Raw genomic sequence first — 144,179 nt, 5'->3', positions numbered from 1 at the left:
GCCTGTACTCGCCCCTATTTTTCCTGATAATTATAGCCATTAATATCTAATAAAGATTCATTACTAACATTCAACCACGTTTCCGTGAGACCTAATACATGAATACCACGGCTATTTTCAACTAACTCTGAACATATATCGGTGTGAACTATTTAGTCCTCTACAGTTTAGATGAAACAAATTCAAATCCCTATCTTTTACAAAGTTATCTCTAAACAAATCACTAGAAAATACATACTTCCCAGAATCACTAAAATCAGACGTTAGCACTTGGCTATCCTCATCCAAACCTTTATGTAGAACAACATTCCATTTCTCAAAAAAATAAACCGGATTTCTCTCGAGCAGCTCAATTTTACTTCTAAGGTCCGTGGTCATACCTATTACGTTCAAAAATTTGGCAACCTGAATGCATAACACTTGATACATGATGTCTCCATAATACTAAATTTTCCTGTTTTGCTTTACATCCAAATATACACTCAAAAATAACAAAACAAAAACAACCACTATTACTATTGGAACTCATCATCCAGTAGTACAACACAACTCAGCAAAATAATAATGCGCCGGGCCAGCCCATCATCACTATTTTCTTCTCTTCAACATTCAAATAAATAATATAATAATAAATAATAATAAAACCCACCACCTATAGCAAAGGAAAAAAAAAAAATCGTCACTTCTTTATTATTACACAGTATCCATCAAGTCACCCCCGCTTTGACCTTCTCCGTGACTTTGATAATGAATAAACTTGCTTAGCGACGGCAACTTGTCAAGTGAATATTTTTCCGGTACGGTTTGATGTTGGTGTTTCACATAGATCATAGGCGGGATAGATTTTGTTACCATGGTTTCAAGTCCCTGTATACCACATCCATGAATTTTATCACGCACTGACGCTAGTTTCTTCCGCGTTTCACGCACAGATACTGGGGCATCATCTGTCAAATAAATTCCAGACTGGTTAGAAACTCTTTTCCCGCGTAACTTCCTACTATTGTTCAAAATAGCGAGTTTGGCTTCTCTCGATTCCACTTGAATTTTCACATATTTTTTGGTTTGACTCAATTACAGTAGACTTTGGGACGTCCATTTCTATACCTTCTGTAACTATTCTCTGAAAATGGGTCTTTGTTTTATTTATGTCTGCAGAAACTACATTCCAAGCCAAGATATTTTTTTCTGCTTCTTTACTTTCCACTTTCATCAAAACTTGTTATATATTAGCCCAATGTGACCTTAAATTAACCGTTTCATCAATCACAACTGACATCTGAAGCTTATAATTATTATTATCAGTTTCAAACTCTGTTGCTTCTGGGTTTAGCTCATATTAAATAAAAAAAAAAGTTTTTTTTTTTAACTGAAAGTAAGGAACGACGTTAAAACTTAAAACGAACAGAAATTATTGCGCATATGAAAGGGGCTGTCCCCTCCTCAATGCCTCGCTCTTTACGCTAAAGTTTTTATTGTTTATAAAAAAATAAGAGTTGTGAGAATGTCAAACTTTAGCGTAAAGAGCGAGGCGTTGAGGAGGGGACAGCCCCTTTCATATACGGGATAATTTCTGTTCGTTTTAAGTTTTAACGTCGTTCCTTACTTTCAGTTAAAAAAATTTGTTTTTTCATTTAATTTTTGAACGGTTTTGAATTAACGCAGGTTTTGATTTTGGCTCACCTTACATGAATAATTAAAACGAAATTTGCATATTAATTTTACTTTTATTTGGTTAAATGGCTTTCTCGAAACTTGTTTAATTTTATTTACGAACGTTTTTATTAGTAATAAATATACGTAACTTACGAATTAACTTACGTAACGAACTTCTATATTCATATATTTTTCATACGTTATTAGGAGGCTCGCCCCCTAGTCAATACCTCATTCTTTAAGCTAAAGTTTGAATTTTGTTCCAAATCTTTAAAAATGACCCCTTAATCACAAAGGCCGTTAATTAGAATAAATAGTTTTTATGGAAGTACTAAAAAATCTTTGGCTTAAAGAGCGAGATTTTGACTAGGGGGTGAACCCAATCATATACTTAATATTTTCTGTTCGTTTTAAGTTTTGATGTTACTGCTTATTTTCAGTTGGAAAACTTGTTTTTTTTTATTTAATTTCTGATCTTTTTTTTAAATAATGCTGGGAAATCCGGCGCCCCCTTCATAGCAATGTCCATTCCCCCATGAAAACTTCCTTCATAGAAAGATCCTCCCACATAACCCCCGACCCACCCACCCCCCTACTACCAGAAAAAAATCCTCCCTGAAAACGCCTGTATACTTCCTAATAACCAATACTATATGTTAAGATTGGGTAAAGTTCATAACTTTCAGCCCTCCCCCCGGGGACTTCGGGGGATTAAGTCATCCTAAAGGACATAGTTACCATATTTTCAACCATGTTGAACAAAATGGCTATCTCAAAATTTTGATCAGGTGACTTTGGGAAAAAAATGAGCGTGGGAGGGGGCCTTGTTGCCCTCCATTTTTTATGCCCGCTTAAAAAGGGCACTAGAACTTTTATTTTACGTTCCAATGAGTCCTCTCACGATATTCTAGGACCACTGGGTCGATACGATCACCCCTGGAAAAAAAACAAAAAACAAAATAAACACGCATCCGTGATCTTTCTTCTGGCAAAAAATGCAAAATTCCACATTTTTGCAGATAGGAGCTTGAAACCTCTACGGTAGGGTTCTCTGATACGCTGAATCTGACGGTGTGATTTTCATTAAGGTTCCATAGCTTTTAGGGGGTCTTTTCCCCTTTCTTTGAAAATCAGCCAAATTTTCTCAGGCACATATCTTTTGATGAGTAGGACTAAACTTGATGAAAGTTATACATTTGAAATCAGCATTGAAATCTGATTCTTTCGATGTATCTATTGGTATCAAAAACCCGTTTTCTAGAGTTTCGGTTACAATTGAGCCGGGTCGCTCCTTACTTACAGTTACTTACTACGAACTGTTTGATACTGGCCGGTTCGAATCTTGCGCTGCACTCTCAAGCTTTGAAATTCTGTCCTCTAGTCCTCTCATACTAGCAGAAAGATCTGCCAACGCTTTGGAATTGTCCTGGACCGTTGTTAAAACTAAACTTAAATTGTCCACCAGATGTTGCAACGTCACAGAATTTTCTCGGTCACTGGAAACAGCCGAATCATTCAGGAAAATTTCATTCGTTTTCCTTTTATGTTTCGTCATCTTCTTAAAATGAGCCAGCAAAAAGAAGATCAAAAAATAAAAAAATGAATAGAAGCCTACCTCAGAATGCCCCTGGCTTACCCACGCGGAGCTCCGTACAATATGCTAAACCGCTAATTTAGCCACGGTAAACAGCTGTTTCAAAATCAGCACGAAAAAATCCAACAACAGCTTTCGCCAAAATCTCGAACTTCTTCTGGCTAGGTCCGGCGCAAACGTGATAATTATCACTCCGAGTTCATTCCAACGATATTTGAATACATTCAGGTAATTGCGTAAGATTTAATCCTTTATAAAATTTTGTCACTCTTTAATCCTTTGCAAAATATATGTGACCTTCACTGGCAGATGCTGAATGAAAACTGAACATTACGATTTGAACTAATGGGAACTACGGACATTACGTTCGCAATATCAATCCTACCGTTTTATTTCAAAAGTTCATGTTTGGTTTGCGGTCCTAAGAACATCATGTCTTTGAAAAATCAACAAGATGCGCATTTCCCGAGCAATTTATTTTTCTTCCTGAAAGAATCCGGTCTAGTAACAATGTCAGTATTGTTTTCAAGTTCTCGCCTGTTCTTAGCAATCGACGAACTTTAGCATAAAACACTACCTTTCAATTTCTCAAGCTCGATTCTCTACATCCGACGACCCAAATCCAATCTAAAATGAATGACGATGCTATCCAATATTGAGCCAGTTTTCCGAAATCAATTGAAAATGACTGTGAAAACTGAAAAATGAACCACATAATGTCATAAAGGCAAAGAAAACTGACCCGTTTCTGCTGATGCTCGAACTATGGAGGTTTAGTTTTGACAAGATCTCAGTGTTTTAGTTATGTTAGTTTTGGCAAGATTTTTGAAGGAATCAAATTCAGCTCTGGGGGGGGGGGGACAAACTGAGGTCTGGCAGGGTGCCCCCTGGTCCCATAGCAAATTACGCCACTGTTCATATTGACATTGTCACTAGACCAGATTTTTTCAGGCGGAAAAATAAATTGCTTGGGAAATGGGCACCTTGTCTGTTTTTCAAAGACATGATGTTCTTAGGACCGTAAACTAAACATGAACTTTTAATATAAAGCAGTATAATTATTATTACGGAGTAATATCCGTACATCCTGTCTAGGTTTGAAAATCCGACGTATGACCTAATTTCTATCCTAAAATAAATTTTTCTCCAGTCAAAAATTTCCAACATAGTGGAACTGGAAACGCTGAACACAGAATATTTACTGTCACATGAGTAAAATTCCTGCAACTGTTCTGCATGCTAAATCCTGATATCTCAGTTACGATCTTTAAAGGTATTAATTAAAAAAAAAATTTCCACAAAATAAGTTTTTCAAAGAAAAGTAAATAACTCCATTAAACAAAAAATGACCAAAAAAAAAAAAATCAAATAATCTACCAAGCCTGAAACTACCACAACTAAGCACCGATAAATAAATGAAACGCAAAACGAACAGAAATTACAATAGCTAACCGAGTCAAACTCAAAACGAGCAGAAATTAACATAAGTTGGGCTCAAAACCCCTATACCATCCCAAGGCCAGAACATAATTTGCACTAGCAATTTCAAATTCCATTCGAATTAGCCTTTTTGAAATTTCTACGACTAAGCGTTCTATAAAAAAAACCTTTTATGCCCCTAGGGTATGGCTTACAACCCTTGCCCTGGGGGCTGTGGGGGAGTGTCCTCCTAAAAAGCATAATTTCTATATGGAAATCCACAGCACTGAACAAAATGGCTATCTATAAAATTTGATTGGATGTATTTTGGGGAAAGGTGGGCGATAGAGGGGGGCTAGTTGCCCTCGAATCACTTTCGACTATCAAAAAGGGCACTAGACCTTTGAATTTCCAATCAAATCAGCCCTTTTTCAAGTTTCTACGATAAAGATTTCAATAAAAACTTATATGCCCCCAGGGCATAACTTATAAACCTTGCCCTGAAGACTCTGGGGGGAGTGTCCTGCTCAAAGGTATAATTTCCTGAACTTTGACTGCGTGGAACAAAATGGCTATCTCAAAATTTTGATTGGATGTGTTTGGGGAAATGGTGGGTGAAAAGGGGTGTTAGTTGTCTTCCAATTACTTTCGACTATTAAAAAGGGCACTAGCACTTCAATTTCTAATCGAATGAGCCCTTTTTGAAGTTTTTACGACAATGCGTTCTATAAAAACTTTATATGCGCCGAGGGCATAACAACCCTTGTCCTGAGGGCTATGGGGGGTTGTCATCCTCAATGACCTGATTTCCCGAACTTAAAACTATGTTGAATAAAATGGCTATCTCAAAATGTTGATTCGATGTGTTTGGGGAAAAGTGGAATTTCGAAGGGGGTTAGTTGTCACATAACAACTATTGAATATTAATAAGGGCACTATACCTTTAAATTTTCTTTCGATCAAATCCTTTTTGATTTTTCTAAGACAAAACTTTATATAAAAATCTTATATTACCCCAGGGCATAACTTAAACCCTTGCCCCGAGGGTTGTGGGGGAGTGTCCTCCTCATAAAGATATTTTCTGTCTGGAAATCAGCTACGCTGAACAAAATGGATATCTCAAAAATTTGATTGGATGGGTTTTGGGGACTGATGGGCGTGGGGGGGGGCTATTAGCCCTCCAATCACTTTCGACTATTAAAAAGGGCACTAGCCCTTTGAATTTCCAATCGAATGAGCCTTTTTTGAAGTTTTTACGTCAACGCCTTCTATAAAAACCTTATATGCCCCCTGGGCATAGCTTAAAACCCTTGCCCTGAGGGTTGTGGGGGAGTGCCCTCCTGAAAAACATATTTTCTACCTGGAAATCAACTACGGTAAACAAAACGGCTATCTCAAAATTTTGAAAGATTATCCTTCCTGTCATCAGTGATAAAAATTTTGAAAAAGCGATTATATTATAAACTGTCAAAAGGTCTAGTAACTATGCCTCCAGGGATTCAATTTCCCTACAGCCCCCAGGGTAAGGATTGTAAATTATAGAATTTGCCCTTTTTACATGCAGGATTTATCATTCCGAAATAGGGGGAATTTTTTTATTCTATCGATGTTCGAAAAGGCTAAGGATATTAAAGTGAAACTTCAGGCAATGCTGAAGGGCATGTTAAATTATATTTAAAGTTACTATCCACATCCTGTTTATCCAGAAAGGTGTATCTGCGATATCACAATAAAAGACAAGGGTATTAAGTTTAAACTTTTACAGCACGTTGAGGAAGATGTTAAAAAGTGGATGGAGGGCAACCAGATTGCTTTCAATTTCCTTTTTAGCCTCCGTGCCTCCAAAGTTATCTGATCCAAATTATGGACTAGCCATCTTGTTTAAACTTGTTTATAAATTCAAATAACTGCAATTCCTGGAATAATTTAACTTACACAGCTCCGGGGGCAAGTTCTGTAAGTTATATGAGTTGCCCATTATTTATATGAAAAGTTGGCTATTAGGGAGGGGTATATTGTTTGATCCTGAGTGTGCAAATAGGCTAAGAATATTGAGGTGAAACTTTAAAAAAATGTCGAGGGGGATATCCAAGAAATTCAAAGCACAATATATGCCGGGACGGTTTCAAAAGGGCACAACAGCAATATCTAAACAATGGCTAAGGGTGTTAAGTTGAAACTTTGAAGGCATGTTAGGAGGTGTGTTGAAATAGGAACGAAGGGCAGTCATCCCTCCCTCCTCCCTCCTACCCTATTAGACTCTCTCCTTAACACTGACAGAGATCTTAAAAAACAATTTTATTCAAAATAGTCAAAACATCTAATAGCTAAGCCTCTGGGGATGCTATCCCCCCAGAGCTCCTTGCGCGAGGAATGTAAATTATGCAGTTTGGCAATCTTTTCATGGAGAATTTATCATTAGGAAAGTGGGAATGTTTGATCCTGGATGAGTCTAAAACAGGCTAAGAGCATTGAGGCAAAATTTGGGAAATGTTGAGGAGGATATTGATCTAAATCAAAAGAAACTTCATGTATCCGAGTTATCAAGGAGGCTTATCAACAATATCTTTGAAAGAGGTAAAGGTAATAACTTGAAGCTTTCAGGGCCAATGTAGCTGTAATGATACTGGCTGTGACAGCTACTGTGACTACTTCTGATTGCAACAACTCGCAACTGTGATTGTGACTGCTTGCAATTGCAGCTTCTTCTATTCTTGACTACTTTCGAGGAATGTTGAGGGGATGTCAAATTATTGGAACTTTAATGTTAAAAAAAACACCATTATTGTGCTTTTGATGCTTTGATGGAACTTTGATGTTAAAAAAAAAATTGATCATGAAATGAGAAGTGTTGAAAAACTTAAAACTTTAGTAATCAAATACGAACCGAAATTTGTTAAAAAGAAAACTTTTTGAAACAGAGGTTTTCCAAAGAAAATTAGAGGCCATATTAAATTCATGGCAAGGAGAAATTCTAATGATAGTTCAGACTCAAAACGACCAGAAATTACTACTAAAGAATAAATGCAACCCACAACGAACAGAAATTAATTAAATAATCGTAGCAAACAAACTTGCAACAGGTACTAATATAAATAAATAAAAAGAAATCTTAAAGCGAGTATAGCTTTAATTGAATATACAAACCAATCTTAAAACTAACAAAAACCACTACAAAGAGGAGTTTGGCTACGGCCCTTTACCCTAATTGTAAAAGTCTAAAGCCTACTGCGTCATTTGCGCTTTACTGAACCTATATGCGTCTTAAACAGTCCTTGGAAAGAACTAATAAAACTAAACTGAATAATCGATATATAATGATATTAATTGCTGAAAGCTCAGCAGTTCAAGATCTTATTTCTCTGTAATTCTTATTTTCAATGTTGTAATAAGTACAAAAGAAAATAAGTCGTATTTCAAGATGTGTATCAGTTGGGGGAATACACAACCCTTCAATTTTGTCTGTGCAACTGAATGTACCAAGGTCATTGAAGATAGTATCTGATTTTCTGAACTGGTAAAGTGAAAGCTCGCAAAACCATATACATTTAAAGATCGGGAATTCAATATTTGACGATCAAGACCTCCATATACAGTTCTGCAATTTTGTTAATGGTGGGTGACAAAAAAAAAAAATAAATAAATACAAACGCCGGTAAATATAAGCGAAAAATAAGCTTCGAAACATATGATATCAAACAGCTTACACTGTAAAAAAAGAATTGATTTTCAACAAATGTTTTGCTCGAATTCGAACGAGTAAAAAAAAATGCAATTTTTTGCTGGAATTGTGAGTTGCTTATTCAATTCATACAAGTCACAAAAAAGATCCAATTTTTCTGATGGAAAAAAAAAATCATCTCTATCAACTACAAACGTATAATACAGAAGTATATTTAATGATAAGACCTTTAAACGACGGACCGACAATTATGCCTGGGGGGCATTCAGATCAGAGAGAGAAGATAGTGTAACAGTGCTTTGGTGAAAATCTGATTCTAATGATAAGTATTCACTGATGGTAAGGCACTCCATATGGAAGAGGTCACCGGATTAACTTCAGAGGGGGCTCATTCGATTAAAAATCGGGAGTTCCAGTGCCCTTTTTAAGAGTCAAAAATGATCCGAGGGCAACTAGTCCCACTAAGCCCTTTTTTTTCCAGAAACATCCGATAAAAATTTTGAGATAGCCATTTTGTTAAAAATAGTTCAAAGACCATATAACAGAAACTCCAGTGTCAACAAAACCCCCTAGGGCCCGTGTTCAGGCGTTGTAAGTTATAAACTTCAGAGAGGGCTCATTTGATTTTGAAATTAAAAGTTCTAATTCACTTTTTAAGAGTCAAAAGAGATCGGAGGGAAACTAGACTCTTCCCCACACGCCCTCTTCCCCAAACGCACCAGATCCAAATTTTGAGATAGTAATTTTGTTAAAAATAGTTCAAAGGTCAGATAACAAAACTCTGATGACGACACAACTGCCCAGAGATCTTGGGTAGGTACTATAAGTTATATCTTGAGGACTTATGTTTTTTATCAAAGGCATGCTCGAATAAACTTCAGGGATGGTCCATTTGACTGTAAATTGAAAGTTCTATTTCACTTTTTAAGAGTCAAAAGTGATTGAAGGGTAGCTAGCACCCCCACCCTCCCAAGTCGTTTTCCCCCAAATGCATCAAATAAAAATTTTGAGGTAGCCATTTTGTAAAAAATAGTTCAAAGGTTATATAAAAAAACTCCGGGATCAATACAACCCCCCAGGGACCGGTGACAGGCGTTGTAAGTTATGCCCTGGGGGCAAATATGGTGCTTATCGAAGGGATGCCTATTCAAACTTCAGAGAGGGCTGATTTGATTGAAAATTAAAAGTTCTTGTTCACTTTTTCAGAGTCAAGAGAGATTGAAGGGCACCTGGTCTCCTCCCACGCCCTTTTTTCCCAAAAATTTTGAGATACCTATTTTCTTAAAAATAGTTCAAAGGTGAGATAATAAAACTCCGATGTACACACAACCCACTTGGGCCCGGAGGCAGGCGTTGTAAGTTGTGCCCTGGGGTATAGAAGGTTCTTATGGAAGGGATGCTCGTATAAGCTTCACAGAGGGCTCATTTGATTGGGAATTGAAAGTTCTAATTCACTTTTTAAGAGTCAAAAGTGATCGGAGGGCAGATAGCCCCCCACACTTTTCCTCAATGGTATTAGATAAAAAATTTTATATAGAAATTTTTAAAAAAATAGTTCAAGTCTGATAACAAAAACTTCGGTGCCGAAACAGCCCGAATGGCCTGGGAGCAGTCGTTGTAATTTATGCCCTGGGGGAATATATGGTTCTTATGGAAGGAATGCTCGTATAAACTTCAAAGAAGGCTCATTTGATTGGAAACTTAAAGTTCGTGTTCACTTTTTTAGAGTCAAAAGTGATTGGTGGGCAACTACCCCCCCCCCCCCCACCACGTCCTGTTTATCCCAAGTGAACCAAATCAATTTTTGAGATATGAATTTTGTTAAAAATAGTTCAAAGGTCAGATATCAAAACTCCGATGACAAAACAACTGCTATGGGCCTTGGGGTAAGCGTTGTAAGTTTTGCCCTGGGGGTATATAAGTTCTTATCGAAGTAATGTTCGTATAAACTTCAGAGAGCTTCATTTAAACTTCATATACCTCATTTGATTGAAAATTGTAAGTTCTATTTCATTTTTAAGAGTCAAAAGTGATCGATAGCCATTTTGTTAAAAATAGTTCAAATATCATATAACAAAAACTTCAGGGTCGACACAAACCCCCAGGGTCGGGGGCAGGCGTTGTAAGTTATGCCCTGGGGGCATATATGGTTCTTATGGAAGGGATGTTCCTTTAACTTCACAGAGGGCTAATTTCATTGTAAACTGAAAGTTCTATTTCATGGTTTAGGAGTCAAAAGTGATCGAAGGGCAGATAGTATCCCCCCTCCTCCCATGCCCTTTTTTCTTCATATACATCAGATAAAAATTTTGAGGTAACCATTTTGTTAAAAATAGTTCAAACATCATATAACAAAATTCCGGGGTCGACACAATCCCCCAGGGCTCGGGGAGGGGCGTTGTAAGTAAAATTTATGCCCTGGGGACAAATAAGGTTTCATATGCAGCGCGCTAGCTCTGCCTAAGCAAAGAACGATGTGGGCACAATGTGTTTTTTTTTTCTCCATACCCGGGCACTTCGTATCGAAGGAGTTGTCGTAGAAACTTTGAAAAGGGCTCATTCGATTGGAAATTGGAGTGGCTAGTGCCCTTTTTAATAGTCAAAAGCGATTGGTGGGCAACTAGCCCCCCCCCACGCCCATCAGCACCCCAAACAAATCCAATCAAAATTTTGAGATTGCCATTTTGTTCAGCGTAATTGATTTCCAGATAGAAAATATGTTTTTGAGGAGGACACTCACCCAAAACCCTCAGGGCAAGGGTTATAAGTTATGCCCTGGGTGCATGTAAGGTTTTTATAGAAGGCGTTTTCGCAGAAACTTCAAAAAAGGCTCATTCGATTGGAAATCCAAAGGGCTAGTGCCCTTTATAATAGTCGAAAGTGATTGGAGGGCAACTAGCCCCCGCCCCACGCCCATCATTTCCCCAAACACATCCAATCAAAATTGTGAGATAGCCATTTTGTTCAGCGTAGTTGATTTCCAGATAGAAAATATTTTTTTGAAAAGGACACTCCCCCAGAGCCCTCAGGGCAAGGGTTTTAAGTTATACCCTGGGTGCATATAAGGTTTTTAAAGGAGGTGTTGTCGTAGAAACTTCAAAAAAGCTCATTTAATTGGAAATTCAAAGGGCTATTGCCCGTTTTAATAGTCGAAAGTAATTGGAGGGCAACTAGCCCCCCATCCCCACGCCCATCATTCCCCCAAACATATCCAACAAAAATTTTGAGATAGCCATTTTGTTCAGCGTAGTTGATTTCCAGATATAAAATATATTTTTGAGGAGGACACTCCCCCACAACCCTCAGGGCAAGGATTATAAGTTATGCGCTGGGGGTATATAAGGTTTTTTATTGAAATCTTTGTCGTAGAAACTTGAAAAAGGGCTCATTCAATTTGAAATTCAAAGGGATAGTAGCCTACCCTTTTTAATAGACGAAAGTGATTTGAGGGCATCTAACCTCCCTCTCACACCCACTTTTTCCCCAAACACATACAATCAAAATTTTTAAATAGCAATTTTATTCAACGTAGTTGAAAGTTTCTGAAATTAGGTCTTTAAGAATGACAACCCCTCCCCCCATATCCCTCAGGGCAAGGGTTATAAGTTATGCCCTGGGGTCATATAGCCCCCCCCCCAAACGCCTATCATACCCCCAAATACATCCAATCAAACTTTCGAGATAGCCATTTTGTTCAGCGCAGTTGATTTCCATTTAGAAAATTTGGTTTTGAGGAGGAAACTCCACCACAACCCTCAGGGCAAGGGTTTTAAGTTATGCCCTGGGGGTATATAAGGTTTTTATAGAAGGCGTTGTCGTAGGAACTTCAAAAGGGGCTAATTTGATTGGAAATTCAAAAGGGCTAGTGCCCTTTTTAATAGTCGAAAGTGATTGGAGGGCAACTAGCCTCCCCCCCCCCCGCGCCCATCATTCCCCCAAACAGATCCAATCAAAATTTTGAGATAGCCATTTTGTTCAGCGTAGTTGATTTCCAGATAATTAATATATATTAAATAGGCTGTGAAGTAGTAATTTTTGTCCATTTTAAGTTTCAACTTCGCTCTTTACTTCCCTCGGAAAAACTGTTTTGTTAAAATTAATCATCTCTTAGGGTTTATCTCTTAAAGGGCTTAAGATTGAATTTCGGTATAAAGCGATTATTATACTTGGAAAGAGCATAAAAAATGCATCGAGTGGTATGTTCACCTTATTCGAAGGTCAGTGACATAAACTGCCCTAAATATATCGATTCCGTCTGAGGGGGGCTTTCCTCTCCTCAGCCCCCTGCTCTTTATGCTAAAGTATGACTTTGTGTCGCAATTCCTTAAGAACGACTGCTCAAGCACAAGGATCGAAGATTTAGAACACTGTATATTAATTATATACAGCATAATCACGAATCAGTAATATGTTGCTACTACTTTCTTTGCGCGTATAAAAGCTCTGCCCGTATCCTCGTCCATCAACAATCCAGTGTATATTACCCTGGAACACGTATGTTGGCAGAAACTTTCCCAAAATACCTTTGAAACCAACTCGACACTTTGAAACCCCTTTTTAGCTTCTAAAACCATCTAATAATAACATTACACTACTAATTACCTTCTTTTTTATATATGTATTGGAATAAATTAATTTAAAATTAGATTCTTTCATAGTTCGTTTTACAAGGGTGAAGCCAAATTTCGCATTAAAGATAAATTTGACTTGTTTAACCGTGAAAAAATTTAATATCGCTTATATTTCTACGTTCTCGGGACCACTTGCATCCCGGTCCGTCTTTGTCTAATGGTTGAGATATGGAATGATTGTACTGTCTAAATTTATCTACAGGGATTTAGAACAAGAAGTACATTTAAGCTTCAGCGTAAAGATTGAGGCATGAGAAGAGGAAGCCCTCCCCATATTATACACACAATATTTTTTTTTTGTTTTTTTATGTTTTAATGTTGGCACTTACTTTCATTTGAGAAAACTTGCGTTCTTTTATTGGGTTTCTGTTCGTTTACAAATAATATAATCAAGGTCACAAGGGCACCCGATAAAAAAGTTTTCGGGGTGGGGGCAGGCACCAGAATAGAAGTAATGGGTTGGGGGGCCATTGGAATAATGATTTTTATACATTTTGTAGGAATAATTTTCTTTTTTAATACACTTAGAAATAAGTTTTCAAATTAAAAGAGTAACCGACTTTACAAGCAAAATTAAACTAAACTCGGCAAATTTTATACGGTATGAATTCCTGGCAAAGGGATTAATCCGTATAATCTATGATATATTTAGTTATTTTGATTTGAATGGTCAAGTAAATAAAATGGCAATATCTCTTGAATTACTAAGTTTATCAACTTAAAACTATCATTGAAGGCTGGTGGGGATAACGAATTACATTAAAATGCACTATATGCATCCATTTCGTAAAAACGGAGTGTCTGCAACATCTCAGGGATAGTTAAGGGCACTTGTTTGAAACTTTTCAGGAACGGCTAAGGGTTCTAAGTTGAGATTTTGAACTAGGTCAAAAAATACTTTATGTATTAGGTTGTCCAAAGTGTTTATGTGCGGCGGTGGTTCTAGGCTCTCTTGCGCCCAGGGCTCAGCTTGTTTTAAATTTATTTTATGAATTTATTAGTAATTTATTAATTATTTTTATTTATTAACTGTGCCCTCTACTTTATTTCTATAAAGATGAAATTTTGAATGCTACAAAATGATTATAACCATTAGAATGTTTCTTTGAAATTTGGTGCCCCAAAAATATCTCCGCCCTGGGTAAGTGCCCCTCTGTCCTCCTTAAAACCACCTCTGTGTATGTGAAACATATCAAGAAGTTTTGAGGGAGGATAATCAACTGGAGGATTTTCAATTTGTAGAAAAGACATCTTTTCCACACCACGCCATAAATATGCTCGCGTCAGTCATAAATATAAGATTTTAACAAGTTACAAATAAAGAAAGGGGAATGGTCAGGTATTTATTCTTTTCTACGATTTTGATTCATGCATAATTTTTGGAACGATTCATTTCAGGAGGGTTCTTATGAGTATTTTATATAAAAATTTGTTTTTTAATTAAAAGCTTAGCTCAGAAACCGTCATGAACAGTGATTTCAAATTGAGCTAATTTTATACAAATTTATTTAATACAATCAACGCTCAGACCACCTTTTGCAACGTAAGAATTGAAATCAAACAAATTAATTCTTAAGCAAAAAATGTGAAAACTAAAAACACCCATAAACCTTTGAAAGATTATTGCGTCTTTTGCGCATTGTTGAAACCAAATACATTCAAAACGGTTTTTTTCTCATTTGTTATAATATTGAAAAACAGTCCTGTGGTGTCGCCGTGGGATTGGGCTCAGCTCGATAATGCGGGAAGCATTGGTCCCAGTTCCATAATGCGGGACCCAGGATTCAAAACCGACAATAGCAAAATATTGCAGGATTAATACAAGCACCGTCGTAATCAAGAAGCATCAATCCGTTAAAATAAAATATTGAAAAAAACAAAATTTTGCTAAATTAGATTTTGATATTTCCAGGAATTAATCTAATGGTACATTAAATCCTCAGTTTTGATTAGTTTTTTCACTCCTCTCGCTTTTTATAGAGGTTTTATTTCATATTATTTTCATTAGATTAACTCTTATGCGTAGTGATTACCATTTCGTTTTAAGTTCGACTTGAATCTTGGTTTTAATGAGATCTGATGAGTAAGTCAAAGGTATTCAGAAAAAAGAGGATTCGTGAGATTAATTTTGCAACCGTTCACCTCTGGAGGTAGAAAAAAGGAGGGAAGTCTCTCTTTTATTTGTGCCTCAATTCGATTTCATCTTCATTTCAGATATCTGTGTCAATGTTTTCCTGATCGGAAGATATTTCTTAGTCAAGTTTCTTCTGTCGGTCTACTACTACGCCGTTGAACTACTGATTTCCCCCATGAAAAAGTGCAGCCGTTAAGAGGTGTCATATAATCTGGGAGAAATTTTTCGTTGTAATTTTCTATTCTTGTAAAATAAATGGTTTATTTTGCTATTTATTGATTCTTCAGAAAGAAGAAAGTGAAACTGAATCATGAGAACCAGATATTAGACTGTAGGAAATTGTAGGAAATTGAACAGCACTAGTGATTGAAATCCAATAAAATAACGGGAAAACCAGCAAACAAAATAGAAATCCAACAAGAATCTTAAAATCCAACATGTGATTTTGTCAACAAATTGAAAATTCAATTCGGGTATGGAATTCAACATTTTTGTTTTTCAACAAATTGGAAACTCAAAAATGATCATGGAAATCCAAAATGGTCTCCAATATTCAATTTTAGCTGTTGAAATTGCAATTTTGTTGTTGATAAACATTACAATCAATTTTTGTTGATTATCAAACAATTTTTTTACACTGTAAGAGGGCGCAGCTTTCTTATGAGGGTCAGTCGTCCTTGGGATGTAACAGATTGTTAATCCTTGAATTTTGACAGACGAAAAGCGGTGTTTCTTTAACAAATTGATCTTGCTCATTTATTTATAGTTCAGCGTGGCAGCACTAATGGAAGTAAATTGCTGCCCTAAAAACTCTACAATTCTTAAAGAATCAATGGAAAAGTCTTATAAAATCACGGTCTTCATGTAGGCATAGACCTAAGATGGGTCTAACTGGCAAAAAAAATTTTTGTTTGATATTCTTGGTGCTCTAATGCACTGTAAAAAATTGTTTGAGATTCAACAATAATTGTTTGTAACATTTATCAGCAGCAAAACTGGAGTTTCAACCGCTTAAATTCAATATTAGAGACCAACAAAAATGTTGGATTCCCATACCCGAATTGAATTTTCAAGCCCAACGTGTTGTATTTTAACATCCTTATTGGATTTCCATCTTGTTTGTTGGACTTTCTGTTATTTAATTGTATTTTCCATCGCTATCATTGTTCAAAATATTAAGCCTTCAGTCTTGTTGGACAAGAAACTAGTTGGATGTTGTGACAGCTGCCAGGAATGGTCCTCAATGACCAGTTTAAAATATTAGTCCGAACAGATCCTTCTCCTGCTCAGAGGCACTCATTTTGAAGTTTAGTGAAAATGTCAGTGTCCAGCGAAATCCAAGTAATTATACTACAATAATCCCGTAAAGTTTGATATTAACGTTTAATAAGTCCGGTCTTGTATTTATGTAAAAATAAAGGTAAAAAAGATTGTTTATCTTTTATTAATACACTATAACTATCCCATAATCTACAAGTGATTACAACATTCATATGGTATTTCTCCATTGCTCCAAAATCTTAATGATTAGCAAAAAATGTTTGTACATAAATTTATGTATGTTCATAAGAACATTTGCACACAAATTCCCTTTGGTTGGTACCATATACAAATTCAATATGATACTCAATAAATATCAATCTACTGTTGAAGCCCAATCCATTTTGATTAATATACCCTATTTGCGTCGTAAATTACATTTTTTCTACTGAAAGTGCAAAAATCTTAATAATGTCAATAATTTGTTGGAATTCAATAATCAATATACAGTTTCAACAGAAAAATTGGATTTTTTTACTCGTTTGAATTCAACAGGCTAGTCAAAATTCCAACAGAAAAATTGGATTTTTTTATTTGTTTGAATTCGAGCAAAACATTTTGTTGGAAGTCAATTTTTTTACAGTGAAATTTGAAATTCTTATAGCTCAAAACCTGTTTTTTGCATGAAATGTATTTTGATTTTAGATAGCCAATACACAAAATCATCTATCTAGAATAAGAAAATGTCCAAAAAAACGCAAATAGTCTTCCAATGGTAAAATATTATCCAAGAGAACTAGGGTACTTCTGTATTCTATGATAGACACTCGAGGAATGAAGTTTGGTTAATTATAATAAAATACACCAAAATATGATGGAAATAGAATACGTTAGAAACAAAATTATGAAAACTACAACAAATAATTATTGTTGGGGGGGGGGGGGATAAGTCACAACGAACATATTATATTAAATGCCAAACCTAACCTAATCTAACCTAACCCAATCAATATACCATCTCTATATATTAAATATTTAATGAGAAATGTATCTAAAACTTAGATTTCAACTGAGCCTAAGCTAATTTTCTTTGGGTACTGCCGGCAAAAAACCGGTTATTGGCTGTTTCTGTAGATTTGCAATCTTGAGTGAATATCATATAATACGGAAGAACCAAACTAAATTTTAAATTGCATATTTTTTCTTTTATCCCTCCTTTGGGATTAGGAGTAACCTATAGAAGAATCATGTTCCTCTTCTTCGGCAAATTTTCTTTCAGTGAACCCAATTTTGGTTAGGTATTTGCAATCTAATGGTCTTACATTGTGTCTGTTAATTGCCATAAGAATTATCAGAATCACGAAATTTGATGATTAATTCCCTCGTGTCTTTCTAAAGATTAATTAAAAAAACTTTTTCCACAAAATAAGTTTTTCAAAGAAAAGTAAAGAACTCGATTAAACAAAAAATGAGCAAAACTAAAATCAAACAATCTACCAAGCGTGAAACTACCACAAATCAGCATTGATAAATAAATGAGACCCAAAACGAACAGAAATTACAATAATTAACCTTGTCAAACTCAAAACGAGCAGAAATTAACATAAGTTGGGCGCAAAACCCCTATGCCTTCCCAAGGCCAGAACAAAATTTGCACTCAAAAAGATATTTTCTATCTGGAAATTGACTACGCTGAACAAAATGGCTATATCAAAATTTTGATTGGATGTGTTTGGGGGAATGATGGGCGGGGGGGAGGGGCTAGTTGCCCTCTAATCACTTTCGACTATTAAAAAGTGCACTAGTCCTGTGAATTTCCAATCGAATGAGCCTTTTCTGAAGCTTCTACGACAGCGCCTTCTTTAAAAACCCAGGGCATAGCTTAAAACCCTTGCCCCGAGGGTTGTGGGGGAGTGTCCTCCTCAACAACATATTTTCTATCTGGAAATCAACTACGCTGAACGAAATGGCTATCTAAAAATTTTGATTGGATGTGTTTGGGGGAATGATGGGCGAGGGGGGGGGGCTAGTTGCCCTCCAATCATTTTCGACTATTAAAAAGAGTACTAGTCCTTTGAATTTCCAATCGAATGAGCTTTTCTTGAAGTTTCTACGACAACGCCTTCTATAAAAACCTTATATACCCCCTCGGCATAACTTAAAATCCTTGCCCCGAGGGTTGTAGGGAAGTGTCCTGCTAAAAAACTTATATTCTATCTGGAAATCAAATACGCTGAACAAAACGGATATATCAAAATTTAGATTGGATGCTTTTAGGGGACTGATTGGCGGCGGGAGGGATTGAGACCCTCTAATCACTGTCGAATACTAAAACGGGCACGAGCCATTTGAATTTCAATTAAAATGAGCCTTTTTTGAAGTTTCTGTGACAACGCCTTCTATTAAAACCTGATATGTCCCCAAGGTATAACTTAAAACCCTTGCCCCGAGGGTTTTGGGGGAGTGTCCTCCTCAAACAGATATTTTCTATGTGTAAATCAACTACGCTGAACAAAATGGCAATATAAAAATTTTGATTGGATGTGTTTGGGGAAATGAGGGGCGGGGGGGAGGGGGCTAGTTGCCCTCCAATCACTTTTGACTATTAAAAAGTGCACTAGCCCTTTTAATTTCCAATCAAATGAGCTCTTTTCGAAGCTTCTACGACAACGCCTTCTATAAAAACCTTATATATCCCCAGGGCATAACTTAAAACCCTTGCCCCGAGGATTGTAGGGGCGTGTCCTCCACAAAAACGTATTTTCTATCTGGAAATCAACTACGCTGGACAAAATGGCTATCTCAAAATTTTGATTGGATGTGCTTGGGGGAATGATGGGCGCGGGGGGGGGGCTAGTTGCCCTCCAATCATATTCGACTATTAAAAAGTGCACTAGCCCTTTGAATTTCTAATCGAATGAACCTTGTTTTGAAGCTTCTACGACAACGCCTTCTATAAAATCCTTATATGCCCCCAGGGCATAGCTTAAAACCCTTGCCCGGAGGGTTGTTGGGGAGTTTCCTCCTCAAAAACAAATTTTCTATCTGGAAATCAACTACGCTGAACGAAATGGCTATCTAAAAATTTTGATTGGATGTGTTTGGGGGAATGATGGGCGTGGGGGGGGGGGGGCAAGTTGCCCTCCAATCCCTTTCGATTATTAAAAATTGCACTAGCCCTTGGAATTTCTAATCGAATGAGCCTTTTTTGAAACTTCTACGACAACGCCTTCTATAAAATCCTTATATGCCCCCAGGGCATAGCTAAAAACCCTTGCCCCGAGGGCTGTGGGGGAGTGTCCTCCTCAAAAACATATTTTCTATCTGGAAATCAACTGCGCTGCACAAAATGGCTATCTAAAAATTTTGATTGGATGTGTTTGGGGGAATGATGGGCGCGGGGGGGGGGAGCTAGTTGCCCTCCAATCACTTTCGACTATTAAAAGGGTACTAGCCCTTTGAATTTCCAATCGAATGAGCCTTTCTTGAAGTTTCTACGATAACGCCTTCTATAAAAACCTTATATGCCCCCAGGGCATAACTTAAAACCCTTGCCCCGTGGATTGTAGGGATGTATCCTCCTCAAAAACATATTTTCTATCTGGAAATCAACTACGCTGGACAAAATGGCTATCTCAAAATTTTGATTGGATATGTTTGGGGGAATGATGCGTGCGGGAGGGGGGCGCGCAGTTGCCCTCCAATCACTTTCGACTATTAAAACGGGCACTAGCCCTTTGAATTTCCAATCGAATAAATCTTTTTTGAAGTTTCTACGACAACGCCTTCTATAAAAACCTTATATGCCCCCAGGGCATAACTTAAAACCCTTTCCCCGGGGGTTGAGGGGGAGTGTCCTCCTCAAAAAGATATTTTCTATCTGGAAATCAACTACGCTGAACAAAATGGCTATAACAAAATTTTGATTGGATGTGTTTGGAGGAATGATGGGCGAGGGGGGGGGGGTGGCTAGTTGCCCTCCAATCACTTTCGACTATTAAAAAGTGCACTAGCCCTTTGAATTTCCAATCGAATGAGCCTTTTTTGATACTTCTACGACAACGCCTTCTATAAAAACCTTATATACCCCCAGGGCATAACTTAAAACCCTTGCCCCGAGGATTGTAGGGAAGTGTCCTCCTCAAAAACATATTTTCCATGTGTAAATTAACTACGCTGGAAAATATGGCTATCTCCAAATTTTGATTGGATGTGTTTGGGGGAATGATGGGCGCGGGGGGGGGGCTAGTTTCCCTCATTTCACTTTCGACTATTAAAACGGGCACTAGCCCTTTGAATTTCCAATCGACTGAGCCTTTTTTGAAGTTTCTACGACAACACCTTCTATAAAAACCGTATGTGTCCCCAGGGCATAACTTAAAACCCTTACCCTGAGGGTTGTGGGGGAGTGTCCTCCTCAAAAAGATATTTTCTATCTGGAAGTCAGCTACGCTGAACAAAATGGCTATATAAAAATTTTGATGGGATGTGTTTGGGTGAATGATGGGCGAGGGGGGGGGAGCTAGTTGCCCTCCAATCACTTTCGACTATTAAAAGGGTACTAGCCCTTTGAATTTCAAATCGAATGAGCCTTTCTTGAAGTTTCTATGACAACACCTTCTATAAAAACCATATATACCCCCAGGGCATAACTTAAAACCCTTGCCCCGTGGATTGTAGGGATGTGTCCTGCTAAAAAACATATTTTCTATCTGGAAATCAAATACGCTGGACAAAATGGCTATCTCAAAATTTTGATTGGATATGTTTGGGGGAATGATGCGTGCGGGAGGGGGGGGGGGTTATTTGAACTCCAATCACTTTCGAATATTAAAACGGGCACTAGCCCTTTGAATTTCCAATCGAATGAATCTTTTTTGAAGTTTCTACGACAACGCCTTCTATAAAAACATTGTATGTCCCCAGGGCATAACTTAAAACCCATTCCCCGAGGGTTGTGGGGGAGTTTCCTCCTCAAAAAGATATTTTCTATCTGGAAATCAACTACGCTGAACAAAATGGCTATATCAAAATTTTGATTGGATGTGTTTGGGAGAATGATGGACGTTGGGGGGGGGGGGGTGGCTATTTGCCCTCCAATCACTTTCGACTATTAAAAAGTGCACTAGCCCTTTGAATTTCCAATCGAATGAGCCTTTTTTGATACTTCTACGACAACGCCTTCTATAAAAACCTTATATACCCCCAGGGCATAACTTAAAACCCTTGCCCCGAGGATTGTAGGGAAGTGTCCTCCTCAAAAACATATTTTCCATCCGGAAATTAACTACGCTGGACAAAATGGCTATCTCAAAATTTTGGTTGGATGTGTTTGGGGGAATAATGGGCGGGGGGGGGGCAGTTTCCCTCCTATCACTTTCGACTATTAAAACGGGTACTAGCCCTTTGAATTTCCAATCGAATGAGTCTTTTTTGAAGTTTCTACGATAACACCTTCTAAAAAAACCTTATATGTCCCCAGGGCATAACTTAAAACCCTTGCCCCGAGGGTTGTGGGGGAGTGTAATCCTCAAAAAGATATTTTCTATCTGGAAGTCAAATACGCTGAACAAAATGGCTATATGAAAATTTTGATTGGATGTGTTTGGGGGAATGATGGGCGTGGGGGGGGGGGGGTCTAGTTGCCCTACAATCACCTTTGACTATTAAAAAGTGCACTAGCCGTTTGAATTTCCAATCGAATGAGCCTTTTTTGAAACTTCTACGACAACGCCTTCTATAAAAACCTTATATGCCCCCAGGGCATAGCTTAAAACCCTTGCCCCGTGGGTTGTGGGGAAGTGTCCTCCTCAAAAATATATTTTATATCTGGAAATCAACTACGCTGAACGAAATGGCTATCTAAAAATTTTGATTTGATGTGTTTGGGGGAATGATGGGCGAGGGGGGGGGGGCTAGTTTCCCTCCAATCACTTTCGACTATTAAAAAGGGTACTAGCCCTTTGAATTTCCAATCGAATGAACCTTTCTTGAAGTTTCTACGACAACGCCCTCTATAAAAAACCTAATATACCCCCAGGGCATAACTTAAAACCCTTGCCCCGAGGATTGTAGTCAAGTGTCCTGCTAAAAAACATATTTTCTATCTGGAAATCAAATACGCTGGACAAAATGGCTATCTCAAAATTTTTATTGGATATGTTTGGGGGATTGAGGGGCGCGGGGGGGGGGCTAGTTTCCCCCCAATCATTTTCGACTATTGAAACGGGCACTAGCCCTTTGAATTTCCAATCGAATGAGCCTTTTTTGAAGTTTCTACGACAACACCTTCTATAAAAACCTTATATATCCCCAGGGCATAACTTAAAACCCTTGCCCCGAGGGTTGTGGGGGAGTATCCTCTACAAAAAGATGTTTTCTATCTGGAAGTCAACTATCCTAAAACTTTCTATCTGGGAGAATGATTGGCGTGGGGGGGGGGGGCTAGTTGCCCTCCAATCACTTTCGACTATTAAAAAGGGCACTAAGCCCTTTGAATTTCCAATTAAATGATTCTTTTTTGAAGTTTCTACGACAACGCCTTCTATAAAAACCTTATATGCCCTCAGGGCATAACTTAAAACCCTTGCGCCGTGGGTTTTGGGGGAGTGTCCTCCTCAAAAAGATATCTTCTATCTGGAATTCAACTACGCTGAACGAAATGGCTATCTCAAAATTTTGATTGTACGTATTTGGGGGACTGATGGGACTGGGGGAGGGGCTAGTTGCCCTCCATTCACTTTTGACTATTAAAAAGGGCATTAGCCACTCCAATTTCCAATCGAATAAGCCCTTTTCGAAGTTTCTACGACGACTCCTTCGATACGAAGTTCCCGGGTATGGAGAAAAAAACAAAACAAAACACAACACATTGTGGCCACATCGTTCTTTACTTAGGCAGCGCTAGCGCGCTGCCTATGATATATGGAGTAGATTTCCAATTTTGACGCTAATGGTACACTGTAAAAAAATATTGATTTCCAACAAAATATTTTGCTCGAATTCAAACAAGTCAAAAAAATTCAATTTTTCTGTTGGAATTGTGACATGCTTATTGAATTCAAACAAGAAAAAAAATCCAATTTTTCTGTTGAAATTGTGACTTGCTTATTGAATTCTAACAAATTATTGAAATTATTAAGATTTATGCACTTTTCAGTAGAAAAAAAAAATTCAATTTCTTACACAAATAGGTTATATTAAATCAAAATGGCTTGCGACTTCAACAGTAGATTGAAATTTCTTGATTATCATATTGATGTTGAATATTTTGCAATGTAATGTAAATTTATGTACACATGTATTTATGAACATGCATAAATTTATGTACAAACATTTTTAGCTTATAATTAGTATTTTGGAGCAATGGAAGAATATGATATGGATTACTGAATCACATATGGTTATGGAACAGTTACAGTGTATTAATAAAAGATAATCAATCTTTTTTTATCCTTTTTATACATATTGAATGCCGGAATTATCAAATGTTAATATCATACTGTACGGAATTGTTTTTATGGTATGATTACTTGGGTTTTGCTCGAAATCGACGATTCCACGAAAGTTCAAAATGAGTGCAAAAGTCTGCCTCTGAGCAGGAGAAGGACCGGTTTGGGCTTATATCTGAAACTGATCATTGAAGACCAGTCCTGGCAGCTGTCAGAATCAGAACATCCAACTACTTTCTTGTTCAACAAGTTTGTAGGCTTTTTAAATTGAACAATGTTAATGATGGAAATACAATTAAAAAACAGTAAATCCAACAAATAAGATGGAAATCTAATAAGGATCTTAAAATCCAACATGTTGTGTTCTAAAATTCAATCCAGGTATGGGAATCCAACATTTTTGTTCTCAACAATTTGAATTTTCAATAATGATAATGGAATTCCAAAATGGTCTCCGATATTCAATTTAGACTGTTGAAATTCCAATTTTGCTGTTGATAAATATTACTTAAATATGTGTTGAATCTCAAACAATTTTTTACAGTGCATGACTTTAGCTTGGTAGCTTTTTTTTATTGTCGATACTTAAGCTTAACAGTTTTTTGTCTTATTGATGAAATTTGGGGATTTCTACAAAACTGGCCATTTGATATAATATTAACCGATTAAAAACACTAATTTAGATACATTCATTAACTTATAGTTTAGATATCTTTTTTACAGACCGTATATCAAACAGCATTCTGTAGGAAGAACGTGGTTTTGTCCCACTTTCTAAAGCTGTAATGACGGGAAATTTTGATGGCTAAGATACATTTTGTGGACGAAGGATGAAAGATAGCCTAAGTTTGTCGTTTCAGACCATTCATCCAGGGACAGGAAAAATCAGGTTATCCCCGCATGGTGCGGGCTAGAGGTCATAAAAAAGGATTATAAGGCAAATTCTAATTACTTGCAGATGGAGGAGGAGCATGCCAAGCCTTGTTAGCGTCAAGCACTTTGATGCTCCAGTGAGTTGTAAGTACTAGTAGTAGTAAAAAGAGGAACGGGGAAAGTTCACCCATGACTTGCTGAACTGGAATTCAACAATCTAGTTATAACCATTACGGTGTTTGGTCACAAAATGGCTCATAGGTTAACATGATATTCAGGTGATGGTAGGACAGCGAACCTTATTGATTATGTTATAGTAAAATGAAGACTGGCAGGATCAATACAAGATACTAGGGTATATAGGAGTGCTGTTGTTGATTTTAAAAGTAAAGACCACCATCTAGTAGTGTCTAGGGTCAATCTAAAGCAGAAATTTCAGAACTACCTCCCAGGAAGTTATGGTTTTGGTAGACTCCAGGATGAGAATTTGAGAGAAACTTTCCAGGAATAGTTGAATACTACACTTGAGAGTTTAAAATTTGATGATGTGGAAAATGGTTGGAATAATTTTAGAAAAATAATTTGTGAAGTTGCTGAAGGTGTCTTAGGGAAGAAAGCTAGGACTGCAGCTAAGAATAATAGTGAAAAACCCTTATGCTTAATAGATAGGAGAAGGGACTTGTACAAGAATTATCTAAGTGATAGATTATATGAAAACAAAAGGAATGTAAAGAAAGTGGAGAAAGTATTAAAATATGAACTAAGGAGGTGTGAAGTGGAGGCCATGGATAAAATTGCCGAGGATCTGGAAGATGCAGCTAGACGGCAAAATAGTAAATATTGTACTGCCATGTTAATAAATTGAGAGGGAGTAGTCAACCCGGACTTGTCCCAGTTAAAGATAGGAACGGGGCCTCAATTAGTGATGAGGAAAGAGTCAAAGAGAGGTGAGGAAAACATTTTGTGACTTTGCAAAACCAAGATAGAGTTGCAGGAAAAGATATAGGGGCAAATGAAAAAGTTTGTGATACCTTTTTTTTTTTTTTTTTTTTTTTTTTTTTTTTGAATATTTTTTTCATTGCCTTTTGCCTTAGCTAGCTTCTAACTTCTTTATTTCCGAAACTGATAACTACATTTATGTACCACCTAGAATAAAAAAAAAAAAAAAAAAAAAAAACCTAGAAATTTTTTTAACAATCATAACAATTAAACTATAAATTTGAGCAGTTAATGCTTTACAGATTTCGTTTGGGGGCAGAGTTTGACTCTGTCTCACAACTCTATATTTTAAAACAATAAAAAACTTTAGCGTAAAGAGCGAGGCGCTGAGGAGGGGACAGCCCCTTTCATATACAGAATAATTTCTGTTCGTTTTAAGTTTTAATGTCGCTCCTTACTTTCAGTTAAAGAAAACTTGTTTTTTTATTTAATTTTTGAAAAGACGAAGTATCTAACGATTTTAGGAAAACCTTGATTAAGCCACTTTATAAGAAAGGTGATAAGAGTGAGTGTAGTAATTATCAAGGCATTAGTCTGGTCTCTGTAGGTAGCAAATTACTTAGTAATATGATATTTTTTAGACTTAGAGATGCTGTAGACAAAGTTTTAAGAGAAGAAAAGTGCGGTTTTAGAAAAGGGAGAGGATATGTCGCCCAATTTTTCACTCTTAGTTTAATAATTGAGAAGTACCTTAGTTATCAAACACCTTTGGTCCTCAATTTTATAGATTATGAGTAAGCATTTGATTCTGTTGATAGAAGAGCTTTTAGCAAATGTCCTATCCTTGTATGGTATACCAGACAAATACATTAAAGTTATATGTGCTATGTATGAGAATAACACCACTGTGGTTACGGTAGGAAATGAGGTTAGCAGCTAGTTTTGTATTAAATAAGGTGTTAAGCAGGGTTGTGTTCTATCCCCCTTTATATGAATTATTTTGATGGACTTTGTCTTAAGGAGCACAGGAAAGGCAATGGGAGACCACGGAATCAAATGGGGAGGAAAAGGTCTCCTGGACCTAGATTATGCTGCTGATTTAAGCATTCTAGATGAAAGGGTGAGCAAAACAAATGAACTTTTAGAAGTTTTGTGAGTTCAGGGTGCTAGAATAGATTTGAAAATTAATGTTAAAAAGACTAAGTCATTAAGGCTAGGAATAAGTGAAGATGAAAAGGTGATGTTGGGTGACGAAAAGATTGATCAGGTGGACAGTTTCACTTACCTTGGAAGCATTATTAGTAAAGATGGTGGGAGCAGTGAATATGTTAAAAGTAGAATAGCCAAGGCTGAGGATGTTTTTTCACAGTTAAAAAAAGTTTTGAAGAATAGGAAGATAAGTCTACAAACCAAGATTAGAATATTAGAAGCTACAGTGATGACAGTGGTTGAATATGGCTCTCAAGCATGGGCGCTCCGAAACGCGGATGAAGATTTGCTAGATGTTTTCCAGAGAAATGGATTGTTCTGGGTACCCGGCTGACTGACCGTATTTCAAACAGTAGGCTGTACGAAAAATGTGTTTCATTACCGCTTTCTAGGGCTATAATGAAAGAAAGGTTGAGGTGGCTAGGGCACGTTGTGCGGATGTAGGATGAAAGATTGCTGAAGATTGAACTTTTCGGCCAACCGTCTAGAGCTAAACGGAAAGCAGGTCGACCACGTCTGGGGTGCGAGGATGTCATAAAGAAAGATTTAAAGGAAATGGGAACTTTCTGGGAGGGTGTAAAAAGGGAGGCTTTGAATCGATTGGGATGGAGGAGGAGCAATCGTAGCTATGTTTGACTCAGGCGGCTTGGTGCTGCGATGAGTTTTTAGTAGTAGTAGTAGTAGTATATATATATATATATATATATATATATATATATATATATATATATATATATATATATATATATATATATATATATATATATATATATATATATATATATATATATATATATATATATATATATATATATATATATATATATATATATATATATATATATATATATATATATATATATATATATATATATATATATATATATATATATATATATATATATATATATATATATATATATATATATATATATATATATATATATATATATATATATATATATATATATATATATATATATATATATATATATATATATATATATATATATATATATATATATATATATATATATATATATATATATATATATACATATATATATATATATATATATATATATATATATATATATATATATATATATATATATATATATATATATATATATATATATATATATATTGCGGATAAATGCCCTCTCCGCCCAGCTCTTAACACTAAAGTCTGGCTTTTTTACCCAATCCTTTAAAAACGGAAGCACTAGAACAAAGGCGATTGGTTCATATTGTCTCCAGAATGGAAGAGCTTATTGGTGTGCATGTGCTTTAAACAATACAATTTTCAATTCAGTCAAAACTTTATATTTCAATATTGCTCTTTACTTTCTTTGAGAATACACTGCTAAAATGCTACAGTCTTTCTAGAATTAGAATTAAAAAAAATAAATTTTTTCAACTGAAAGTATGGAGAAAAATCAAAAATTTAAACAAAACAGTAATCAATATGTATGTGAGGGGGGTCGTCCGCTCCTCAATATCTCTGTCTCTACGCTAAAGTTTTTTTTAGAACTTTTAAAAAAGTATGTTATACTAATTAAACGGCCCTTATGTTTCAGGAGTCGTTCTAAAAGAATTTGGACAAAAAGTTAAATTTAGCCTACAGAGCGGGGTATTGACGATGGGAAAACCTCCTAATATACGTAATAATTTCTGTTAGTTTTATGTTTTGATGTGGCTCCTTAATTTCAGTTGAAAAAACTCATTTTTTAAAATTTGATTTCTGATAATTTTTAAAAAATTACATGAAATCTGGCTCACCCTCCTTGGAAAATTTTTTCACCCAACGGAAAATTTCAAAATAAACAGTTATTCCCACGTAAGATTCTCCTCATCGCCAGGACAATTTTCACAGACACTTCCATCTTAGCTGCAAAATACCCCCAGAAAATTTCTTGCGAACGATTCCGGGTGAAAATTTTTCTTAGCAAACTTTTATTTGGAAAAAGTAAATCAATTTTTGACTGTTTTTAAAATCATACCAGAACTCTTCTCCTCTGTAGAAAATTTTTTCCGAAAATACCCCCTTCCCCCCTCGCCCACACTGGAAATTTGCTTCGGCAGAAAAATTTCTCTGGAGAATTTATCCCGTGAAAAACTCACCCATGGAGAATTTTTCTCGTGGAAGAGTCCCACTTACGGAAAGATACTCTAGACAATTCCAAGACGTAAAAGATTTTCCCAGGACAACTCCCCTTAACATCTCCACATGTAAAACTGAATAGGCAAAGAGAAAGTAAGACAAATACAAAGAATTTCGTATAGGAATTCTGGTAAATTCTCCCAGTGTAAAATTTCTCCTGAAAATCTCATCTGCAGACCCCCCCCCCCACGAAAAACTTTCCCCGTTGGAAATACTCCCAGCAGAAAATCCCCCCTCCCAAAAAAACGTCTGTATATTTCCCATTAACAAATACTGTACTTAAAAGAGAAAATTTTATGACTTACAACTTTTCCCAAGGGTTGTGGGGGGGGGGGCAAGCTATTCCCAAGGAAATAGTTACCGGAATTTTCAACTATGCTGAACAAAATGGCTATATCAAAATTTTGATCGGACGCCTTTGAGGAAAAAGAGGGTTGGAGGGGAGGGGCTAGTTACCCTCCAATCTTTTTGGTCACTTACAAAGGGCACTAGAACTTTTAATTTTCACTCATATGAGCCCTTTTCCATTATTCTAGGTTTATTATTTCTATGCAATCATCCCTGAGGAAAAAATAAAACAAATAATCTCGCTTTGGTGATCTTCCTTTTGGGAAAAAACATAAAATTCCACATTTTTGCAAATGGGAGATTGAAACTTCTATGGAAAAATTCTTTGTTATGCCGAATCTGATGGTGTGATTTTCATCAACATTCCTTGATTTCTAGGGGGTGTTTCTCCCCTTTTTTGAAAATCAAGCAAATTTCTCAGGCTCATAGCTTTTGATGTGCAACATTAAATTTAATAAATCTTATATATTTGGAATCAGCATAATAAGCCAATTCTTTTGATATATCTATTGGTATTAAAATTCAGTTTTTTGGAGGTTCAATCACTATTGACTCGCCTCCCTTCTTGCTTACAGTTCGTTACCACGAACGGTTTGGTCCTATTACAGTCACTTTAAGTTATTATATACAATCAAAGTTGGTTTTTCTCAGCTGTTATCGGAGTCCAAGTGTAAAGTCTCAAGTTCTTGATTCTTCTAAAAGCATTCCAAAAAAAAAAAAAAAAATGGTAAAAAGGATTAAAGCTTTCACCTGTAAGTTTCCATGGGATTTGACTTGTGCCAAGCATAAATAAACAATTGTTTTATAGTTTAAATTATATCTTAGTGTCTCAATATATATATATATATATATATATATATATATATATATATATATATATATATATATATATATATATATATATATATATATATATATATATATATATATATATATATATATATATATATCTTCCCATTACTTTACATGCCCTGGAGCCTTTGAACCTGTGTAGGGATTTGGAGATCTGACCTTTAATATGTCTTATCCTAATATGACAAAATTCCACTCAATGGGATTATATCATGTCTCAGCATCTCGAAGGAAATATACCCATACCTGCTAATAGAAGCCAGTGAGATCTATTCAAATATCAGGAATTATTGAGAGGGCTTAATAGTTTCGCCTTCCCTATCTGTAGAACATTCTGTAGAAATTGTTTTAAAAGGCTAAATATATAAAGAAAATATTAGTACGTTTTTCTTCGTTGGACACCTAAAAAAAATTAGATTTTGAATTTACTCTAGTATGGTGCAATGAACTTTCAGATGGCTTTTCACGGTGCTATTACAGTATTGTTGTAATCGTTATCATTACAGGTAATCTGATCTAGCCATATCAAATTGTTTAAACCTTTTGATTCGTTCAAAAAAAATATGTATACAAAATATTTTTGTTCACTAAAAACTTGAATTTTAGACCGGAAGGTAAAGATAGAATATTACGCTGTAATAGGTCGATAAAGCAAATGCCAATAATTTTCTAAGTAATTACGACTTAGCCTTGTGCTGATAAAGCCTGAGTGCGACCCGGCAGTATATAGGGCCGTACCCCGTTTCAAAGGTTATTTAGTATTGTAATAGTAGATCAGAAACAAAGATTCTTTTAAGTTAGGATACTCTGCTAAGGGTCAAGAACATGACAAGGGTGTGGCTGATTGAGGTTCGTAACATTTTTATAGCGTTGTTTTGAAAGCATCCAATTATAATTAGCTGTGAACAATACAGGCTTAACACAATTAGGGGTTAACACCAGGGGCGTAGCTAGAATATTTTTGTTGACGGGGGAGGGGTGCTATTGAAGTAGGTGCTATTCAAGCAGTAGTGAAAAAAGTAACTATTTAACTAACACGGTACTTGGTGAGTTGAAAAGAATTACGTAATATATTATAAGCGATAAAAACACATTAAACAGTCATAACTGTAAGTTCTGGTGCTTTGTTTTTTACCGAAATTTTCAGCAATGAGCCGCTGCAGACTACAGTAGTATAGGGTAAACAAGCATTTTGGTGGGCAAAGGTAAATGTCATATACACTTGGCTTTTTTTCAGCCATATTCACCACTAATGCTGCAGAGCATATCCCCCTTCACCTCTCCCAGCCCCCAGACCCAGCAGAGGATGCTCAATCTCATAATTGAAACAAACAATTCTAATAGTCCATTTGCTCGTAATTTTGAATCGGTTTTGATTCTGTAAGATTTAATTTGTTGTACTAAACTTTTAATATTTTTCTTTTTGGCCAACTTGTTTGTCCTTTTTGGCCAACCGTTTAGGGTTAAACGGAAAGCAGGTCGTCCGTGGTTGGGGTTAGAGGATGTCATATTTTTTTTTTAAAGGAAATAGGAACTTCCTGAGAGGGTGTGAAGAGGGAGGCTTTGAATAGATTGGGATTGAGGAGGAGCGTGCTTAGCTGTGTTGGCGACAGGCGGCTTGGCGCCGCGGTGAGTTATTAGTAGTAGTAGTAGTAAACTTTTAATATACGTGATTTATTGAAATTATTTAGGACTTTTTAATAAATAGATATGTTTGTGGGTCCTCCCATTTATGTTAATAAATAATATTCAAATCAGCAGGCCACATAAAGCCGAAACAAAAATCATAGGCAGCACAATAGCGTTGTCTAAGTAAAGATACATGATAAATCAAAGTATTACACACAGATTGTGTAACATTATATAGTTACAATTTCCCCACACTTAAAATTTAAAAATATTCGAAAAAATTAAAGTTAGAGTTATTAACTTATCCGTTGATCATTGTTTGACTAAGGATATCCAGAAAATCTGAACAAATCTTGGCATCATTGCGGCAGAAACCGGAAATTAATTAAACATTGACAGGGATGCCAATTGGAAGGGGAAATTGACTCACAGTCTGAAAATTACCTTTCCCTTTATGTCTTTGCTTAAAATATAAATTCTATAAATAGTACGCAATAGTTTTTCTTGTGTAAATCAGGGTATTAGGGGTATACATTCGCGGAGGGGGTTACATTAAATGTCGTTTTTATTTCTATAATTCCCTTAACAAGCAAAGCTCGGTTTCCTAGTGCTGAATGATAAAACTTATAACAATAGATAAAGAGAATGGGTTGGTACTTATATGTGCACACAAAATTTCTAAATTGTGCGGAAAATATATATCAAGTTTGTTTAAAATCACTTTATTCTAATCTCAGCAGACATTTCGTACAGCATGCTGATGCTGAGATAAATGTCCAACAAGTAGCGCTGGGATTGTGTCAACTGCGACTACTTTCAGTCATAATTCTTTGCACATTTATGTCAATTTATTTTTTGAATGCAAAACGTATGGAATACGAAGTTATCAGCGCTTGTTGGGCAATGCAATTACAAATAAGAGAATCGGAGTTTCAATTAAATACTGGAAACAAAAATAAAACAATTAAATGATTCATGGAGCGAATCCCCCTCTACCAAATTCCATGACCATATTAAAACCGACTTGGCATATCTAGTTATAGTACAAATATCATTATAAGAATCACTAAGTCTTCTTTTCTATTTCAATGATGAAATAAAAAAAAACAAGTTTTTTCAACTGAAAGTAAGGAGCAATATTAAAACATAAAACCAATAGAAATTATTACGTATTTGAGGGGGTTTCTCTCCTCAACACCTCGCTCTTCACGCTAAATTTCTTTGGTATTTTAAAAAAGTTACTTATTGTTCTAATTAAACGACCCTTGTGTTTCAGGAGTCGTTTTAAAAGAATTGGAACAAAATTTAATCTTTAGAGTAAAGGGATAGGTGTTGAGAAGGGAGTAGCCCCATCGAATGCCTAATAATTTTCTGTTTGTTTTAAGTTTTGATATTGCTCCTTGCTTTCAGTTGAAAAAACTTGTTTTTTTTTATTTAATTCCTGATCGTTTTAAAAAAAATCCAAGATATCTGGCTCCATCTCCACGGAAAAATCCCCATCCCTACAGAAATATCTTCTGAAAAATTCAATTATGGCGAAGATTTATCTCGGAAATTTACCCTTAACATTTCCGCGTGTAAAATAGAGTCAGTAAACATATAAAGGAAGACATATAAAATACTTCGTATTTTAGTAGAAAGGAAGACATATAAAATAGTTCGTGCAGGAATTCTGGCAAATTCCCCCAGTATAAAATTTCCCCTGAAAAGTTCGACCCTTGGAAAATTCTCTCTCCATGGAAAATTCTCCCCGTGCAAGTCACCCAGTAAAATTTGTCCTCCCCTCCTCGCCCGGAAAATGTAAGCATACCTCCCAATAAAAATACTATACGTCAACAATGGACAACTTTTATAACTTAACGACCTGTCCCCAGGGGCTGAGGGGGGTCACATTATCTCCCATGACAAGGTTATTAGGTCTTTCAACTATGTTGAACAAAATAGCAATCTCAAAATTTTGATCGGACGATTTTGGGAAAAAAGTGGCGTGGGAGGGGGAATAGTTGCACTCCAATTTTTTTGTTCGCTCAAAAAAGGCACTAGAACTTCTAATTTACGTTAGAATGAGCCCTCTACCGATTTTCTAGGCCCATTGGGTGGATACGATTACCCCTGGAAAAATAATAATAAAAATAAACACGGATCCGTCCGTGATCTTTCTTCTAGCAAAAAGTACAAAATTCCACATTTTTGTAGACAGGAGCTCAAAACCTCTACAGTGGGGTTCTCTGAAACGCTGAATCTGATGGTAGGATTTTCTTTAAGATACTACGACTTTTAGGGGTGTTTTCTCTTTTTTTTGAAAATAAGGCAAATATCCTTAGGCTCGTAACCTTTGACGGGTGAGACTAAACTTAATAAAACTTATATATTCAAAATTATCATAAAAATCCAATTCTTTTGATATATCTATTGGTATGAAACTTCCGTTTTTTAGAGTTTTGGTTACTATTGAGCTGGGTTGCTCCTTACTTACAGTTCGTTACCCCGAACTGTTTGCTTTTGTTTTCATTCAGGAAATTACATTCACATGTATGTATACCTTTTTATTCTTCAATGATTCCATTTCTGTCCTATTTCCAGATTTAGAGGGTGTATTCATTTCCACTTTTGAAAGTTTTTAAACAAGAGAATCTAATGTCGAACTAATAGATTTTAGGAAGTAAAAACACTTTAAATATAAGGGAAAAAATTGACCCGAGTAAGTGTGGGGAAACCGGAAACATAGAACATTTTTAATTTCGTAATTAGCTAGGCTCACATTTTTACTTGTTGATAAGGTTTCAAAGGCAGTATATTAGGAAAAATATTAATGTGGAACATATGAAGTGCAATGGACCCCTATTTTTCTCGTTGTTCATATGTTAAAAAGGATCATGGATTAATTAAAAAAAAATTATCCGCTCAAATTGAAGAGCGAATTTGACACTTAAAACGAGCAACAGTTTTAAAGCTACTTAATAAATAATATTTTTTTTTAATTTTTGGGGGGTGGAACTGCCCCTCCCCCTGCCCCTTGACGACACCACTTGTTAAAACTTAGTATGGAAAATAGTAACCTTACGAACCATTACTAATTTTTTTGTTATCAAAATAAGCCATGTCAAAACGATCAAGAACAAATTGCTGTAAGCAACGAGCGACTCAGGCTAATAGTAACCCCAAACTAAAAAACGCAGTTTTAATAAACTGCGTTTTTAAGAGAGAAAAGAGAGAATTAGCTTTTAACGGTGATTCCAAATATATGAAATTCATTAAATTTATCAAAAACTACGAGCCTAAGAAAATTTAACTGGATTTTGAAAAAAAAGGGGAGGGGGAACCTCTAAAAGGCAAACGGTCTTAAAGAAAACAATTTTCATCAACCTCAAATCCAACACCACCAAAGTCATCATATTAGAGAGCTCTATGGTAGAGGTTTCAAGCTTTTATGTGCAAAAATGTGAAATTTTGCATTTATTTTTCCCCATAAGGAAGATAACGGATGCGTGTTTATTTTATTATTTTTTTTTGTTCTTTTTTCCTAATGGGTGATCGTATCGAACCAACGATACTAAGAGATCGAAAGAAAGATTATTTGAGTAGAAATAAAAGATATAGTGCCATTTTCAAGTTACCAAAAATTGATCCGCGAGAAAGTGACGTTTTCTGCCGTTTTGTGACACCACATTATAATTTTGCCCCTAAGAGAGCCAGTTTGACATAGATTAAAAATCTTGAGATTAGTCAACCGATTCAAATGTACGGAAAAATTATATATTGAGATTCCCAGGTTCAGAGAAATTGATTTCTTACGGCGGGGCCATAGTTCCTAAGAACTCACATAGGCCATACAAGGTAAATGGCCAATATAGACATTTTATTAAAGCTTCATTTAACAAGTTTTTTTACTTGATGTTTCATAAAATTATGTACAGTGATGAATAATTGTGCATAAGCTAATACAAAGGAGGGACGATGGGTCATTGCACATGGGGGAAAGGGGGGGGGGGAGTGCCAGATGCACTCTTGATTCTTGGCTTTATTTCTGATTCACACCTTTAATATTAGTGCTGGAGGGTGATGGCGCCCCTCTCAATGCGATAACCTTTTTAAACATAGCAAAAGAGATGACATTCATATGCCTGTTAGCACAGGCGTGAAAAACAGGGCAACATGAGTGTCGCCAAGGAATTTCTCTGGCGGGGCGTGTTGGCAAATGCTACCAGGAACTTTGTTTCGCCAAGTTTAAATGATAATATTTTTCATTTCATGTTTATATACAATATTCAATGTCTTTTTGTTTCCCAGGAGCACAATCCCCTATTGGCATTCTTGGGAAAGGTCCACATAAACTTGGTTTGTTCCAAGAATTTGTATTTAAGCCTTGGAAATAATAGCCCTATAAGTAATTTTGATATTCAAAGACCACTCTGGTAATAAATTCTCGAGAAGTACACTGTCTTAGTGGCGAAAATCAATCTCAAAGCATTTTTTTACGTAAATGAATCTTGAATGTCAAAAGCAGGAGTTGAAGGGGGGAGTAGTAGCCCTCCTTGACACTTAACCTCGGATCAAACCGCTCGTAGTATCAAACCGTAAGAAATAGCAACTCTTACCAACAGAAACTGAAACTCTAAAAACGCATCGATTACAATATATGCAACAACACAATTTGTTAATCATGCTGATTCTCAATATGCAAAACCTATTAATTATTAATTTAAAATAAAGATTTGATTCCAGCTCAACTTTGACGAAATTAATTAACAAACGTGATCCAATTAATGCTCCAGCCTCAGCTTCGGCTCATGTTTTGATGGGCCTTTTCAACAATGATTTGTCTTGATTTCCCTTAGACTAACGGGAGAAAATTCGGAACAGAATCATCAGAATTTTCAGACATTTTTAAATAAGATTTAGGCTTGTGTTTTTCACAAGTGTTCCAACACTCTTTTCCTTAAAGGTCGTTTTGATGAGGAGGGCTGAGGGGGCATTCGCTCCGGGCTTAGAATTTTCAGGGTACAAATCTGAAATTAATAGTTTAAGATTTATAATCATTTTGTAGTTTTTGAAGTTTTATCTTTATTAAAATATCTAACTCACTTACTGTAATAGTTATATAATAATACTCTGTACTTACTGTAAGTATAAGCAAATTAAAGTGACCAGAACCGCCACTGATTTCACCTGGAGGATAGTACATGCCCATTGACTATCCAGAAGTGTAACCCCTCTTGCCCCCCCCCCCCGATACAAAATTCTGGAGCTATGTCCTTGCCGAAGGTCCCCTTCCCTAACCATCCAAAAATCCACTTGTCTTATTACATAATAGCTGTTACAGCTACATTCAATTATACACTACTAAAAATAGTCGTATTAAGCCTTTAATTAATTAACTTAGTAAAATGTTAGTGTTACCCGTTTATTTTGTATTGACAATGTGTATCTTTAGAAAGGAATGGGTCATTGTACGGGTCATTATGACTGAATGGGTCTGAATTATGACTGAATGGGAATGGGTCATTATGACTACTGAAACTGGATGCTCAATTTGTACCTTTTCAATAATTTTACTATCTCAGAATTTTCACTCGATAGAATTTGGCGCTCCTTGGGTCAGCATTGTTATTTACCATCACAAAATATCAGAAAATGTCAATTTGTTGTTAGGCAATCCCTGTTGCTACTCAAAAACGGAACTGAAACTTTTATATGTCTTTTGACTGAGCTCTCTCTCGGTATTCTAGGATGATTCGTTTTCTATGATCACTCCTGATAGAAGAACCAGCAAATAAACAAGCATCCATGTTCGTCTTTGTCAGAGAAAGATCATAGAAAACCCGTACCTTTACTGATAAAGGCTTGAAAACCTCTACAGTTGTACTATTTCATAATTTGAAATTAATAAAGATAAAACTTAATTAGAGCTGTCCGTAAACAGGATGACCCTATACAAGTTACTCTGCCTCCACAATTGGATCTCCTGGAGATAAAAAAAAAAAAGTACGATGATGTTTGGATGTACAATTTAATGCATCTCAGACTACTAGGGTGCCGGCAGACAATTTTTCCGGGGGGAGGGGGGCCAAACGACAAAAGATCAGTGGTGGTTGGGTGACAGAGAATATATTTCAGGAATGCTTTTTTCATAGCAATAAGTTTATTTTCAAATACTTTTAGGAAAAATCTCATATAAAAACAGCAATTAAATTGCCTGCAAAATGAAGCAAAACACAGTTAATTTCAAACCGCAAGGATTCCTGCCAAAGAGATCAATTTGTTTAATCAATAATATATTTAATTCTTATGCATTTGAAATTAAAAGAAAATCAAACTCAAACCAAAATTACAAAAAAATTGCTTTCGTAGATTATAACAGATGTAGACTTGTCTTTATAATTTCCTACGCCTTAGAATAGTTTACAAAAGGAGTGGAGATACTCAAAAACCATCCTGCCTGCATAGATACCACGTTTTGATTTTATAGCTGCCAAGTAAAATGTACCTCTTTCATAACAGGACAATTCTCACCCTCGAACTTAAATCCTTTATATATTTAGACACTACCAAAAAATAGAATAGCGAAATAAAAACAAAATTTAAACTTACTATCCAGCTGTCATTGACCGTCTTTCTTTTTATTGCTCTACTCAACTAAATAAAATGAACAGGTTCAAAAACAATTTCGTCACAAGAGAATCTTATCAAATAGTTTGTGATAAAAAAACTGGAAATAAAAAGTGACTTGGACCAATATTCACCAAAACTAAAATGGAATTCTCATGAAAATTGCTACACCTTCAGTATTGGCTTTTTATGCTGATTCTAAATATATAAAATTCTTTCAGTTTATTGTTACCCACCCAAATCCAAAATCTGAGAAAATTTACCTTATTTTGGAAAAAACGAGAATCCCCACCCCAAAAACAAACGATCTTATTGAAAATCTCTTTATTAGATGCATCATATTAGAGAACACTATCGTAGAGGTTTCAAGCTCCAATCTTCAAAATGTGGAATTTCGCTTTTTTTTCAGAAGAAACATCGTTGATGCATGTTTATTTGTTTTTTTTTCCCATGGGTAATTGTATCAAACCGAAGGTCCAAGATAATTTGGAGGGAACTCCTTCAAAGATAAATTTAAAGCTCTTTTTTAAGTGACCATACAGACTGGCCCAGGGGAAAGTTTGTTTTCTTGCTATTTTAAGGCACAAAACTACGACTTTACCCCGAAGGGGATGAATTTGCAATCAATTTAAAATTCTGAGAAGCTAAATGATTTAAAGTATGAATAACTATATTTTACGCTTTCCAGTTGTAAAAGAAGTAATGCCACACGGTGGCAGTACTGGATTCAACCAAGTTAGTTCGCTTTATTTGTAATTTATTTGGGGGGGGGGGGTCATTGTTTAGGTGGGGATAGTATCATGGGCGTAGGCAGCATATTGTCTAGGGGGGCAGTCGATAGTGTGATGGAAGGCCTTTTATCAACTGCTTTTCAAACCCTCTGCTTTTTCAGCCATATCTAATGTAAATTTGAAGGTTTAGGGGGGGGCAGCTGCCCCCCCCCGTCCCCCCCTACACCCATGGATAGTATAGATTGCTAAAAAGTACATTTTAATTGGCAATTAAGAATTTTAATTTTAATTGATTTTAAGAGCATAAATGGGAGGGTTGGCGTGGGAGGGTGGGAGTGGGAGGGGGATTGGTTGCCCTCAAATCAATTTCGACCATCAAAAAGGGCACCAGCCCTTTTTATTTTCAATCGAATGAGCCCTTTTTGAAGTTCCCACGACAACTCCTTCGATACGAAGTGTCCTGGTCTAAACAACAACAACAACAAAAAATAATACATTGTACCCACTTCGATCTTTACTATAAAAACGTCAAGCCTTCCAATCATTTTGACTATTAAAAAGGGCACTAAGCCTTTCGATTTCCAATCGAATGAGCCCTTTTGGAAACGACAACGCTTTCTGGAAAAACACCTTATATGCCCCCAGGGCATAAATTACAACCCTTACCCTAAGGTCTGTTAGGGTGGTTGTCATCCTCGCAAACCGAATTTCCAGAGCTTTCAACTACATTAAACAACATAGCAATCTCAAAATTTTGATTGGATGTGTTTTGGGAAATAGTGGGCGTGAGAGGAGTATTAGTCGCCTTCCAATCACTTTCGACTATTAAAAAGGGCACAAGCCAATCCAATTTCCAATTGAATGAGCGCTTTTTGAAGTTTCTACGACAACTTCTTCGATACAAAGTACCCTGCTCTAAAGGAAATAATTAATAAATAATACATTGTGCCAACATCGTTCTTATACGCCCCCAGGGCATAACTTATAATCCTTGCCCTAAGGGTTGTGCGGGAGTGTCCTCCTCAAAATTATATTTTGTTTGATTGGATGTGTTTGGGGGAATGATGGACGTGGGGGGGGGGGGCTTGTTGCCCTCCAATCACTTTCGACTATTGCAAAGGGTACTAAACCTTCGAATTTCCAATCGAATGAGCCTGTTTTAAGTTTCTACGACAACGTCTTCTGTAAAAACCTTATATGCCCCCAGGGCATAACTTAAAACCCTTGCCCTGAGGGTTTTGGGGGAGTGTCCTCCTCAAAACATATTTTCTATCTGGAAATCAACTATGCTGAACAAAATGGCTATCTCAAAATTTTGATTGGATGTGTTAGGGGGACTGATGGGCGTGGGAGGGGGCTAGTTGCCCTCCAATCACTTTCGACTATTAAAAAGGGCACTAGCCCTTTGAATTTCCAATTGAATGAGCGTTTTTTGAAGTTTCTACGACAACGACTTCTATAAAAACCTTAAATGCCCCCAGGGCATAACTTAAAGCCCTTGCCCTGAGGGTTGTGGGGGAGTGTCCTCCTCAAAAACATATTTTCTATCTGGAAATCAACTACGCTGAACAAAATAGCTATCTCAAAATTTTGATTGGATGTGTTTGGGGGACTGATGGGCGTGGGAGGGGGCTAGTTGCCCTCCAAACACTTTCAATTATTAAAAAGGGCACTAGAGCTCTCAATTTCCAATCGAAATAGCCCAGTTTGAAGTTTCTACGACGACCCCTTCCATATGAAGTGCCCTGCTCTAAAGGAAAAAAATAATACATAGTTCATTGTGCCAACATCGTTCTTATATACCCTCAGGGCATAACTTAAAACCCTTGCCCTGAGGGTTGTGGGAGAGTGTCCTCCTCAAAAACACATTTTTAATTCTGGAAATCAACTACGCTGAACAAAATGGCTATCTCAAAATTTTGTTTGGATGTGTTTAGGGGAATGATTGGCGTGGAGGGGGCTAATTACCCTTCAATCACTTTCAACTATTAAAAAGGGCACTAGCCACTTTGATTTCCAATTGATTGAGCCCTTTTCTAAGTTTTTACGACAACTCCTTCGATACGAAGTGTCCGACTGAAGAAGAAGAAGAAACAAAAAACACATTGTGCCCACATCGTTCTTTACTTAGGCAGCGCTAGCGCGCTGCCTATGATTAGTATTCATTGCCAATTTTTTTAGTATATTCAAATTTTATTCAAAATTGAAATTCAAACGAAGGACGGTACTTATTCACGTACAATTATTGATTTACACATATTAAAAGCAATGAACCAGGGATCTAAGGGACAGGTACCTCAAATTATATTTTGGTTAGGCCTGGGTATGATTTGGAAAACAATCAGAAATTAAAAAAATTAGCTTTTCCACTGAAAGCAAAAAAACAGATTTTAAACCTATTTGAAATGATTATTCTTTATATGAAGGGGGCAGTCTCCACCTTAGCTCCTTACTCTTTACTGTGAAGTGTGGCTTTTTTCCCAATTTTTAAAGATAATTTTGCAATTGGAAAGATAAGATTTTTCTAAGCACTTAAAAATACATTTGTTTAATGAGCAAGGTGTTTAGAACCCTTTTCGATTTGTTTAATTACATTTCATAAAACTACAAATTTTTATGAATGCAGTACTTTTGGAAAAGAAGAAAAAACGATCAATATTTCAATGATCTCTGTTTGGATTTTGATGGGTAATCAAACAGTTCGTGGTAATAAACTGTAAGTGCGGAGCGACCCGGCTCAATAGTAACCAAAATTCTAAAACACTCAATTTTGATACCAATTGATATATAAAAAGAATTGGCGCATAATGCTAATTCCAAATATTTAAGTTTCATTAAGTTTAGGTTTGCTCATCAACTGCTACGAGCCTGGGAAAATTTTATGATTTTCTAAAAATGGGAGAAAGACCCCTCGAAGTCAAAGAATTTTAATGAAAATCGCACCATCAGATTCAGCATATTAAAGAGCCCTACTGTAGAGGTTTCAAGCTCATAGGTTCATAAGTTCATAAGTTTGTTAATCCACATTCATAAACAAATAAATAAATTAAACAACACTTTCACGCTGGAGAAACCCTATGAAGGTTTGCGATCACGCGAAACTAAACGTAACTACTTATCTATTAACTCAACTATTTACATAAACCTCAACTATTTAATTAAAACTATTATAAATAAATCAAAAATAGATAAACTATATCCTATATATATACATATATATATATATATAATATATATATATATATATATATATATATATATATATATATATATATATATATAATATATATATATATATATATATATATATATATATATATATATATATATATATATATATATATATATATATATATATATATATATATATATATATATATATATATATATATATATATATATATATCACTCACTCACTCTCCTCCCCCATCACTCACTATACTCAACTCCCTCACCCCTCCCCCACCCTGCGAACCTTACCTTAGCCCCTACCCACCCTTACGTTCCCAGCCCACCCTCACCTCTTCAGCTCTTCTTCCTCCCCTACCCAGCCTACCAGCCATAATAAAATTTAACAAATCCCCTCCAAAAAATAATCTTTTAAATTCTTTTTAAATTGAAGTACATGTTCCACCACTCTAATGATCAATTGTAGCTCATTCCATACTGATGGACCCAGGTGTTTTATTGAAAATGAAGACCTTGTACCACGACGCAAATCAACAACTATATTATCACTTTGCCTAGTTCCATAATTATGCAGGTCACTATTAATTTGGTAAAAATTCTTAAAAACATCAGGGGTTAAACCATTCTTACACTGAAAGACAAATACTGCCGCCTGGTAATCTCTTATCTGACCTACATTAAGGAGCTTCAGGGATCTAAAACAAGCACAGGTGTCATGTACATCCTGGACATACCTACCGATTGTTCTAACAGTTTTATTTTGTAGAACTTGCACTCTTCTATAGTTGCATAAGAAGTTACTGCTCCATAGGAGGCAACTGTAGGAGATATATGGATAAACGAACGAATAATATGTAGTTAGAAGTATTATTAGAGAGAGAAAGTGCTGCAGACGTTGAAGTATTATTACCCCACGGGCAATTTTTGATGAGATTGCGTCACTGTGACACTTCCATGAGAGATGGTAATGAAGATAAAAACCAAGGTAGTGGAGATGATCAAATTACTGAACCAGATTACCACATAAAGTTACCTGGCCAGACACATCCAGTGGTGTACTAACTATACAAAACGTTATTAAAATGTCTTGCTAACATTTACACACAATAGACTTAATGAAGTGAAAATCTTCAGCCTTTCCAATGCGAGATTCGCTTTTCTCACCAGGTGAGGCAAACACAGTTAAAACGGTATCATCAGCAAACGAGGTAAGACATACATCTTTCAAAAAAAGACGCATGAGATCAACATAGATGAGGTAAAGTAGGGGACCTAACACTGATCCTTGTGGTACTCCACACGGCACTGGAAATGCTGCTAAATCCACATCATTCAATACTACTTTGAGGGATCTCCCTGTGATATAACTTTCAAACGACTACAAGCACTTTCCGCGGATACCTAACGACGCCATCCGACTTAGCAGAGTTTGAAAATCAACTGTATCGAATGCTTTGCGAATATCTATAAATACAGACAAATGTATTTCACCTCTGTCCATTCCCCCGTTAATTGATGCCATAAGTTGTTGCAAAGCAATCGTTTTCGAGTGCCCTATGCGAAATCCGAATTGGGTTTCACTTAGCAAACCATTAGCCTGTATGAAAGTATATAGACGTTTGTGAAAAACTTTTTCCAATAATTTCGAAAATAACGGGAGGATTGAAATAGGTCTCCAACTCTCAATTTCCTTTTTATCGCCACCTTTATGAAGTGGTATCACTTTCGCAACTTTTAGCTGGTCAGGAAAAATGCGTTTTTCAAGTGACAGGTTTATAATTAAAAGCAGACACGGTAGAATATAATGCATTATTACCTTAATTGCTCGAAGAGATAAGCCGTCCACTCCCGCAGAATTTGATTTCAGAGATTCTATTATTTTAAGTAGTTCATCACTTGTACACGGATCAAAGGCTAATTCAAAACTCTCGCCTCTATTATCACATATAATGTATTCTTGAACCTGTTGACATCTTTTTTTTACACTATTTTGCACTTTAATACCAATATTGGAAAAAAATTGCCAAATTCATTTGCAAGTCCAGACTTATCATCAGAGGCGAACCCTTCCAGTTGTACTTCATTACCTCCAAGTTCAGTAGTCTCATCGGTCACTTCATTTATAAGTTTCCATGTTTCTTTCATACTTCCTATACTATTTGAAAACTTTCTATCGTAATTTTCAGCCATAGCTTTGCGACATAAACACAGGGGTCCAATCGATAACACTAACCTCCTCCACAAACTTTTGAAGATTCCCTTTTTCTATTAACCTTGTCTTTATTTTCTTTTTCTTTGGTCTGTGCAACTGACACTTCATAACACTCACCAATTGAAGATGGTCAGGACCAGGAAAGGCCACAATATCACCAAAACAAAGCTTCAAATTGGCAGAACGAACGAAAATATTATCAATTAGGGTTGCACTCTGTCCAGTAATCCTCGTGGGTACACTCACAAGCGGGTATAGATCATTCGATATCATAAAATTTAAAAAATCACCTTTGAAATCAGCTGACTCATACCTCCCACAAAATCCTCCAGGTGAGCACTGGGCGGCTTATAAACCATACTAATTATATTTTTTCTCCCATCAAATTCAATTTCAATTGAACAAAACTTCAACCTTACCTTCAATCCATATACTGAGATCATCCCTTTCATTATAATTCAACCCATTCTTTATAAGGTATCCAACACCACCACGACCCATCACCACTCGGTTCTTAACACAAAGACCATAACCTCGAAATGAATATAGTGAGAGAGACTGGTTTGAACTAAAAAATGATTCACATAATCCTATAATATCAAAGGAAGAAGACGATTGTTCAATTAATTCGAAAATATCCAGGTAGCTTGTAGTCACGTGAACATTCCAAGAACATAGTCGCAGACTCTTTTCATTTATATCATGAATGTATGGCAACCGAATATAATCACTCTCCCTCATAGGCCTCTTAATAAATAATCCTGAAGACTAAATCTGTCTTGATGAGGCATTATCATTTTTCATATAAAAAAACGAGAAATAGAACTTTAAAAAAAGAGAGAGAAAAAAAGAAAAATAACAAAAAAAACTCTATTAAAGGTCGTCATTTGACCAGATACGCTTGATTGGAGCAGTCTCAGTTTCGCGCACAAAATACGGCCTTGATCAGACCACACACTGCGATTTCCAAACTTATCTCTTGAAGCGCTCAGAAGATTGCGCTTACGTTTCGTAAGGTTCTCAGCTACAAGTAAGCCTAAGCCACTAAGCTGCTTCTTCGCTTTAATTACATGGCGAGCTATTTCTTTTGATCGAAACTGAATGAGAACAGGGGCAACTTTATCTGGTCAACAGGGGCAACTGAACAGGGGAGCATCATGCGATTCAATTCTAAATCACAAAACACCAACTATGTTTATATCTTTAATATCAGCTAGATCCATCATGACAAATAATACGTACTTCGTGGTATCCTCCACACTCTACAAAGGAATCTGTTTCACAGGAATCTGAATCTGCTGCATTAAACAACAGGGAATCACTTCTCCCTTCCTGCTCAATGTCGTCTAGCTTGAGCTCAAGCTGATTCACGCGATTTTGCAACAAATTAATCATGTGCATGCATATTTTTAGATGTTTTTCAATCAGTTCAAATTCAGGATAAAACTGAATATGTACTGCATCATAGATTTCAGAAACCATTGCTTCAACTGGAAACTTAGTATTAAAATTAGCTTCAGTCTGGAACGTCATTTTTTTCAGCTTTTCGTTAATTTTCATCTTGATTTCTTTAGCTAGATTTTGTTTTGTAGTCGCAAGTTCATTCTCTGTAGCCACCATTAGTCTATGGAGATCAGCAGTGGGACCTGAGAGTAGATTATCCATTACCAAATCTTGACCTTTTCTTAGAAACTGGCGGTAAACATCAGGATGATTGTTAAGTTCTGCAAAAGTGATTGACACCCTTAGTTTTCATTGTTGATGCTTACTTCTCACTGCCATCAAAATTAAATAAACTCGTGACTGATGGAACCTGAGGGTCGTGTTTTTTGCCGTAGCAAAAAAACAACAAATTTGCTGTCTCCGGTATTTGTCTTCATAATTTCTAGGATTTGAATCGGCCAAAGGGGATAACCCGCAAATTCGGCGAGGAACAAATATCCGATTTTAACGTTAGTTGGATCCATGACGGTAACAATAAATATAAAAATCAATAAAATTTGAATTTTATTTTGCATCAGATAGAAACGAAAAGAAACTTATCTTTTTGTGGGCAGGCCCACGGATGGCAGTGGCAACCACCTTATTGGTCGGTGGCCCTATGGACCGTAGAGACTTGCTGATTGCTAACCATCGTACTCTGACATCAGAACACCATCCACATATAATATCCAATTTTCTCTATACACCACAGTTGGCTAACGTATCCTGTTTTCTCAATTTAAAACGCCAAAATCTGATTTTGTAGAAAATTCAAGTATCCGATTGCACAACTTATCACTAAATTAATTCAAGGTTCAAACAGCTCAAAAATGTGGAATTTTTTAATTTTTACCAGAAGAAAGATCTCGGATGCGTGTTTATTTGTTTGTTGTTTTTTTCCAAGGGCAGATCGTATCAACCCAATGGGCCTAGACCGTCGAGAGAGGGCTCATTCTTAAAGAAATACAAGGTTTTAGTGCCCTTTTTAAGTGATCAAAATAATTGTAAGGCAACAAGGCCCCCTCCCACGCCACCTTTTCCAAAATCGTCCTATCAAAATTTTGAGACAGCTTTTTTCTTCAGCATAGTTGAAAGGCCCAATAACGATGTCTTTAGAGGTAAAATGACCCCCTACAGCCCCTGGTGAAAAGTTTTTAAGTTATAAAATTTACCCATTATTTATTATTAGGAATATGCATACATTTTTCGGGTGGGGAGAGGAGGAAGAATTTTCTGCTGGGAGGGTTTTACATGAAGAGAATTTTCCGTGGAAAGGGAAGTTTCCAGGGGGTGAACTTTTCAGAGAAAATTTTACACTTGGTAATTTGCCAGAATTCCTATGCGAAATTTCTTTATATGTCTTGCTTTTTCTTACCGATTCAATTTTAGGCGTGGAGAAGTTAAGGGTAATTGTCCGACGTAAATTTTTGCCAGGGCTGAATTACCCAGAGGATATTTCTGTGGGGAGGGAGTTTTTTCCGTGGAGGGGAAGCCAGGTATCCTGGCGTTATTTAAAAACTATCAGAAATTAAATTTTAAAAAATAAGTTTTTTCAAATGAAAGGAAGGAGCAATATTAAAACTTAAAACGAACAGAAACTATTAGGCTACGTATATGACGGAGTATTTCCCCTCCTCAACATTTCGCTCTTTACGCTAAAGTTTAAATTTTGTCTTAATTCTTCAAAAACAACTCCTGAAACACAAGGGTAGTTCAATTAGAACAATAAGTAACTTTTTTAAGGTGCCAAAAAACTGTAGCGTGAAGAGCGAGGTATTGAGGAGGGGGCAGCCCCCTTATATACGTAATAGCTTCTGTTTGTTTTAAGTTCCAATATTGCTCCTTACTTTCAGTTGAAAAAACTTGTTTCATTTAATGAAGCTTAGAGACAAGGCAATGAAAAAAGTATGTCAATTAAAGTAAAAGTATAAAAAAATGGAAAAAGTAATTGATTAAAAAAAAAAAACACAAAATAATAGACTACTTACAGAACTAAGATACAAACTCTCGCCATTCAGTTCTGTTGAGCAATGCCGAAGCGTTAGACGCATATTTTTTAACAATATCGACAGCTTGAACTTGATTATCAAACATCAAAATATTTAATGCCCTTAGACTCAGTGTTTATAAAAAGTAACACATTATCAAAGTATTTTTTTCAAAGTGAAACGTTAAAACTAAGATTAAGAAAATCAAATAAAATTTTTTAATTCAATATTTTTAATTTAATTTTGAATACCAAAGGCCAGTATGTTTGCCACCTTTATGCTTCATAACTGTAGAAAACTAAATATTTTTCAAGTGACAACTAGATAAATACAATCACTCCTGGAAAAAAAAAGATAATCAGAGGCAACACTATAGAGCTGCCTGTAGTAAAGGACATACGGCTCCAATGCTTTATTATTATTTATTTATTTATTATTTTTTTCCCCAGAGGCACTTTATATGGAAGGGGTCGTCGTAAAAACTTCAAAGGGGGCTCATTCGATTGGAAATCAAGAGCTCTAGTGCCATTTTTGAGGGTTAAAAGTGATCGGAAGTCATCAAACACCCCTTCGACGCCCACCATTTCCCCAAACACATCCAATCAAAATTTGGATGTGTTTGGATGGATCAAAATTGGATGGACGCATATTTTTTAACAATATTGACAGCTTGAACTTGGTTATGAAACACCAAAACATTTAATGCCTTTAGAATCAATTGTTTATAAAAAGTAACACATTTTCAAAGTAGTTTGTTCAAAAACATTGAAACTAAGATTAAGAAAATCGAATAAGAATTTTTAATTCAAAATTTTTAATTTAATTTTGAATGCCAAGAAACAATATATTTCACACCTTTATATTTCATAACTGTAAAAAATAAATCTTTTTTAAAGCGACACCTAGATAAATGCAATCACTCCTTGAAAAATGTTTAAATGACAATAAAACACAAAAACGTATCCGTTCAGGCGGAAAATACAAAAATATATATTCATATATTAGAAAAAAGAAAAATCCTAAAGAATTTTGTTTATCAGGTTTGAATTGACCTAAAAAGGGTCAAAGGGACGAAAAAAGTTTTGATTTTGATGTCCTTAGTAGGCCTACTTCAGCTGATAATCACATAATATTTGCCAAATTATAATACAAAAATATTAATCTCTTCTCAAGAACAAAATCGGCTGTTAAAAGTTATTGTACAAAAAAGAAACAAAAATTAATCCTATTTCTTCCTTATCGTTTTGAACAAACAAAATTAAACTTGGGTATCGTTTAGTCCTCAGGGTCAAAAACCTTCAAAAAAATACGAGCGGACGGTAATTACAATCATTGTTAGATAATTATCTTAAATTAATCGGTCTTATTTGAAACGTACTCTAATGATCATCAGAAAAAGAAAACAGTCATTAACCTAAAAGCAAAGAGATCAATGGCTTGGTTAATAAATAGCCAAAAAATAAACAACAATTTTGATTTTTATTGCATATTTTATTGGACATAAATATTTATAAAAAGAAAAAGAATTTACTGTCTTTGCTAAACACAAAAAAGAAGAATTGCCAACGATTAGTGTTTTCACGTCAAGTTAAGAGGATTTCTATTTAGAGAAAGACAAAATATGCTTATGGGGTAGAGCTTTATACAGAGGTGTTGATTGAGATAGAAGGGTCGGATGGCATTTACCTCCTTATACCAACCCCTCCCCCCCCCCTCCTCGGCGTATTAAAAAAAAAACAACCTTTGATGGGATTTTTTTGGAAATATGCCTTTCGTAGTATTTTTAATGTAAAAAAAACGAAAGAAACAAAAAAATTACCCTCCACATTGTCTCTCTGTGAGATTTGTAAAGTATATTTTGTTCCCCCCCTCCTATATCATTGTGAATTACCACCTCGATCTTTATGGTAGTTGAGTTTTGTGAGCTCAAGTGACGTGAGGATTTAGCTATACCTAATCGAGTTATGCTGTAACCTGTATAGCAATTGAGATTTAATTAATATTGTATTATTATGTATTTTTCTTTAAACAGTTCATGAGGAGTATGTGCAAAATTCATTTTAAGATAAACTCTATTTGGAAAACATTAATGGCGGCTAAAAACTTCCAAAGATGTAATTTACTATTTAATTATTAATTATATTAATCATCAATATTTTTTCTAGATCTCCGTATTCCTTTTTCTTCTTCATTGTACCATTATTATATTTGCTGAAGCAAATTTTGGCAAATATGAAGGATACAAATCGCACCCCTATGACAGGCATTATAATACCTCCGTTCCGGATTATATTCCCAGAACGACCCCGAACCCAATTGATGAACCAGAGCCTGTTGCAGAACCTCATCATAAGCCAGGGAAGCATGACAAATATACACAAAAGCCATATGAGAAGCCAGCGTACTGTGACTCCAGAATACCACCCACCTGTGCAAAAGATGCTCCTTTTGGGTATTGCTCTATAGATGAAGAATATCCCTTTGAGCTCTTGAATGTAAGTCCCTTTATTTCAAAGAAACTAACTGTATATAGTCATTGGAATATAAATATTTACCTTTTCTTAAAAACACTTCATCTGGGAATACACAAAAAGTGAAGCAAAATTTTATTATCTGAAAAATTGCAAATTTTAGACTTAGAAATACAACTTTGAGCCATTCATGATATAGAAATTTGTGTTTGAATAGCTATAAAATATGCCGTTAGTACCCTTTATTTTGTTTTTGATCTTAACAATTTCCATTTTTGGGGACATCAGGGATAATTCTTATTTTTTGCTTATCATTGCATTTGAAAATGGTAGTATTGTTATTATGTTTTCTGTTTTTACTCATTTACTCTTTGATAAATCTTTCAGCGTATAAAATATTTCAACACTTTATATTTCAGCTGAAAAATTTATGATTTATGCTATAAATCTTCACCTGTTATATTTGCTTATGAAAAACTAGAGTAATTGCCCCAAATCGGTGTGTTGTGGTGCCCAAGGGATAAGTGCTGATCTTTGGGAGGTCTTTTGTGAGTTAGGCATGAGTGATAGGGATTTGTGTGGAACTGTTCTGTCAAGTCCTACTTTGCCAAGTCTCCTTTACTGGGACTCTTATATTAGTCTTAATCCAACAGAAAGAACAACATACACCCTATGACCCTGTGTGATAATAAATATCTGATTAGTAGTGCTACTGGTTCGTGATTCCAAAGATATTTTTTCACAGTTTTTCGTAAAACGAGTAGTGACCAGGGAAGGGGCGCAAGAAAGACAAAACTTTCATTGATTTATTGTCTAGATCCAATAAGGATGATGACCATGCCTTTGGCCCCTACAGTTATTCGGTATTTATACGAAATTGAAGAGTATTATCCAATATTTAGTTTGATCTGAAGAGGGCTTAAGGGATCTATATATTACAACTCTAATCGTATAAAAGTAGTTCTTGCTGAACAATAGAAACTGGGCTTGCTTCATTAATTCTCTTTCAGTTGAAGTGATTTCTTGTGGCATTTACTAAAGAAAATAAATGCTGCTGACAGCTAAGTGGCAGTTAAGTCACAAGCAAGTCCAGCAAGGTTTCCATGCCAAGACATTTATGTCTGGTCATACACTCGCTTAAGCATAGAAGTTAATATAGACATACATTTAATATACAGAGTGATGTGATGTGATATATTGATATGTATGTGAACGACACTCTTTAGCACATATTATGAATATAGCGCAAAAGATGTTTCTTGATAGGTAAAATCTGAAATCCCAGACATAGAGTTCTAGACTCAAGAGATGAATACTTAGCTGCAACCTATTCCAGCCAAAGAACAAATTTTACATGTAAGCGCGAGCTGCCTGGATATTGAAATCTGGAAAGACATGCGTCTAGAGAAGCAAGTCTAAGCAGCAAACATCAGAACGCCACTTTAAACCACTATAGCGTTCTTTTTACCGTTATTGTACGAATAATTTGTTGGGTTCACTGCTAGTTAGAGTTAAGTTTGATCCAAAAATCGTTTCAATACTATAGCCTATCGCCTTTTGTTTTTCGTAGGCTCGCCCACAAATATAGATTCGTTTATTCTTTACGGCTTTGGTAAGTAAAGAAATTAAAACACCGCCATTTGAAAATGTTTAAGTATTATTTTACTTTGTTTTTTCTGTGTGTTTCTGGAGCGTCATGAAAAGAAGCAGACAATATTCAGAAAACAATTTCAAATTTGGATTGTATTTCAAAGCACCCTAGTGGTTGTCTACCAACCATTATGACCATAGAGGATTTATACCTCTATTGCTATAGACCTTAGAAGCGTCATCTTTTAATCAAAGCATTTATCATATTTGAAGAGCGTAGTTATGTTATTTGTGTTCCGAGTCAAGTGATTCTTAAATAATCTTAAGAAAACGAAAATGTTCTGACAAGTTTTCTTGCGTTTAAATTAGTTTTAAAACTCAGCGACGAAATTTGAAGTCAATAGTAACTAATTTATATGAACTACGTTCTGGCATTGCCATTATACAGGAAACATAGCATGGGTTTCACCAATAAGTCGTGTTACATCTGTGAGGCTCCTTATTGAATAGACGAAAAGATATTGATCTTTTCGCACTTTCTTTCTTATGGACGGAACCAACGATCCACTGATCTGACTATTATTTTTGTCTTCCTGACACGAACGATATCGTAATCGGAAGCAAAGCATAAAACTAGGTATCCTGAGATGTCATCTGCTGAAAGGCAGATCTCTCATAATGAAGATCATGAGTACCACTACAAGAGTTTCAATTTGTTCACTATGGTAGAAGCAATTAGAAACGAAACAGCAGATCATAATCTGAAGAAGCTTCCTTATCTGTTTAGTGCCATCTAGTATCTCAAGAATATGTCAATGAGTTTGTACGTACCTCAAACTTGTCCAAACGGGTGGACAGGGTGGAACTTATAAGCTCTTGATTAAAGGGATGGAATTTATTACAAGTGCAATGATGAGCCGAATTTTTTCCCCAAGATGATCAGTATAAATTTTGTAATAAGAGCCATGGTGTAAGGACTGTTTTGGGTATAGAATGTAAAGCTAAAGAGAGGCTTTTGAGAGAGAGCTAAAGAGAGGCTGTACCAAATGATTTTTAATGCTGGGTTTGTTCCAGACCTATTCTGCACGGGGGTAATTACTCCTGTATTAAAGAAGGGAAAAGACGGGGGGCAGTGTTCTTCTTACCGCCTAATAACTGTCGCGCCTATACTGTGCAAGTTATTTGAATCGCTTGTTGTAAATAGCCTTAATGTTATATGTAACACGCTGGATAAATAATTTGGTTTCAAGAAGAGAATGAATAGAGAACACGCGCATTATTTGATAGCTATTTTGTTGATTTACGCCTATTATTCAAATGAGACTTTGTATTTTGCCAGTCATGATGTCGACCGCGCGTTTGACTCCGGTTTGCACTCTCAAATATTATTGTCAGCCTGGAAACGTGGCGTGGATAAGTCTATTATACGCGCACTGAGGAATATGTATAGTAATTTAAAAGCGCGTGTAAATGTACCTTGTGTTAATGCTCTAACCCTATCTTATAGTCTTATACCCGTAGAGAAGGGAATACGCCAAGGAGCACTTACTTCACCACCGCTTTTCAATAATAGTACTATTTCATCGCAAGAACCGGTTCAGTCTACATGTATCTTTAGAGGTCTCAATGTTTCGCTGATTGATTATGCCGACGACATTTTGAACGCGAGTAGAACACTTATAGGCATCGAAGAGACTTTCCGTGTTTTGAGTAAGGAGTATGGTAACATAGGTCTTTCTTTCAATCCCCAGAAGACTGAAGTTGTCGTATTTAATAGCCGCGTTAAAGATAGTGTACCAGTTGATGTTATTTTCGGTATTTATACGATTAAGTCTTCGTCTAAGATTATGTACCTTGGCCTTCCAATTTGTAGCGATCTTAAAGAAACCCACGATTGCCTTGTTTCGCTGTTTGCTGTCAAGACGCGCAGAGCTTTTGGAACTCTTGTTTCAACGAAGTGCCATTTAACCGTTCTCTACTCGCGAGAGTGCATAACGCTTTTGTTTGGCTACATGTGATAGCCCTATCTGCGTTTTGGAAAATATTTACTTCGTCTCATCACCACAATATTCGGTCTATTTTCTACAGATACGGCAAGTATCTGCTTCGTCTTCCAGTTTGGATGAGGAATTCGAATATATCTCTGAAGTATGGTATAGCCGACCCGCTCATAGCTGTACTGAATCGCCGTGTTCGATTTGCAAAGGCGTTTGAACCAAGCCACTCTTCATTATATGTTGCACTAACTTAAAATTTGTCTTTTTTTGTTTGTCGTAGTAATGTTCTTAATCTTGTTTTTCTGTAGTTGAGTTTTCTTTGGATATTTTGTTCTTATTTGTTGTTACTTTTTTTTCTTTTCTTGTACTCCATTTACAACATTTTGTATGTTTAATAATGGGTAGTAAAATAATAATAATAATGCATGAAATGCCCAGCTTTAAAGAAAAAAAAAATAATAAACTGTACATTGGGTCAACATTGATCTTATATGCCCACAGGGCATAGCTTAAAACCATTGCCCCGAGGGTTGTGGGGGAGTGTCCTCCTCAAAAAGATATATTCTATCTGGAAATCAACTTCGCTGAACAAAATGGTTATCTCTAAATTTTGATTGGATGTGCTTGGGGGAATGAGGGGCGTGGGGGGGGGGGGGCTAGTTGCCCTCCAATAACTTTCGACTAATAAAAAGAGCACTAGCCACTCCAATTTCCAATCGAATGAGCCGTTTTCGAAGTTTCTACGACAACTCCTTCGATACGAAGTGCCTGGGTATGGAGAAAAAATCAAAAATACATTGTGCCCACATCGTTCTTTACTTAGGCAGTGCTAGCGCGCTGCCTATGATATTCCATATCGATAATTATAAGTCAACTAACTATACTCAATAAGGAAACAACCAAAATCGGTTGTAAGAGGTGGGGCAATTTCCCAATGAAAAAAAGTAATAATAAGAAATCAAAATATTTTTAATGCATTAAAGGTTAATATTATACTGGTCAAAATCAAATGACCAAGTTTTAAATGGATCCGAAGACAAAGGGTGGTAAACACAGATGAGCCTATGTCTCAGTGCGAAGTTTTCTACTGTGGTATATTGCTCCTTCCTGTCGGTGGAAACGGTCCCCGACGCTTTCTTCTGCCTTAAAACTTAAAGCTCATACATTTAATCAGCAAGAATTTGTTTTATGGCTCTATCACCATTGCTATGGTCAGCCAGGATTTACCAATAGGCCCACTAGGCCCGGGCCTCAGCCCAGGATATACCAATAGGCCCGGCCTAGAGGTGCACAATGCCAGGGGGAGCAACAAATTATCACTGCGTGAATTTTTTTTCTTAATAAAAATTTGACTGATATGACTTATCGTCAAAGTACCAGGTGCACTCCGCCGGCACCCCTCCTATTCACAGAAAAGTGATTTTAAAATAGCACAGGAATTCCACGGCCACTTATAAACTGTCAGATGTCTACCAAGAATGGCAGCTGAGGATTTGGCATTACCCCTCTTCCATTATTTTTAGCTCATAAGTTGCGTTCTATTCAGTGCTTCCACTATCCCTGAATTTCCCCGAAAATCTCGCAAAAACGGAATGGCAGAACACAAGGGCTAGAAGCGTCAAAGCATTAAATCCAGCCCTGGCTATGGTATTTGTCATTTGCTTTCATAATGTTTCATAACGTTCATTACGTTTGACTACAGTCAGGGGCGGATCCAGGATTTTTTTTAGGGGGGGGGGCGCAAATTAGGTTGATCCGAATTTTTTTTCGGAGGGAGGTTGCAAAATAGGTTGATCCGATAAATTTGCGTTAGGAGCGAGTTTAATTAACGCAAAATCGAGTTAATTATTTAAATTACACTACTTTAGACTACGCTAGGGGGCGCTCCCCCCTCTGGATCCGCCACTGACTATAGTGTCACAAATGCAGTTTAAGGTAGCCCTTACGCTTAATTTCTCCTTAAGGTGGGCTGGAGCCTAGAAGTCCCTTTCTTGATGAAATTTGAAAGTGTGAGCCTATGAATACGCTTTCATTTGTCTTTTTGATCCTACTCCTGAAAAATTTGTCCTTCTATCACCATCGTTTATTAGCGTTGCTGTACAATTAAATAACCAAGCTTAAGCAACAAAACATCTTTTCTATGTCGTAAATATGGGCGTCGTTTAGAGAGGGGGGAAGGGGAGGCAGTTGTCCCCCCTAATATTTTGGAGAAAACATTATTATATAGCCCATGGCCCTTGAATATCCGGATATGGACCCCTCTTGCCCCTCTCCTCCAATCAAATGCTGGGGCTAAATGGAGCGTTGAATAAACAATATTAGATCATATAAAGCCAGCCTGCTCCATATTCAAAGTTACGGGTTCAGTAACTTACTTAATTACACTGCATAAGCAATCAATAATGATAGTGAAATTATCAACATCGTTTTAAATTGTCTGGCGTGTGGCTAAAAGACCTCGTCATGGTCAAGGTTTCAATTTGAACCAAGGAAGTGCCTTTACTTCCTAACCACAGAACTAGGGCAGGAATCACCTGAAATTCTAAATGATGTATTGTCGGCTGCATAAATTCCTGTCAAACTACTAATCTTTAGACGGAAACTTAGGTGTTTCAATCCCTAAATTCAACCCGTAACCTTCAACCTGTGATAGTACACTCGTAGAGGATAAATTTTATACAAATTGTCCATGTTAAAGGAATTTAGTAATTAATTTTCCCAAAAAGCATGCCCTAGGAGTTAAAAAAGAGCTAGCAATGATAATGTAAGTAATAATAATAAGTTAATACCCTCTCTGCATACAAAATGCATTAAGAAGAGAATGAAGATAGAAAAAGAAAAGCTTAAAAAGAAAAAAAAGGGATTTTTAACCGGGGACACACACATTTGTCAACAAGACAAAAAAACAAAAACAAAAAAAACGGACATTATGATATAGATCACATCAGAGAAAGATAATTAAACGGAAAATACACTGCTGATACGGATTGAACTATGAATCCAGCAACTGAGGAATCCATTTTCTCGAATTTATTTCCGTTCGGAAACGGAAAATCTCTTCAAATAGGAACCAGGAAGAAAACGTAAAGACAAAAAACGCAGTATAAAGCCGATTAAGCGTGTTCTTGTCAAAATAAACCTTTACTCTGAAGAGAACTTCCTCATAGGACTTCTTCAATTTGCCCTTCAATGCCTCAAAAATGAGTATTCATACAAAAATCCAAGTATCGTCATGTCCTATTTTTTTAATGCTCAACCCGGAGCCATCATTTTTTTCCTACGGTAGGGTATCGCCTGTAGAAATGTCCAAAGGAAGAAAGCATATGAAAAAAGGCCATTCTCACCCTTCCCCTGACTGCATATGAAATAAAACCCCAGATCAGTGTGAACCTATTTGTGTACCGGTAAGCACATCATAAATATAAAAATAATGAGCATAATATAGTCTAAGAAGTTGACTAGTCTGTTTCTCTTATGCATTTTCGTACGCAAAATTTTTTGTTGTTACTTTTCTTCGTTGTATTCCTCTTAATGCAGTCCGTAAATAGCGACGAAGACCACACTACCTTTCCATCATAAACAATAAGTAGAAACAACGGGGATTTTTTTTTTATACAAGACAGTGGAACTTGAACTTGTCGTTCCACTGTCTTGTATAAAAAAAAAATTCCCCGTTGTTTCTACTTATTGTTTAATGCAGTCCATTTTGTACACAGGATTTGAATGATCAATTTGTATTTAAAATATAGCTGCCTTCTGCGTTTCATTAGTATACCATTCAAATGAACAAAAAACAAAACAAAAAAAAATCTTCGTATCCTGAATTATTGGCTCTGTTAGGCACATTTTCAATTGCCAGCAGGGCCACTACTAATCTACCAATTATTGTTTGGAGCCCTATTCCCCCTTGCTATTCCACTTTCATCTTCCCACGCATTCAATTGTAAACAAAACGACTATTTGATTTCAAATAAAAGCGATCGTTACTTTTCTTTTCCATTCTTTTTTCTTCTAGCTTTCGGCAAATTTTTCATATATATCCAATCAGACCCTCCTGCCCTTTTCATGTTCTTTATGGTTTCACTTTAAACACTAAATACTTAATAATAATAAAAAAAATTGTTACAAACGAAAGTAAAGAGCAACATTAAGACTCAAAACGAACAGAAATTATTCTGTATGTGAGGTGGCTGCCCCTTCCTCAACCCTCGCTCTTTACGCTAAAGTTTTAAAGTTCTTTAAAAATACTTGTCATTCAGAATCAATGTCCATTGTGTTTGAGTAGTCTTTCCAAAGAATCAGGACAAAAAGTCAAACCTTAGCGTAGAGAGCGAGAGCCGAGGAAGGGGTAGCCCCCTTGTATACAAAATAATTTCTGTTCGTCTTAAGTTATAATGTTACTCTTTACTCTCAATTGAAAAAACTTGTTTTCATTTTGATTTCTAACCGTTTTTCAAATGATGCCAGGAAATCCCCCCCTCCTCGTAATATTTCTCCTGGGAAATTCTCCCCGGAGCCTTTCCTCCCCATGTAAATTCACCCAGCCAGAAATACTCCCCTCCCCACAAAAATTACCTCAAAAAATTTCCGTATATTTTCCACTAACAAATATTACGTGTGAACAACACGGGGAAATTGTATAACTTACTGCTCTTACCCCAGGGACTATAGAGGGTGTGTCATCACCAAAAGCACAGTTTTTAGACCTTTTAACTATGCTGAATCAAATAACTATCTTAAAGTTTTGATCAAATATCTTTGAAGAAAAAATGGACGTTCTAGGATCATTGGTTTGATACGATTACCCCTGGGGAAAAAAATACAAATAAAGACGCATTCTTCTGGCAAAAAGATAAATAAAAAAAAAACACAAAATTCTACATTTTAGTAGATAAGAACTTAAAACCTATCTATGGTGTGATTTTCATTAAGATCGCTATAATTTTGAGACCCCCCCCCTTTTAGAAAGTATGCAAATTTTCTCAGGCTCATAGCTTTTGATGGGTAACATTAAACTTAATAAATTTTATTAATTTGGAATCAGCATAAAAAAATTCTCTTCATGGATCTAGTGTTATCAAAATTCCGTTCTTTAGAGTTTCAGCTACTGTTTGATCGAGCCGCCCTTTCATTACCACAGTGCTCCTTCGCTAAATGATTGTTGTTCAAAAAGAAAATTGTGGACTTTTGGAAAAATCTGGGTCCGCTGCAATAGTATGCGAATTTGGGGAAGAAAGGTGGGCAATGGCCTCCTCGATATAGAAAATTACCTTTTCCGTGATTTTTACTTAAAAAAACACAAAACTGCCCCCTCCCGCCTAAGGTATGAAAAATATATTTTTCGGAATCTTTATTAAAGAATTGAAAAATACTTGTCCCCCCACATTTTTATGAATTGGCGCCCCCTGCTCTAACCCAGGTAAAAATTTAAATTTACAGATTGAACAACCGCTAATTTTGCCTGAAATTATAATTATTGAAGCTTAAAAATGACTGCCATAAATATCCTCCAAATCTTTAGAAGCTCCTCCGTGGAATTGTTCACTCTGCACCATCCGGTTTACATCTCTAAATGTCATCTATTCCTGCTTACGGGGTACACTTCTGCCACACTGCGCCTAATTATGTCACGCATGGTATGTGCCACCTTGTGCACAATTTTCGAAAATGGGCATCCCCAAGTGCTACTTCTATCAAGATCCTATCTTTTTGTAGTTATGATCCAACTATTGTAATTTAACAGTAAATTTAATGTTAAGTAAAGTGATTTTGCTTTGTTTTCTTATTTTAGCAATCTGTGAAAATTTTATGCTAATGAAAATGTGTGTCAAATCATTATTATAGGGGAGGGGGGGGGGTCGCAATAGCCAGCTTTTTTTGGAATAGGTGGACTTCAGAATCCATATATAAGGGGGGAGGGGAAAGACGCAACATTATATAATAAAGTGGGTACAAACAAGGCCGTATCCAGGAGGATGGAGTTAGGGGGTTTGAACCCACCCCTGAAATGTTTGTCTGACTCGTAAAAACCGTAACAAAAATGCACATAAACAAATTTTGTATCCGATTTCTGAAGTTTTTTGTGTACCCCCCCCCCCCCCATTTCTTTTTAGTAAAACCCCCTCCGAAAAAAAATCCTGGGTACGGCCTTGGCTACAAATTCATAATAAGGTTTCTTATCATTGCTTCCATGCCTTAGGACTTATCATCAGGTCTCATTTTTTTTTTCCTTTTTTTTTTGAATATCTAACATCACGATCGACATGTGTGAAAATCCTATAAGAAAAAAGGTCCAAGTCTAATTGCAATAGTCTAATGAAAAACTGATTTTGGTCGTCAATGTGGAGCGGAATTGTCAGGTCACAAAGATATATTGCTTGCAGAAAAACTGCAAATGCATCACAGACTTGAGTTGTTAGACTTGACTTGAGTCCCGTCCGGTCTTGTGGCTTCTTCTCTTCTGAGCAAATGATGAATGTAGCGACGGTAGTTCGATCTATCTGGCGCTAGGCGACGTAGCTGGAGGGGGTTATGAGCTGGGAAGTTGTCGGTCCATTTCTGTCGCGGCCTCAGGGGACCAGCTGTAGAATAACGGTTACTGATTTTTTGTATGGATATTTTCTTTGCTTCTACAAAAATATTCCGATTTCAAGAGGCCTGCTACCTAATTTTTGAAAATAAGAAATGAAAGCATTACCTTTCAGGCATCTTAATCAAAGGTAATATTCGTTTTTTATACATTTTGATCCTTAGGAGAGAAGGGGAAAATCACCCCTATTCCCCTTGCAAGTCCCTTCATATGGCCACGCCTTGTGTGCGGTTTTTTATTCACATAATGGAGAGGGAATGCATAAATGAAAATGAAACCTTGAAATTACATTTTAGTTGAATATAGAGGTGAAACGGAGACACTGGAAATGTTTCAAGCCTATAAAAACAAAGTAAATTTCTAAGGCATTTAAAATGAGCTCCCATATTCTTTTGTGTTATAAAACAATCGACAGAGCTAAGTAAACCAATAATCATAATTAAATGACAAGAAAACAGTCAACAAAATAAAAATCTTCAAAACTTCTTGATCTGTTTTAGGTATTTTGACTCAAAAAAAAATTTTTCTTAGAAGAAAAACCATATATTCCTAAAAGATCAAAACTTTCTTGTTCGCACGACAAAAATTTGTTAGAGAAATTATTCAAATGCCAAAGCCTTTTTTTGCTTGACGGATTCGTTTAAATTTGAGTGAAAATTGAATCAAAGCCCATAGGAAGGAGGGCAAAGATGATTTTTTTACAATGGGAAGGGGGTCAAAACACAACATAAGCGCATGTTTATGCTACTATAATTTAATTTTTCGTGTGTTTAGGGGCTACTTCCTCATCCCCTCAATGTGTTTAGCCAGTTGATAAAAAAAAGAAAATGCGTAATTTTGAGGCACTTCACAGCACAATTTTTTTCCATTTTACATATACGCGAAATGAACGGACCTCCTCCGAACGGCATCGGACCTCCTCTCCCTTAAAAGTCACATGGAATCCTTTACTTCCGCCTTAAAAAAAGAGGCAAGGGCAGATCCGGGACCTTTTTAGGGGGGGGGGGCAAAATAGGTTGATCCGATAAACTTGCGTTAAGAGCAAATTTAATTAACGAAAAATTTCGTTAATTAAGTAAATTACACTACTTTTGACTACGTTAGTGAGGGCGCCCCCTGGATCCGCCTTTAAAAAGAGGTTGGTCCTTCTTTCTAAGCATTTATTGAAGCTCGTCACTTGGAGTTGTGGATCATGGCGTTATCAAACAGTTCGTGGTAGCAAATTGTAAGTAAGGAGCAGCCCCACTCAATAGTAATCGAAACTCTAAAAAAAAGGAATTTTGATACCAATAGATACGTAAAAATTTCATTTAGTTTTACCCATCAAAGTTACGCGCCTGAGAAAATTTGCCTTATTTTTGAAAAAAGGGGGAAACACCCCCTAAAAGTCATAGAACCTTAATGAAAATCACAACATCGGATTCAGCGTATCAGAGAACACTACTATAGAGGTTTCAATCTCCTATCTGCAAAAAAGAGGAATTTTGTATTTGTTGCCAGAAGAAAGATCACGGATGCGTGTTTATTTGTTTTTTCCAAGGGTGATCGTATCGACCCAGTAGTCTTAGAATATCGCGGGAGTGCTCATTCGAACGGCAATTTAAATTTCTAGTGCCATTTTTAAGTGACCAAAACATGGAGAGCAACTAGGCTACCCGATCAAAATTTTACCTGATAAAGTTACCCGATCAAAATTTTGAGATAGTCATTTTGTTCAGCATGGTCGAAAAATATAATAACTATGTCTTTGAGGATGACTTAATCTCCACAGTCTCCCCGGGGAAGGGCTGCAAGTTATGAACTCTACCCGATGTTTACATATAGTATTGGTTATTGGAAAGTATACATACGTTTTCAGGGGGGGGGGATTTTTTATGGTAGTGGAGGGGGGGGGGAGGTGGATCGGAGGTTACGTGAGAGTAACCTCCAATCCATGGAGGAAATTTTCGTGGAGGAAGGGATATTGCTATGAAGGGGGCGCCAGATTTTCCAGCACTATTTAAAAAACGATCAGAAACCAAATAAAAAAAAACAAGTTTGCAACTGAAGAATTTTCAACATCAGAACTCAAAACGAACACATACTATTACGTATATGATTGGCCTCACCCCTAGTCAATACCTCGCTCTTTACGCTAAAGTTTTTTTTAGTACTTTCATAAGAGCTATATATTCTAATTAACGGCCTTTTTGATTAAGGGGTAATTCTTAAAGAACTGGAAACAAAACTTGAACTTTAGCGTAAAGAGTGAGGTATTGACTAGGGGGGGGACCCCCATAATATACGTAATAAAAATATACGAATATAGAAGTTCGTTACGTAAGTTAATTCGTAAGTTACGTATATTTATTACTAATAAAAACTTTCGTAAATAAAATTAAACAACTTTCGAGAAAGTCATTTAGCCAAAAAAAGTAAAATTAATATGCAAATTTCGTTTTAATTATTCATGTTCGGTGAGCCAAAATCAAAACCTGCATTAGTTTAAAAACGTTCAGAAATTAAATAAAAAAAACAAGTTTATTTAACTGAAAGTAAGGAGCGACATTAAAACTTAAAACGAATAGAAATTATTCCGTATATGAAAGGGACTGTCCCCTCCTCAACGCCTCGCTCTTTACGCTAAAGTTTGACTCTGTCTCACAATTTTATTCTTCAAAACAATAAGAAACTTTAGCGTAAAGAGCGAGGCGTTGATGAAGGGACAGCCCCTTTCATATACGGGATAATTTCTGTTCGTTTTAAGTTTTAATGTCGCTCCTTACTTTCAGTTAAAAAAAGCTTGTTTTTTTTTTATTTAATAAAGCGTAAAAGTCCTTCGAAATATAGTTAATTAATTTTACATTGTCTCACAGGCTATGAAAAATATAGTATAAAAGACCTTTCTAATGGTTGATTTGTACACTAAGACAATCAAATTTAGCATCGACTCATGTAGCTAATATTTTTTTCTTTTTTTTCAGAAACTTTTAGGGGAAAGTATCTTCCTGGCTCGTCAATATTCCGATTTAAAAGATCAATCTGCCCAAGACCTCGTCAATGACGTTTCAAAAAAACAAGAAGAAAGCTTTGATTACTCCTTCTACACAGGAGCATTCACATTCGATACAACCCATTGGATTGGGCCAGAGGGATACATCTGCCCATCTGACGTAACATACGAAAGACCTTTAAGGGCTGTAAATGCAAATGGTGAATGGAGAGTGATTGTTAACGACCCCAGTCACTGCACACAGACCCAACGGGTAGAAATTTGTAGAAACCCAGAAGGAGCTTGTCGGCTGCTAGCACCTTGCTACAAAAGCCGCTGCATTCAGAAGTTTGCATCCCACAGGATTTTATCTTTTGACCCCTGTCACCCAGAGAAGGGTTTGTTTATTGATAGTTTCAGACTTCCTTCTGCCTGCTCGTGTCATATACCTAGCTTGCACTAGTCAAATAAATTTTATATTTTATTTTTGAAATAAATTTGTAATGTAGATATTAAGCTATAATTCTCCTAGAAATTGCAGTCCAAAACAGGCCAGAATCCCCCCCCCCCCCCTTTGCGTACACGTCTATGGCAAAGCTCTTTAATGAGAATACACGACAATAAACATATTCAGATAAAAACTTTAAAACTAGTGCTCAAAGAACTAAGGACATCAAAATAAAGCATTTCCATCTTAGCTCTATTCCTATCTGAAAATCACAATTTTCAGGACAAGGAATAAGTGAAGTTGAAGAGGTGATGTTCGGTTGCGAGAAGATCGATCAACAGGACAGCTTCACACATCTAGGTAGTTATATTATTAAAGACGGTGGGTGCCGTTAAGATCTTATAAATAGAATAGCTGATGGCCCAGGGTGTTTTTTCGAAGTTGAAAAAAAAATTGGAAGAATAGGAAGATAAGCCTGTGGACCAAGATTAGATTTTTGGAAGCCACAGTGATGACAGAAATAAAGTATGGTTCTGAAGTATAGACACTCCGAAAATATTTTATCATTCATTAAAGACATTTTTTTGCACTTTCATTGATAAAATTGAAGAAAAAAAAAAACCATTTGCCATTTTGCCCCCCTCTACGTTTTTATGAGTTTTTATCCCTATTCATAAGTTCAAACATTAATAGCAAGCTAAAACCTAAATAAGAAAACGATGTTTAAAGAATTTATATAATAAAAAACAACTTTATTTAAAAACAGTATTTATTATATATCAACTCTGAAACCCTTAAAATATAATCCCTGAATTTCAAGCAAATTCAGAAACTCCTTGCCATAACACTGCCTCAGACAAACTGGATAATAAGAGATAGGGTTTAAAGCACAAATGCTAACTAAAAACAGAAGAAGAAGAATAAACGCTTCACAAGCACAAATGAGTTATAAATGAGAACATTTATTGACTATCGCCTATACCGTCAGCCCTCTTTTCATAGTGGCTTTTTTACTCCTTCTATTTTAAAAGCAAAAAAATCAAAAATCGAATAATGAATCATCACCTAAAACCAGTTACCACAGGTAAGAAATATTTTTCAGGTTCCCGGTGGTACATGGTAAGAATACCTCTCACGTGGGGGATCGGGGTTCGACCCCCCCCCCCCGGATAGATTTCGTCCTGTGGTGGCGCTGTGGGTTTTATCTTAAATATTTTCCAGTCTGAAGTTCATCGTAAGTTGAAGAAAAAGTTGAACAATACTAAGGAATTGCATACAAATCGAGGGATACACAGTGTTTTCTAGCAAATAGATTGTTGTATTTTTTGAAACAATTGAGCAAGAAAAAAATAAGACAATTATTTCTTAAAAATAAAACTTCTCTTAATTAGAACGCTGATAAATAGAGATATGCACAGTATTTTCTAGCAACTCCAACAATTGTCGTATAATGTGCTAAAGAAAAATTAAAACCACAATTTTCCAAAACAAAACCTTCGTTTACCTCAAGATTTTCCTTTCCTAGGATTAGCATAAATTAGAACTGCCATACCCTGTTGATTTTTATAATTATTCGAGGTCATAAATTAAAATTTAACACAGGAGATTAATTAACAAACTCTTCAAACAAGGGATTCGTTGGTTATTCTCATTCAATTGTTGGCATCAAACTGGCATTGCTTGCGAGACAATATTTGCAGGTCAACAATTTATCATCAAGACAGTGTTTTAATTCACAAAAATAAGGATGGGGGGGGGGGGGGAGGGGGCAAAATGTAATTTCAATATCTAGGACAAATGTGTTGATTTTCAATGAAAACGAAAAGAGAATGCCCCCAAAAGATATATTTTTAAAAATCTAAGGGAGGGGGGAAGAAATACTCCACTTTTCTACTCTTGACACCACAGCAGAAAGATCAAGACAAAACACCGTTATCTAGACTTGAGTGTCTTTAAGCACTTGCAGTTAGAAGTTACTATGTTATATAGACATTTTTGATAGACATCAAACATCAGACCATGGCCGATAATTTTTATAGTGAATTTAACTGACATCCTATTTTTGGAGAAAATTGTATTTTGATCTATGATGGCTCTAAAGGGCAGCAACTGTGAACTAGAATTTTTTTTTTAAGAGATTGTACTGACTTGTAATAAAAAATTAACAAATTGTATTTTTTTATGAAACAATAAGTTTCGGAAGCTTTGAAATAGCATTATAAATTAATCATTTTACATTTTAAGCCAAAAAACAAAAGCAAGGTACAAAACCATGATTGAAACGCCTATAATATTTATTATATTTTAAACCAAAGCTTCACATGGGAAATGGGCTCTTTCACCTAAGATCGGGCTTGCCTCTCCACCAAAAACCTCCAAAGACTCCCTCCCTCCCCAAATGTCAGACTATAGTATACATAGTTACTTAACTGTGCGGTTTAATAGCAATCTTATTTTGGTTAGTAAACATTTGGCACATATTTCCTCGAGCTAATATGAAAACGAATTTAAATATTCTCAAAAACGATATACTTAAACAAAAGAAAAATAAAGTACAAAGAATTAAATGCATGCATATCAGCTCTCAATATTTTTCCAGAATAGCTTCTCTTTTAGATCATCAAACTTTGACTGCGGTATTTGAAATGCGAACACATATACCAGACTGAATAGAATACTACACCTGTCACTTTAACGCAGAACATCGTATTATGAATTGGGTCTATTACAACACAAAGAAAAGCTCGCCCGCTTGTATATTAGGCATAAATTGATGAGGCAACAATCTATGCGACCGAGATATAGTTCGAGGAATTAATAAAAATGGGAACGAGGAAAAATGAAAAAAGTTAGTGGGATGTGAGTGCAAGATTAAAAAAATAGTAAAAAATTAAACTCTAAATTATTGCATTAGTTAAGGAATTTTAAGCTGCTTTTGTATTTTACGGTTATTCTTTATTCTGATATTTTTTAAATCTTTATATGCTGTTTAGGATCTGTATGTATATATTTCTTAGTTCCTCAATAAATTTGGCCCAAATAATTTGCTTCAATTAATGTCGACAAAAAATATCGTTTTTCAATCGCGCTTCCTCTCATTAGCAAATATTGTTGCCAATTTTCGATACAAATTTGCCAATTTTCGTACCACATGGACGATAGAAACATGCCTTTTGATCCATCCATACATCACTATGACGTCTCAAGATAACAACACGGAGAATAAACTAACCAAACACACCCTCTTTCAATATCAGCTTCGTCCCCCCCCCCCTATAATCTCTAATTCATATTTTAGTTTTGAAAATCTTGACTTTGGGAACGTAAGATCTGCTAACTAACAGCTGAAATAAAGCCAAATTAATTACTTAACCAGTACGGAATAAAGGATTCCAAAGCGGAAGAAAAACAATGACATAATCTAATGACATAATTTAATGACATAAAAGCAATAACTAGGAGAGGCAAAGAGCGTATTAACAAGTTTCTTTTTCTTTACTTCTTTCAAGGTAGAAAATCGTATTCCATTCCCTTCAAAAAAAGTTAAAAATTTCTAAAATACCTGTAGTGTCGTTAGCGTTGCAATTTATAATGATATTGATATCAACAGGAATGTGATATACATGACACTAATTAGCACAAATATACTTCACTTGCATCACTTTATTACAGAGCGCGAATTTCATACCAAGCAACCTATTGTTTGCATAAGGAAAAATTCAACATAATTTCTTTGGGATTTAACTTCAGAAATGAAAATTACTACCTTGAAGCTTTGTTTTGGAGTAATTAAGCCCGTGGCCGCACTCAAGGTTAGAGGACCTAGTTGAATCCTTCTAAGATTCCCTTTACATTTTACTTATAAAGAAAACTTTACAAACACTCAAACGTAAAATACGAAATTAAAAGGTATTTCCAAAAAAAGTCCGTGAAATTTACGTTAATCTTAAAAGCAAGTCAAACCCGAATAGGGTAGGTAGAGTTCGTAAGAAAGTGTTTAAAGAATTGGAAATTCCTGGGAGGGTGTAAATAGGGTTGAATAGATTGGGACGGAGGAGGAGCGTGTGTAGCTGTGTTGGGCTCAGGCGGCTTAGTGATGCAGTGCGCTATTAAAGTGGTAGTTTGTGAAGAAGCATAACTCATTGTGGTCTAAAATATGGAATAATATTAGAATACCGGTAAAAGTAAAATTGACGGCACTAGACCCTTAAGGTCCAAACCGGCGGTGCTGATCTCCGTTTCGGGGTCCTTCCGCCAGGAAGTGCAATTGGGGGCTGGAGGATTGCAGTCAATAGTGACTGCAATCAGACAAGTTTCTTTACAAAGCATTCAATTTAATTAATATCTGATGGGATTCAATAAGTATTACTTTGATCAATTTAGCAACTATTTATGGTTCTTCTTGGAAACCATGAGATAATTTTAGCCAAATAGAGAATTTTCGGTAAAATAGCTTATCATGCAAACATAAGACAGTGGACGTTTATTGCCAGTTATTTCAAGTTTTTGAAACATGATTATTCTTTTGAGAATGGAGCTGTTGATGCTGGCTATTAATCTGACCATTTTAGTAAGTCTCTAAAGGGCTAACATAACAATTTTAATGTTTTAACAAAAAAAAAAAAAAAAAAAAAAAAATACAAAGCCCACTGTCACACTAAAGAGAAACGTTAAATGAATAACCGATTGACTTTAATAATGGTTTTCATAAGGCTTGAAAAATAAAATATAGTGATGTGTTTTTTGAGTGAAGGTGTTTTTTGCTTTCAAGCAAAAGAAGCCAATTTATTACCATAATATGGGTAAGGCGAGCTCTATTTTAGAGTTAAGCTGGGCTTCGACCAATACATTCATTTTTTTCAAACGAAAATGACCAATTTATTACCGTCATACTGTTAAGCTAAGTTCTAATTTATTGTCAAATTAAGTTCCGACATAAAACTACAGTTTTTCAAACAAAAAACGACCTATTTATTACCGTAGTACTGCTAAGCTAAGCTCTATTTTATTGTCAAACCGACTTACGACAAAAAATAATATTTTTAAAAAATGAAAATGACCACGCGACAGACAGGGAAATTCCTTTGAAATCCTAGAAAATCTATCGGAAAAACTCCCTCGAGCGTCTAAAAAACAAAACAAAACCATTACAGTACATTTTGACCTTTGCACCAGCAGAAGCTTTTTATTTAATTTCAAACAAAATTTTGCCAGACAGAAAAAAAGATTATACAGCTCTTATCTGGAACAGAGACAAACAGAATATTTGCCAACAGGAAGATATTTTTTTGCCAGGAAAACACAGCTGTCAGAGCATCAATTCCTCAAAGAACAAAGTTTCAGTAGACAAATCCTTCCAAAAAATTCCGACACATAGAGACAAATTTATGTTTCTCATAGAAATTGTATGATGTTCATTTTGGCATATTTTTGAGAGAAAAAAAACATTAAAAAGAAACCACAAATGCCAGTTCACTAAATAATGCGGGGCTCGGAAATCTGTGTTTTGGACTCAATTCTTCAAATTTTTCGTTTTTCAAGGATTTTTAGAAAGCTAAAGAATATGCCCTTTCAAATGGCCCATCTCTCTAAAAGCAAAACCCTTCCATACAAAATGCTGAGAACAGCCACAATTAAGTAACAATACTTCAATAGAAAACTCAAAAAAAAAACTATCACCAAGGGTATCTTTATGTTTCAAGTTAAGTTCATGCATAATTCCTCATTCGAAGTGCCCTCAATCGAATGTTAACAAGCAGTGACCAAGTCTTTTCACAAATAACAAACTGGGGCAATCAAGTTTAACACTCCCTAACATTGTACTGGAAGCAAAACACATCATCACTCCGACAGTGAACAACCATATTACTGTTAATTTAAAAGTTGCTTAATCTCTTTGTGTAGGTGCGGTAAGAAGCCTGTATAGGACATCCCTGTATTGTTCATATCTTGACTATCCTCAACTAGGAACCGCTTCATGATTATTTCCATTTTGTCGTGTGGCTTTGCAAAGATCATCTAAAAAAAAAATTATACATGATAAAAATATACTTTTTATCTCTTATAAGTAAAAAAACTTCTTTATTTTAATTTGTAGTATTTTTTAGTATTTTGCTATTTCTTTATTTTCGTTTCTCTTTATATTAGTATAATAATTAATTTTGTCGGCTTTAATATAAATGAATATGCATCTTATTTTTCTTTTGATTGGTCCGACCCCCATCCCCTAAGAAATTAAGACCCAGAAATATAATTTGTTTTCACTCTAAAAATAAACTCAATTTTTTTTTCTTCAAAATTTGCTACATTACTTTTCTTTTTACCATGGTCATCCCAATTGAAGTTACATTATACTCGTTTTAATTGATTTTCTTTTCAACTACTAGGTCAAGATTCTCAAGGCATAACCAAACTTCTATGTTCAAGATTTAATGGAACCTGACGTAAAATCGTCTAGAACACGTTGTGTTGAACAGAAAATAGCAATATCAAGCTGCTTCCCAATGACCATAAAAAAAAACAAATAAAAAAAAAAAAAAAATAAATAAAAAAAAATGTTAGATCAAAACTTTTGTTAAATTTTGGATTACCAGATTGTGTTAATTGGGCGGTTTTGGAGTCTGTGGTTTGAAAATTCGTTAAGACTAGGAATAGATAAAGGTAAAGAAATATGTTAGGAAACGAGAAAATCGACCAAGCGAATGGCTTCACTTACCTAGGTAGTAGCAATTTCAGTAAAGAAGGTGGATCCAGAAAAAAAAGGAAAAAGTAGAAGAGTCAAGGCACAGAGAAGAAAAATCTAAGGGTAATTTTAGGTGCTCGTTCAAGGCACGAATATGAAAATCAGCTTTAGAGAAACTGAAGTTCGGTCCATTTGCTTATTTCTATAATAGAAAAAAGTTAAAGAAAGCTAGGTCATATTTTACAGATGAAGTGAAATAAGTAGCCAAAAAATTAAGCTTTTTGGCTATCCAGCTGGGGCCTTATAAGAGCAGGACAATTTTTAAAACAATATTTTGATTACTTTCAATTTTTCAGCAACATAAGATGTAGGCTATTATGAAAAAAAACACCTTTTTAAACAAGCAACATAATTGCCGAATATCAACTCTCGTCAGGGTACTGAAACGTAAAATTAAAAGTTATAATCCACAAATAAAAAACCGAAAAGGAAACGATCAAAAATGGGGCTATTAAGGCCAAACGAGGTTACTGAATAAGCATACCAAGTGAATATTTCGAGAGGACATCAGCCTCTCTTCTTCATCGTGAAACAAAATAATATATTCAAGAAAAGTACCGAAGAAAAAAAACAACAAAACAAACGCGGAAAGTCAATGCAAAAAAAAACAACAACGAAAAAACCAGAAAATCAAAAGATGAATAAAATTTCATTAAAGCCTAAAATTTATAAGAATTAAAACCAAATACCTAACAGTCATAAAGCGAGTCATTCGCCAATATCCACGATTTTTACAAAATCCCAAAAATTATGAACAGTTATCAACGGATACTAGCGAACAACTGAGAAATAAAAGAAACAAATTTCATTCGCTCAAACCAAAACGAACCAGCAATTAAATAAATTGGAGAACTAGGTCACCTGATCTCTGATTTTAATTATTGCATTCCTTGCAGACACTCTTCGAGACCTAAGGAGTTGATGTGTTTAATCAGCACATCCAACACATCAGACCCTATCCCAACCCTACGCGTCTGATCATGACCCTATGCAAAAAGGTGAGAACTCTGGTGTCTACAGAATTCCATGCTCGTGTGGTCTTAACATCAGAAGAACTCACCAACGGCTAACGGATAGATTAAATTCGCATTCTACCTCAATTGATAACACCTAAAAAGCGGAAAAGACCGGAAAATTTTTACTCTGCCTTTGCAGAACATATCTTTGATTTTCCGGAACATACTATTTTGTTTAACCAAGCTAGTTTAATTTCGCATGATAAAGGTATTATCCAGAACTACAGGGAAGCGCCTGAAATTTTTAAATACCGACATTTAGGTCTAGCTTTGAATAGAGATTCCGGCGATTTAAGAATAAACAATTCATATTTCGGTTTTCTCAAAAGAGAAGCCGACACTTTAGTAATCCCTGAAATCAGCCTTGAGCCACTTTCCCAATCATATAATCAAATCGCTTTTTACAGTTTCGTCATGACAACACCATCATAAAATGCCTCATGACACCAAAGTACGGTTTTAGTGTCATTTCTGGAGTGTAAAGACTTGAAACCGTAAAGGCACCTACTACTGAAATCTCTCTGATCAGAAAACCCTTAAACTGGTATTCAAAATCCCCCTCTTGAATACTCACCACCCCACTACCCAGTAATATTTGAAAGTGGAAACAACTGAGTTTTGAAAAAACTACCAAGTAAAAAAATTCACTGAAATACAAAGCTGATTCATTAATCATAGATGCTATTTGTTTTCATTTAAACACTACACTTAGTTACGAAACAAATTCTGGGAAATTAGAAAAAGTGCTTGATACCTGAACAGGTCTTATTTTTCCCCTTCCTTTTTTTCCCACCACTAGCTGGTCACTGGAAAATTGCAGGAGCGCTGAAATGGGTAGTCATCCGAGGTTCTCGGAGTTAGTCTTTTATTTCTCCCACCCCAAAAAGACGATTGCCATTTCCTGGTTGATCTTATGTAGAACGACCCAAACAAAATGCTTTGATGTAACTTAAAAAATCAAACTGAAAGAGCTTGGGGAACGAGTAATCAGAGTTTGCACTTGGCAAAACCTTGGCAAAAATCTTATCACACACACACAAAAAAAATGTGGTTCCGAAAATATCTTTCAATTTGTAAAAGCTCTGAGGTTACCAAAATGGGTAATATAAGTTAGAAACTACGAACGAAGTGAGAAGGCAATTTTGAGCTGGGTTGCCACTGATGATAAATTTCAAGCCGGGTGAGAAGGCGATCCTATTTTTCGAGCCAGGCTGCCAGGCTGCCACTTCTAAATCTTCAACTTCCATTTCGTCAATAAAAACCTGAGTTTACTCACTTCTAGCACGGAGCATTTCAGTGAACCCCCCCCCCCAAAAAAAGAAGGTGAATTTCATCCACTCTTACATGAATAAAAAAAAAAACTAATGCAACAGGCTTTGTAACGATATCAACTAGTTAAAAAATATTACTAAAAAAAGATAATAAAAATCCCGTTAACAGTTAGCCGATTAAAATCGTCGATGCCCATAAAGACTTCATCTCTCTGATGATTTCTGACAAATCATCATCATTGTAATCGTTATTTCTTTAGAATGACATATTCTTTAATAGAGGTGCAATAAATTTCTTCTGTGAAAGAATTCCATTCATCGCTAGCTTGCCCACCCTCAACTGTGCTGTGGAAATTGCGACCGATTTGAGTCGTTTTTCCTTGGTATTCTTTTAAGAGTGTCTTTATATTCAAAGTCCATTCTCACCATACAAAAAAAAAAAAAAAAAAAAAAAAAAAAAAAAAAAAAAAAAAACACCAATATAGAGTATAGGGAATAATAGATAGAAAGTATAAGAAAATTGGCAGACAATTACCTTCATACTCCTAGGTCTTTCATCAAGGATTTGATCTACAACACTTCTCACCCATTCTGACATTGGGTTATCTAACTCAGGAAGGTGGTCAAGTTGCTCGAAACGTAGGCCTATTTCATTGAACGAATTGACTCCTAGCACATCCCTTAGCCATTCGTTGCTGACGGCACTACCAATCCAAATAAACATATACACTCCATTTTCTGAAATAAAAAGTAGATGCAATAGAGCATTACACGTGTCCCGAGACTATGGGCTCATCTAAGTCTATTCCCGTTATTTACACTCATTTCCTTATTATTAAGAGATAAAGAGATGTAGCGTCTTTTTTTTCAGCGTTTCAAGAACAAACGTTCTCGAAATAAGACAAGTATTCCCCCCCCCTCCAAAAAAAACGCGTTTTCTTGACAAATATTATATATATACATATACATATATATATATATATATATATATATATATATATATATATATATATATATATATATATATATATATATATATATATATATATATATATATATATATATATATATATATATATATAGCATAATCAAGAAACATTCTTAGGCCAAAAATCGTTCTGGAATAAATCTGCATTGATGAAATACAGCCGCTTATAACTTAAAAACAATTGCTAAACAGTTGTTCAATAAATTTTATTGTAATTAATTGCAATTACTTACTGAAAAAGCGCAATTATTAGCCTTGTGTTCAACAGAGCTTATTGTAATTAATTGCAGTAGCTATTGAATAAGCATGATTATTGTGCTCTATTGGACGCAGTTTGGATATCGAAATTAATCTCTTACAAAAAAAAAAAAAAAAAAAAAAAAAAAATTAGCAAACTCATAAAACCTTTGAAATTAACCGAAAATATTCCTACCATACACTAATAAATAAAAATAAAAAGTTTATTTAATTGAAAGTTACGAGCAACAGCAAAACTTAAAACGAACAGAAATTACTCCGTATATGAGGGGACTGCCCCCTCCTCAACCCTTGCTCTTTACGCTAAAGTCTTGAAGTCCTTCAAAAATACATTTCATTCAAATTCAACGGCCGTTTAATGTTCCTCCTTACTTTCAGTTGAATAGACTTGTTTTTTATTATTTAATTTCTTAGTGTTTTTTTTTTAATCATACCATAAAATCCCCTTACCTCCCCCTTGTGTAAAATTTCCCCAAAAAACTCTCCTCCCAAGGAAAATCCTCCCAGGGAAAAATCCCCCTCGCAGAAAAGACCACCCAAAAAATTTCTGTATACTTCCCAATTACCAATACTATACGTGAAAAAGGGGCAAATTGCGTAACTTAGAGCCCTTTCCCCAGAAACTAAAGAAGTTCATGTCATCCTCAAAGACATAGTTATTGGACCTTTCAACTATGCCGAATCAAATGGCTATCTAAAAATTTTGGTCAGATGTCTTTGGGGTAAAAAGGGGCATAGGAAGGAGGTTATTTGCCCTCCAATCTCTTTGGTCATGCAAAAAGGGCACTAGAACTTTTGATTTGCGATCAAATCAGCCCTCTCTCGATCTTCTAGGACCTATGGTTCTATAAGATCACCCCTGGGAATAAGAAATAACACGCACCCATTATCTTCCTTCAGGCGAGAAATTCGAAATTACACATTTTTGTATATAGGAGCTTGAAACCTCTACAGTTGTGTTCTCTGGTACGCTTAGTATAACGATGTGATTTTCATAAAGATCACTTGACTACTTGGGGCTATTCCCCTCCCCCTTCTTTTTCGAAAACCGGGCAAAATTTCTCAGCATCGTAGCTATTGGTGGGTAACATTAAACTCAATGAACTGTACGTATTTGGAATCAGCGTAAAAACCAATTGTTTTGATCTATCTATTATTAACAAAATTCTGCTTTTAAGAGTTTCGGTTACTATTGAGTTACTACATAGGGGTACTATAGTTTGTAAGTAAGACTGTTTTACAGATAAATATTTCACGAATTTTCCATCTGCAAAAGGACGATTTGCAGCTTATTAAGCTCTGAAGCACAATAGGCAAGTACATAATTGCAATAGCAATTATGTAACTGCAATTGACTATGAAATGATGAAAATTAAACAAATCTTATTGCGATAGGTTTTAAGTTCAGTTTTAATTGCGATAAGCTTATAGAACGCGAGTTAAGTCTATCTAGACAGTTACGTACTACTCTTGCTATTACTAGCAATTGATTGTAGTCCCAAGCCACTTAGGGCAAAAACGGCTGCGGATGCGGCCGCTCTATCTCCATCTCAATTTATTAAAAGTTTCACTCTTCACACCCTCCCATGAAGTTCCAACCTCCTTTCAAACTTTCGTTATGATCGTCGTTTCGGAGCCTTACTTTGTATTTTCAAAGATGTTAGCCATCAGAGTTTTTCAAACATTTTAGATTGCTCACCCTTAAGAGATAAGATAATTTTATTTGACAAGTCCATACAGAACATTTTGAAGCCCCTGTTAAGAAAACCCCCTAAGGGCTTGTTGGCAGCAGGTGGGAGTCTTCTATTCTACATATTCCAAAACCACTATTTTATATTATTCTACACTGCAATAATACTCAACTCGCACATACACAACAACCATCCTACTTACGATAAATAAAAATTCAAATAGGGATAAAATCCTTTTAATAGACAGTGTTTCACAAACAGTGATATAAATTAAAAAAAAAAAAAAAGGTATTTCGGTCGCACATCAGTAATAAACCGTTACTGCATATGTAACCGAAATATCTGGTATTTTTGTGAATTTCTATCACTGTTTGTGAAACACTGTCTATTAAAAGGATTTTATCCCTATTTGAATTTTTATTTATCGTCATGGAAAGGCAGTGTGGTCTCCAAACTTATCTACATCCTACTTACATAAAACACAGATAATTACTATTATTTTGCAAAGAAATTCTTTTCGTTGTAGCCTTGAAGGTTACAAGATAACTTGCATTTCGTATTGAAACTTGAATTATATTCCATAAACAGGAAGGAAAATTTCTTATTTCAAAATTCTAAATTGAAGGACTAGATTCGATGCTCCTTCTCTATTATGACTATGGAGATTAATGGAAAAAATATTTTCGAAAGAAGACGGAACAAGCAATATCAACTCAGCTATACCCTATCAAAGATCTATGTCAAGTCAGCATAGAGTGGAGGAAAACCATCCTCTTAAGGATTTTTCTGGTAACCTTCTTCTTAAAGATTCTTAACAATTAAATCGAAATGAAAAGAATTTTGATATTTGGACATTTGGATAACAACGTTTGAAATATATGGAACCCTTTCTTACATCAGTGCACCCCCTTTTTCCTACTGTTCTTCTCAGTTTCTTGATTTATTCGCATATAACCTTATGCTGCATTCTTTTTTGCTGCTTATTCGATTTATAAATTTGTTCTGTTATATCTATTTCTGTTGCTATCAAAGATATTTTCATCCAAAATACTCTTCTTTTTTTTACCAATAGAATTAAAAAAAAATTGATAAATTTGCCCATCCCCCTTGATTTTGAAAAGAACAAAAACATATTGGAAACTGAATAGTCTTATACAGATAGTCTCGTTAACAGAATGAAAAGAACAGTCTTAATTGGAAAATAGTCCCCCATTTTCGGGCAATAGCGTGAATAAAACGAATAGCGCTAATAATGCTAAAGTAGAGCATCGTTCTATTTTTATTATTCGTCTTAATATTGAAGCAATGTATTTTTTAATTTCTTTTCGCGCTAAAGGAGATGAAAGCGTGGTCTCTTCTAGCTGGCTAATAACTACCCATAAGGAAACTGATCAGTCAATTTTACTTTTTAAATCAAAAAGAACTGTGCCCATGCAGGTTGACAAAAGGCGTATCATCATGGTTGCACCATTACTTTAAAGAGTGGCTTTGGTAAAAGTGATGGGACTAAAATAAGACACAATTTTTGACACAAAGTTCCTTTTTTTTTCATAGCACAGCCATTATTGACAAGGTAGTTCGTTCTTTACCAGATTCTTGCTAAGAAAAATAACTTATTGTAAAGCCCCATCTAAATTGGTGAGGTAGCTTTTGAGCTGATGACCATGTTTTAATTTCAAAATAACGCCAAAAAGAACTGTTCATTTTTGGGGAAAACGAGAAGAAAGGTATTAGTCCTAATCAAGGCCGGAACCAGGACGGAGGAGGGTTCAGGGTTTTGTCCAATCCCGATACTTTTGTCTGACTCATAAAAACGTGAGAAAATGAATCTAAAGAACTGTTGATGCGTTTTTGTACCCCCCCCCCAACAAAAATAACTCCCCCAAACAAATAATAGTATTGCACTCCCCCAAACCAAATAATAGTATTGTACTTCCCCCAATTTTCTACTCCCCCAAACATAATAGTATTGCAGCAAAGCCAGGGTACAAGCTGGGAAGGGCTATAAGAAGGAAAGAAGGACATGGTCTTTCAATCGTGTGTGGTCTCTACTAACGAATAGACTATTAAAAGAGAGGAGAAGGTATTAAGAATTAAGACAAGTTGAATCTCTCTCTCTCCAGTTTATGTACATGCTTCCTGAGGGTGGAAACCCTATGACCCTTTTAACACCAATATGATGAGGTTTTAAGGAAGGAAAAAATATAACGCTCACTGGAGAAAAAATATAACGCGTGCTGGAGGAAAAATAAAACACGCGCTGGAGAAAGTGACTGATAGGTTTAAATTGTCTCACCTAAGATATATACTGCGTCTTGTTTCATTCTATCGTATGAGCATCGAATTGGTGCTGGGAAGGATGATCCCTCGTTTTCGTTCGGATCTTGCATTTGATGAATGGGTAACAGCCTTGGGTAGAGAAAGAAAAGGCTTGTTCTTGCGTCCATTGTCTGCGCAATATGCATAGCCAACGCACGATCATCAATCATGATATCCAGGGCTATAACGAGGAATCAAAGGAACTAAAATATTGATTCATTAACTAAGCTTCGACGTCATTCCCATCGCATTAGTTTTAGCGGATTTTAAACGAAAACCAACTTCTCAAGAAGATTTTCAAAAAAAAAAAAAAAAAAAAAATAATCAAGCAATGATTCTTTTCCAGACTTATAAAGTCAATTATTGTGAGACCCTGTTTTGCTAAGGCTGTTTCTGTTTTTATTATTGTAATATACACGTTTTTATAAGAAATAGCTTCTTTAATTTTACGCCTATCAACAGTATTTAATTGTGTATAATTGTCATTTTCACTACTGTTACTCAAGAACGGCATGATTAGGAAAAATGTGCAATTGCTGGACCGTATCAAGGGGGGGGGGGATAGGTCAGGGTTGCCAATTCACGCAAATGTAGCGGAGGTAAAATATATTTTTTGAATCTAGGGAGTGGGTGAGCAATTTTGTTCTCCGATTTTTTTTCCAGTGAAAATAATTTTTTTTAATGAAAATATAGAAGGGGGCAACAAAAGATATACATCCCCCCCCGCCTCGATTGGCATCCCTACCCTACTTAGCTCGTCAAAACCTTTGTTTCAATATGTTACAAAGAAATTAGTAACAAATTAAAATTTGCCATTTGCTACAACTTTTGTTTCCATTTTTTTTTTTTTTTTTTTTTTTTTTTTTTTTTAAAAATTTCAACTTGTTTCAATTTTGTTGCTTAAATATTTGTTTCAAAATATTTGAAGATAGGTCGTTTAAATTATTAAATAGTAACTTCAAAAGGCCGAAAAAGAACAGGAAGCACGAATCAATCTGGTTGGAGGGGAGTGGTGTTGAACCCCCCTAAAAAATAAAAATGGGGCGAATTGTATAAAGGACTAAGAAGAACTGTGAGAATTATCATAAAAGCCTTGCGATTTCACTTATAATATGGCTATATTTGTTAGACAAGGATAAATTATTTTATTCTTCTGCCGAACTTTATGTCTCGTAATTTCAATTACATCAACTATTTGAAGTTGCATCTATACAGCGTCGATTATAAATACAAAAGACTAAATACAAAAACGATTATAAAGATATAAAGACTAAATACGAAGATTAAATGTAAAAATTCGACAAGACCAGAATTTACTTTGATCACATCCGAATTTGAGAAGCTTTCTAAGTCAATTAAATGTCAATAACTGTAGATCATTGTCATTTTTCATTAGTAAGATATAAAAAGGGTATAACTAGAAAAATGCAATCCAACCAAGGGGGGAGGGGTCCAGTTTGAACCCCTTACCGATCTTCACAATTTTGACTCCTAATTTGAAGAAAAACGAAGAAAAAATAGTATTTCAGTTAATTCCCCTTCAAATTAATCATTTCCGGTCCTTAATTTACTTGAGACGATTAGATTCAGTCTACCAGAGAAAACTGTTTGTTTTACATATAAACGATTAGTATTTATGTAAAAATTAAAAATGGTTGCTGTTTTTGAAAGAATAAAAATAATAACAATACGTGGGAGACACTATGGCGCTATCTCTGATAATTGTGTATGACTAGAGACATAAAAGATCGCTTGTAGCTCCTCTATATGGTATGAACAGTAACAGAAATACAGCCTATACCGACGCTTAAGAATATTAAAGATGGTTTAGAGTAACAAAAACAAAAGAAGCTCTAAGAGCTGATAGTATAAAAAGGCTTAGCGTGATGGTGGGCTCTGTGAAATCATTGCCTTTTATTGTTGTATTTACAAATATTGCCTTGGAGTTTGGAGAGGAGGAACTTCAAACAGGGATGATGAACTGTACGACTTCAAGTAAAACTGCGTCTCGTGGTAGACAACACACCCTACCAATGTTCTGTGTTTCCTGCAAGCCTTCAGATCAAACATAAAACATCCTACTAACGATGAGCGTAAAAACTGATTCGCAAACTAGAATAGGTTGATAGACATGTCCTTTGTGTTAAATTTGCTTTTGAAATTACAAACCAGGATTCTCAACGTCGCAGCCATAAATCGTTAATGCTGCATGTACGCCCTTGCTTACAATAATTTTTGTCGAACTTGGATAGGCGATTTGCAAATTTAGATTTTGAGCTCACGTTGAACAGTGCAGCCCAGGCAATCTTCAGGATTCTGATAAAATTTGCATCCATAAGGACCTATTTATTACGCAGAACTTTGGAAATAATTTCTTAGCAAACTCAAGGAATTACAACTTCACCTGTGTCCACCTTCACAATTTCGGTCTAGATCAAGTTGTCTGTACTCCTCGGTTGCAAGTTACACTAGTCAAAATTGTTTTTGACTATCAAATACCAGAGAACCTAACTATAACTTGGAGTTTTGTAAGTTGTATTGGCTTTGAAGAGTCTTCGACTATTCCAAATCAATTAATTAAAAAAGGACTTTTTCCACGAATTAAGTTTTCCAAAAAAAGGTAAAGAACTCCATTAAGCCAAAAAATGAACAAAAATAGAATCAAATAATCTACCAAGCATACAACTACCACAAATCAGTATCAATAAATAAATGAATTCTAAAAAAAAACAACAGAAATTAAAATAAATAACAGAGTCAAACTCAAAACGAGCAGAGATTGATACGAGTAGGGTTCTAAACCCCTATGTTTTCTAAAAGCCAGAATATAATTTGTACTTTACTGAAAAAAATTCAAATGAATTTACTGAAAAAATATGTGCATTGTCAGTTTAATATACATATGCTAATATTTATTCCTTAAAATCTTGATTAATTTTTGATTTCTTAAAGTTATAAAATGAAAACATTTAGAAGATTTTTTTTTATATATATATATATATATATATATATATATATATATATATATATATATATATATATATTGACAGATAGCGAAAAGTACTGAATAAGGACTTACCACCAGACAAAGCATCATTTTTAATCAAACACATAGAAAAGAGAGGCAGCAGTTTCAACTGCTCGGGCAGGATGAGTTGTACAGTATTCGTTTGGGTATTTGTGTTTTTCCTATAGTTGGCCAGAATCTGAGCAGCACGTTTAATCATATTTTCTCGAACGCCCTTTGGTGATGAATCCAATACTGTTGACACGGCTAACATGAAAAAAAGAAGCATATAGCAATTTTACTTGCTTAAAAAAAGAAAAAAAAACTAATATATGTATTAGTTTTCTAAGGCTCATTTAAACAACACTAAGGCCCTACTTAGCGGGGAGGGCATCAGGTTTGAGCCCCCCTCCCCCCGCCAAAAAATTGGTTTGTCCGACTCGTAAAAAAGAAAGAAATATGTTTATATACTATCCAGGGTTCATTGCCTCAAACCCTGGATAATGTAAGCAATGATCTTTGATTTAGAATAAGAGGGTAGACAATAATAGAGAAGATAGTAGTAGCAAAAAGAGTAGATAAGAATAAAAGAGAGGATAAGAGAGTAGAGCCGAATAAGAGAGCGAGCCAGTTTTCTGTTTAACATACAAACTGCGTTAGACCATGGTTGCCACTCCTTGAGATTTTCTCAAAATCATATTATTTTTATTGTAAGCTTGGGATCTTGGGAAAACTATATCTATTAAACATTACTGTCAGAAGAGTATATAATTAATCATAATGCAATAAAATATAATTAAATTGTCAAGCTGATACACAATTGTGACACTCATTTCAACTTTCTACGATTTGATCGTAACGATTACGATTGAACCCCCCTGAAATTTTTGTCCGGCTTGTAAAAAATTAACAGAAATGCACATGAACAAATTTTTGACAGGTTAAAAAAAAAAATCGCAAAAAATAATAATTTGTAATTAAAAAAAAAATGCGATTTTTACACTCTTATTGCTTTTCTTATAATTTTTTTTTTCTAGGGCTCGAAACCTAGATTGACTTTCTAAGATTATACATATTAAACTTCTTAACAATCATGAAAATAAAGAAATATCTGGTGGGCCAGTTTGAATAAGAATTGGACAAACTAGGAATTTCCAAGTATATTTTGAGATAAAATAAATTTTATTTACAATACAATATTTATTACTCCCGGATACCATCTACAAAACCAAAAGGAAAAAAAGAAGCGTTTTCAAGTTTTGTAGAATGGACACTAAAAGATGTAGCTCAAACCAATATACTTAGTTTGTGCATTCTTAAGTATCATACCCGCACATAGGTTGGAAGGAGTTCCCCACTTCAAAGGTGGGCCCAAAGGACATCTCCCTATGGTATATCGAAAAATCGTGGCAGATAACTTTAAATTGCAAATTAGTGGGTAGTAGCATACAAGAAAAGTGTACTAGCCTAAAACAATATAAAAAGCTCTAACCTTGCTTTAACATTAAATTAATAAGGGCGTCTGAATCTACCAGTTTATATACGTCTGAAAACTGGTTTACAGTGGGCAGAGCCAAGTTGTGAATTCGCACCCTCCTTTTCCCATCTAGGCTAGTGTAAAGAAATGCCAATTGAAAATAGGCCTCTTCATCCTGAATTTTGTCTTCGTATTTGATTTCCACAGTAATTGCCTATAAAGAATATTAAAAATTTAAATTTGAATATTGAATTGAGAATTGAATAGAAAATTTGAATTGAAAATTCAATACTGAAAATAGGCCTCTTCATCCTGAATTTTGTCTTCGTATTTGATTTCCACAATTATTACCTAAAAAGAATATTGAAAATTGAAATTTGAATAATGAATTGAAAATTGAATTGAAAATTTGAAATTTGAATTAAAAATTGAAAACTGAATATTGAAAATAGGCCTCTTCATCCTGAATTTTGTTTTCGTATTTCATTTCCACAGTAATTGCTTAAAAAGAGAAGCAACTAAAGCGAGAAATGAGAAGCAAAAGAGAAATGAGAAATGAAAAATGAGAAGCAACTGAAAAATTAAATAAAAAATCTAAAGCTGAATTGTGTGTAAATTCTATGATTATCTACTCCATCATGCTTTTCAAAGCTGTTTCCGCAGAAGAAACCGCACCAGGGGGGGGGGTCAAGAAAAAGGCAACAGTTAATTGTACTCTTTATGCTAACTCTATAGTCTGATTTCGCGGTTGATGTCGCATGTGCCCAGGTATGGAATATTCTACGACAGGAAGTTGAGACTCGAAGAAACTCCTGGCGAAGAGTTGTGTTTTTTTTTCTATTTTTTTATCAAATTTATTATAAATTAAAATATGGATTTCTATTACAGCTTTTAGTTATTTATTTATTTCTTCGTCTTTGGTGAGTGTATTAGATCCTAATTCCGTCTCCAACTGAATAATTGAAAATTTTTGTTAAAGTTAATTTAATTAATGTTAATTAATTAATGAGGTCAACTGAGACCCACACGCAAGAAGGAGGAGGATCATAGTGTCTTATTTTCTTTTGTTTCATTTTATGTTTCTTCAACAAAATTACTCCTAGAGGACAAAGAATTTTTTTTTTTTTTTTTTTTTTTTTTTTTTTTAAGGTGGATTGCGACTGTGCCAAGTATATGATGTGTTAAATTTATACTCAAGCTTTGAGTAATCATAGTTTGGAGTTACCGACTTCTGTGAAAATGATAATAATACCAGGGTCAAAGGAAGGGTAAATAAAAAATTGTAAATGATTATCTACCTAGTTCTGCCCTAGGAATGATGTATGGACGGAAAGATGGTAGACTTTATCTATCAACAAGTGAAATGAAATCATTTTTATACAATCCTAAAAAGGGCTTATGCCAGATTTGCCTATCACACGGATTATCTGTGTTGGCTTTTTCTACAATTAGCCATGTCTTGATGCCAGCAACTCCTTGATTTTAACCGACTGGTTACGGTCGTAACCAGTTTCACAGTCGTAACCAATAAGCATATTAGTACCGATAACCCTTCAGGATGCATCTGCCTCAGAACCCAAGTTTTACGCAGGGAATGCCTGAATCTTCTTCTTCTTGATCTTTCAGCTGGACCAGGCGTTTTCTTTTGACCTAGCATCCGAAATCCAGATGTTACGTGGAAATTTATTTAATCGTAAGTTCCACAGACCCACGGCAGAATGTGTGAATGGCAAAGATGAATAATTTACTGCGATAGCACCTGATCTTTTTAGTATCGAGTGGAGTATTAATAAAAAGAGCTGAAGAGAACAAGTTCAAAACTGATTCGTGTGATGAATTTCAGGGCTTTGAAATATTATTGTAATTTTGTATCCCTTGCCTGTGTTTCAGCTCTGGAGGCAGTTTTCACAATCCCTGAGTTTGACATGACGCTCTTCAAAAGAGCTGGCTTTTTGGACCATAAAATTCATGAAAAAACGAGCCATATAGACAAAAAGTTAGCTCATCAGTCCATCTCCTCACTTCTCCAGCAATTCATTTCCAAGCAGAGAAGTACAGAAGAACTCCCTCAAATCCAATTGAAATCCACACCTTTCTATATTGACGTCAATAATTAGACAAACCAAAATGGATCACCAGAGATTCGTGATGAAGAAGACAGCTTGTTTGCTAAGTTTCGAAACACGACTGGGCTACGGATGAGCTCTTCGAGGCAAAATACGAGCAGCATAGCTGGCACGGCAGTTTAAGCATAAATTGCCCGCGCGGCAATTTAAGCATAGCCCGCGAAGCAGATGAGAGTTACCGTCTTCTTTAGCAAGAGACGGATATTGGAAAAAATAATTCTGGTCTACTACAATTTTGGATTGACCACTTTTATACTTACCCGGAGTTAATTAAATAGCCTGCATGCATCTCTCGGTACTTGCAACATCTATATCTAGTGAGACTGGATTTAGCATTGCTGCGAACTTTATGTGAAAGCAGTGATCACGAATGACTGCAAAAACACTCGAACTTAAAATTTTTTAAGTGATAAATTTTAGTCTGTGTTCTTTTTGTATATTTAGATGGGCTTTTTTTTCATTAGAAATGTCGACTTTACTAGACCCCGGCGCCGCGCCGGCGGATCGACCGAACGCCACCGAAGTGTCGCAACGCCACCGGCGCGCCACAGGCACGCCACCACCGGCAAAGGCGGCGGCGTTCGGTCGACTTTAAAGTAATTTTGCAGCAATTCTTTATTGCGTCAACCACAAAGTCGGAGCTTTTCCTTCTCGTGCGGTTTAGTATTTCGATTTTCCTGATTAGAAATCAAGCAGGGCTTGCAGTATCCCCGAATTTTCGGGTATTTCCCCGAAAATGTATGCGTCACCCCGATAAACAATTTGGTTCCCCGAATCCCCGAAAATCACGCAATCACGGTGCCACCCCTAGCGATTTGTCACCAATGACTTTCCCTGCCAAATATTACTTTGCATACTATAATTCTTCACTACTCTCTTGTTCATTAATTTTCGTCTCTTTTGTTACTGTGCATAAAAACCAGACAGATACAATATGCACTTGCAAATATTGCAATATACACAGTTCTTCATATGTTGACAAAAAAAATATCGTCTTTATGAAATGAGTTCATGTAATTTCGAATGCAGTTTCCCAATCGCTATTTCTTACATCATCCGTAGTCAAGAATTTTATTTTCAAGCTGAATGGAATTATAGAACGCATTCACTACTATACAGCTTAAGCCTTCAGTTGGATTTTGAAATTGACAGCCGACATATGTGTTTCTACTGCTGAATTGTAATTTTGCAGATTTTCTTTTTTTTTTCTGTTTTTAGATAAAATTCTCTTTATGCTTAATACTCAATTTTTGAACGCATCATAGAAAATACAATATTCTTTCTTAAACATTTTTACCCCCCCCCCCCCAAAAAAAAACCTTCTATTGAGACAAAATTTAGCTATAGACTAAGCTATGTACAAGGTTGGAGAATTAAAGATTGAACCGGAAGTTACCCCAAAAATATGATTCATACATAAATTGTAAATTATTGCCTATAAGGGGGGATAGGGGCTATCATTTTTAAATAATAATACCTCATTTTTTTTTTTATTGAAAGCAGGGATGCCAAAAAGATAATCATTTTTTTTTTCATTTAAAGTGGAAACGGAAGAAAATGATATCAAATTCCCTGGGAAACCATTGAAATATTTTTATAGACCCAGGGCCCCCCATTGGGACTTGTTCATTGCCTTGGGTATTTTGCGATTTCTCATAGGCTACTGGCCCCAATTTTGCTTTTGTGTGTGCTGCCTTTCAATTAGATTCTTTGGATCTTATTGAATGCCATGGCGCATCTATGACTCAGTTTTCCAATAATTTGATGTATATCGTAATAATTTCGACATTTTTGTTATTCTCTTTATACCCCTCACTCATACCCTCAATTTTTTTTCAAGGAACACTAAGCTGTTTAACGTTATTTTGCGTGTTTGTTCGAACCATATAGTGACCTAGTTAATTATTAAGTAAATTATTTTTCTAATGAAACCTGAGAAGGTATTCTATCAAGGTGGTATCCAGAGGGGGGGGGGGGGGTAGGGAGGTATTAAATTTAAATGATAATATCTCGAATTTTTTTTATTGAAAGAAGGGACCCCAAAAAGTTAATTCTTTTTTAATTAAAAGCAGAGACGGCATCCCATCAAGGTGGTATCCAGAGGGGGAGGGGGGTAGTGAGCTATCATATTTAAATGATAAAACCTCGATTTTTTTTTTTTTTTTTGAAAGCAGGGGTGCCAATAAGTTAATTATTTTTTTTAAATTAAAGCAGAGACGGTATCCTATCAAGATGGTATCCAGAGGGGGGAGGGCATAGGGGTTATTATATTTAAGTGATAGTACCTTGATTTTTTTTTTTTATTCAAAGCAGGGATGCCAAAAAGTTGAAAAGTTGACAAAAATTAACAAGATTTTCGTGAGTTATACTTGATACAGCACTTGCATGGTTTTATCGTCCAAAGGGAAAGGGACATATGCGTCCAACCCGTTTTTTTTCTTATTGATGAAACGGGTTTACTTTGAAAATATTCATTCATAAGTACCAGGCAGATTCACACTAAAACGAATTGGTGTGACGAAAGCGATGTCGGCATCCCCACCTAACGTTGCGCTCAAGTGACAATGGCGCCCTTGGTCCAGTGCCCAAGTTACATTAAAAGGCCATGTCATAATAAAGGCTTTCAATTTGGGAGGTTCAAGTAGGAGTCTTTGACAGTCTTATGACCTCAGGGTACTAGATGTTGCAAAGTTCTTACGTATCTACAGTGGTTTAAAAAATTCGATCACCCCACAAATGATTACCAAAAATATGCACAAGTATAACATGTAACATTTGGAATATTATAACACTTTTTTCAAAGCTTTGAAGAAAAGCAAAAAAAGGCTAAATACCCCTAACTACGCTTGAAAGCCATTTTAAAAAGAAACTCTTTGGAGATTTCCATGGAAATAACCATAGCAGACGCTTTGAGCCTGGGTGGGGACCAAAGAGGAGTCTTTGGGTATTTTGACCACGGGTGACTTATTGTTGCGACTTTCTTAAATTTTGTAATTTTGTGAGCATTTGGAAATCAAAGCTTAAACTCAATAACTGATACTAAGTGTCCTAACATTTTGCTTGGATTAGATGTGACGAGCTAGGATGAAAATCTCGACATCTTCCTTGAGTTACTTCAGTCTGCATATTATTTCATTTAATTACATTTAAAACGGATGAGCTTTTCATTTTTTACCTAAGAAAATAGCTGGCACTTCATTTTTCTTAATACTGAATAAACCATAAGTGTTTTTTGTTTCATTGTAATTGAATTTCTCAATTTGATAAATTTACTCCTTTTAGATGCAGTTTATAATTTGGAATGAATCCCCAAAAGAAAAATGAATAATATCCAAAAGAGCAGCCAAAAGCAATAAAAAAGCAGCAGTTCAGCCTTAGCCTACATGACATATATTCTATAAAGAAGCCCAAAAAAACTTTAAAATGCATTTTTTTTTAAATTGTTACTAAAAAACCAGTTTTTAATACAAGAAAGCTTTTTAGGAATTCAAAAGAGCAAAAAAACTATCCGTTATCTAAGTCGCCCATTTCAACTGTTTTAAAGGTGACAAAACAGATTTAGGCAAAGGGCATTATGAAAAAATTAAGCTTCTATGTTCAAAGTTATATTCAAAGTTTTTACCCAGATAACTGACGAATTTTGTGATACGGTATTTGAAGTTTTGTATGCAGTAATGCTCGATGAAAAAAACTACTAATTTTGATAATTATTTATGTCAAGAATACATAGCTAATAGATACTTTAACTAATCGTATTATACAAGGGTTCTGAAACACCACAGCCATTTCGTTTCTACCAGATTTCTACTTCTCTTGATGAATAACGAAGAAGACAAGTTTCCAGCCAGCGACTTGTGAATTTTTGAACTCAGGAATAGGCTCGAAAATGTTGTAAATTTAAGCTGTGATTTGAGAAAGACTGATGAAAACATTAATGTTTGCGGTCAACATTGATCGCGCCGCCGACATCTTACCGGCGGCGTGGCGCGGCGCGCTGTTTTTTGCCCCGCCGCCACCCCCTCATCGGCGCGGCGCCGGGGTCTAACCCATAACCCTAAGGAACTGGAAAAAGCGGAAATATCAGTTAAAATGGCCGTTTCAAGTAAAAAACAGGTATTTTCTGTTTTAGATGAAAAAAAAAAAAAAAGCCAGATTTCCGTTTTTCCCACTATCTGTTCCGTTTTTTAACTGCTGTTTTTTACCCTTTCTGTTTGAGCAAATCACAAAGGATGCCGACCCCTTACGTATATATCCAATTTTTTATGATTTCTTGTTTTTTAGATTTATGCTCCATCCTTTTTTTTGTTTTTTTAGACGGGTTTTCGCTTAAATTAATTAATTAATTAAAAGCACACATATATGAGATATAAACTGTTAATTATATTTCAAAATCTGACGTTGAAAGTATTACTGGAATCTTGAAATTTACTTAGAGAGTAAAAGATACAATACAGATGCGTTACCTAATTATGCGTATTTTGGTATTATGCGTAGCCTATTATGCATATATATATATATATATATATATATATATATATATATATATATATATATATATATATATATATATGCGTATTTTGGCAGAATTCTCCGGACAATTAAGCTAGCAATTTCTTTATTTACCATTTCAATGCGTTTTATTCACTTTAAATAGCAATGCTAGTTTGCTACCTCTTTTCTTTAAACACTTGAGAAGGGAAGGAGGATAGAAATGGAGGATAAATTGATAAAAACTATTAAACTTACTTTATTACTGTCCATAGCTCCCATTTCAACATCACTGCTATTGGACATGAAGTAACTTCCATAAAAGTTACACGGGTTTAAACCAGTTGACGTTCGGAGCCTCATGACCACATCAAATGCCGAAGTGAAGCGCACACTTCTCACACAGTCTTCAAACAATCTTTGACCATCTTTCTCAGCCTACAAAGAGATTCAAATTTGAGCATTTGAGTTAGAAATTTGACAGCTAGGCTAAGAGATGATACAATATTTGACCGATTTTTTCCCACCGCAATCACAAAAACAGTCCATTAAATTTGAGCAAAATTTGAAGCTTGTCGTGGGCAGTATAATCAAACCTGTAGGAGATTGCGAAATAAGAATCGGCCTTCAAGATTTTAAAGTTTGTTGCTCTAGAGAGGCTATTAGAGGTAAAAGAAAAAGAAGAAAACTATGTTTACCTCTAACGTTGTGCGTGTAGTGAAAGAAAACGTGATGATGTTCCCATTTGGAAACATCCGCCGGAAGAGCTAACAGTTTTTCCTGATATTTGACATATCAACATAGATAGGCATTGTTGTGAACTCTAATTAGTGAAAAATGTAAATTTTATTATTTGAATGTTTTAAGTTATTCAGAGCTCATTGCCACCTATCTGCAAACAAACCCCTCATGTTGCCATCAAAATAGCTGTGAGTAAAAAAAAACATGAATTTTTAGCATATAAAATGTCTTGGCGGGTTCTCAAGTTTGGCGACGAGATAGATTTGATCCAATAGGATGACGAAGCTGAAGGAATGGATATAATGCCAACTAACGCAATCGGTGAAGCAAGCGACGAGGAAGACATAGAAGACATCAGTGTCGTTATGATGATCGAGCCATTAAAACGTTCTGACGTTCTCACGGTAGATGTCGCTAGTGAGCCGGAAATGTTATTCATTGAAGATGCTAGCGGGGTCAAACCAACACCTGTCCAAGGAGCAAGCAATAACGGAGGGAAGAAAATGTTTATCAGTATCCCAAAATGGAAGAAAAAAGTGGGCTTCGACGATACTCATCAGAGTGAACTTCTACCTAGCTTAGAGGAAAAACCAACTCACCTGGCCAGAAATATTCTTTCCAGATTTTCCTAGAATTCTACAACAAATAAATAAAGCAATATCTCGCCAGTGAAACCCTAAGATATACAAGACAGAAGAATAACCAATACTTCATTTGCACCAAAAAGAATGCAGGCAAAAAGATCGGTTTCATCTGTTTGACTGGATATCAGCGCATTCCAGAGGAAAATGTGTCTTGAAGCAAAGACGGAGGCCTGGAGATCCCTCAGGTGCCACGGGTCTTCAGTCACAACAGATACAGGAAACTAAAGAAGTAGATGCATTTTGTAGACAACTCACCCCTAGAGAAGAACGATCTTTGTCAATCTTCTTCCAAAGAACCTCACTAAGTTTGGAGTTTTCACAGAAAACCTAAGAATTGACGTGCAAATGGTACCATTCTTTGGAAGCCGCTGTGGAAAAATGTTCATCAGTGTTAAATCAAGTAGGTTCGTATAAAAAGTATGGTGCAAGAGATCTTCAGAATGATTAAAAAACAACAAGTTTTTTTTCAACTGAAAGTAAGGAACATAATTAAAACTCAAAACGTACATAAATTATTCCGTATATGAGGGGGGCTACCCCTTCCTTAGCCCTAACTCTTTACGCTAAAGTCTCGAAGTTATTTAAGAAATAAAACTCATTAAAATACAACACTCCTCACATACGAATAATTTTTATTCGTTTCAAGTTTTAATGTTGCTCCTTACTTTCAATAGTTCAATGGGCAAATAGCTTACAGCCCTTTCTGTAAAGAGTATGGGGGCATCTCATCCCCCAAAGGCTTAGTTATTGGATCTTTCAACTTATGCTGAAACAAATGGCTATCTCAAACTTTTGGTCGGATGTCTTTGGGGGAAAAAGGAGCGTGGGAGAGGGGCTAATTGCCCTCTAGGGAGGCTGATTTCCGATCAAATGAACCCTCTCCTGATCTTTTAGAATGACTGGTTCAACATCAATTTATGGATGTTTTATGGTTTTTGTCAGTGAGAATGGAAAAACAGGATTTTTCTCACTTTGATGGATGTTTTCTGGATTATTGATCCACTAACGGGTCATTGACCTCGATTTCCAAGGTCGATTTATTTGTTGTTGTTGTTTTGGTCTCCTTAAAAAAAAAAAAAAAAATAAATAAACACGCATCCGTGTTTATATTGTAACCTTTCTTCTGGCAAAAATACAAAATTTCACAGTCTTGTATATAAAAGCTTGAAGCCTATACAGCAAGGTTCTTTGATATACTGAACTCGATGGTGGGATCTTCATTAAGATCAATTGACTCTTTGGGTATATTTTCTCATTTTTCTGAAGTAGGCTCGTACCTTTTGATGGGCAACATTAAACTTAATGAACTTTATATATTTGGAACCATCATAAATAACCAATTCTTTTGATTTATCTATTGTTATCAAAATTCTGTTTTCTAGAGTATCGGTTGCTATTTAGCCGAGTCACTTCTTACTTACATTTCACGAAGTTGAGGTGAAGGACCAGTTGTCAATATAATGATATCAATTTTCTAGGAACCTCCACGACATATACACTATTTTGAAATTTTTTTTTGCAAAATTTGAACTTTTAGTCAACTTTAATAACAAAGGCTATAGGGCTAGTGACACTGCCAGGGTCAAGTCGTCCCAATAAATATTCATTGAGGTCCATTAGACGAAGAGTTTAAGAGAGAAGCCAGCGAGTCATTTGATTACTGATCCAGCAAATTGACAGCTGAGTGGAAGGACAGCAAGTATATCACTGTGGCCAGAAATTTGAATAATCGAGCCAACTCGTAAAGCCACGAGGTTCAGTCAAGCTGAAAACAATTGACTATAAATTTCGGTAGCCCATACTACCGCAAACCAAGGTTACCACCCGGTGAACAAAAAAATCACTATATTTTAGTAATTTATTAGTTGATTTGGTGATTTTCTTGTTTAAGCAATATAAAAAATCACTGGAAATGAAGATAAATCACTAGGCGGGACAACCCTGTCGCAAACTACAACAAGCACACAAATGGTGTCTACCTGTTGGACAGGTTGTTGTCGGACTATTGTAGAGCACTTAGAGCAGGCAATTATGCAGGCCACTTTTCACCAGCCTTATCAGTTATCCAAAAGCTGCGTCGTGGCACTTGGCCGCAGCTCTGGGACACGAGTGTTCCTAAGTACTTGTTACTCAGTGAATCGTTGCCTCACTCTCGAAAAACCGTGTAGCGATGACTACCAGCCCTCCGCCACCAATTTTGACCCTGAGGTCGAACTCCTCAAGATATACATTTCATACCTTGGTGCCCGTAAAAAAAGCAAAGATGACATGTTCTATGCAAGAAGAGTGTCAGAATACAATGTTCAGATCGAAAACCTTCACCTCCACACTCACTGCTTTCCCATTTTGCATAATGTATCAAATAATTCGTTAATGCTATCAAATTGTTTTCATTATACAACTGAACCTTTCTTTACTTTCAAAAATGGTAGATATAGCTACCAGATCCCCAGGTTCTTCCCTCCTGATAGTTAAGTCACACTATTCAATTAGGTAGCACTAAATAGGAATTGAATCGATTTCTTGTTATTATCACATTTTTGTCATCTTATTTTTGTCACAGACAAAATGCACTCTTTTTGTTCTTAACTTTAGTTCTAGGCACGGATAAAGTGTAAACTTTTCACACCTTAAAACAAACTTAATATAGAGTGTAAAATGGTTTGAGGCCGTTTGGATAGTAGAAAAAATACTTTTTATGGTCTTACTTGGTCACTGGTAAACAAGAAGTTGTTGCAAATGCCTGGTAACGGCCTAAAGAAGGACTAACAAAACAAAACGGTAATGCCTGGCACTTGAAGTTGTTGCAAATGCCTGGTAAGGTTACCGTTGTTCGAAGACAGCATCAGTTGAGGCTCAGACTAAGGACCAATTGCGCTTCATGAATATAGTTGGAACGTTCAATAAAAATCCCCTCGCCATTCTTCGAAAATCCTCCGATTCCCTCCTTATCATTACAATATACCACCGTGTCCAAAAGCTGTCTATGCCGTGAGTTTATCCGCACAAAGTTTGGTGATGCTTTGTCATAGAGACGAAAAGAAAAATGTCTGGCAATATAGATAATCTTGTTCATAAATATAAAGACAAAACCCACACACAAACAAATACAGACACATACATATAGACAGATTGACACGCGTGCACATTTATACCCAAGACATTAGTCATAACAAGGGATTCATTGCGTGTTAAAAGTAAAAAGGGAGGGAAAGTAAACATATTATTTAAATACTAGCCCAAAAACCAAAAAGAAAAAAGTCTCATCCTAAGACAACTATTCATATCAGACAGATCCTTCACGTCATCTCATATCAGACATTCACATTCATATCAAAGTAAGTATTTTAGTGTTTTAAAGAAGTTTCCAGAATTTACTAGTGTTTCCTTATGGAGAGTAGAACTACTAGATACTTACAAAAATTTAGACAAATCCAATGGTGCTTAGACTAAGAAGTCTCTGCACTCCACATTGTTTATTATAGCTTGGAAAAAACTCTCATAGGGTACTAATGATACTAAAAGGGTAGAAACCATAAAAGGATGCTTCTGGTTGGTATAAATCCTGTTGTAAGATAAAACTGAGACATTTCAACTATTATGCATTTTCATGATATAAAGTAAGTAGGGGATTAGCTTGAATATTTCAAAAATACACAACACTCACAACTTAAGCCCCCCCCCCCCCGCAAATTTACTTATAAACCCGGGTAATCTTGATACTACTAAGAAGGATACACCATGTAAAGTGGTGGCATTAAATTCCTTATTCAACAGTCTTTTCAAATATAGTGGTTGCTACTGTGGTAATTATACCCTGAGTGCCCCTAATGAGGCTATATAGAAGACCCACTACCCTAAAAATATTGTAATTTTATAATGTGCAGGATTTTTCCAGTCAATAAATTCTCATAGTTTTGTAATACAGACTTGGTCAAATGGGCCCCCGAGCGGTTTATCTAATAATAATGACCACAAATAATAACGTATAAAAACTTACTAAGAAGTAAGTGTACTTGTACACCGTCCCACCACTCAGCCTAGAAATTTGAGCCAGCGTTGCCACATCAATAAAACTTGGGTTTGCCAAAAACAGATCAACGCCAACACCCAATTCAGCGCATTTTTGAGCCAAATCATTGTAATATGTGATTTGAGGTGCAAGGATATTTTTCTCTTTATCTGTCCCTAGTAGCTTTCTGTCATCACGAACTTTTAAACCTCCTGGCTTCCCAAACTCAGGTAAAGTTGATTGAAACACCAACAGTTTTCCATTCTTGTTACTAGCAGTCAAAGCCTTCATACCAGCTTCGATGGCTGGGCCCAACATGGCCTGAGTTCCTTGGTCTTCAGTATACAATTGGGGTATCAATTTCATTAACTGATCTATTTTATTTTTAGCTTGAATTGGATTAACAAGGAAAAAATGGGCTTGAGGGCTAAAATTTTCTAACAAATCAGACAGGGCTATCATTCTAGGGCGTGCATGTGAAAAATCCCAAAAATGGACTTCATCGCTGAATGTAATGAAGCCAATGTCAACTAAAGTATCATCGTTTTCCCGAGGTATGTTTTCCAAAATTTGGCTCATGTATGAACACAAGAAGGTAACTAGTCCATTCTTCATATTGTTATATGAAACATCAATTACGAATATAAAAGCTGGATGGTTAGGTAAAGTGCTCTCTCTGCAATACTCTTTCGAGACTAAAAATTCATAACTACCAAGGCATAATTCAGGACGTTGATATTTATCAGTTCTTTCACCTCTGTTATCAAGATATGCCATGTAGTCTTGCGGTACGTCCGAGATTCCCTTACATAACGGACAGGTGAATCTTCGGCCTCCATCTACAAACTTCATGAAGGGTGACATGTATGCTTTGCATCTGACGCAACGAGGGGGACCTGTTACACTAAAATCAACAACTAAGGGTGAGGTTTCATCTTCTTTAAGCTGGGCAAGTGGACTAATTATGAGTCCCAAAGGAATTAACGTCTGCTTCACCAGATCTGGCGAGTTTGGAATGCCATAGAGAGTGGATCTTATAAATTTTGGGTTACAAATTCCTTTATCAACCGCACTGAAGTCTGTGGCAGCTAGAGGAGGGACAACACCTTTAGAATCGGTTTCAAATGGTTTTCCACTATATTTCTCTAAATCTTCACGCCAAACAGCAGTTGTATTGGGAACCATATCAGGGTCTAATCCAGGTGGCTTTTGTTGTACATACCCCGTGGGTGCAGCGTACCCAGGAGAAGCTCCTTGATATGCCCCTGGCTGCTGATAGCGTCCAGGAGGCACCATTCCAGGTTGAGGATAACCTGGACGGGGAATTTGAGGAGGCCCACCAGCCTGAGGGTAGTGTCCTTGCACAGGATAGCTTCCAGGCTGAATGGGCATACGTTGCCGCGGCAAAGGACGGATTCCCATCTGCTGCATCGCCTGAGGCTGTGGTGGCATACTTAAAGGCTGTCCTGAAGCAGTAAAAGCATTCGCAGGGGAGGAGGCTAAGGGTTGAATTCCATTGGGTTCCACATGTCTAACACCAATATTTGACAGTTGATTTGGTGTTGGTGGCGTGGGATATTGGGAAGACATACCCAAAGAACTGTGAGGCGTACTGACGGTTGGGGTTCCATAAGATTGTCCAGGCATGGTCGGTGGCAACTGAAAGAAAATAAAGATAGATGATTATATGATACAACAGAACTATATTCTTTTAAGCATGTATATAAAAAAGAAAATAAATCTTAAACTGTAAAGACAAGGCAAGTAGACAAGCATTTATTGATCATTCTACTCTTGCTGTTAACAAATGAATACATAAAACCCTCAGGCGTCTTTATTACTGAACTGTGATTAATAGGCCCGTGCTAAAGGTCAAGTAAGCATAAGCTAATCTTCTAAATTTCAAAATAAATTTAACGAATCTTCCCTAAAGTTGAATATTTTGAACAATGAATGTTAAACAAAATACGATAAGCTTTCATGTGTGATAAAAAAAAAAGCAAAAAAAAAAAAAAAAACAAGTTTTTTCAAATGACATTAATGAACAAAATTAAAACTTAAAACGTAAAGAAATTATTACGTATATGAAGGGGGCTGCCTCCTCCTCAACACCTCACATTAAATCTTTGATGTACAACTATAGGCTACAGTTAAGAAGTTAGAGAAGTTGAGGAAGGTTGGACCCGCAAACATTAGCGGCTACTTGCAGCTTCTATTCCCGAAAACAAAAGCTGTGAATACGGATTCTCTGCTCCATAAACAAATTAAAGAGGATATTTAACATATAACCGTAGTCAACATAGTTAATTAAGTCATAAGCCAGCCTCCCTTGTTGCTAGTTGTGGCTCACTCCAAGATTTTCGCTTACTATCAGAATCAACTGATGTTGAAAAGAAGCTTTCTTTGCAGTTATATGCTATACGACACTCTTCCGCTAAAGCTGAAAGCAGAGAAGTGCATGTTAAGGGAACTGGCTTCAACAAGGATGAAAAGGGAAGTTGTCAGCTATACCTTGGAGATCATTGTGCTCTGAACACACTCAATATGTCGCACTAACAACACATTTTGAAGTACCAAGGAATAATTGTTTCAGTTCGTTCAGTGGCAACTTGCACAACCGTATATTTGTAAAAAATAGTACTTTCATTTTTTAAGCAAAAAGACCTCCATATGCAATTCTGCAGTTTTTGCATATGTATATATATATATATATATATATATATATATATATATATATATATATATATATATATATATACGATTTTTTGACTAATGGATTGGATATACTGTTTTGTCCTAGGTGATTGGATGCATGAGTAAGGTCGAGACCTTGTTCAAGTGCTCATTTATCTCAATTACTAAATTAGGAAGACAGTGTTTTTTTGTTGTTGTTTTTTTATAACCAAATAATTATCTGTACCATATTATATATATCTATTTATATATATATATATATATATATATATATATATATATATATATATATATATATATATATATATATATATAGTCTACCGTTTTTCGGATATATAAACATCAGAATATATTTTATTACTTTTTGCTCATACTCATTCAGAAATAACCTACTCTGATAATCTTGCTCCTACTCCCCAGCCGCAAGAGTTCCCCTTTAAAGTTCTACTGTTTCCAAGGAACGTGTGCAATATTTCTCCATAGCAACAACAATTATTCCACTTAGTTTCTGATTAAAAAGTCAATATGGTAAATTAATTAATCGTGTTTTGTCGTGATTCTATTTCTATTGCACTTTCCGATAGCTTACGTGATCACATGTTATTATTTTAGTGATTAATCATGAGAATAAATGATCACAGTGAAGCAGAAAACAATTCAACAAAAATGAGCTTTTGATAAGTATTTTTAAATTTCAGGCTCAAAATGCAGCTTATTCAGTGGCGTCCACTCGTAAAAATTCAGAGGGGGAGGAATCTATCGGTATCTTTCAAAATCTAGGGGGAGGGGGGCTAATTTGTCGTCTCTTCAGACACTTCAATGAAGATACTAGAAGAGCCTTTTTCCAATGAAAACATCCCCCACCACCAAAGATATTTTTCAAAATCTCGTGGGGGGGGGGGCAAAAAACCTAAGGGGCACATGCCCTTCTAAGAGTTTTTCATCCTAAAAGATGAAAGTATCGTCTAAAGTTTTTTTTCCATTCATTTATATAGCCAAAACCTCAACCTTGGTTTTTGCTAAAACCAATGTCTTCCATTGGACTGTTTAAGAAAAAAAAAAAAAAAAAAAAAAAAAAAAAAAAAAAAAAAAAAAAAGTTTCTACAGGAGCTTTTGGGGGGAGAAAAGCAAACCAAATCTATTTCACTTTAATTTTAGTTTTTTGTTCACAGATTTTACCAAAAAGCTTTGTAACTTAAATTTATGTTACCTTTTTATATGATCAAAATTTTAAATATAAAACAAAATTATACAATACTTATCCCATTTATTTTTATACATAAATTATAAAAAATCATATATACATATAAATTCATATATATATATATATATATATATATATATATATATATATATATATATATATATATATATATATATATATATATATATATATATATATATATATATATATATATATATATATATATATATATATATATATATATATATATATATATATATATATATATATATATATATATATATATATATATATATATAAACTTTTCACTGGTTCTGCAAAACTAAAACCAAGATATTAAATTTAATTGCTTAATTTTGAAATATAAACCTCAAATTACTTTCTGGAACTTTGTTCTTTTTACACTTTCAATTGAAAATAATATTAAAGAGAAAAGTGATTAAGACAAAAAAACATTACTTTTGTATTTTAGTGAAGGTTAAACAATTTTTAGACTTTCATTCCAAATACTTACAGGTCTTTGAGGACCGGATACTGGAGAAGGCCGGGTCGGCATTCTTTGAAACGGCATTCCTAATGGCCGTTGAAACTGTCCTGGCATACTTCCAGGAGTAGACACCATCCCAGGTGTAATTGGCATCCGCTGGGGAAGAGCAGGGCCAGTTGGGGTAATGTTACCACTAGCCGTTCCATTTACATATCCCTGTGTTGTTACATTGTTTCCCGTATCATTCTAGAAAAGAGAGGAATTTTGAGAGTGAGTTGAATCTGGAAAAAAGTAACCGTGAAAAGTCGGGCTGCAAAGGTACCAGTGAAAATGAAATTTGATTGTTTGAACTGATTAAGAGGGAACTTACGCAACCATATATATCTGAAAATAAAAAAAAATAATCAGAAAATCCTCTTTTTAACAAAAAACACTTCCATGTGCTGTTTTGCAGACTAAAAAAAAAGAAAAACAAAAACACCGAAAAATCTGAAAAAAACAAACTAAAAAAAAAAATATGGCCCCAAATAGCTCAAGAAGTTTTAGCTTTCTTTTCAAGGTCTAGTTTTCCTTAGTAGTCAACGGATTGCTGATGTTTGACTTTTTACGCACAAAAGGCGTTGTCAAATGTAACTAATTTGTTTTCACGGTTTAACGTTGCAACACGGATGAAAAAAGAAAATCACCCCAAAAACGCCATGACTTTGACGCAACCAAATGAAAAATCTTAGGAAACTACGGTTTCCAGTTATGAATAGAACTAAGATGGGTCCATGGGAGGGGAAAATGTTTTTATTTTCATGTCCTTGATACTTCAAAAAAGTTGCGAAGGTTCAGTATTTCCAGTTCCCATTCCATTAGTCCTTATTTGGGTTAGTACTTTCTTTCCCGTTTCACTTTAGAAAAAAAGAAGACATTTGAGAGCATATTCATCTGAGAAAAAAGAGGGTTGTTACAAGATATCAAAAATTTCAACATGGCACTGCCCTCTTGGAAAAGGACCATTAACTAAAAAAATTAAGTACCTTGAATGCTAACTCTAGAGGTAGCGAATTATGACCAAGGAGTTATATAAAACTCATATAAAATTAAACGACGGTCTTTTATCTCCTAGTTTCTCTGTTTTGGTCAAAGAACATCTAGAAAGTGGCTGACGGGAAAGAGGAAAAAATTAAGGAAGTTTGGCAAGATTTTTGGTCAATACAGCAACCAAATCAACTAACTCAATAAAACAGATCAGAAAAAATTGGAAAAAACTCATTACCGGTTTTAATCTTTATGTATCAATCTCTGGCGGAAAAAAACCGTTGGCATTTTTTATGCAAAGAGTATAGGTGATATTTTCGCATAAAAATGGTCAAATGAACACATTCATCAAAACATTAATTAACTGAAAACATTAAACGCTCACAAATGGCATTGAATTCCGCTGAGGGAATTGTTTAACGATCTGACAATTATCTTGTCACGCTTGGTCATGAAACTAAGCTGCTGTAACCTCACGACAACAAGCTTAAACTTCCTTCGGAACTTTTGTCTGATTAAAATTACAATTCTGTCTAAAAAGAGCTCTGATTGAGGTGTTACAAATTCTACCAACCAAACTGGTTGCAATTATTCTTCGCAAATAATAGTTTTCCAAGCCACGCAACCTTTTCTCTGAAACCTTCGAAAGGCTCCAAGATTCGCAACCATATGTTAGTACAGAGATGTCAATGCTATTTAACAGGCGCAGCTTCAGTTTCAGGGCCTACATGAAAAGCTTCCATTTGAAGTCCGTCACAATTGCTAGTTTGCGAAACTTCTCAAAATCGTACGATTTTTTTAAGCAAGGTCATTATTATTTCGTGGTATTTATTTTATACAGAATCGTTTATATAATCAAAAAGCCCTGAGGACAGCCTACTTAGGCTGGTATTATCCTTAAGAGTGGTTATTTATTTATTTGCATTTTTAAATTATTAAAATAATACAAATCTGAAATGACAGCTGAGATGTTTAAGGATTTTCATCTTTGTAATAATCCATGATCACTTCTTGAGATCTGTTTTTTTTTTCATTTTTTGAATGATTGTTACATTTTAGCTAACGTCCCAGTCATTTTGTGAATTCCTGGTTTAACCACTCTTGGTCAGCACTTTAAGTCAGTTTCTGCATTCATTGATTCTGCAGAAACTGAATCTTATAGCGAATACTCTCTGGCTGAAGAAACAGTTCCTTTCTCAGGTGGCACAGGGTTGCTGTGTAAGTTTTGCCATATACCTTCTAGCTCATTATAGGTGAGGATTTCAGGAGTGCTGCTTTCAACATTTTCACAGTAAATTTTAAGAGCTTATAAGTTATCCCCTAAGTTCTATCGTGAAGGAACTAGTTTCCGAAGTCATTAGGCATGCTAAGAAATTAAAAGGGTTTAATTTTTGATACTTCTGAATATGAATGATATGATGTTTTACGACCTGTAATCTGGTTAAGGTCGGGGAGGACTTGGGAGAGGTTGGGGTCTATCGTTTGATATTCCTTGGCAGTTTCCCTTGTACAATTTAGTCAGATTTCATTACAGTGGATATACTCCCAACAATCCCTACATTAACAAACATTTTTAAAATAATCACCGAATTTTAAAGTCAATATTTTGCCCATTTTTAACAGTATCTAATGTTGTACATTTCTATAAATGGCTCCCTTTAATAGTCATTACACAGAAAATATTGAATGCAAGCAAATTGACTATGGTGCCAACATTTTAGTTAAAACTTAAGCTATAACGTTATGTTTCCCTGATCCCTAAATGTCGCAACTAACCAGGACAGTGGAGTCAGAGTTTCAGTAAATTTTTGCTGAATGGAGCCGGAGTCGGTATACTGAAAATGTCTGGGTTCGGAGTTGGAGTCGGTTACAACTTATAAAATCTAGTTAAATGACGCTTTAAAACAGGACTGTGGAGTCGGAGGTTTAGAATATATTTTCTGAATGGAGTCGGAGTCGGTATACTGAAAATGCCTGGATTCGGAGTTGGAGTCGGTTATAACTTATAAAATCCAGTTAAATGACGCTATAAAACAGGACTGTGGAGTTGGAGTTGTGGAGCCGGAGGTTTAGAAGATATTTTCTGAATGGAGTCGGAGTCGGTATACTGAAAATGTGTGGAGTCGGAGTTGGAGTGGGAGTTGGTTACAACTTATAAAATATAGTTAATTGAGGCTTTAAAACAGGACTGAGGAGTTGGAGCTGTAGAGCCGGAGGTTTAATAAATTTTTGCTGAATGAAGTTGGAGTCGGTATATTCAAAATGTCTGGAGTCGGAGTTTAAGAAGGTTGTAACTTATAACCGAATATAAGCCATGCAACCAAACTATTGAAACAGCTATTTCCTTAGTAACATGCTTATAATTGATCCTATGTGTTATAGCAGGTAGGTACCACAAAGCAGAGCCCCCCTTTTCCTTATAATAATCAGTAATTGAATAATAAGGCACGGTAAACAACCCGACCTGAGTTTTGGCGTGGCAAAATTAAATACCCCCTCCCATCACTTAACTTTAAGGTTCAACTTAAGGTTTGAGAAACAAATACAAGGACTCGCATCTTTTTTTATTTTGTTTATGTGGGAAAATTTAAGACTCCTGAATTACAAATATTCATTAGCATGTTATTTACCCTCTTGCTCAACGTATATTACAAATATTTGTAGTGCATGTCCTATTTTTACCAGAAGAGGTTAATTGTGATCTAACATACTATTATTATTTCTCAAGACAGCCATTCAACTAAACCACCAAAAGAATTCCTAAGATTTGCTTTTACTATCTCTATGAGCATTATATAGCCTGATATCAAAATTCTGTACCGTGTTAACAATCTACAAGAAATTATGCTCGAATATCTAAATTCTGCTCCAAGTTCAAATCTTTGAAGTGTCTGGAGTGATGCAAAGTTGAAGTAGATCTTATCTTAGTTTGTTTGTAGGATCAGGATCCTAGCTGAAACAGAAAATGCTGCAGTTTTTCCCAAATACTGCCATAAGTGAAGGTGTAGGACCTAATTTGTACTTGAAATTATATGCGAAAATTGCCTAGCATTTGAGACAACTGAATGAAGAGGAGTGGTAGCTCCAATAGAGGAAGGGCTATGACTATTTTAACGTCCTTCTCTTATTTTAGGACTGAAAACGGTGGTATTAAACTATATGATAAAAATCCACTTCGAAAAAATAAATAATCAAAAAACAGAACAAAATAGTTACCAATTGGGTCATTTGTTGAGAAATTGACATATTTTGCATTTGTCCTGTCAAATTCATTGGTGGTGCTGGTCTTATACCAGGCTGCGGCGGATGAGCTGCAGTGCCTAAAAAAGAATCACCTTAAAATATTCTTCCTTTAACACCAATCAACCAATTCAATCATCATATCTCTGTATTCAAGTAATTCAAAACTAGGCAAACTTTTTACTATCTTTGAGGTGAATTTAGATAGATTTCTAAGAAGAATTCTAAGTAATATCACATTATGGTTCAGTGAACATGGAGATCTGAAACCAATGAGAAATGAGTGCATTCAGTCAAAGTGCAATCAAAGTGAGAAAAGTCACCCGATTTTTGAAAAAGGGGGAAACACACCCTAAAAATCAAAGAATCTTAATGAAAATCACACCCTCGGATTCAGCACGTCAAATAACCCTAATGTAGAGGTTTCCAGCTCCTGTCTGCAAAAACTATGGAATTTTGTATTTTTGCCAGAAGAAAAATCACAGATGCGTGTTTATTCGTTTGTTGTTGTTGTTTTTTTTTTTTCCAGGGGTGATCGTATCGATCTAGCGATCCTAGAATAATGGGAGAGGGCTCATTCCAACGGATATTAAGAGTTCTAGTGCCCTTTTTAAGTGAGAAAAGAATTGGAGGCCAACTAGATCTCCCCCTCACGCCCCTTTCTTCCAAAATCGTCTGATCAAAATTTTCAGATAGCCATTTTGTTCAACATAGTTGAAAGGCCCAATAACTATGCCTTTGAAGATAACAAGACCCCCCAAAACGCCAGGAGAAAAGTCTTTAAGTCATAAAATCTGGCCATTGTTTACATATAGTATTTGTTAATCGGGCGAAAGTATATATTTTTCAGGTGGGGGGGGGGCGAATTTTCAGCTGGAGAGATTTTCCACGGGGATAATTTTAGATGGGGAGGGAAGTTCCCATGTGGTGAACTTTTCAGGGGAAATTTTACACCGCAGGAATTTGCCAGAATTCCTATTCAAAATTATTTTTTTATGTCTTGCTTTCTCTTTGCCAACTCTATTTTACACGGGAGATGTTAAGGGTAGTTGTCCGGGGTAAATTTTCACAGGTATTGAATTGTCTAGAGGATATTTCCGTGGGGATGGGGATTTTTTCGTGGAAGCGGAGCCTGATTTCCTGGCACTAATTAAAAAACGATCAGAAGTAAAATAAAACAAAAACAAGTTTTTTCAAATAAAAGTAAGGAGCAACATTAAAACTTAAAACAAATAGAAATTACCACGTATATGAGAGGGGTTGCCCCCTCCTCAACACCTCGCTCTTTAAGCTAAAGTTAGAATTTTGTCCCAATTCTTTAAGAATGAATCCTGAAACACAAGAGTTGTTTAAAAAAACTAGTGTGAAGAGCGAGGTGTTGAGAAGGGGACAACCCTAACATACAGAATAATTTCTGTTCGTTTTAACTTTTAATTAAATAAAAAAAACAAGTTTTTTTAAATGAAAGTAAGGAACGACGTTAAAACTTAAAACGAACAGACATTATTCCTTATATGAAAGGGGCTGTCCCCTCCTCAACGCCTCACTCTTTACGCTAAAGTTTTTTATTCTTTGAAAAATAGAGTTGTGAGAAAGTCAAACTTTAGCGTAAAGAGCGAAGCGTTGAGGAGGTGACAGCTCCTTTCATATACGGAATAATTTCTGTTCGTTTTAAGTTTTAACGTCGTTCCTTACTTTCATTTAAAAAAACTTGTTTTTTTTATTTAATTTTTGAACGTTTTTGAGTTAATGCAGATTTTGATCTTGGCTCACCGTACATGAATAATTAAAACAAAATTTGCATATTAATTTACTTTTATTTGGTTAAATGGCTTTCTTGAAACTTGTTTAATTTTATTTACGAACGTTTTTATTAGTAATAAAAATACGTAACTTACGAATTAACTTACGTTACAAACTTCTATATCCATATATTTTTAATAAGTATATTAGGGGGTTTGCCCCCTAGTCAATACCTCGCTTTTTCCGCTGAAGTTCTAATTTTGTTCCAGTTCTTTAAAAATGACCGCTTAATCACAAAGGTCGTTAATTAGAATGAATAGCTCTTATGAAAGTACTAAAAATCTTTGGCTTAAAGAGAGGTATTGACTAGGGGGTGAACCCAATCATATATGTAATATTTTCTGTTCGTTTTAAGTTTTGATGTTGCTGCTGTTGCAGTTGAAAAACTTGTTTTTTATATTTAATTTTTGATCTTTTTTTAAATAATGTTGGGAAATCCGGCGTCCCCTTCATAGCAACGTCCCTTCCCCCATGAAAACTTCCTTCATGGAAAGATCCTCCCACATAACCTCCGACCCAGCCACCCCCTCCCCCCACTACCCAAAAAAATCCCCCTGAAAACGTCTGTATACTTCCCAATAACCAATACTATATGTTAACATTGGGTAAAGTTCATAACTTTCAGCCCTCTCCCCGGAAACTTCGGGGGATTAAGTCATCCTAAAAGACATAAATATCATATTTTCGAACATGCTGAACAAAATGGCTATCTCAAAATTTTGATCGGGTGACTTTGGGAAAAAAAAGAGCGTGGGAGGGGGCCTAGTTGCCCTCCATTTTTTTCGGTCACTTGTAAAGGGCACTAGAAATTTAATTTCCATTCCAATGAGCCCTTCCACGATATTCTAGGACCACTGGGTCGATACGATCACCCCTGGAAAAAAAAAAAAAAAAAAAAAAAAAACAAATAAGCACGCATCCATAATCTTTCTTCTGGCAAAAATTACTCAACATTTATTTAGATAGGAGCTTGAAACCTCTACAGTAGGGTTCTCTGATACGCTGAATCTGACGGTGTGATTTTCATTAAGGTTCTAAAACTTTTAGGGGGTCTTTCCCCCTATTTTCGAAAATCAGCCAAATTTTCTCAAGCGCGTAACTTTTGATGGGTAGGACTAAACTTGATGCAACTTATATATTTGAAATCAGCATTAAAATCTGATTCTTTTGATGTATCTATTGGTATCAAAATTTCGTTTTTTAGAGTTTCGGTTACCATTGAGCCGGGTCGCTCCTTACTTACAGTTCGTTGCCACGAACTGTTTGATATTGCTCCTAACTTTCAGTTTAGCAAAAAAAAAGTTTTTTTTTTAATTTTAAGTCTCAGAGGGGACATAAACCTCCCACTTAATGAAGTTGGCCCTGGGTGAACCCAGTTTCTCAATCATATGTACATGAAATAATGAGCAAGTGGAATTGGACGATATACCCAATTATTGGAGCACATATATGCTTCTATTGAATGATGAATAGTTTGCTCATAATTTATTGATGGTTCTGGGAAATACAAATCCCATTGCTTACAAAACGGAAAAATACTTAGAACCTGCAGAGAGAAATTATGGGTAATCATTTGCATTCACTACAAAGGGGAGGGGGAGAGAACAAGGTTGAGAACGGGAAAGGGGAAGAGGGAGAGAGAGAGAGAGAGAGAGAGAGAGAGAGAGAGAGCGAGAGAGAGAGAGAGAGAGAGAGAGAGAGAGAGAGAGAGAGAGAGAGAGAGAGAGAGAGAGAGAGAAGGATATTTGCACCTACCTTGACCTGTTGGTCCACCCTGAAACTGGGGCCTTTGTTGAAACATTGGTGGATTTTGAGGCTACAAAAGAAAAAGAGAATTGCTAGTCAAGTGAACATGGATTAATTCTGAACAATAGGAATACTAGTAGATTACTCCCAGATGTAAATACAAAAAATATATATATATATATATATATATATATATATAAAATATTGCAACTTTGTCATTGTTGAAATTCTGTTCTGTTTAATGCAAGTAACCATTTATGAATATTGCCTACCTTAAGTTGCTAAGAAAATAAGCATTACTAGACATTAAACTTCTGGGGTAACAAAGGAAATACTGAAATGTTTCTAAGGGACTCCCTTTGTTTACTATGTGAACAAATGAAAAAACTTCCAATAAGACTGTGCAAAATAAAACGTATTTCTTGGAAAAGGAAAAAAACAAGTTCAGCTTGGTGCTCAATTCTTCATACTGCAGGCATTGGTAATTTAGTCCTTAGGACTTGTTCAAATTCTACTCCAACTTTTATTCCAAAGTTAGAACCTGCATAGATGCATTTGCACTAAACCTTACAAGCCTACATGTAGGAGATGGGTACATGGAGGGAGTTTGACATGACCTCTCAGGACCTTAATTTCGGCTGCTATTTCCACCCACCAAGGTCGCGGATACAAAATAGATGACACCTTCCTCAGCCTACATACCTATTCTTAAGGTTTTATTAACATAGCAAAACAGATTTCTGAGTTAGCAAGAAGTCACTGTTCTGCATTTCTATCCTTAGCCTTTGTTGTAGCCAAGTTGCATCTTTTATTTTTATCCAGAAAGTAGCCTATCTCAAACAAGAGGATACTAAGGCATCCTTAGCTGCTTTTTGCCATCTTGGAAAGCTGCTTGCTGTGCAAATGAAACTCTCAGACATGGATTAACCCAAATAAGAGTCTGGAAAGGTGTTTAACTCAACTCCTTCCCTATTTTTAGGATTTGAAAGGCTGTAGGAGAATTAGTGCTAAGGTCAAAAAAAAAAAAAAAAAAAAAAAAAAAAATCAAATTTGGTCCTGAACCAAACTCAAATCCTCAGATCAGAAACCTTAGTAGTCAAGAAGCGTCGTTAATCTGATGATAAAATCCTTAGAACAGTTTTCCTGAAACCACCAGTCCAAGAGAACCAGAAACTTAAGTCAACCTTAAAAAACAAATTTAAAAGTTGAGGCCATTTACACAATCTTTAAAGGCTTAAAAGGGGTGAAGAGGTAGAGGTAAGACCTTGGAAAATTTTTATAACCCTAATTTAGGCACATTTCAACAGGAGGCCGTGCGCCCCCTGTTCCCCCCCCCGGGTTTTGAAAAAAAAAACTTTTTGACAGTATTTTCATTAAAAATGTCTTTTTATTATATTCATTGAAAAAGCAGCAAATTCACCCCCTCCTAGATATTGAAAACTACATTTTTCCCCTCCCCCCTAAAGCATTGTGAATTTATGTCACTGAATTTAGACTGTAGATCCATTTTTAATAATTTCTTTTTATAGATCAAACCCTTCCTGAGTTAGAAAAAAGCTACTAAACTGCACGTATCCAGTAATCAGAGTAAGATTATCTCAATTTTTAAGCAACTAATACCAAGAAAGAAGTGGTCAAAACACAGTAATTTACCCTATCAAACAATTGACTGTAGTTCAACAAATCTTATTCAAAAATCGTACAAGCTTTGCCTTCATAGTTGATATCTATTGTAGCTCAGTTTCCTGATCTATATATTAATTTTAGCCTAATAAATTAAAAATAAGCTATAGCAAATGTAGCCTGATAAGTAGATGATATAATTTAGATTTAGTGCAGGAAAGTTATGGTCCTTTGAAATTGCGAAGTGAGGCATTTCACAAAAAATTATAATGTTAAAGGACAGTGGACATGTTATTTATTGCTTTTTGCTGGTTACTTATGACACTTACGTTGTTGATTGCTAGTTATCTGTAACCAGCAACTCAGAAATAGTTTTATTGAATTATAATAGTCCAGTCAAGGAGGCACACTTGTGCCTCTATAAAGAGGCGACCCACCACAATGTTAAGCGATTTCAGGTCCTAGAGGTCGCAGAGAGACGGCGGTAATTGCATTTTGTAGCCCAAGCTCAAACTAAGAATCTTGCAAAATTTCATCCTCCTTTGACTTTATCTTCATGGGGTAAACTTGGCCGGAAGTTTCGACCCTCCCTCCACAGCTCCTCTTTAACGTTGTCCGATTGGGCTGAAATTTCGAGGTTAAGCTTTCCTAGGGCCCGGGAGCTTATCCTCGAAATTTCAGCTCAATCCGATCACTCCTTCCCTGTTTTCAAAAAACCAAATATAGCCACTTAAAATTCATCATTTCTTTTTTTTTTTCTTATCCACGCCTACAAGCCACAGTTGGGAACTGATCCGGGTGAATGAGAACTCATTCGAAGCAGAATTTGACCTGTTAGGGCCTTTTGATATTTTCAGACCAAAAAAATTATCCCACGAATTTACATTTACGAAAAACCTCGTTTTCCTATAATAGCCCATGTTAATTTTTCCCACCAAAGCCGCCTTTTAACGTTGTCTGATCGAGCTGAAATTTAGGGGATAAGCTTTCCTGGGGCCTGGGAGCTTATCCTTGAAATTTAAGCTCAATCTGATCACTCCTTCCCTGTTTTCCAAAAACCAAATATCAAGTTTCGTGGGAATTTGCTTGCGTCGAAAATAGCTTCCATCTACTAAAAAACAATTACTATTGTGTCTGTTTAGTCCAGCGGTTGGTACTCCAAACTGTCAGGCGGAAAACCTGGGTTCGATTCACCGTCAGAGCAAATTTTTTATATACTGAATTTAAACTTTAAAAAGAAACTCAGTTTCTTTTTTAAATTATTTGAAAAAAATTACGTTTTCTAAAGAGTTAAAGAGGCTGAGTTACAAGGTCGACCCTTAAAACGTACAGGGATTAGGAGGCATCCTGTACGACGTGATTTGAGTATTCAGGAATTAAAAGCCTTAACACAATAATGTTCAAGAGGGGGGGGTTTGGGGGGGGGGAGCCCCCCAACTTTAACTCCTGACACGATCAGCTAACAGTTAGTCAAGCAATAATAAGTAATAAACTGTACAAAAACGTGCAGAAATTATTTGAAAAAAACTACGTTTTCTAAAGAGTTAAAGAGGTTGAGTTACAAGGTCGAACCTTAAAACGTACGGGCTGCCGCCCCCCAAACCCCCGCTTTCGCAGCCTTTAAATAAAAAAAAAAGTTTTTTAAACTGAAAGTAAGGAGCGACATTAAATCTTAGAACGAACAGAAATTATTCCGTATATGAAAGGGGCTGTGCCCTCCTCAACGCCTCGCTCTTTACGCTAAAGTTTTACTTTCTCACAACTCTTTTTTTTAAACAATAAAAACTTTAGCGTAAAGAGCGAGGCGTTGAGGAGGGCACAGCCCCTTTCATATACGGAATAATTTCTGTTCGTTCAAAGATTTAATGTCGCTCCTTACTTTCAGTTTAACAAACTTTTTTTTTTATTTAAAGGCTGCGAAAGCGGGGGTTTGGGGGGCGGCAGCCCCCCAACTGTGCCTCCTAATCCCTGTACGTTTTGAGGTTCGACCTTGTAACTCAGCCTCTTTAACTCTTTAGAAAACGTAGTTTTTTTCAAATAATTCTTAGGTAGAGGCCACTAATTTTTATTTCCTTACCCACCTGATTTTTCTTTTAGAAAAGTTTTTAGCTTGTGTTGAAAACTTAATGGCTTGCTAACAGTTACAGGAAAATATTTTCCTGACAAAGGCTTGTTTGTGACTATTAGGTGGCACAACTAAAAACACAGAATTAGGGGCTTAGAACTGGCAGGACACAAAAATGATAATAAAAAATGAGCTGGTCATAGATCTGGAAAATCAGGGATATAATATTTCTCTTTTCTTATAGGTCACTGTAATACAAGGTCTTTCACTTAACTTCAGAAACTTAAAAATAGACTATGACTCTATTTTTGTATTAAAGTTATATATCAAAGTTTCTAATTCGTTATATACTAAACTTTCTAATTTTTGCAATCAAAGGATAAATCAATGTTTTCAAATAAAAAGGAAAATACCCATATTTTTTATTGTTAGCCTTGTGATTAATTTTTTATTTTTTTCTTGTTAAGACAGTTGTCAGTGGCAAATAGGATATTTTACATTTTAACTTCAGTGGCAAAGGGTCACATTGAAACTTTGTCACCTTGACAAAGATTTTGCCTATATAACCAGCCACCAAAGGCTTTGTTAATCTTCCAGTTGCTAACTAATGGTCATTTCTGACTTAATGACCAGTGATTAGCCACTATTAAGAAAAATGGAATTTAAATTACTACTGACAACCGGTAAATAGTTGTAGATCAAAGACAGCCAAGAACAATGCTAATATAAATAATATATTTATGATACAAAACATGTTATTATACACTGTTATTACCTTAAATTGCACATCCGGCAAGACAAGGTGGTGCTGAACCCAGGGCTGTATCCAAGATTTTTTTCCGAGGAGGAGGGTTACACACAAAAAAAAATCAATAGCAATTTTTGTTGCACTTTAAGAGTCAGACAAACATTTGGGGGGAGGGGTCAAACCCCCTACCCCCTGTGTACGGCCTTGGAGGTTCAGCCTGAACCCAGGGGCGTCCCGAGGGGGTGTGGGGGGGGGGGCAGGGAGGGGCGTGCCACCCCCCAACTTTCTTGGCATTCGGAAAAATTTTTGCTGAAGGCGAAAATTTCGCCATAAATTTTGCAAAATTGGCCAAAATTTCGTAAAATTCTTGATTTCTGCAGAAAATTCGGCATAAATCAGGTAGCAATTCGGTAAAATTTATGAAGATCGTCTCCCAATAAAATGATCCTTAGGACGCCCCTGCCTGAACCTCCCATAGAAAATCTTGCTGGTGGTGTTTTGAGGTTATGATTTGACAGCCCAGTTCAGCCTTTTTTCAGCACTGGCCCAATCCTGATCAACACTTTTCTTGATGACTTCTAGGCTTTGAGATTGGAATGTAGCTTTGGACAGGCTATTCCAGAGCGGGATGAAACATATCAAGAGGAAATGTCAGTGGAACCACATTGATGCAATGGGGGACCTGCAGCTTCCCAATTTGTCCTCTTGTGGTAGTTGTGAGGGATGGGGAGTGCACACCACTTAATAGGTTATTTTTCAGCAATCTACAAGTTGTTATTATGTCTCCTCTTTTCCTACAGCATACTAAAGAAGGGAGTAAAGTGAGACATACCTTGTAGGTTTTGTCTTGCAGTGTTGGGATAAGCTTTGTTGCTCTTTTTTAAACACTCTCCAAAATACAACAATGTAAAAATGGCAAAAAAAAGCATTCAGATACCAATTTGAGCACACACAGGCACAAGATTTTACTGGTCTTGAACTTCTGAACTTCTTGGGAGGGAACATCACAGTAAGCATGGTTAGACAGTAGTATTTTGCCAAACATCAGAATAAGGTTGCCCAACCAAAGTTTAAGACTTTGGGGTTCAAGGATTGCAAGAGCATCAAGGTATGAAATGTCTCAATTAGTCAAGATGATCCTGGTTGCCTGTTTCTGGACTAACTCCAATTCCTGCATCAAATCATCAATTCTTAACACTAACAGGCCCCAGATAGCATATATAATTTAGGCTCTGACTTCATTCTGCTAATACAACCCTTTTCCAAAATAGTAAAAAGCCCTTTATCTAGAGTTCAACAAAATTTTTAGGGTTAATTCCAGTTTAACTCCATCACGACCCTCCCCCTTACAGCTGGATATAGAATCCATTTTTCCCAATAGATTTTGGTTTTCTGGCCCAAGAAGAGTTTTTAAATAAAAGTTTGAATGGGGATAAAATCCTTTTAATAGACAGTGATGATGATAACAGTGATAGAAATTCACAAAAAATACCAGATATTTTTCTACTAAAAATTACCAGTTTAGTTTTACTACTGATGACGGTCACTGCATATGTGACCAAAATATCTGGTATTTTTGTGAATTCTTATCACTTTTATCATCATTACTATCCATTAAAAGGATTGCGTCCCTATTTGAGCTTTTATTTATTGTCATGGAAAGGCAGCGTGGTCTCCGAAAATTATCGACATCATAGAGAAATTTCTGCAGAGTGTATCAGCTAGGCCATTTACTAATGTAATACTGAGGTCATTATAGATTTTTTAATACAAATCAATTTACAGTCATGCAATGAATTGGCCCAATTTCACAAAATATGTTCTGTTCTGCTGGTGCTAGAAAAAAGGAGTTGATGTTGGTTGTATCCTCCAGGCCACTCAATATTATAATTCTTAGCCTACTGTATAGTTCATGAGCATGGAGCAATTTGCAGTCATCCATTGAGTCAGCTTCAGAATAAGAAATTGCTTTGAAAAGCCTTGTTCAATTTGGCATTGATTAAGCACACATTAATTGCAAAAAATCCATATGCAGTACAGAAACTGTTAAAGCTCCAACCCACCCTCATCTTGAGCCTGGAATAATTATAGCATCTCACAGTATGAACTGGATGCTGGATTCACAGTTCCCCAAGAAGGACAACAAAATGTATCCCCAGTCAATAAAAAAACAAAAACAATATGAACACTGTATAAGATCCCTAAAGTTATAAGATCCAGTGTAAAAGAACTGTGTATAAGATCCCAATGCATTGAATAAAAAGCATTAATGTAAACATGACTCAAAAGATGCAGAAAACTATCTAAGGGAAAGATTTAAATCCAGCTCACATGGTCCCAAAGACATGAGCAGCAAGTTTTTTTGTGGTTAGAGTTGTGCCACTATGGATTGGGTTGACAAAGAAGATAGAAGATTAGGAGAATATTGACTAGAAGCTGGACTGGGACTCAACTACTAATTGAATTTGATATATCACCACTAACAAGAAATGTATATGAATCCATCAACACCTTATCTTGTTGGCAATGTGACTTTAAAGTAAGGCTCTGTTCCCCTTTCTAGGCATATGTCTAATCCATACCTAAATTGTATGTCCATAAATTTAGCATTCCTACTCCCTGTTTGATATTGTTGTTGTCAAATTGTATCATCTTCACACAAAAATAAGCTGAAGACCAAAATGAGCATGAATTTTCTTTGGGGGGCAAGATTTTTTGAGAATCAGTATATTTGAAAAAACACAAAATTATGAATTTTATGTGAAGTGCAGAAAAATCCCAAGATTTTAGATAATTTTGCAGTGCTTTAATCATACTTGGATGGTCTATAAACTTAATATAATTATTTGCTGCACTTGGCTTGTTCTATTTTCTTGAAATCAACAATCAAACTGGCCCTTCATGTAAAAAAGGTGATTTTCTCTTTTATTCAAGTCAGAGGATTTCATGTTTTCTGAATTGTTTTTTTTGGCCATGCCAATTCCAATGGTATACTTTTTATTTTGACCCAAGGCAATTTTTTAAAGTTTTTGGGTTATTTTTCAAAACTCCCTTAGATTTGTAAATAGCCTTTTACTATTAAGACTAATCTAAGAAACATACTATTAAGACCTACACAAAAAAGTTATTTTCCTTGTTGTTCAAGACAGTGGACCTTAACTTTCCTGAGCTGGGTTTTTGGCAATGCCAATTCCAATGGTGTCCTTTTTGTTTTGATACAATACATTCTTTTAGGGGTTTAAGGCTATTTTTCAAAATTTCTTAAATTTGTTAAAAACATTTCACTATTAAGATGTGGCTGATCCAGGGGGGCCAGGGAACCCCCCCCCCCCAGGATTTTCCTGGTGCCCTCTTTGCTTGTTTTCTTATCGTCCCTCTTTTTTAGAACAAGTTTGTCAATTTGTTCAATTATTGGCACCTTTGTCACATTGCCCCCCCCCCCTCCAAAATTTTTCTCATTGATGCCCTTGTCTCATTGAACCTACCCCAAGATTTTGCTCCAGATCCGCCCCTGCTATTAATACTAATTTAAGACCCATACTATTAAGACTGATTATTATAACCTATACAAAAAAGTGATTTTTCTTGTTGTTTAAGACCAACTTTCCTGAATTGGGTTTTTCACCATGGTGATTTCAATGGTGTACTTCTTGTTTATATCCAATGCAATTTTTGGGGGTTCCAGGCTGTTTTTTCAAACTTCCCTTAATTTTTTTAGTAACATTTTACTATTAAGACTAATTTAGTAATAGTTACAAGTCCTGAACCAGCTAGAAATGGGAATTTTTCCACTAGCCTGGTAATGTTTTTGATACTATGGGTCATGGCTTGTCCTTGAACAGGTGAACTGGCCAAAATGAGAGACCCTCATTCAGAAGCAATGTTTGGATGCCAAGTGAGGCAGAAATGCTTGGCCCTACTGCAAGTACAAGTAAGTAAGCAAATTGCAGCTAATGCTGTAATTATGATGATGGTCTGTTTCCCACCAAGTTACAAGCAACAAGCAGTTTTTTCCAAAGCATTATAAAATAGCAGTATATTTTTTGTTTGTATTATTAATTATTTCCATTAATTCAGTCATTTAGTTCATCTTTTTTAACTAATTTATAAACTGAATACAATCTTATTATTCTTACTTATTGAATTTAAATAATGAGTGTGTAAAACTGTGGTGCATTGTCCTGTAATTTCCCCCCACTCAATTTTGTACACTAGGTCACCAAAAATGTAGCATGGTTTGCTGGTTATTTTTTAATATCGGATTTCTGTCTCATAACATAAATTTTCAGTTATAAATTAACTACTGATGAAAAATTGGGACAAATTTACATTGTAAGACAAAAATCAGTTAGAAAAAAAAGAAACATCATTCAGTTTCTTTTCAATGATCACTCAAATGTGATAACCACACCTGTAGCAATAGTTTACCACCCCCTCTTCCCTTATAAGGCTGGATATGGCCCTAGATTATATGCAAAAGTTTGCAAATTTTGTGAGTTGGTATTATTTTTGTGCTTATTTTGCATCATAAAAAGAACTTTTGAACCCAGTCCCGTCAGGGGGATGGGGATGCAAATGGATAGAATTCTAGATGAGGGGCGTTTTGCTATCTTGGAAAGTAGTTTGAGTGAGGAAAATGAAACTTTGAAGAACGTTTTCAAAGCTTAAGTTATACCCTAGGAAGGTATAATACTTTGCATCTTACTGTCTTTACTATTCTATACTTCTTCTTTAAACAGTTTCTTAGACCATGCTGTCTTTCCATATATAACTAAAATAAAAACAAATTGAAAAAAAAGTAAAATCTAGACAGAGAACTTTGCAGAAAAAAAAACTTTCTCTATAAATAATAACAAAAGTCTAGATATTTTAGTTTCAAATGTGGAAACCTTTCAAGAAGGCTTTTGTTAATTGTATAGCATTTGTATTTTCCATATCTTTTATGTATGTGTTAGTTTTTGTAAGCTAGCTGTTCTTGTTTTCTTCTCTTTTTTTCCAGTTGATAAAGACCTGAAGCTAAGAAAAAAAAGACTTGAAGCTAAAATATTTGGACCTATTATATGTATTATTATTTGTAAAAAGTTTTGTCTTATTCTAAGTTTTGTTTATTCTTCAGTACTTTTATTTCATTTAATTGTCATCTTCTTTAGGTATTTCTAAAGGCTAGAAAATCTGTATAGAAGACTAGGTTTACAGTTGTCTTAAATTTGGGGAAAACTGTATATTTATTTTATTTTTTAGTCTAGTCTTCTTAGATTCTAGGCTTTGAAAATATAATTCCAGTGAATTGGGCCTGTTTAGGATTTTCTTTCTCAGATTTAAGACACATTTTCCCAATTTCGTTAACAGCTTATAAATTTCAGTAAAGCTATAGAGACAAATTAATAAAAGATTATATAGCTGACATATGAACAATGTGAACACACTCATTAATCCCTTTTTTATGGTCTCTTCAAATACAATAATCAATTCACATACAAATTAACCACTGATGGTTACATATGTAGCCCTAATAATATATTTGTCCATTGCAGACTAGTCATGCATTATAATTCCTATATTAAAATGGTCATTCTCTCAATCTGGACTTCATCTCCATGTATTATTGAGTGCAAAATTTATCAAAATATTATTTGAATTGATTTTGGAATGTGGAATAAAAGGGAATGAAACATGATATCTGATTAATAGAAACATCCTGTAGGCTATACTATAAAGTACAAATTTCATTGTTTTCTTTTTGTGTTAATATGTTCATTGTGTTATATATGGGGCCATCAGGGGGAGGGGTGTACTTATGAGTGAATTGATTATTATATTTGGAAAGAGCATACAATAAAGGATTGAATTGAGTATTGGATTTTCATTGTGACAGTTATGAAATCTTGTATATGTTTACCATTATGGGGCAGAGGATACTTTTTAGACCTCATTTGTTCTGGATATCTATTTCAGAAAATTTTAATTTTTAAGCTAAAGGATTTATTAAAGGTCAGTACCTTATAGAGAGAGGCATTATTGATACTTTCAATGCTCTTATTAAGTTATAACTTGGATGCTAGTTTACAGTTAGGCCTACTCAGAAGTAAACAGTATAAAATTCAGAAAACAACCTTTAAGAATCCTAAAATTCTTACTTGTATCATTCCTAAAAGCACTTCACTTACTTTATCCCCACCTTCCCTTTAATGTGCAAATATATAGCACAAATTATATATTTTCCATGTGTTTCTGTTTCCTGCTATCCTTGATGCTGTGTCTTTGCTATCAAATTTATTTGAAGAAAACAGTTATGTATGACAAAATACATAGGAAATATATACAAGGCATATTTTTTAAGTAAGTACCATTTTGGAATTAAAAAAAGACGTGCAAAGATATCGCAATAATTTTATTTTTACATGAAAGCTTGTACCTTAATCTACTTTTCTACATAATTTCCGTGAATATTGTGGCACTTGTCATAATGTGGCACCGGTTTTTGTATACCTCCTCATAAAATCCTGCCGTCTGACTTGTTAACTACTGTATCACAACTGTTTTGACTTCTTTATCGTCTTGAAGACGCAATGTAACACAATGCAATACAAGACACTACAAGAATATTGAGGAAACCAGTCACATATTGATGAAATTGTAAAGCGTCTGTTTTCTCTCACATTTTCTTCCACTTTCTGCACCAAATCTTCATTAAAGACCAAAGGACGTCCACTTGGTTCTTCATCATGCACATTTGTGCGGCCATCTTTAAATGCTCTCACCCATTTCCTTACCATTCCATCACTCATAATGTTTTGTCTGTAAACTTGACAGATCTCACGACAAATATGGATTGATTTTACGCCTTTAGCACTAAGAAATCAAATAACAGCCCGTACTTCAGATTCGGCAGGAATCACGATTGTAGGAGGCATCTTAAACACTCAGTAAACAACGTATACAATGAAGAATCAGACTGTAATGGCGTCAGTGCGTAAACAAGAGATGTAGATAACCAACGCGCATGCACAGAACGCCAACCGTAGCGCTGCAGCAGCGGAATCGCAAAAAGGTACTTACTTAAAAAACATGCCTCGTAATTTGGGCAACATATTTGAGCGGTATTGTTTGTGCAAAGGAGCTAAGTATGTGAAGTGCTTTTAGGAATAACATAAGTAAGTATTTTAGGATTTTTAAAGCTGTTTTCAGAATTTTATTGTGTTTCCTTCTGAGTAGGTCTCACTGTTTTAGTTTTTTAGTAAGCCTACTTTTTAAAAGATTCTTATTCTAATTAAATGGCTCTTTTGTTTCAGGACTTGTTCTTACATAATTGGAAGAAACTGTTAAACTTTAGTGCACAGAGCAAGGTCATTTTAATGTTGCTCCTTATTTTCAGCTGAAAAATCTTGTCTCTTTACAAGATTTTTTTTTTAAGTAAGGTCCATTTGAACATAAGTACAAAATGAAAGATCATTTCAAAAAAGTAAGTTTATTTTCAGAAAGTACACTTTTGGAAGTACATCTTCCAAAAGTGTACCATTTTGGAAGTACATCTATTTTTTGGCATAGTTACCAAGTTTTTTCAAACACTTATCATACCTCTTACCTAATTTTAAAGTAACCTCTTCATAAAACTTGCTGTCTTCTCTGATAACTAAAACTTCACATTGTCTTCATTACTGCTGCCACTGAGGTAGCAACCAGTTGAACTGGGGACAAAACATGGGTTTCACATATTATGCCAAAAATCAAGGCAACAGGACATGGAATGAAAACACACACACTCCCCTGTAAAGTTGTAGGCCAAACAGACTCTGTCCCAATACAAAATCATAATGTCAGTGTTATGGAACAGACATGGTATTTTGTTGGTTGACTTCATGTAATACAGAAACACTATCAATGCAGAAGCATACTGCAAAACCCTCAGATTGTTCTGTAGTGATTAAAAAAAATAACTTGTCAGGATGACAAAGGGAATTGTTCTTCTTCATGACAATGCAAGACCTCACACTTCAGGTCAGACCTGCAATTTTTTGGACAATTTTGGCAGGGAAGTTTTAAACAACCCATTCTACAGTCTGGATCAGCAACCACTACAATGATGACAATTACATAGAAATGGCAGTGAATACTTGTTTATTGGAGCAGGCAGCAAGTTTTTATGAAGAGGTTACTTTAAAAATAGTTGAGAGGTATGGTATGTGTTCAGTATAAAAAGCAAATCTTTTGATGCATTGTTTGTTTGCATTAAGATTCTGTGTTTTAGATTTTTGGTCAAGTTGCTCCTTATTTACAGTGTATTACCACAAACTGTTTCACTTGATCTTTGGGCCTATTCCGAGTTTTTGTCACCTAATTCAACTACTGCTTAATTATAAGTAAATGTGTCTTTTGATTGTCTGGAAATGTCCTTGAGGTAGACTGCACACCAGATGGGCTGATGTTATAAATCAAGACCTCTTCAACCACAACATCAACCCAAATAAGGCCCCATCTTTAGCCCTGGACAGGGCTGCTTGGAGAAGACTGACAGTGCTGTCAACCCGTTCCCTCTATACTCATGACCCTGCTGAGCAAGAGCATTAAGTCAAGTAAGTCAGTGTCTTTTATAAACATGGATAGTAGGTGTCTAAACTTTGATATAAGATAGATGGTTATAGATAGTAGGGCTTGCTTGATGGTTAGGACTGGACTAGTTAGGATTGAGAAACTATAATCTAGGCATTTTTTTAGATCTAAACTTTAAAAAAGTTAGCCTACTTTTATATCCTAAATTATTAAATACAACTACTTTGCTTTGCAACATTTGCCTCAGATTGAATGTAGCCATGATAGTGTCTGTGTATGATTTAGATACTTTGTTCTAACTTTAAGAGGTAAAGGTTAAGAATATTAGCTCTCCAGGAGACATACTAGAACAAAATGAGAGATATTCTTAGATTGCTAATTTTATGATCTTTTTTATGATTTTCTTTGTGTTTTTGACAATTCATCCCCACCCCCCTTCATAGCCCTAGTCCATACAGCAGTAGTGTAATTTTGTCAAAATTCTGGAAGGGAGGGGGCAAAGTTGGAGCCAATTTTCCAAAATCATGTGAAAATGAGAGTAAAAACCAAAAAAAAACCTATTTGGTACCATATAGGTACTATTTAGTACTATAGAGGTACTTTATAGCATTATAAAGGTAAATATGTACTAAAAAACTGACCTGTTTCTGTTGATGCTTGAATTATGTAGGTTTATCTTATTCTTAACAAGATTTTTGGAAGAAAATAATTTCAGCTGGGAACTGAGGTCTTTTATAGATTAAGGATTTCACTGTTTTTCAATGGTTTTTTGTAAGTTTTTTAAATGACCTAGAGGTATATAAAGGAGAGGGAAGGGCTGGGGATGAAAGGTCAGATACACAAACAAAACCATTAAAATGAGCAATCTAAAACTGTCTCTCTTTTCTCCCAGCATGTTACCTTCTGAAAAACTGCTATTTCTAACAATAACCCTTTAAGATTCCCTGTACAAGATTTGGCAGCATTTCCCAAGTTGAGGCTCAAGCTTAGAGTGTGTCCATGATTTCTACTTTAGATGCTTTTGGATGTCTTGGAATGGAGCTAGGTTAGGAAAATGAAACTTTCAGGGATAGGTCTACAGATTACATTATGTTCTGGGAAGGTATTTTGAAGTACTTACCTCTACTCCTCCTCTCTCTAGAGGGTCCTGACCTTTGATTACCTTTAAACATCTGTGTTATAAAAGTGAAATCTTGCCAAATAGATCTTATGCTTTAATGAAGTACAACAAAATTGTATTCAGCTTCACAACTTTGCTCAGTAAAACATTGATATGGCTTAAAGTTCTACTCAAATGAGAAGAACTGCATTTTCAGAACTAAAGCCAGAGAAACAGAAACTGGTAACTGAAAATTAAGGCAAATGTTGTTTTGTCAAAATTTCAATAAGTATAGACTTGCAATGTAGGCAATTTGGTAAATTTTTTGTAGTTTATGTTATTGACTTACAAATAAAGTAAACATACCACTTGATGCCTTTTTTTATGCTCTTCCTAAATATAATAATCATTTTTGTCAGAAATGAATTTTATCCCCAACCTTATATATACCAATTCAGGGTATATATTTGCACATTAGAGCGGTGTGGGGGTAAATTTTATTTCTAATATAAATGGGAGGTAAGTTTAAACTTTACCCCCAACTCTAAATTTTTAAATTAGCCAATTGACCAACCAGTATTTTAAGCATAGGAGTCTGGCTGGATATAAGGAAACATATTAGCCTAAGAAGACAATTCTTACTCCATAATATGGAGAATAATCCTAGTTAACACATTTTGCAGGGGGAGAGCCTTTATCTTCAACTTTTTCCTTGTTTTTTTAAGAAATCCATGAATTTCTTAGAACCTATATAGGCTATTCACAGATTAGGCTATATACCCCACCCCCCTAATGTGCAAATATTTACCTAGAATTGCATCCTCAATCTAAATATAACATCCCTTTGCATCATAAATGACCTTTACTCCCATATTAGCCATGTGGTGGATGTCCAATTGTCTCCTATCCACAAAATTTTCCCTAGTTTCCAGAACAGCATCATATCTAAGCAGTTTCATAGAAACATCAAACATAATTAGGTGATTGTTAGGCTATTTTTTTCTAGAAATGTACTTTTACAATTAGACCTAACTCTTAACCTATCTTCATAGCCTAACATAAAAAAGCTTATCCAAGAAGTGATTGTTTAGCCTACCCTGGGTTAATTATGGCAAAATACACTGAAGAAAAGAAAGAATTACCATAATTTACTTGAATCCAAGTCTTTTTATATGATAAATTGTGGCTAAACCATGCACTTTAATTAAATTTGTCTTCTATTTTAGCCTAGTTCCAACTAGCGTTATATTCTTTTCTTCTATGAAAAAGTACACGTCACCTTAAAGGTGTAACATAAAACGAAGCTTGTTCTATTTACCCTGCATTCAACAGAGCTTTTTGAAATTAATTTCAATAACTTAATTATAATCCTAATTATTATAAATGAATTTCGGTACTTAATGGTTATTGGAAATATACCCAAAAAGTGAAGTTAGGTTAATCCTAATGAAAAATAACAAAACATGATGATAAAAGAATACTTAAAAAACAAAGTTATGGTAATCTAACCTAACGTAGCCTAACTTAACCCCCCTCCCCTCCAATAAAGTGCAAATATATAGCCCAAATTATAAAGTCCAATGCATTGTATCATTCATCATTATTTTTGTAGTTATGAAACTTCGGTTTTCTGAGACGCAACCTAAGCGTAATTATTGAATGTGTTTCCAATAACGGACAAGTACTTGAATTTCTTATAAAAAAAAAAATATCTTGTAAACCTATAGAGTTTTTGAAACTAACCAAAAGCCTTGTTCTTTTACGCAAATATATGTATTTTTAGCTGCAAAAGGAAGCATAACAGCTTATAAAGCTCTGAAGCAAATAATTAATTACGAAAGTTTCACAAATTGCTCTTGAACGCAAATCAGTGATTGCGATTGGCTATTGACCGCAAAAAAATCACAAAAATCAATTCCAATAAGCTAAACTTTTGATTTTGATTTCCGTTCAAATAAGGCATTTCTCGATATTCTAGGACTGTTGTTTGATCTTCCTGAAAAAAAAAAAAAAAATAAACAAGCATCCGTGAACTTACCGCTGGCAAATAATACAAAATTCCAATTTTTTGCAAATGGGCACATAAAGCTTCTGCAATAGGGTTCTCAGATACGCTAAATCTGATGGTATCATTCTCATTAAGAATCCTTGAATGTGACGGGTATCTTCCCCCTTTTTTGAAAATCAGGCAAATTTTCTTACGCTCGTAGCTTTTTATGGGTAACACTAAACTTAATGAATCTTATGTACGTACTTCGAATAAGCCTAATAAGCCAATTTTTTTGATATGTCTATAGATGTCAAAATTCTGTTTTTTAGACTCCTGTTTTTTTTTTTAGCAAATCATTAATTACGAAAGTTTCACTAATTGCTCTTAAATGCAAATCTGTGATTGCGGTTGGCTACTGAACGCCAAAAAATCACAAAAATCAATTGCAATAAGCCAAATCATTTGGATAAGATTTACCCCATGTTCTGAAAGCTTATCGTGATTTATTGCAGTGACTTAATGAATAAGCTTAATTATAAGGCTCTATTGCATGCACAAAAAAGGACTCCTTACAAAAAAAATATTGCTAACTCTTATGACCTTTAAAAATAATAAAAATTATTGCTGTCTTAAATTATTAGATAAATATTCCAAGAATTTTCCATCTGTAAAAGGACAGATTGGCAAGGTCGTACCCAGGATTTTTTTCGGAGGGGGTTTTACTAAAAAAAAATTCGGGGGGGGGGGGGTTACACAAAAAAACTCAAAAAACGCATACAAAATTTGTTTATATCCATTTTTTTCATTTCTACGAGTCAGACAAACATTTCGGGGGAAGGGGGGTTCAAACCCCCCTAAACCGCCTTCTGGGTATGGCCTTGCTGACTGGTATCAAACGATTTGATAAAAACTATTGTTATTTTTGCGAAAGAATCATTCCTTGCCTATTCAATCAAGTTAAGGAATGGTGTAAATTGAGAAAAGGGCTTACTTTATTAAGAACTTTTAACTTACTTATGTCCCAAAGGTCCTAATGGATCGCGTTCAGGCTTGGGGCCATTTCCTTTGTGATGTTTTATTAAGAAAGTTTCTCATTTTGCTCACTTTATACGTTTTTTCAAGGGGTTATTTTTTTTATTATCATTCCTTGGTTAAACGAGATTAATTTGCCGTTTCCTCGTCAGTAAGGTGAAGTTAACATTACTTCTATCAAACTTTGAAAGTAAGGAATGGATTGGAATTGGACACTTTTTTAATGTTAAATAAAAAAAACACGTTTTTGAATTGTAAGTAAGGAGCATTATTAAAACTTAAAACGAACAGAAATTATTACAAATATGAGAGGGGTCACCCCCTTCTCAATACCTTGCTCTTTACGCTAAACTTTGACTTTCTGTCCCAATTATTTAAGAATGACTCATGAAACACATGGACCACTTAATTAGAATAATAAGCTTTTTTTTTTAATTTAAAAAACTTTAGCGCAAAGAGCAAGGTATTGAGGAGGTGGCAACCCCCTCATATTCGTAATAATTTCTGTTCGTTTTAAATTTTAATGTTGCTCCTTACTTTCAATTCAAAAAATGTGTTTTCTTATTTAATTTCTGATCGTTTTTAAATAAGGCTGGAAAATCCAGCTCCCCCTCCGTGGAAAATCCCCCACGAAAAGTTCTTCCGTGGAAAGATCCTCCCATGTAACCTCCTCCCCCACCCTAAAAAGTTTCTGTGTGCTTTCCAATAGCCATGTAAACAATATGCAAAGTTCATAGTTTGTACCCCTCCCCCAGAAAAAGTAGGGGTTCAAGTCATCCTCAAACATATAGTTGTTAAATCTCTCGAGTATGCTGAACAAAAATATGGTTATCGAAAAATTTTGATCGGAAGACTTTGGGGGGAAAATGGTCATGAGCGGGGGGATAGTTGCCCTTCAATATTTTTGGTAACTTAAAAGGGGACTAGAACTTTTAATTTCTGTTCAAAAGAGCCATTTCTCGATATTCTAGGATTGTTTGATGCCCTCTTCCCTGAAATTAAAAAAAAAAAAAAAAAAAAAAAAAAAAAAAAAATCCGTGAACTTAGGCTACTTCTGGCAAAAAATACAAAACTCCACGTTTTTGCAGATGGACACTTAAACATTCAACAATAGGGTTCTGAGATACGCTGAATCCGATGGTGCGATTTTCATTAAGATTCCTTGAATTTAAGAGGTATTTTCTCCCTTTTTTGAAAATCAGGCAAATTTTCTTAGGCTTGTAGCTTTTGATGAGTTTGCACTAAACTTAATAAATCTTAGATGCTTTGAATAAGTGTAATAAGCCAATTCTTCTGATATGCCTATATATGTCAAAATTCTATTTTTTAGACTTTTGATTGCTGTTGAGCCGCATCTCTCCTTACTTACAGCTCGTTACCGCGAACTGTTTGAAAACAGGCCTAAAGAAAAAATGAAAAACAAGGTGATAATCCAATTTACAAATTCTAAAAATTCCCGTTCCCATTTGAGGTAAAAAATCCTTTGAATCCAAATCGAGAGTTTTCTGTCCAATAGTGTCAAATTAAGATTTCAACTTCTTTCTTTTAAGTTTTAAGTGAATTTGGCGGAATAGAATTGAAGCCTATTTTCGTATGTTTATAACACCTGTAACACTTAGTGCATTTTACACATTTAGGATAAGCAAACAAATTGAATTCATTTAACCTATATATTCTTGTCAAACCTGTATTTTAAAGCTTCGGTTACAACTGACCCTGGCAATGATGATTTCTCATTCGCTAAAGAGGCGTATCACACCGGCTCACATAAAGTCCGGTTCACATAAAAATATGTACATAAACATTCGTATAAGCATCCTAAACTAATTAATCTAATTTAAAAAAAATCACCTTCTTTCAACACCCCCAGGATAACAGACACCATCCAAATACAAATCCAGCGACCCCCTTTGAACCTGCTCCTGCCCGAGCCCTATAATCCGCCCCTCCCCCCTCACAAAAAAGAAGAAAACAAAAACTGATTTCCCCAGAAATACTCTTTTAATCTATTTCTAAATTAGACTTTAAAATAAATATGGTAGAATAAATTTACTATATGATATATCTAGGGGGTTTCACAGTAATTCACAAGCTAAAAGATATACATGTCAATCCATCAAATATTTTTTCCAAAAATAATACTAATCACTTCAGTTGAAAATTCTATTTTGAGCCCTAAAAAAGATTCCAAGAATATGGAGACACATTTGTTTTTTTGCTAGTACAGCTAAGGTAAAACATACCATTCGATTAAAAATACAACTCCAAATTTAATCGAAATTGCAAAAATAGCAACAAGTATACTCGGAAAGAGCACTGAATACGCTTCAAATGGTATGTTCCTATTTTGGTCAGCGAATCAATACAAAAACTTTAAAATCATCCCCCTTATTTACAATTTGATACCGTGAACAACTTTTATTACTTAAGTTCATTTAACAATCATTAGAGTAATCATTTTAATATTGTGGCAATCAAGAGGGGTCACTTCCCCCGGTCGCAGAATTTTACTACTACTAGCCTCCTTTTTACACCCTCGAGGTTTTTTACACTTAAAGCTTCGACTAGGTGGCATCATTTGTATGCGCTTAGACTAATGGCGCAGTCACACATAGCGGAAATCCGAGCAGGTTGTGAAAACCGAGCCGATTTTCCGATTGGTTTTGTGCTTGAAATTTCAACTTAGACTAATGGCGCAGTCACACATAGCGGAAATCCGAGCAGGTTGTGAAAACCGAGCCGATTTTCCGATTGGTTTTGTGCTTGAAATTTCAACTTAGACTAATGGCGCAGTCACACATAGCGAAAATCCCAACGGATTGTAAAAACCGAGCCGATTTTCCGATTGGTTTTGTGCTTTAAATTTTCTCTACCTTTCGGCTAGAAAAAATTTCAAGCACAAGATGGTCCGAAAATCAGTTCGGTTTTCACAATCCGCTTGGATATCCACTATGTGTAAACACACCATTAGTGAATCTTAAGCAAACAGGAAAAGAGAAGAACCAGGGAATAGGATATTAAACTCTCGTCAAAACGGTGTTAGAAGGTTTTAAAACTGAGTTGATAGATCTTTGTCTCCTCTCCAAATTCTGTAGAGCCGTCTGACTATCTTTTCCCTTTACAGAATATTTTGATTTCCCCCCTCTTTTTCCCTTGTAACTGGAAAACGGAGGAAAAGGTTAATGACAGAGCATTTAAAGTAACAAATTCCTTCTTCTCGCACTGGGAAACCCCAGAAAACAAATCTTGCAGACTGCTGTACATGATCTTTATTTTCCCCCTGTAAGTGGAGAAACGGGGGAACGACTTATTAAACAGCAATAAAAAAAAGCGCTTACTCGATCTTCTTGAACCCAAGAGCATCAGGAATGCCATTCTCAGCATCAAAAACTGCCGGTTGTAGATTTTCGAGTTTTCCCTTGGATTTTCCTATTTCCCCCTGTTTTTCATCTTGGGGACTTTAGGTATGTTGTACAGAATTTTTTTTCTCTACTAAATGGTGTAGAAATCATTTATATCCAATTTTGTTCCAGATCGTCAATTTTTCCGTAAATTTACTGGCCTACATAGGGCAAAAGTAGGGGTTGGCCACTAGCCTAATATTTCCCAAACATGTCTTTTTGTCTCCTAAATCCAACCTGTCCCCTATCACCAACAACAAATTTTAAATCCTCTCGATTCAACCCAAGTTTAAAATAGACTTCCTCCCCTCAGAAACTCCTTAGCTCGAGAGTAAAACCTCAAAGACCTAGATTGGTCCTTCTGGGCTTGCCACTCTTGGATTTCTTGGTTGTATTTTTTAGGGGGAGGGGAGAGGTGATTGGGTTATAGGGCTGAAGGGAGGAGTGGTCTGAAGGGGTGGGGTGGATGGAGTTATATTTGGATGGCGGTTGTTACCCTGGGGTGTTTGAGAAAAGGTGACTCTTTTTTTTTCTTTTATATTATTATCTTAATTAGTCTTGGATGCTTCTAGGAATATTTATGTAGCTTTTTTTTCTTTTTTATTATTAATTTAGGATGGCTTTAGGAATGTTTATGTAGTTAATCGCTACGCGTTAGCAAAATGAATATTTTTTCATAGCGTAGTGATTTATATCTGTAATAGTTTATATTTTTGTTTATTATGCAAACCAAACTTAAAATCAAGTCAAGTTTAGGGTTTGCTCGAATTCTTTCCATGCTGACACGCTCTCAGCTATCAGATTTTTTCCTACATTCCACGTCCCCGACAGGCCAAAAGGGCCCAGTATTTTCTTGACCTGATTTGGCTACGAATCTCGTCCACCGTCCTTCACATCCTAAATAAGCTGACTTAATAAGTCGAACTCTTGGTAAAATAATTATTTTCTTCCAAAACTTCACTATTCTAATCAGTTTAACTCACCTTAAAGTGAAAACGGAGGTGGATAGAGGCGGATGGAGTTCGTCCGGAATGAGGCAGACTATGTCTGCTGACCACGTGCCTCTGGATATGGGGTTTCCCCTAACTAAACGCTCCATGTTAATGGGCAGCCTCAACCTGATGAGGTGGGTGGAGCCCACCCCAGGGACTCTCAGTATCTAGGCAAGTCCTAGCTCTAATTAGATCCCAGGCCTAGGGTCAGTTGGGTCTGCACCCCTCCGCCCGGAAATTTCACCGCAACGGAAAACGATGATACTGCCTCGGCCTCTTTTACCTTCCACGACCCCAGCATGTCCCTGGACCGATTTCAGACCATCGAATAAACCTTCTTGACCAAGGTGGAATACGCCTCACCACCTGGAACGTACTCACACTCAACTTTCCTGGAGCTAAATCAATGCTTGCCTTCGAGCTAAAACGCTTCTATGTAGCTGTGGTTGGGCTTATGGAAACCCGCCTTGTTGGAAGAGAGTCCAAGAATATTGGTGAGCGATATCACATGATCTGGTCTGGTGATCCAAAAAGCAAGACAAATGGTGTAGGCCTTGTGCTGAACGCCAGAGCCAAGAGATGCCTTCTCTCCAATAAAAAAATTTCAGATAGAATACTGATGGATTAGCTCCACACAAGCATGGAAAGTGGACAGTTATTGTATGCTATGCTCCCGCATGGGCACCCATATATTGAATTCCAGGAGAGGTCTTACCCTGTCTAATTGGCATTTTTAATGCTATATAATAGAAATCTCAAACCAAAAATATAAAAATAAGTTAGCATCATTCAGCCAGGAGTGGGCTTGTGCCCTCTCTTGCTCCCCCCCTTATGGGCACCCATGTACTCCCATCAATCACAGTCCTGCGGAAGTGAAGGATCAGTTCTAAGCAGAGCTCTCAGTGACCCTGTCTAGAGTCCCACCCCACAACATTGTCACTCTTCTGGAAAACCTTAACACGACTGTTAATGACAGGGAGGGCGTGTGGAGGAATTTTCTCGACCCTCTGACTCCGGATCCACTGAATGACAACGGGCAAAGACTCCTCTGACTCTGGAATATGTATAATTTGGCCATACCAGACACGCTCTTTAAGAGACGAGATATACACAAATTCACTTGGTATAGTAATGACGGCCAGACAAAGAAGATGATCGATTATGTTATGATCTCGGGTCTCTGGCGCTCATCAATAACAAATTGCTAGACTTAAAGGTCGGCTGAGCTTAGAAACAGAGAACATAGGATGGTAGGTGCCACGCTGAGGCTACGCCTGATAGCGCAACCGCAAGAAAAACGGGCTCCCAAGTTCGATCTGAGTAGTCTGGCTACATCTGAGATGCAACAGAAGTATGTTCTCGATATCTCTAACTGCTTTAGCTGCCTCCAAGTACTGGATGACCCTGAAGTAGCATGGAAGTCTTTCAAAGATAACATACTCAAGCAGACACAAGAATAAACCCTGTAAATCCCAGGGGACTCTGTCCGTGATCAAGCTGTGCTGGAAGGCCGGCTTAGCAACGAATATGCCATAGTACAGACGACTCAATAGCCTTTGCAATAGCCTACTGCACAGAGATAGGAAGAACCTTTTCGACAAGAAAGCCAGTGAACTTGAAGATTCTGCAATAAAAGGAGACACCTGCTCCCTATATAAACACCTCCGCGGGCTGACGGAACAGAAGACTTCCACCGTGAGCCGTGTTTTGTCTGCTGACCGCAGCATGCTGGTTGACACTACAGGCTAACTCTCCGCCTAGAACAGTCACTTCTCAACACTTCTGAACGCCGAGGCAGTTGCTTATCCCGACCCAGATCTGATTAAAGCAGCCATGGCCACACCTGAGTCTACTTCCGACCTCGTATCGCAACCGTTTACCACCTCTGAGATCCAAAATGCTGTAAAACAGTTAAATAACAATCGAGCCCCTGGTGTCTGTGGTATTTCTGCAGAACTCCTCAAGTACGAGGGTGCAGCAATGATTCTGTGGCTCCAGCTAATCTTCTCAGTTGTATATACGACGAAAAGCATACCGAACGACTGGCGTGCTGGCATCATATTGCCGCTCTGGAAACGCAAGGGTAGCTGTCAAATTAGCTCCAACTATCGTGGTATCACGCTTCTTTCCGTTCCAGCTAAACTCTTCGCCATGTCACTCCTGGACAGGTGCTCCAACTTTTTGGGTAGAAAGAGAAGAGTCCAGCAAGCCGGGTTCATGCCCGGTTGGTCGACGACGGAGCAAATTTTCACTATGCGCCAGTTGATCGAGAAGACGCGAGAGTTCCACCGAAAAGTGTACATCGCATTTGTGGACTTCAAGGCTGCCTTCAATTCTGTTAATTGCCTTTCACTTTAGCTGATACTGCGAACTAAGGGCCTACCCCAGAAATGTTGCTCACTTTTTGAAAAGCTTTATGACGATATGGAGAGCTGCGTGCAAGTCAATGGAAGATGCAGTCCCTTATTCTCGGTGAAAACTGGCGTCCGGCAAGGTTGCACTGCCGCTCCTGAGCTCTTAAACTGCGTCATAAACCATGTTATGACCAGCACGACGAATCGCCTTCTGTTATTTCTGCAGTTCGGAGACCGGCTACTCTCTGACGCTGACTTTGCCGACAACATAGCGCTAGTTGCTGACACCATCAAAAAGGTCACCAAAGCTCTCCAGGTGCTTTCAGAAGAAGCCTTGAAAGTTAGATTGAAGATCAACTGGCAGAAAACCAAAGTTATGCTCCTTGAGCCCCCACGTCCCGTTCTATCGTAAAGGAAGTCAACATCAGAAACAACTGAGTAGATGTGGTTGAACGCTTCACTTACCAAAGATCTATTCTGTGAGGGATGGCTTGATCACAAAAGAGCTTACATCTCGAATAGCTAAAGCTTCGGCACATGTTGGGAGGCTGAGCAGCATCTGACAAAAGCCAAACACAAGCTGCTTTGCCAAAATGCGCATTTACAATGCATCAGTCAGCACCGTATTGTTGTATGGAGCGGAGCCGTGGCCAGATACAAAATTTATCCTCAGCGCCTTCGATGTCGCACAGACGAAACATCTTCGAAGAATCGAGGGACTTTCTGGACTGACATCGTTAGCATCCAGACCCTCCTGTCACGTACGGCACAAACTCCTTTTTCAACGCAGCTTGCCCAGCGTACTGTTCAGTAGTACGGCCACCTCCTTCGCATGTCACGTGACGCCCCAGCACGGGTCGCATTCGACTTCGACCCAACCCTACACGGATGAAAGTGACCCAGAGGACGCCCCCCACTAGGTGGAAAGAGAAAGCCGAAAAATTCCTCGCCCAAGCCCACATCCCGGTGGAAGAAGCTGCGAGCCTGGCAAGTGGTAGGTCAACCTGGAAGCGCCTGGTCACATCGTTCTCTACGCCGAACCCTTGGCAGGAGCCTTAAGTCAAGTAAAGTGAAAAGCTCCAAATCTCCTTTCAGGAACACTGAACTAAATGAATCCTTCAAAAATTGAAAATTCTCTTAAAAATCTTAGCTGAACTACTTCTTACTCAGCTGCTTTAGTGAAACCATTAATTTTGGACCCTTAATGTGGAGTAGAAGCTACTTTTATCTGGAACACTCTTCTCTGAGTCCTTGTATCAGCTAGTTGACCTAAGTCACTCCTCAAACGCATTTTTTTTATTAACCTATTACTCCTTAAATTACAGTTCTCGTCACGATTAAAATATCCCCTTGATCGCGCTAAACTTTACATTCAAATAAACAAATTCCCCTTTAACCTCTAGCATTGTTCCTCCAAAATTAAAATTCAACCTCAGAATCAACCTCCTCTTTACTCCTAAATACTAACTCTATTGACTTCTTAGAATTTAACGCTAAATCTTTCTTTTCCAAATAATTTTCCAAGCTAAGTTTTCTAAGGGAAGTAAAGAGCAAAGTCGAAATTTAATACGAACAAAATTATTACTTTATAGTCTATCTAACATATACCAATAAATATAGTACAAATAAACCAACTGATGACATTTCCGTATGTTTGTAGGATTTTAGAAAACTATCGCTTTACTGAAGACACAAAACAATATAAGACTTTTGGCACAGTAAATGTAAACCATTTAAGGGCACTTTTTACAGTATACAAAGTAAAAAAATTTAGGATTGTTAATTAATTTTGTCGTTTAATTTGTTTGTACTTCTGTATAATGAGCTCAGTCTAATGATTGACTCCTATTTAGGTTCTGAAAAGGACATTTCATGCTTATTTTTTGGACAAGGTCGAAGTGAAGCCATATTGATAGCATTAGGACTATAGACTAGCCATATGATTAGTATCATAACTGAAAGTTAGCTGTTGTAACGAGAAAAATAACTGGAATTCTGGAGTTAATGTTCTGGATTATTTGTTCTTTTTTCGAGTAATACCAAAGCGTGTTTTTTTACAATTTTGAATTGTATATTACTCACAATTGGTATTATAGCTGGTGAGGCCAAGGTGTTAAATGATAAATCAGTTAATTGTTTTTGTATCCTGTTGAAGGACTTTATATATTCATCAATAATATTCATTTTTATATTTAACATTTTAAGATAATTTTAATTGTGTACTGAAGGTTACTGATATCACTGCTAGTGTAAGACAATGAAAAGAGGAATAGATTATTTGTTGTTGCCAGGTTACGTTTTCACATTTAACTCCTAAATCAATATTCTGGTTTTGTAAACTTGGCTTTTGTGTTTTCAGTAAAGCACTAGTTTTTTACAATGCTACAAACATAGGGAAATATTATCAGTGGGTTTGTTTGCGCTAGTCTTATCGATATGTGTTGGATAGACTGAGAAGCAATAATTTTTGCCCGTTTTAAGTTTCAACCTCGCTCTGTACTTCGCCCAGAAAACTTAGTTCATTTTCATTAACTATTTAAAAAAGAAGTATTTAGTGTTAAATTCTAAGAAGTTAATAGTATTAGTGCTTAGAAGCAAAGGGGAGATTGATTCTGAGATTGAATTTAATTTGGAGGAACAGTGTTAGAGATTAAAGAGGAATCTGTTGGGTGTTACGTTAACGCACTGAAGGGGACGTCAAGGCATGCATAAGATTGTAATTTAAGCCGTAATAGGTTTATAAATATGCTATAAAGAAGTAACTTAGGTCAGTTACTGATATGAGAACTCAGAGAAGAGTGGTCCAGATAAAATTAGTTTCTAGTCCACTCTCCACATTTATATATATTATATATATTATTTATATATATGTATATATATTAAATATATTTATATATATATATTTATATATATTTATATATATTATATATATTTATATATATTATAGGTCTTTTCACTACCCAAATCTTCAAATCCATACTTATCTGTTCACACAACAATGCTTCAAGAAAAGAGCTGAATTAGAGTGTTAATTCTAAAAAACAGTGTGTTAATTCTAAAAAAATGAAGGACAAAATTGTCCTTCGGAAGTAAAGAGCAAAGTTGAAACTTAAAAAACACAGAAATTAGTGCTTTGCTTACTCCAGAACCTATATCTACAAAAATAGCTCAATTTAAATCAACAATGATACTTTCTAATTTATGCAGAATTTAAAAAGTAGAAGTTTACTGTAGACAGAAACAGACAATTTTGTAACTAGACTGAACAAACAAAGATTAATTTTAAAATCTCTCAATGGTGTTTCAACGACCAATACATCAATAAAATTAAACAAAAAATAGTTTTACACCCTTGGTGGGGAAAGTCGTATTTCGAAAGTGTGGAATAAGGAACTGAATGGCTAGTAGACCATTGGCAGATCAAGGGGTTTCCCGCACCCCACATGATTTTGTCTGGCGCCCTCATTCCTTGTTTTTTTTCTGTTTATCAATCTCTTTTTTAAATGAATTTAAAAAAGAATTTTTTAAAGGACGCCAATTATTGGCGTACTTGTTGCATTCCCCCCCCCCAAGATTCTGCTTATTGGCACCCTTGTCACATTGCGCCCTCCCCAAGATTTTGCTCTAGATCCGCACCTAATCTATTGTTTCGATAGTGTTTCCTTAAAGGGGAATCATTATCTATAATAAAAAAATAGTCCCCAAAAGCAGTGCCGTCAATCGTAGGGAGGGAGCAGGATAAGGCATTGGCCATATTTGATTATGAAAATGTCTTTCCCAAGGTATTTTCTATGAAAAATGCAAGAGATTGGTTCCCCCCCCCCTAAATTTTTGCAAGTTGAAATCACTATCCAAAAAATTTCATCGCCTGGAAATTATACCTCTTACTTAGGAGAACAAAAACATAATACAAACTGAGAACATCAACTGCTATGACACGCGCATTCTTGTGAGGCAGACTTTGACTGAACAATGTGACCAGGTTAAAATTGTTGAAGCTTAACATTTGGTAGATTTAATCTAAAATTACTGACATTTAAATATTTAGCATCCATCATTAAACAGGAGCAGAACATAATCACCTTGTGATTGCATAAACAATTTGATCAGGGAATCTCAGGTAGTTTTGATTAAGGCTATCGTGAGTTGACTATTAAGGTCATTGAATTTAATTTCATTTTAAAAAACAGCGTTTTTCTTTGTTGAGGGAAGTAAAGATTGAAGTTGAAACTTAAAACGAACAAAGATTTTTGCTTCACAGTCATTCTAAAATTTATTGATATAACTATTGTCAATAAACCAATTGATGATATTTTTCTGTGTTTGTATAATTATAGAAAATTAGCGCTTTACTGAAAACACAAAATAATATAGGAAATTTGGTACAGTAAATGAAAACCGATTAAGGACAGTCATAAAAAAATATACTTTTTTAGAGAATTGCTGCTTAATTGTTTTTGTTTAAGTTGGTATCACTTCTGCACAATGAGCTGAGTCCAATGATTTGATCTAGTTTTGGTTCTAAAAAGGATATTTCATGATGATTTTGTTGACAAGTCTGGAGTGAAGCTAAGACTAAAACTAGTTTTAGAATTTGTATCATATCTTAAGAATTCTCCGTTATATAGAGAGAATAACTTAATTTCTAGAGTTCATATTATAATTTATGTGTTCAATTTAAAATTGTACATTATTCATTATGGGTATTGTAGCTGATGAGACCAGCTAAAACACGTTTTCAAGGTAATTTTAATTGTACAGTGAAAGTGGATGATATCACAGCTGGTGTAAGACTATGAAAAGCATTATAGATTAGTTTGTTCTTGTGACGCTGATTACTCGCTTTTGACTTCTAAATCAATATTCTTTTTTTTTAGTTGGCTTTTGTGTTTTCAGTAAAACGTTAGTTTTCTATAGCCCTACAAACATAGGGACGCGTCATCAGCATGTTTATTTGTACTAGTCTTGTTGATATATGTCTGATAGACTGTGAAGTAATACTATATATAAGGAATCAGCATAAAAGTCGACTCGTTTGGTGTGTTTGTTGCTATAAAATTTTCTTTTCTAGAGTTAAGTCTATTCAGGGGCGGATCTAGAGCAAAATTTTGGTGGGGGCCTAATGTGCCAATTGTGCTAATAATTGAACAAGTTGACAAATGAATTATAAAAAAAGACCAAAAAAAGAAAAAAAAAAAAAAACAAGGAATGAGGGCGCCAGAAAAATCTAGGGGGGCTGGTCCTCTGGATCTGGCATTGCGAATATTACTGGCCCGAGTTGCTCCTTACTAATAGTTCGTTACAACAAAACGTTTTAAATCTTTTTCTAACAGTTATTCTCCAGAAAGCTAATAATCAGATCTCAAGCAAATCATTCACCTGGGTTTATTGTTTCAAGTTCATCTACACACTTACTTTTACGCACTCGTGCTCAATGCTACCCATTTGCTTTTGTAAACATAGACTGCACATATGTATTTTCCCAGAAATCTAGGGGGATATTAGGCAACTTTTATTTGAAAAGCCTCTAACGGCAAGTCCTTTTAAAAAACCTATGAACCCGTCCCTGCCTACCACCTGCAGTAAACTATGTACTTTGTCTATTACATTTTTAAATAACTTCTGCGCTCTTATATCAACTAACAATTTTTATTTTTTTTTTCAATTTACTAATAATCTACAATGAAAATGTGAGCCACCTCAGTTGCAATGAAACTTGGCTCGATTGGAATCTTAAAAGCTAATTATTGCCTCCGTGTAATACCCTTTTTTGTTTTGACCCATAACATTGGGATGAAAATCATGGCAACTGAAATTTCTATTTATGCCTTTTGAAATACAAGAAAAAAAAGCTTAGTAATCTTGATATTCTCCTCTTCTCCGTGGAGGTATGTACATAAATTCAGCACCGTAGCAACCCTGTTTATTCGTGGCCCACTACCTAATTCACCACCCTCTTCTGTTTATTGAGTTTATGCGAATGTGCTTTGTGTAAGGAGACGATTTACTTAAACGTTGCCATCCACAAAGAAATGACCAATGGAGGTTGCTTAAATCGGCATTATTTAGCGTCTAAGGTCTATTTATTAATAGGTAATAGACCTTATAAGGTCTAGATATTTGGTCTTTATACTGACCTAAAGTCTTTGACTTCACCAATACCAGATATTTTTAAAACATATTATTCGCGTAATTACAAAGCATCCTTTATAGCTGTAAGCAGGTTCAACTAAATATAAAAAAACAATGCGTTTAAAAATAGAAATCTAGCTTTTAATTTTATATTGCAAAAACAAAAATGACAAAAGAACTGTAGCAAATGGCCATATATCTTTAATAATAGCCATATCCTCCATAGCCTCCTGGACTGTACCCTCCATAGGGCGATCCACCATAACCACTGTATCCACCATATCCTCCTAGACCGTACCCTCCGTAGGGTGATCCACCATAGCCGCTATATCCACCATATCCTCCATAACCACTTCCAAGGCCGTAGCCATAACCACTTCCGAAACTTGGGCCATACCCTATAAAAATAAATGAGACAAAAGATGAAAAGGTTAAGCCACATTTTGCAAGATCAATCCCCCCCCTCCTGGATAAAGCCTTGAGGGTGCGTGTTTCCTGGTTTTTTATTTGTTGTTGTTTTTTTCTTTTTTAGGGGTGATCGTATGAACACGGTTGTTAGAAAATTTCAGGAAAGGTCTCATTCTAACACAAATAACGAGTTCAGAATAACACATTGAGAGATGATGTAATTCTGCGTGACTGAATTACTCTATCTCTTCCTCCTCCCTATATCTTTTGAAAACTACAATAAAAAAAAACACTCGAATCAAACCCATGGTCGTAAGATATCGGAAGTAGGATCTTTTGAATGGAATTTAGTGTTTTGCTTTTACAAGTTGGAAGTGACAGGGAGGAGGAGGATCTTGGTCACCATTTAGTCCTTTTTTGGCACTTGATCCCATAGTGACAATATATGATGTGAGGTTATAATTCAAAATAGTTACTACAAATTAAAACGACATAAAAAAAATATACTAAATTAAAAAATTAATGAAAGAAAAGAACAACAGTAGAACCCAAAATCAGGTATTTGAGCCCCCCCCCCCCCTGAAATACATTATAATTTGGGTTGTTTGTTTTTTTATGTTGCTCTTTACTTTTATTTGATTTTTCTTTATCCGTAAAATAACAAACGAAAGCACTGCTTAACACTATTTAATAGTGTTATTTTTATCAATTCTGTTTTTTAGACAAATTTATGTAAGCCTGCTGTAACTTTTTGTCCTGACTAGAAAATTCTGATCGGAATTTTTCAATCTTTCGCAGCATTTGTGTAACAACCTTTTAAAGTAATTTTATTTGTCTCTCAGTATTTGAACATTTTCGCTGGAAAATTTTTAAGAAAATTTTCTTACTTCAGCTTTATGTTCTAAATCTATAATTTTAGCCAGGGCTTTCTTGCACATTGAAAACATCAGTTAAAAAACTTCGGGCAGCTGAAAAATAATGTTCGTGTTTCTGATTCAACATCAAAAGTTGTTGTAGATAAGGAAAGAAAATTCTGCTCCAAACAAAAACTCCAGCTTTACAATGTTGTATTATTAATATTGCATTAATTATAGGAAAACTGTTTGTGGCGGAGTTTTGCAAATACTGAAAGTGTGTGTGAGAGAGTTAAAGAGAGAGAGAGAGAGAGAGAGAGAGAGAGAGAGAGAGAGAGAGAGAGAGAGAGAGAGAGAGAGAGAGAGAGAGAGAGAGAGTGAGTGTGAGAGAGAGAGAGAGGGAGAGAGAGAGAGAGGAAGAGAGAATACGCAGGTTGAGTCTTTTGACTCTTCAAAGTCTAAGTTGATTGAAAAGTCACAAGCAAAATTGTTTAAACGCATAATTCACTTTAATTGGTGGAAATTTTTGAGTTTGATGGCAATGATAAGTTAACTCCTAACTTTAAATATTATTATGAAACATCTGGGCTACGATAGAATAAAACAAATAGAATTAAACATAAGTTATAGCGAAAACAATACACCCAACATTAGAAAACACATTATAAAGCACATTAGAAACACTACAACTCAACATTTCAAAGTAGTCACTATAGCAACTTGCTTCATTTCATTTTTAAACCGCCTTTGTACTACCTGTAATCGATGGCTAACATTATTGTGGAATGTATTATTGTTAGCCGTAATAACTATCAGAGGCAACGCCATAGCGTTGCCTATAGTAAAAGCCATACGGCTCATATGTTTTATTATTTATTTATTATTATTTTTTCCAAGAGGCACTTCATATAGAAAGGGTCGTTGTATAAATTTCAAAAGGGTTCATTCGATTGGAAATCAAGAGTTCTAGTGCCCTTTTTAAGAGTCAGAAGTGATCGTAGGGTAACTAGCCCCCCCCCCCCCCCACGATCTTTTTCCCCAAATGCATCCGATGAAAATTTTGAGATAGCCATTTTGTTAAAAATAGTTCAAAGATCCTATAACAAAACTCTGGAGTCAACACAACCCCCCAGGACCCGGGGGCAGGCGTTGTTATTTATGCCCTGGGGGCATACATGGTTCTTATGAAAAGTATGCCCGTAAAAACTTCTAAGAGGGCTCATTTGATTGGAAATTGAAAATTACTCCGGTGTGGATAAAACCCCCCAGTGCCCAGGGACAGGCGTTGTATGCTATGCCCTCGGGGTTTATATGGTTCTTATGGAAGGAATCCTCGTATAAACTTCAAAGAGGGCTCATTTAATTGGAAATTGAAAGTTCTAGTTCACTTTTTAAGAGTCAAAAGAGATCGGAGGGCACCTACCCCCCCACCCACCATGCTCTTTTTTCCTCAAACCCGTCCGATAAGAACTTTGAGATAGCCATTTTTGAAAATATAGTTCAAAGACCATATTACAAAAACTCTGGTGTCGACACAGCCCCCCAGGGTACGAGGGAAGGCGTTGTAAGTTATGCCCTTGGGAAATATATGGTTCTTATGGAAGGGATGCTAAAGCTTCAGAGAGGGCTCATTTGATTGGAAATTGAAAGTTATAGTTCCGTTTTTGAGAGCCCAAAGAGATTGGAGGGCAACTAGCCCCCCCCCCAACGCCTCTGTTTCCCCAAATGCATCCAATAAAAATGTTGAGATAGCCATTTTGCTAAAAATTGTTCAAAAGTCAGATAACAAAAACTCTGGTGTCCACACAGCCCCCCAGGGTACGAGGGAAGGCGTTGTAAGTTATGCCCTTGGGAAATATATGGTTCTTATGGAAGGGATGCTAAAGCTTCAGAGAGGGCTCATTTGATTGGAAATTGAAAGTTCTAGTTCATTTTTTGAGAGCCCAAAGAGATTGGAGGGCAACTAGCCCCCCCCCCCCCCCAATGCCTCTGTTTCCCCAAATGCATCCAATAAAAATGTTGAGATAGCCATTTTGCTAAAAATTGTTCAAAAGTCTGATAACAAAAACTCAGGTGTCGACACAACCCCCCAGGGCCTGGGGACAGGCGTTGTAAGTGATGCCCTGGGGCATATAAAATACTTCAAAGGTCAGATAAGAAAAACTCCTGTGTCGATGCAATCCCCCAGGGCCCGAGGTAGGCGTTGCAAGTAATGTTCTGGGGGCATATATGGTTCTAATGGAAGGGATGCTCCTATAAACGTTTGAGAGGGCTCATTTGATTGGAAATTCAAAGTTCTCGTTCACTTTTAAAGAGTTAAAAGAGATCAGAGGACAACTAGTCCCCCCCCCCACCCCGCCGTATTTTCGTCAAATTCATCCGAAAAGAACTTTGAAAGAGCCATTTTTTTCAAAATGGTTCAAAGATCTTATAACGAAAACTCCGAGGTCGACACAATCCTTCAGGGCCCAGAGTAGGCGTTGTAAGTTGTGTTTGGCGGGTATATAGCCTACAGCTGAAAAGGAAGGGATGCTCGTATAAAACTCAGAGAGGGCTCATTCGATTGGAAATTGAAAGTTCTAGTTCATTTTTTAAAAATCAAGAGATCCGAGAGCAACTATCCCCCACGTCTCTTTTCCTTCAAATGCATCCGATAAAAATTAAAATAGTTCTAGTAAATTAAATTAAAAGTTCTAGTTCACTTTTTCAGAGTCAAAAGAGATCGGAGGGTAACTGGCCCCTCCCCCTCCACGCACTTTTCTTCCCCAAACCCATTTTGTTAAAAATAGTTTCAAACATCAGGTATTAAAGCTCTGGGTCGACATACCCCCCCAGGGCCCGGGGACAGGCGTTGGAAGTCAGGCCCTGGGTGTATATATGGTTCTCATAATAGGGATGCTCGTATAAACTTCAGAAAGGGCTCATTTGATTGAAAATGGGAAGTTCTAGTTCACTTTTAAAGATTCAAAAGAGATCAAGGGCAATTAGCCCCCCGACCCCCTTTTTCCCACAAACCCATCCGTTAAAAATTTTGAGATAACCATTTTATTAAAAATAGTTCAAACATCAGATAGTAAAAACCCCAAGGTCGACACAAACCCATTTTTTTTACTTTTATATTGTTACTTTGATACTAGTTTTGATACTTTAATGAACATTTGATTTTGAAAAAAACAGTTCGATTTTGAAACAAGCTATTTTTAAAAACTTGAAACTTTTTGCAATCAAAAACGAACAGAAATTAATTAAAAAAAAAAATTTCCGAAAAAGAAGTTTTTCAAGGAAAAGTAAAGGCCATTTTCAACTTAAGATCAGCAGATACAAATACCTATACCTATGCAGATACAGATACAAAACAAGTAATAATATAAACGAATAAATAAATATTAAAGCGAGTAATTCTTAAATAGACTATGCAAATCAAGCTTAAAGCAAAAAAATATATTGCTATTGAAGTATAAATGAACCCCAAAACGAACAGAAACTAAATAAAGAATCAATGCAAACAAACATACAGTAGATACTAATGTAAATGAAGAACACAAATCTTAAAACGAGTGAAACTTAAATTGAATATACAAATCAAGCTTGAAACGAACAAAAATCCCTACAAACAAGACTTTGAGTATCGCCTCCTTCTCTCACTATAAAAGTCTAAAACCTGCTGCGTCATTGGCGCTTTACTGAAAACTATATGTGTCTTGAACAGTCTTGGAAAGTATAAACAAAATCAAATTGAATATTTGTAATATGATGATATTAATTGTTTAAAGATCCATCAGCTCAAGATTTTATTTAACTGTAATTTTATTTTCATTTTCAATGCTGTAAGAACTGGACAGTAAAATATTTGTAAAATAATTCGTTTTCAGTGAAGTGCCAATGACGCAGTAGGCTTTAGGTTTTACAGTTAAGGAAGGGGACAATTTTAGAGGTATTGAACAGTTTTAGAAATAACTAACAAATTAAACTGAATATTTGATGTATAATGGTATTAATTGATGAAAGCTCATCTATTCAAAATTTTACTCTAATTTTAATGTTTATTTTCAATATTAAGTACAAAAGAAAATATTTGTAATGCAATTCGTTCTGTAATTGTATTACAACTGCAATACAATTAAAATATTTGTAGTACAATTCGATTGACACGCCAAATTGTCTCCTTGTCCTTTAACTAAAATTGCCAAAAAAGTAACTAGTGGGGAAAAATAGCATTGTAGCTAAATCAGGAATAGTAATTATTATTATCCTTGGTCTTAATAGTAAAACGTTATATTGAAAAGCAAATTTACAGAAATTTTTAAAAAGAGCTAGAAGCACCTCAAAATTATGTCAGTTTTGCTGTAATTAATGCTGTATGTATTTTAAATATAAAAAACAAGATTTTTTTTTAACAAAAAGTAAGGAGCGACATTAAGACTTAAAACGAACGGAAATTGTTTCGTATATGAGGGGATTGCCTTCTCCTCAACACCTCGCTCTTTACACTGTTGTTGTTATGAGTCTTGTGGCCATGTTGTTGTGCGACCATCTGGTGATCGCATGTTGTTGTGAGTCTTTATTCTTTTATATATTTTTGTCTTGCTGAGGATGGCCCTTGGACACAGGGCCGAAATATTCATTCAAATTATCCCCACTGTCTTTCAAAAAGACTTCCGTATTGTTCTTCGTGCTTTTGTTGTTTGTTATGGAAAAGCAGTGTGGTCTTCGTCGCTATTTTTGCCAGAAGAAATATTATTATTTTTTATTTTCTTCCCAGGGGTGATTGTATGAACCTAGTGGTCCTAGAATATTGCAAGAGGAATCATTCTAACGGATATCAAAAGTTCTAGTGCCCTTTTTAAGTGACTAAAAAAATTGGAGGGCAACTAGGCCACCTCCCATGCTCATTTTTTTCCAAAAGCCACTCGACCAAAATTTTAAGATAACCATTTTATTCAGCATAGTCGAAAAATTTAATAGCTATGTCTTTAAGGATGACTTAATTCCCCACAGTCCCCCGAGGAAGGGCTGCAAGTGAACTTTGCCCTTTGTTTACATATAGAATTGGTTACTGGGAAGTATACAGATGTTTTCAGAGGGGATTTTTTTTCTGGTTGGGCGGGGGGGGGTCGGGGGAAGAAGATTACGTGGGAGGATCTTTCCATGTAGGAATGTTTCATGATGGAAGGGAATTTTCCATGAAGGGTCGCCTGATTTCCAACATTTTTATAAATAATCAGAATTTAAATATAAAAACAAGTTTTTCAATTGAAAGTAAGGAGCAACATTAAAACTTAAGGGAGTTCGCCTCCTTGTCAATACATCCCTTTTTACGCTAAAGTTTTTTTTAGTACTTTCAAAAGAGCTATTTATTCTTTTTAACCCCTTTGTGATCCAGGGGTCAGTCTTAAAGAATTGGAAGAAAATTTGAACTTTAGCGTAAAGAGCGAGGTATTGACAAGGGGGCGAACTCCCACATATGCATAATCAAAATATGCGAATATAGAAGTTTGTTACGAAGTAAATTCGCAAGTTACGTGTATTTATTACTAATAAAAACGTTCGCAAATAAAATAAAAAATTCTAGGGCCCGTTTTAAGTGACCAAAAATATTGGAGAGCAATTAGGCCTGCTCCCCCGCCTCTTTTTTTTCAAAATTGTTCGATCAAAACTTTGAGATAACCATTTTGTTCAACATAGTTGAAAGCCCGAATAATTATGCCTTTGGAGATATCATGACTCCCCACAGCTCCTGGGGAAAGTTTTTTTAAGTTACATAACTTGCTCATTGTTTACAAATAGTATTTGTTATTGGGAAGCATGCATATATTTTTCGGGTGTGGGGGGG

The 144,179-nt window shown here is 35.7% G+C and overlaps 3 protein-coding genes across 3 annotated transcripts in view; 1 reads left to right on the top strand and 2 right to left on the bottom strand.

Annotated features, from left to right (window-relative positions):
• The first annotated feature begins 30,955 nt into the window (after positions 1-30,955).
• LOC148952589 (uncharacterized) lies at positions 30,956-64,180 on the top strand. Its single transcript, XM_089089967.1, has 3 exons — positions 30,956-31,061; positions 50,218-50,547; positions 63,663-64,180. The coding sequence occupies exons 1-3, from the start codon at positions 31,038-31,040 to the stop codon at positions 64,131-64,133; spliced, it is 825 nt and encodes a 274-aa protein (XP_088946093.1). The 5' UTR covers positions 30,956-31,037; the 3' UTR covers positions 64,134-64,180.
• A 5,091-nt stretch (positions 64,181-69,271) lies between these two features.
• On the bottom strand, positions 69,272-122,433 carry LOC148952588 (protein transport protein Sec24C-like). Its single transcript, XM_089089963.1, has 11 exons — positions 122,326-122,433; positions 107,108-107,168; positions 103,526-103,629; positions 99,311-99,529; positions 94,887-96,557; positions 89,760-89,939; positions 82,903-83,101; positions 81,483-81,677; positions 78,381-78,584; positions 73,683-73,885; positions 69,272-70,136 (listed from the first exon to the last, which is right to left on the bottom strand). Exons 1-11 carry the CDS (start codon positions 122,326-122,328, stop codon positions 69,990-69,992), a joined length of 3,186 nt encoding a protein of 1,061 aa, XP_088946089.1. The 5' UTR covers positions 122,329-122,433; the 3' UTR covers positions 69,272-69,989.
• A 14,777-nt stretch (positions 122,434-137,210) lies between these two features.
• The window catches only part of LOC148952587 (uncharacterized), a 37,853-nt gene continuing 30,884 nt past the window's right edge, over positions 137,211-144,179 (bottom strand). Inside the window, exon 3 of the mRNA XM_089089028.1 lies at positions 137,211-137,482. Coding sequence (XP_088945154.1) covers positions 137,286-137,482 — 197 coding nt within the window. The 3' untranslated portion in view covers positions 137,211-137,285. The remainder of the gene's footprint in view (positions 137,483-144,179) is intronic.

Source organism: Artemia sp. Qi Xiang Cuo, chromosome 5 (genome assembly GCF_049724085.1).
Source record: "Artemia sp. Qi Xiang Cuo chromosome 5, ASM4972408v1, whole genome shotgun sequence".
Lineage (NCBI taxonomy): Eukaryota > Metazoa > Arthropoda > Branchiopoda > Anostraca > Artemiidae > Artemia > Artemia sp. Qi Xiang Cuo.
This window is presented reverse-complemented; position numbering and strand designations above follow the sequence as displayed.

Coding starts and splice junctions, on each gene's coding strand:
- LOC148952589 (XM_089089967.1), top strand. CDS start 31,038: ATGACAAGGGTGTGGCTGATTGAG. Junction 31,062..50,217: donor CAAGGGTGTGGCTGATTGAG/GTTCGTAACATT, acceptor TATTTTTTCTAG/ATCTCCGTATTCCTTTTTCT. Junction 50,548..63,662: donor ATCCCTTTGAGCTCTTGAAT/GTAAGTCCCTTT, acceptor CTTTTTTTTCAG/AAACTTTTAGGGGAAAGTAT.
- LOC148952588 (XM_089089963.1), bottom strand. Junction 99,530..103,525: donor CTCAACAAATGACCCAATTG/GTAACTATTTTG, acceptor TCTCTTTTCTAG/AATGATACGGGAAACAATGT. Junction 73,886..78,380: donor AGACGCAGTATATATCTTAG/GTGAGACAATTT, acceptor TTTTTATTTCAG/AAAATGGAGTGTATATGTTT.